The following is a 144,179-nucleotide window of genomic DNA, read 5'->3' as shown; positions in this document are numbered from 1 at the left end:
AAGCATCATACATAATCTCAAATGGTAATGACCAATTTAGAGGTTGGATAATGGGGGTAGATGATAGAAGAGTGCAAAGTTGATGAAAGGCATCTAGGCATGCTTGATCAAAGATAAATGGTGTCTCCTTGGTGAGAAGATTGCACAAAGGTCTAGAAATTTTGCTAAAGTCTTTGATAAAATGGCAATAGAAGCTGGCATGACTAAGGAAGGAGCGGAATTCTCTCACCGTAAAAGGTGGAGGCAATTTGGAAATGCACTTAACTTTAGCCTTATCAACTTTAATTCCCCTATGAGATATAACATGTCCTAGCACTATTCCCTCTTGAACATAAAGTGGCTTTTTTCCCAACTTAGAACAGGGTTTGTCTCATGACATCTTTTAAGCACAAGAGAGAGATTTTGGAGGCATGAATCAAAGGAGGATCCAAAGACCGAGAAATCATCCATGAAGACTTGTAAATATTTCTCCACCATGTCTTAGAATATTGACATCATACACCTTTGGAATGTGGCAGGGGCATTACACAAACCAAATGGAATTCGTCGGTCAGCAAATATGCCAAAAGAACAAGTAAAGGTGGTTTTCTCTTGGTCTAATAGATCAAGGGCCACTTGATTGTACCCCGAGTAACCATCTAGGAAATAATAGTATTTTTGCCCGGCCAATCTTTCCAAGATTTGATCGATGAAGGGTAAAGGAAAATGGTCATTCCTAGTGGCAGAATTGAGCTTGCGGTAATCAATGCATACACACCACAAAGTGGCGGTGCGTTTTGAGATTAGATCACCTTTGGCATTCTCCACAGCCGTAATTCTTAACTTTTTGGGAACTACTTGTGTTGGACTAACCAACTTGCTATCGGAGATAGGGTAGATGATCCCCGCAACTAATAGCTTTACGACCCCCTTTTTAAAACTTCTTTCATGTTGGGGTTCAATCTCCTTTGAGCATCTCTAACGGGTTTTTCATTCTCCTCCATAAGAATGTGATACATATATATGGAGGGGTCAATTCCCTTTAGGTCGACTACACTCTACCCAATGGCTTCCTTATTTTCTTTAAGAACTTCCAAAAGATCATTCTTTTGGTCTTTTTCAAGGTTTGAAGCAATTATGATCGGAAGAGTCTCTTTTGGGCCTAAGAAGGCATACTTAAGATTGGAAAGGGGAGGTTTAAGTTCAAGAATGGGTGGAAAGATGAGAGATGGAACCGATGAAGTGCTAGAAAGTGGAGGAAAAGGTTCTTTTTTATTTTTCCAAGGTGGAAAGTCTAAAGTAGCAACGGAGTCCATCAAAGCATTCATTTCGCTTATGGATCCTTTGATAAGTGCCGAATATTGCATATTCAAGCGCCCTTAATTGAATTAGTTAAGCCTATTATCCGATCTTTGTATATAGATTATCTTCACTTTTGTTTTTTTGCAGGTTTATTTACTAAAAAGAAAAAAAAAATAATGTTTTAAAGGTTTTCGAAGAACAAGTCATATCGGGCCTAAATATCAAGTGTTTTCCAAGAAGAGATGCCCAAATATCCAATAGATGTATTCATCACTGCAGAAGAAGGAAGCCAAGCCAAGCATCAGTCTCACGTTCGGACACCAGTACACACGTCCAGACGCCATCAAGCTACACCTCGCATCCAGACGCCATGCTTTGCGTCTGGGCACCAGCTTATAGACCCCTATTTTGAATTAGTCAAAGTTTGTTCCCTTTTAAATGGGAATTTGAATTTTGACAAGTTGGGTTGTTTGGAAACTCATTTTGGGATTAAGAGGGAGCAAAGGCTTGGATTTAATTAAGGAGTTTTGGATTCTAAAAAAATAGAAAGGGTGAGAGAGATTTTCCTTACGGTTTTATGCTGAGTTTTATAATAATGGGGCTGCAAGGGGAATCTTCTTCTCCTTCAATCCTTGAAGTTGCTACCATATCCATTGATAAGCGTCAAATATTGCATATTTAAGCGCCCTTAATTGCATTAGTTAAGCCCATTATTTGATCTGTGTATATAGATTTACTCCATTTTTATGTTTTTGTGTTTTTCAAGTCTAATTGTGAAAAAGGAATACAAATAAGGTTTTACAGGTTTTCGGAACATAAGCCATATCAGGCTTAAACATCAAGTGGTTTTCAAAAAGAGATGGCCCAAATATGCGATGAAAACTTTCAGCAACACATTTGGATGAAGAAGGACTCAATGGTCCAAGCTGAAGAAATGCAAAGTTGCCTTTGGGCATGCATCAGCACTTGCCGTCCCGATGCGAGTTCTAGCGTCCCAACACAAGCTCTACGCAAGCTCTTGCCTTCAGAACTGTGCATCTTTGGTAAAAAGGCCATAACTCCCTACTTCAAACTCCAAATAATGAACCATTTAATGATATGGAAAGAGGACTCAGAGCTCTATGTTTGGTATACTTTAATGGAAGTATAATTCCCATATTTCAGAGGTCAAAAATAGAGACCAAGAGGACACCAACGTGCTACCAGGTGGCAGAACCCAGCTTTGCACTCCTTTGGTATTTTGACCATAACTCTCTGGTTATAAATCCAATTGCTAAGCATTATTTTTTCTATGTTGAGAGGAAAGGCTAATTTGGAAAATTGATAGGTCAAAAATATAAAAGAATAACATGTTAATTCTGCCAACATGCTGAGTTGTCACACTTTGATTTAGTCAAAGTTTGTTTCCTTGATTTAAAGGGTGTCTCCAACTATTTTGTGATTCAAAGGCTACAAAATATGATCTCTTAGGAGGGTATTTTTATTTTATATATTAACCATCCATCATTATCTATCTCTAAGTTTTGATTGGGGAAGTTTGAATTCGAAAAGATAGAGAGGGAAATATTGAAAAAGAGAGAGGAAGAAAAAGGAGTCAAATTCTGAGCTCATGGAGATGGAGTCTTCATCATTAATGGAGGCTTACATCTTGCACATGAGAGGCTAACTCCCTTCCTAAGGATTTGATGTAACCCTTGCCAAGTAATTATGTCTTAATTGTATCTAAATTTGGGGAACTTTGCATATTTGTGATAAGTTTATAATCTAGAGATTACACTTTGATGTATTTGTGCTTCATTCTATATATAATCTTGTTGAGACTTTTATCTTGTCTTAGAAATTGTTTATTCATGATTATGTTACTTACATTCTTAGAGTGACAATAAGGATGAGATTATACAATGGTTATATTAGCATGTAATTAAGTATTTATATAGATTATACTTAAGGAAGATGGACCATGCTACACCTTTAGATTAATTTAGTTAAGTAGATGGCCTATACCAACTAAAGATAATCTATGATATTTAACTGATTTCATGTGTTACAACATACAATTGAAGGACCTTGATATGTCATGCCTAGGGAAGATGGTTCATACCACAACCTAGTTTAGGTGGATGAACCATGCCAACCAAAGATGGGCTATACTTAGTCCTAAAATGTATGATTTTCTGGAAGATATTATAGTTGTCTTGCATTTCTACATATCATGGTGACATGTATAAGTTGTTCCCTAAGTTAATTGCAATTAGGCATGTTTACAAGGCTTGTGGTGAAGTTATTTCCTTAACCCTTATCTTTATTATCTCATTTACTTATATTCAAATTCTATTTTAGTAATTTTAGTTAAATTCAGTTTATGTAAATAACAAGCAAAATAATCCAATAGCTTTCTTTCACAAATCAAAACGTAAATTAATCTTATAATCTTGATTGCCATAAGCTAGCATTCCTTGTGGTTCAACAATCCTTTATAACAGCCTTATTCTACATTGATATAAATATATGTGCTATTGTTATAAGTGATACTTTTAAAGCAGTACACATTTGTGCGCATCATCCATGAGGAACTAACTCCCTTCCTAAGGAGTTGATGTAGCCTAGACTAAGTAAATATGTTGTAATTGCTATTTTAATTTGGGGATTCATCTTGTATATATTTGATTTCATAAATTAGAAGTTGTTTACATTGAATTGATGTGTTTTTACATTGAATTAATATATGTGATTTTTATTTGAATATATAGTTATGTTGATATGTTTATCTTGTCTTAGAAATTATATTGGCACAATTATGCACTTGATTTCCTATAGTGACAATGGGAATGAATTTATGAAATGGTTTTACTGGCATGTCAATTAAGGATTTGTATAGATTATACTTAAGGAAGATGGACCATGCTACACCTTTAGATTAATTTAGTTAGGTAGATGGTCCATACCAACTGAAGATAATTTATGATAGATAATCAAATTTCATATGCTTCAACATACAATTGAAAGACCTTGATAGGCCATGCCTAGGGAAAATGGTTCATACCATAACCTAGTTTAGGTGGATGAACCATGCTAACCAAAGATGGGTTATGCTTAGTCCTGAAATTTATAATTTTTTAGAAGATGTTGTGGTTGTTTTTATATTTCTACACATCATTTTATATACATAGTTATTTATCCCTAACTTGAGTGCAGTTAGCATGTTTATGAGGTTTTGGTGAAGTCAATTCCCTAGCCTTTATCTCTATAAGTTTAATCCATTTGAATTCATTTTATTTACTGTTTTTATGCAATTCCATTCCATAGTTTTAAGTGACAAATCAATCAAACTATCATCTTTTTTATTAAACTAAAAAGCAATTTTACAATTTTGGTTGGCATAAACTATCAATCCTTGTGGTTCGACAACCCCTTACTATAGATTTATTCTACATTGATATGTGCTATTGCAAGTGGTAATTTTAAGTGGTAACAATTTATACCCATCATTCTTCATTATGAAAACCAAAATTTTCATTTATTTCAAGAAGACACACCTCAAGAGGATCCTTGGAAAGGATAGAGGAAATGTTCTCCTCAAGAAGATTCTTTGAGAGCATTAAAGGGGTAGACTCTTCTACAATTTCATCCAAAACATCTACAAGACAACACTCATCTTTATCAACATGATGTCGATTTGCATTGAAGACATTAAGCTTGACCATCATGTTGCTAAACGAGATGTCCATGATGTCAGACCTACAATTGATAATTACATTTGCGGTGGCAAAGAATGGCCTTCCTAAGATGATTGGAATGTGATTTATCATATTGGAGACCGGTTTAGTATCTAGCACAACAAAATCAACCGGGAAGTAGAACTTATCAACCTTAATGAGAATATCCACAACCATGCCCCTTGGCTTCTTGAAGGACCTAGTGGCTAATTGGAGAATTACCGAGGTCAGTTTCAAATCACTCAAACCTAATTGCATATACACGAGTAAGGAATCAAGTTAACACTCTCCCCTAAGTCACGAAGAGCCCTGTGAACCTCATGGTTACCAATTACACAAGAAATGGTTAGAGCATTGGGATCTTTGAACTTAGGGGGTGTTATGGAGAAGAATAGAGCTCATTTGCTCCATAAGAAGCACTTTCTTAGGGCTTTGTCCCTTGTTCCTCCTCTTTGACGTGCACAAGTCCTTTAAGAACTTTTCATATGGTGGAATTTTCCTAATAGCATCTAATAGAGGAAGATTGATTTTAACTTGCTTAAAGACTTCCATCATGTCATAAATTTTTCCCTTTTATCTCCCAAAAGGTGAAGTTTCCCTCAAAGTATAAGGAAATGGAGCTTTTGGCTTATAAGACTTTTCAACTTGGGGAGATGATAAAGGAGAGATCTTTTCGGAACCACTTGCATCTAAGGAAGTAGGAAAAGGATTGGAAATAGGACGCGTGTCAACACTTGGTTACACCGGTTCACTATCTTCACTTGGTCTCTCTACCTTATTATCAATTTTTCTACCACTTCTTAAGGTGGTTATAGGTTGTACTTTTTCATGTGGAGAGCATCCAGATGTAGGAGTTGCTTCCACCATATAATGTGCCTTGGGATTTCTCTCGGGTTGGCTAGGCAACCTGCCTTTCTCTCTCGCATTGATATAATTGGCTATTATCCCAATTTGGGATTAAAGCTTCGATATAGATTGAGGGTGAGAGTACAAAATTGATTGTTCGCTTCTAAGGCACCTAAAGCCTCCAAGACCTTATCCTTAAAAGTAGAATTCCTAAGAGGAGCTTCGATAAGCGCTGAAAAGTGCACATTTAAACCTCTTAAGCTTGCATGTTCTAGGACCTTATTCTATTTTATTTTTTCGTCTTAGTCTAATTTCATGTTATGTCCCTTTTTAGGCACTTATCCCCAAAATAAGTCAATTCAACTGAATTAGAGCATTTAAAGAAGCAATCTCAAGCTTAGTAGAAGAAATGAGCAGAGTAGAAGCAAAGTGGTGAAAAAGCCTTCTTTGATTGATCGAACCAAGCTCCAATCGATCACATTGTGATCATTTCAACCATACCATGATGGATTTAGCCTTTTTTCCTTATCTTCAGGAAAGTTTCCTATTTGATTGATCTAACCTTTCCTTTGATCGATCAAACCCTTTTGATCTTATCCTCACCTACCACTTTTGTCCTTTTCCCAAAAATATCTCAGCTTTGTCACTTTCCAAAAAGTGCACCGCCATGGTTCGATCGATCCAAGCAACCTTGTGATCGATCGAACAGCCTCAAATTGCATAAAAAATGGAGTTCCAGCCAAATTAAAGGTGTGCTCGTGGTGCAATCATTTAGAGGTCCTAGTGCACGAGGTTTGGCCATGGGGTGTAACATTTGAGCTACCTATATAAGAATTTTGGCTATTTTGAGTAAAGCGGTTCATTAGGTTTTTAGCAAGAGGCTAGAGATTAGAGATAGAAACACTTAATTTGGGAAAGTTCTTCCACTCATCTAGGGTTTCTACCAAGAACAAAAGAGGATGAGGATGAATTCTACCATGGAGATAGCCCTTGAGGGTTGGATGATAACATCAATGAGTGGCTTAACCATTCTCTTGGCGCTAGAGATAGCCCTAAGTATGCCTCATAGACTTTGATGTTTTATAATTAATGAGAATTTGTGTTGTAATTTTTGTCTTAACATTTTATATATATGAATCTTGTTTCTACAATGATTTGTGTAGTTTAATACTTCCAATTGATCATTTAATTCTATCCATATGTCTATGTATGCTAGAATGAATGTTCATGTGTTTATCTTTAGATTTTGTGACATTAATGCATGTCTATGTGTGTTGATATTATAAATCTAGTGATGGTCAAGGCATGGTGCTTAAATAGATTACACTTGTGGTTTATTTGATGGTTCATACTTGTTTCTTGATGGATTGTGTCACCTCCTTAGTTTAATTAGTTAATTTCCATGTCAATAGCTTAGTTGTAGTGTAATTGCCTTACTTTCTTTGTAATGACCCGGTCATTTTCCTTCTTTTCCCTTTTATGAAATTTTATAGATAAATTTTTTCCATTGAAATTTCTTTTCTGAGTTCGGTTACTCATCATATAGTGTCGTCTCGAGTGCTTGAAAATGGTTTCTGAGGCTCTTTCCTTTGGATTGACAACTTCCTTTAAGGACCGAGTCATTTTCACATTTTCATTTTTTGACACTATTCACTTTTCGTCTTTTTCCCGAGAATGATTTTCTTCGCGTAACCTCACTTTTTGTGCTTGGATTAGGTTCCGATTTTGCATGCATCCATGATATGTTATTTCCATGATATTTGTATTTTTATTTTTCTAGAAAAGTATGCTAGTTGTTAACTTTTACTTAAAAAGAGCATGGATGCATAGTTTCTTTGGAAACATTATTTGTTTTGGGGTTTTTTTGTAATTATATAAAGTAATTATTTTATTTCTTAGGGACCTTTTTACAATTTATTTTAGAAGATATTTTCAAAAAGGACCTTTTTGCAATTACCGAAAAGTGTGACAAGTGTCGCATTCTCATTGGTCCACTTGTAAGCATCTCATTGGTTCACACTTGGAAGCCTTGGATGATGACGTGTCGAGGGTGGAGATTCATCCACTTGTTGGCCTAGCATTGGTGCACTTGTTAGCTTGGATTGTTGACAAGTGTAGGCTTTAGATTAAGCCTAGAATAAACCATTGGATTAATGACAAGTGTAGGCTTCTAATTAAACTCTAGCTTTTGTGTGTGTGAGGGGATGGTGCAAGACTAGAAGTGTTTGACTTCCATTGATCAAGTGAGTGGAGGAATACACTAAAGTGTTTTAATTATTTCATTTTACACATTAAACTTCTTCTTCCTCACTTAGAACCCTAGCTGCCATTGAAGGAAACCATTAACCTAGGCTTAAAACCTTGGTTTTGATCTCCTTCCACTCACCTTAGACCTAAAAGCTTGGAACACAAAATACTTGCCTCACCTTCCTTTATATAACCCTTGAGGGAAATTATAAAATTCCTTTGTTTCCTTTGGATTCAAGATGAACAATCCTCTCGTGAGGTAAGGGGTGATTTAGGTTTTTAATCTAAGTGTTTTAATTATTTTTATAGCTTATAATAAATTGTTTACATGTCTTATACTTAATTTTTAAATTAATAGGTTGCAGTACCTTGCATGAAATTAAGCTAGGACATGATATTCTTGAAGGCCATGACTTGATCTATAACTTGTATTAGTATAAACTCATTTGGAGTTGTTTTAGAATCTAGAGATTTAATTATTTAAAATTAATTAATCTCTCCTTAATTGTTCTACTTACTTAATTAAGTTTTTGAGTTGATATATGTGATTACCATGATAGTACTATTGGCATATAATTATTTGGAGTCATTTGAAATATAGAGAAATTAATTAGTTAGTTTAATTAACTTCTATTCAAGTGTTACATTCATTTAAATTGACATTTGACTTGATATATGTAATGAGTATGGTATGTTCTTTAACATACATTAAATTGAGAATATTTGAATGAGTTTGTAAAATTTTATTTAATTATTTTCTTGTATGAAATTTAATTCACCTAGTTGTACCTAGTGTAGAATTAACTTGTAACTTGGTTTTAAACAATGTCTTGACATGTTCTTTCATATATATTAAATAGAGAATATTTGGATGAGTTTTGAGAAATTTATTTAATTATTTTCTTGGCATTGATCTTAATATATCTTGTTATAACTAAGGTAGAATTGGCTTGTAACTTGAAATTAAATTAGGCCTTGCTATGAATTATATTTAGAATTTTTTAAGTTGCTTTGAAATCTTGAGAATTTAATTATTTAATTTAATTAAGTTTAATTAATTTAATTAAGTTGCTTTCATTGAGGTAATTAATTATTGATGTTATATTCTTGCTTAATTTATAATTTGTAACTTGGTGTATGATAACAAGATGGTATTCCATGAGTAGAAGTCATGATTTAACTTGTTGTATACACATTATACTTATATGGTATTTAATATGCCATTGTAGCTTGAAGGCCTTGAGCATATCTTGTGTGTATTCCATGACTTGGTTGTGCATGGTAATTGACAATGTGCATTGTGTATATGTGATATACTTGTTGCACAACTTGGTGATTTTCAAAAAGCTTATATGGACATTGTAATATGTTAAGGCTAGAGTATGTCTCTAGTATGGGGGATGAGAGTTTCTTCTACAACGTATAGTGCGCACTAGGTAGTTCCTTGTGGGCTGGTAACCCGAGATCACTTGTTTGGTCATTGAGACCATATGTCCTTTGTCTTTCCGCCATTGGTTGATTTCGTATTCAATTCCTATTTGTAATTGTGGATTACTTTTAACTTGTGCTTGGATGCATGGTACTTCATTTCTTGCTTAGTATACTTAGATTTGTATACTTGTATGCCTTATATATAAAAAATGCTTAGTATAGTTGGATTTGTATACTTCTATGCCATGTATGTCAACATTGCTTAGTATACTTAGAAATGTATACTTAAATATATATGTTTCATTTCCATTTCAATATTGCTTAGCATACTTGGTGTGTAAACTTATATATTGATGATTTACTTTCGAGTTAACCTAGTATACTTATATCTTGTATACTTGTCTTAAATATATTTCAATAGTTAGTGTATACTTGTGTACTTATAATTGTAAATTGATTATCTTATTGTGTTGTACCGCATGCTCCTATGTTGTTTAAATTGCATGAATGATGTGATTTATGCTAGAAATGCTTTAAGGTAGCTTAGGATGCTCCCTGAGTTTCATATTTGACATAAACGCTAGATAGCATAACCATTTAAGTTAAACTATAGCAACTTAATAGGTTTGTAAAACATTAGGTCTTTGCAAGCTCATCTCCTACGAGTAGCTTTATGTTACTCACCCACGTAGTGGGGACATTTTTCAAGTCCAGGAATCAAGGTTCGAGATTCTCATATTGCTTGGATGATACAACCTTGAAGGTTTCAATTCTTGTAAAAGTTGGCTTAAAATGCCACTTGTAGTCTTATATGTCAAAATGTGTATATTTGATTCTAATCATGTAATGTGTATCTAAGTACACTCTTTACAATGTATTTGACATATATGAGATGAGGCCATAGGCCAATGACATCTAATTTCTATCCTATGTAACTTTTAACTTCATCAAACATTATGAAAATATTGAAAAATGGCAAGTCATTGCCTCACCATGTTTGCATCGGGTGTGGCAATTCCAATTTTATTCTTCCATAGGGTCTTATTAATCATGTATGAAGTGTGGCAAAGGGCCAAATGATAATTTGATACCATTTTATATTTTTAGTTTTCAAAATTTTGATTCTAAGTTCATTTTCTCATTTTTGGCCGTGGGGGGGTCAAATTTTGATTCGGGGCTTCATGGGAGCCGCGGACCATTCCCGCGCGCTTAGAATCATTTATTATACTTGCATGCACATTCATTTCAACCTAAAAATGCATTTAGGGCCAAATGTATACTTGGTGCAAAGTTGCATTTCTGAGGTTTTGACCCTTAACTGATCTAGGGGCATTTTAGGCATTTCTATAACGACCAGGTCATTTGCCTTCCTTTCCTTTTTTCCTGAAATTTTACGAATGAATTTTTTTGGTTTAATTTTCCTTTCTGAACTCTGTTTCTTGTCACTTCGTGTCGTTTCGAGTGCTTGGAAATGATTTCTGAGACTCTTTTCCGTGGATTGACAACTTCCTTTGAGGACCGAGTTATTTCTGCATTTTCACTTTTCGGACACTATGTGCTATTTCATCCTTTTCCCTATTCTGTCTTATCTTCATTTGTCACTTGTTTGGCAAAACCTCACTTTTCGTGTTCGGAGTTAGTTTTTGACTTCACGTACCTTCATCTTCAGTGGTTTCCTCGAAATACATATCTTTACTTTTGTAAGAAAGTACTCTGGTTGCTCTCGGTGTCCATAGGAGCATGGATGCATAGTTCTTTAGAATTATTTTCTTTTCTTGGGGTGTTTTTCATAAATATATTTTAAAGATATTTTATTTCAGGGGTATCTAAGAAAATATTTTTGAAAGATATTTTCATTCTGGGGCATTAGTGTAGTTAACCCTTTTTGGAGGGGCCGTTGTGCAATTAATGAAAGTTATTGCAAAAATATCTTGTTTGGAGCCTGGATCCTCGTATGGGATTCATTTTCACGTTTCGTCGAGTCGTGTACTCTTAGAATTCCGTTCCGGTCATTTTTCTCCAGTTTCAGAGTTTCTGACCCCGGTTGCTGCCGAACTTGTTCGGAGCATATCTCTCTGCTCGGTACTCAGTTTTTGATGTTGTTTCATCCGTTGTTCATGTTTTCTCATTTAGAATCTTTTTCGATCACAGAGTTTTGCCGCTTGAGCGCGTTTGCTCAAAATCCACTTTTCCAGACCCGGTGGGGCCCTTTCGGGGCACTTTTAGGGTTTTTCTATAAATAGGGGACTTAAAGAGAAAAATCAGAATTTTCCTCTTCTTCTTCCTCTCCCATGGCCGGCCAAGCTCCCTCCCATGGCTGCCACCTTCTCTCTCCTCCTTTGGACCACTTTTCCTTGGTGAAAAGTCTTCGGCCTTAACGTTTAATGCTTGTCTTGATGCCGCGCACCTTTCACCCTTATTAGAACCCATTTTCGACCAAATTTTGAGTTCGGGTTTGAAGTCAACTTGTGTTTTTCATGGGGCTTCCTTGGGGGTTATGTTCATCGTGTTGTCCCCGACAAAACCCTTCGGTATCGTCGGATTCGGAGCGGTTTTCATTTGGTGGCTTTTAAGATTTTCATCTCAAATTGAGGTAGGGGGTGTTATAGGTTATAGTCTTGCTATCTTGCATGCTATTGATGTTTATACAACTTGTATGCTTACTTTTGGTTCAAGATCTAGAAATTGATTTAAATTTGATTTAAATTCTACTTAATTGTACCATGCTTGTTTTCCATTTTTGACTTGATATATGGCATGGCCATGACTTAGTCCTTGTTATATATTAGTTTTGGATCATTTGAACAACTTTGGAATTCTAGAGATTTAATTAATTTTAAATTAATTAAATTATGCATGATGATATCTTGCTCACTTTATGAAATTGATGTGATATTTGCAATCACCATGGAATGGACATTCAGATATGTTATTTTGAAAATTTTTGGAAAATTTTGATTTCTAGAGAAATTAATTAATTAGGTTAATTAATTTCTACTTAGTGTTCTAATGATTTGGACATCTAATTCATGGGACTTTTGCCTATTTATCATGTATTATGACTTGTTGCAACTTAGCTCCATTAATGTAGTTAATGAACTTGCCGCCTTGCATTAGAATGAATTAATTGTTCAAGTGTTGTCAAACAAATGATTGAATCATTAATCTTATACTAGTTGTATACTTGCATCAATGGATTCCATGTGCTATATATATCTTGGTTGTAGTTTATATAGATGCACACTATGATTTCTTGACATTTCACAGGCCATGATAGTTGATGAACTTAGGGCATGACTTATGTGTTCCAAAATCTTGGTTGTGCATGGAACGTGGCTAAATGCATTTCTTGTATCTTGATACTATCTTGACTTGCACCACTTGTTGATTTTAGAACTTGGGATATCAATCAAGAATTGACATGGCTAGGACTTGGTTCTAGTATGGGAGATATGAGAGCTCCCTATCTTATAGTGCGCACTAAGGGAAAGGTACCTATGGGTTAGTAGCCCTAAAGTGATCTCAAGAGTACGGTTTTAATCCGGGCGATATCCGAGTTTCCTTGAAGATTTAAACTTGTCGTGTATGTGAAATGCTCCAATCTTGTTTCATTGCATAGATTTTATGATTCATTCGTTATTTTACTCCTTAAATTTCAAGTGTTGTATTCCTTGAAGATTTAAGACTTTTTCGTGTTAATTGGAATGTTCTAATCATGTTTTATTTGCATAGATATTATGTCATGCTCTTGATTCCATGTGTAAACCCTTTCATGTTAATCGGAATGTTCTCATCTTGTTCACTTGCATAGATATTGTGCCTTGTTCTTGAATTCATGTATGACTCTTATCGTGTTAATTAGAATATTCCAATCATGTTTCATTTGCATAGATATTATGCCATGTTCTTGATTCCATATGTAAACCCTTTTGTGTTAATCGGAATGTTCTCATCTTGTTTACTTGCATAGATATTGTGACTTATTCTTGAATTCATGTATGACGCTTATCGTGTTAATTGGAATGTTCCAATCATGTTAATTGCATTGATAATATGCTCCTTGTACTCAAGTATCCTTCTTGTTGTGTTGTATGGATTATTCCAAGCCTTGTTCAATTACATTGATAATGTGATTCATGTTAATCTATAACTTTTCGTGTTTCATGAAATGTTCCAACTTTGTTCCATTGCATAGATATTATGCCCTGTCCCTGATTTCAAGTATTCTTCTTGTCGTGTTGCATGAACTACTCTAAACCTTGTTAAGTTGCATTGAAAATGCAATTCATGTTGATCTATACTCGAGCATCCTTCTTGTCGTGTTGCATGGACTACTCTAAACCTTGTTAAATTGTATTAAAAATGAAATTCATGTTGATCTATACTCAAGCATCCTTCTTATCGTGTTCTGTGGATTATCCCAATCTTGATTCGTTCATATACGTATGTATATCATGATTCTTGTTGATTTATGCTCCAAGGTAGCTTAGGATGCTCCCTGAGTCTCACTTGACATAGACGTTAGGTGGCATGAACCCTTTGACATATTTCAGCTTAAGGTGATAAATTTGTAAATGCTAGGTCGATGCATGCTCATTTCCTACGAGTAGCTTTATGTTACTCACCCCGAAGTTACTGGGGGATTTGTTCAGGTATGAAGACTTTGTTCGTGATGCTTGTCGATCATTCCGTGGATGACTTGTAGCTTTTAAGTTTCCAATTCATACAAATGTTAGCATGAGATGCCTTTTGTAGCTTTATTTGACAAAATGTGTATATTTGATTCCATTTATGTAATGTATACATAAGTACACCCTTTGTATTGTATTTGAGAGGCCAATGCCATATAATTTGTATCCCATGTAATTTTCGACTTCATGAAATTTTATGAAAGTATTGAAAAATGCCAAGTTATTGTTTTGCCATAGTTGCTTTGGGTGTGGGAATTCCATTTTCATTCTTTCATAGGGTCTTATTAATCATGTATGAAGTGTGGCCAAGGGCCAAATGGTCGTTTGAAACCATTTCCAAATTTTGGTTTTCAATTTTCTCATTTCAAGTTAATTTTTGCCTTTTTGGCCGTTGGGGGGTCGGATTTTGACTTGGCCATTTTTGGGAGCCGTGGACTATTCCCGCGCACTCAAAATCATCATTTACGTTTGTGTGAATGATCGTTTCCATGAAAAACCCTTTTATTTGTGTTTTAAGCCTCCTATGGACTTATTTCACCTTTTGTTGAAAAACTCGGCCCAAGGGCATTTTGGGGATTTCCTTTGGGAAATAAATTCCATTCTCAACTTCGTCACATAGAAAATGTGATTTTAAGGGAATTTTTTTCACGACATTTTTCTGAAAAATGTCATCTTGACCTCGAAAATTGTGCTCCAAACTCATTTTTCTGCTAAAACACTGTTTCTGCTGCATTTTTAGCATTCTGTTCAAGTTGAACCGGGTCAAGACTTGAACCAGTTCAAGGTGTCATTTTGGTTCAGCTTGGACGTACTGCCAATGTTAAACCGGTTCAAGAATGCTGAACCGGTTCAAGTCTTCCAGAGTTTTTAGTTTTGGACTTCAAACTTCAAACTGATGTAACTTCTTCTTTTTAACTCCGAATTGGTCCGTTCTTAAGTCTAAACTGACCGCGTCGAAGTCAGCTTTCCAATGCTATCAATTTTAGTTTTAGAGTTCTTTTCTAGCTCAAGATATCCTCATTTTAGTGAGAGGATGTTAGTTTTAATTCGAACCGGGATAGGGTTCATCTGGGATTTCTCTTCCTTTGGCCTTGAGACTTCATGTGAAGTTACCAAAGGATGGTTTTAGATGTTTTTAATCTAATTTGACTTGTTGAAAGTTAAATTCCTTCCTCCTTGGGTAAAATTACCATTTTTACCCTTGGTCCTTCTTTCGGTAGGGTTTTGACACCCTTGTCTCTGTTTTGCTTCCATTAAGCCTCGAAACTCCTCAAAGGGCCATTCTTGTGTCTTAGGGGTGATGTATATCTCTAAGGACTTGTCTTTGTTTTGCTTCCGTGTCAGCTCTTATTGAGTTCCATGACCTCATGGAAGGTCATCTTAGGGTCTTAGAGGTGTTTTGTGCCTTGGGAGACCGTTGTCTCATTTCTTACTTCCGTATCTTGATCCGTTAACGGGTCAATCTTCGGTTCATCACTGACCTACCGGGTTGAATAAAAACCCGAGTTGTTACAATTTCATAGTGTGTTTTCTTCATTTTCTGTCGCATGGTCAGGTAGAAAAATTGATTTTGGGAGGGGTTTCTTTTTTATGTTTTTCTAGAAAAATTCATTTGATAGCCCGTTTTTGCTCTCAGTTGTGGGCAGATTCTGAAAAGAAATCTTGTACCAGCTTTTTGGACTTTCTTGATCTATGCTGATCTAGGGGGCATTTTAGGGATTTTATATAGTGTTTTTTTTTTTGTTTCCTTCCACGCAGCCGGGTAGAAAGATGATTTTAAGGGGGGTTTCTTCTTTGTGTTTTTCCAAAAAAGTTCGTTTAAGGGTCCGTTTTTAGTCTCAGTTCTGAGGAAAAAAATCAAAAGATGTTTTCTGTCAAAACACTATTCCTGCCCAGATTTTTAAGTCGGAAAATTTTGTTTTTTTTTTTTTTTTTTTTTGAAACTTTAGAGTTTAATATCGTCTTCATCCGGACTCCTAATCAAGTGATTTTTGAGTCTAAATTTATTAATTTTTACTTGTCTATCCAATGTTTTGCATGGTTGCATCCAATTCTATCCAAAAAGACCATTTTACCCCGTGCAAAGTACCCTTGCCGTACTAATTTTAAACCTAAAAGTTGGTTTTTTTGTAACTTTGACGTTTCATATCTTCTTCATCCGGACTCCGAATCAAGTGATTCTTAAGTCTAGATTCATTAATTTTTCCTTATCTATCTAATGGTATGCTAAGTTGCATCTAGTTTCCTCTAAAAAGACCATTTTAACCCTTGTAAAGTACCCTTGCTGCACTAATTTTTAACCCGGAAAGTTTGATTTTTTTGAAACTTTGGAGTTTCATATCTTTTTCATCCGGACTCCGAATCAAGTGATTCTTGGGTCTAACTTGATTAATTTTTCACTGTATTTCCAGTGGTGTGCTTGGTAGTACCCAATTTGATATTTTCAGAAATGACCATTTTGCCCTTGGGGCTAAATTTGTTTGGTTTTCTTTTAATTCACTTCTGCTACTTTCTTTGAGTCTTGTGACTTCATGAGAAGTCATGGATGTGTCTTAGGAATGATGTACATTCCCAATGACATTGCTTCCATGTGAAAAGACTATTTTGCCCTTAGGCGCCTGTTAGGTCTTTTTCTAATCATTCGTTTCCGCATTGTTCTCGTTGAGATCCGTGGCCTCATGAAAGGTCACTTTGGCTTCTTAGAAATGCATTGCATCTCCATGGTCTTGTTTTTCTGTTTCCGCTTCCGTATTTGGATCTGATATCGGGTCAATCTTTGGTTCATCACAAGACGCACTGGCTTGAAAAACCAGGGCTGTCACATTCTTGGATAGGTGAACAATCCATTTTTGTTGTTTAATGTTCCATGCTTGTGAATGCAAGTAGTACATTTCTCTAATTTAATGAATGTGCATTAATTGTGGACTTATGCAAGGATTAATGGCTTAATTTGATATGTTGTGTTATTCACTAGATTGGCTAGACAATGTATGTTTACTTGGCTATCCATACTTGATATTCAATTAATGGCACACACTTTCATTTGCAACACATAATCCCCCTTATCCATCAAATATTGAATCTCTAGGAAGAAAATGCTTAGTGGTGAACTCTTTGACCCAAGACTCCTCTCTTATATTCTCTACACCTCATATTGTTTAGTTGTTTTATATTAGTCTAATTCAACCAACAAACCATTTTTTGATCATTCGGCCTACTAATCCATCATTAATTCCAAGAATACGCTTCCTTTCCCTTGGGACGATCCCTACTTACTCTAACTACATTAATAGTTAGTAGTGGTAGTGGCATTCTATAAATTCAAACTTGGCCACATTTTATCACACCACTTTTGAGCAGCTAGTACTGCGACACACCAAGTTTTGGCGCTGTTGCCAGGGATTTGGCAACGTTGTATTTTGGGAATCAATTAGGCATTAATACTTTTTTGATCTTGTCTTTATTTTATTTCATTTAGGTTATTTATTGCGTTAGTTCTTGATTGGGTGCATTGAACCAAGGGAAGTGAAGCAAAAGGATTCTAAAGCAAAGGAGCAAGCTAAGCTAAGCTAAGCAAAAGCATAAATGCTAAAAAAATCTAAAATTTTGCAAAGCACAACAAGGCAAAGAAAAAATTGAAAAAAAATTGAAGTTGCTTAAGGATCCTTTGTGAGCTTTTCTAACTCTTTCCCTTGTTAAATCATCGGCCCGCGTGGTGGCAAGTTTTAATTTCTTAGATAAATCGTGAGCCCGCGTGCAGGCAATTTACTTTTCTTGCATATTGTTGAGAGCATAGGAGAATGGGATCAATATATGTGGAGGTTTGTTGATTGATTTGTTGCGAAGGAGAAGTGTTTGCTATTTGCTTGTTGCTGACTTGTTGTTTGTTTTGATTGTGCATATATGGTCGTAAATCATTGAATCCTATTCTTATCCCACTTAATTTGAATCTTGAATCCATTGTTCGTAATCGTAGGGGAAGGGGTAATTCTAGTAATTCCATTCCATCAATGGAGGAACACAATAAAGACCATGTGGAGGACCTTGGTCACATCGACCAACAACGCATCCTTCACCCTAATGTGCATCAACATCAGGACCATATTCAAATACCATTAGGCATGCCAAGACCCTTCATTCCACAACAAAAAGGCCACGTTCCAATGGGAATGCCTCGGCCAAATTTTGTTCCACCTTCACCTCCTGTTGTTCAAGGAAACCATAGTGCTTGTGTAGCGCCACCGGTTGTGAATCCCCCTCTTGTTTTGATAGATCATTATGTGCCAAATGAGTATAATGCACCAACTTGCATTCAATTACCTCCATTTAGAGCACACCATTATGAAATCAAACCACAAACAATTCAAATTCTTCCCAATTACCATGGGCTACCAAGTGAAGAACTTTACAAGCATTTGGATGAGTTTCTTGATGTATGTTCCACCGTGCAATACACGGACATGCCGGAAAAGGTTTTAAGGTTAAAACTCTTCCCTTTCACCCTTAAAGATAAAGAAAAATATTGGCTAAACAATTTAAGGCCTTTTTCGATAATTTCTTGGACAGAGATGCAACAAGAGTTCTTGAAAAAGTACTATCCGGTTTCAAAGACCAATGCAATGAGAACTTCAATTTGAGAATTTTCTCAAGGGGAAGGGGAAATGTTTCATGAGGCATAGGAGCACTTGAATGACTTGCTTAGGAAGTGTCCACATCACGACATTCCTAAATGGCAATTGGTTCAATTTTTCTTTAAAGATTATCGGATAATTATAAAGGAATGGTAGATGCTTCTATGGGTGGTTCTTATCTTGATACGCATAAAGATGATGTATGGCGCCTATATGAGAGCATGAGTGAGAATTCAATGCATCGATCTTTATCTTCCAAAAATGGTAGAAATCTAAGTGGATGGAAGACCGTCGGCTTGTATCAAGTTGACCATTCCAATGATATAGCCACTAAAGTGAAGTCTTTATCCCAAAGGTTTGATCAATTTTTTATCAACTAAAATTTGGCGAATCAAGTGTCTTCCTCCCCTAGTCATACTCATCATACTTCCAATGAATCATGTATGACTTGTTCTATTATTTTACATTATACTTCTAATTGTCCCCATGAACATGTGCAAAATGAAAACCATGAACAAGTGAATACCGCATTTGTCAACCAAGGAAATAATCCCTATGGCATTTATTATAATGCCGGGTGGAGGAACTATCCAAACTTCTCTTGGAAAAGCCAAGGGGAAGGCTCAAACCCTCCCCAAAGTGGTTTTCAAGGCAAGTATGTTCCACCCCCAATGCAAAGCCAAGGTTCCCAAGGCTACCGCTCATCTTACCAAGCACCACATTGAAACCAATTTTCAAACTCTCATTTTCCAAATCAATCTTCATATTCTCAAGGGAATTATAGGAGTCCCACATTTTAGGAGAAAGTCTTAACTGCTTTGGGTACTTTAGAGGCAAATACCCAATTACTTCATTCTCATTCCCAGTCAATTGCAAAGCTAGAAACCCAAGTCGGGTAAATAGCTAGTACCTTGAATGCTAGGCAAAAGGGGAAAATGCCTTTCAATCCACCTCTCAAGCAACAATTTGTTATGGAGACCAATTCCTCATCGGAAAGTCATATAATTGAACATGTGAATGCGGTGACCACTTTAAGAAGTGGAAGAGTTGTTGATAATCAAATTGGTGTTCAAAATGAAAAGAGTGAACTGGTGCAACCAAAAGTTGACACCCGTCCCGTCTCACATCCTATTCCTCCTTCACTGCATGTAAAAGAATCAATTGTAGACAATGTTTCTAAAAATGATTTTTAAAAAGTTCTTGAGCCCAAGGCTCTATTTCTGAATGCCTTAAAAGGATCCTCTTCTCTTGAAAAGCAACAAAGCAAAGCAAATGAGATAATTGATGTATTTAGGCAAGTGAAAATCAATCTTCATCTCTTGGATGCAATTAAACAAATTCTGACTTATGCCAAATTTTTGAAAGATCTTTGCACCCATAAGAGGAAGAACAAAAGCCAAGCACCAAAAATAATTGCTTTGACTGAGCAAGTAAGCTTTATTTTGCAACACAACACCCTCACAAAATTCAAAGACCCTGGTTTACCTACCACTTCTTGCATCATTGGTGATCATGTGATCAATCGGGCTCTTCTTGATTTAGGAGCTAGTGTGAATCTTCTTCCATATTTAGTCTATTTCAATTAGGCTTAGGTGATTTAAAACCAACGTCGGTAGTTTTGCAACTAGTCGACCGATCCATTAAAAAGTCTCGGGGTATCATTGATGATGTTTAATCAAAATTGATAAGTTCTTCTTTCTGATCGATTTCGTTATCATCGACACGGAACCGGTCACAAATCCTAAGAGCCAAATTCCTGTTATCCTTGGTCATTCCTTCTTGGCAACTGCTAATGCCAACATTAATTGTATAATGGGGATAATGAAAATTTCATTCGGTCATATGAAGATGAAGTTGAACATTTTCAATCCAACCCCCAATTCTATGGACAAGCATGAAGAAGTATGTGTTGTTGAACAATGTTGTGCAAATGAATTTGACAAAAATGAGTCTTTGCTTGGTATTAAACAATCAAATGTCTTGTTTTCCAAAAAGGCTTCAAAAGAAAGTGTTTTCAAGTCAAGTGTTAAAAGGGCATGGAAGCCCAAAGATTTTGGCGATTAAGGACCATCAATTCCATTTGAACCAAGTCCAACAAGTTCCTTAGGGAATAGTTTGTTTGGTGGGGTTCAAAGTTCTTTTCACCTCATTAAGGAGGGGATGCACATTAAGATTTTTGATCAGGGCTAAAAGAGCCCAACGTCTTACTAGAGACGTTAAACACTAGTGCTTCGTAGGATTTCCAACCTTATTCCTCCCTCATTTCTATTTTCTTTTATTTTATATTCTTGCGTCGACTAGATACAATCTGGGATTATATATGTTGTTTGAGACTTTGATAGGGAATGCATGCTCTTTCATCTCTAAATTAGGCATTTAGTGTATGTTCGATCGATCGCAAGAGATATTCGATCGATTGAACATCATCTCTGCATATCCTAATCTCCCTATACCATCGTTCAAAGATTCTCTGCATATTTCAGGTCTTTGTCTATCGTTCGAACTCATTCTTCAATCGTTACAAGTTCTTTCGATCGATCGAGTTATCCCTTCGATCGATCTCAGTTCTATACTTAGAAAATTTTTGAATCTTTGAAAAAAATCATCTCTCTGTCTATCGTTCGAATGTGTCTGCAGGTTTTCACGTCTTGGATTGATTAAGTTTCGATTGATCACTCTCCGATTGATCAGAGTTCCTTGTTTTTCCCTCCATTGACTTTGACTTTTTAAAATTCTAATTTCAAAATTCAAATTCAAAAAAAAAAAAAATAATAATAATAAAAATAATCCAAAAAGATTTTCAATTTTCTAAATTCAAAAATTTTTCAAAAATATTTTGTCATTTTATAGGTTCGATCGATCTGAGCACCTTCATAATCGATCTTAGTTCGATCGATCTGATGAACCATGTGATCGATCACACATGTCGGGAATAGTTTTTTTTTAAAATGACCCAAGGGTCATTTGGATCATTCATTGCATCAATCTAAAGCCCTTCTCTCTCTCCCAAGGCTATCCTTCATCTTCCTCATCTCCGGCAAGTCTTCGGCGAGTTCCAAGCTTCATTTCCTCCATCTTTGATCGCGATCTCCTCTTCTCTCTCTCTCATTCATCTTTGGTATGTTTTTAAAAAAATTTCTTTTTCATTTTTGTTTTGTTTTCATGTTGAACTTACTTGCCATGTTTAGATTCAAGCTTCCAATGTTGAATTTCTTTCCATTTGGGGTTTGCAAGCATGTATCTATATATGTATATATGTGTATATATCATTTTTATTTCTGAATTTGGTTTGGGGGTCCTGTGCAGTTTTAAGTGACCATTTGTGCATTGTTGAGGTGAATAGGGGGTTACGAGCCTTGAAATGACCATTAGGATGCGCCCCGTGTCTTCCACATCACGAGCGGGTGACTTTTCAGTTCTCAGTAGGTTCGATCAATCACATCAGTGCCCTAATCGATCAGGGCACGATCGATCCAATGTATGTCATGATCGATCCAACATGGATCGATCATGACATACATTGGATCGATCAGGGCACGATCGGTCCAATGTATGACATGATCGATCCAACATGGATTGATCACATTTTTCTATGATCGTTCGAACTTCACTGTTTTGCATATTAATGCTCCTATACCCTCTCTTGTGTCCATGCTATTATATCTATACCCAATGCCTATGTTTTCCACATTGGTTGCATTCTTTACCCGTAATGTCTAACATGCTTCACACTTTTTGATCATTCATTGTCTATACTTGGCTACATTACCACTTGTGTTCATGTGTTCTATTCTGAGTTATCTATCTTAATCTGACAAACATGTTTCGATCTATTGTGCTTTCATTTCTGTATCTCGTATACTATTTAATGTTACTGACTACAATTGCAAGTGTTCTTTCTTTTTACAGGTTATGACTAGGTTCAAGACCACGGCTAACTGGATTTATGACTGCCGAGTGTGGCAGCGGATAGAAGAGACTAAGGACCTAGCTCCTGCACAGTACGAGCATTCCTCCTCTTCTCCTTCTTATTCATCTCAGGAGTGTGAGCCTATACCATCTCCTTCACCTGCTCCAATGCCACCACCGGCACAGCCAGGCATTAACCGAGATAGGATTACTCGGAGGTTTGTGCACCTTTTAGTGGCGCATGAGTCTATTTTTGATGAGGACTTCTTTGCATAGTCTATCACGACCAAGTGGTCGTATGACGAGATCTACCGCCGCCAACTTTCTCCCATCTTGGCCCCAGTAGCCAATTCAGTTTACTCGAGGCTTGTTTAGCTATTCTACCGGAACTTCTGGCCAGCTCTGAGTAACTTGGCCAAGCTACAAACTACCACTGATGTGCATCTCATCCAGATTACTGTCGAGACATTAGCAACAGCTTCTCAATGCCCACATGTCTACCCTCCAAGCATTGATTATCCGATGTTGCAGCGACCATTATTTGCAGATATGGCCAAAAGCTCTTCATGGCACCATTACTGCCGCCTGATGTGTGTTTTTATTTGTCAATAATAAAATACCACTCGCACTAGAACGAATCTTTGTAGGATAGGGCTATGTTGAGGGTATCAAACCTCAAGGACTGCGGTGGTTTATCAAGTCTTCAATTAATGCAATTTTAATTTTAAAAGAGGATTTGATTTGTTGTGTGGTGATGTAATTCAATATCATAAAAGAAAATAAACAGAATAAAAGGATTGAGATCAAGAGAAAAAATACTTAGGGATTGACTTCACCACTAACCTCATACTATGGTCAACTATTTAACCTTGGGATTTCAATAATTATGTATCAAATAGAATTAAACTCAATAACATTCATTTAATTAATATTTAAATAAAGATGTTTCATGAATTTCAATTAATAATAACTTATTTTCGGTTGGCACGAATTATCTACCTACCTACTTCTAACTAATTTTGTATTATAACTCGTCTTCCCTAGGCATAGACTATGAAAATATTCATTCATTAAAAACATTTGAACATCATTACATGATCTCCATTCTTATATCCGATAGGCCTCCACCAAATACCGTTAATAAGAATGGGTTGATTATAATTTAAGAATAATTTAATCTAAGACAAGGTATAAATCACTGAAAAACTATGTAATCATTAAAACCAATTGAATTAAGTCAATTGCCCATAATCATGCAATCAAAATACATAATATATTCAATTCTCAAAGTATAGAATAATCAAACCGTAATATTCAGTTTCGGGCTACATCAATGCCCTAAGAGAGGAATTAGCTACGCATGACGACGCAAGATATCATCTGTGTTGTTGTGGTCTTCATCGCCATGGACCGCCAAAACTCCTTTTGGATCTTCTTCTTTAAAACCCTAAAAGCCGTCGTGAGAGAGATATAAGAGAGAGATTTTTTAAGGCCTTCTCCTCTTCTTTTATAGTGGAGAACAAGTCCCAATCCCCTTTGGATTGGTTTTCTAGCTTTTGATAACAATTGGGCCTTTAAGGAAATAAAGAGAGGTGAAAATATATAATTCCCGCATGTATTTTTAACTTTAAGGATGTCAAGGCTCGAGCTTTGGAGTCCCAGGCTCAAGCTTTCAGGTACAAAGCTCGAGCTTCAAGAACATACCTTGAGCATAAGTGATTTTGACCCATTTAGAATGCCAATTTCAAGATGGCTATTAGAGACAAAAACATCGGGTTTCAAGTTTTCTTTCCAAAACTGCTATGTTTGCTCAATTTGGAGTTCCGAGTCAAAAGTTATACCTAAAATACTGAAGGGGGTTTAGAGTATTCAGCAATGCTCAAGCTCGGAGTGGTTGTGCTTGAGCTTTGAAGCTCGGGCTCGAGCCCTGGGAGCAAAATTTTTCCGAAACATCTTTTTATTAATGGTACTCAATCATCTCTTCATGGTGCTCGATCCCAAGGTGTTGGGCTCGAGCTTTAGGGCTGTGGGCTCGAGCTGTAGGTGTTAGTGCTCAATCCCTTAGGCTTGGCACAAGGTCCTGGGAGCTTCGATCAATTTTTCACATTCTAATGCATTATGTGCTCAAGCTTTTAGGCAAAGGCTCAAGCACCCTATGGTTGGGCTCAAGCTCTAAGTGTTAGGGCTCGAGCTTTCTTGCCTTGGTGGAATTTCTTGTTTTGTGTTCGAGCCATAGAACTGAGGCTTGAGCTTCTGAACTTAAACTCTTCTAAAATTCACCATTTTAACTCTCGGCTTGCTTCGAATGACCAGCAACGACGCGGTAAACTTCATTATCAATCTTTACATCATAAAAGCTCAGTTTTAAACATTTCTTTGGGAAATCACCTAAAAACACGAAATAAACATAAATCAGTATAAAACAGGATAGATATATCACTTTAGGTCTTAACATATGCGTATTTAGGGGCTTGAATATGCAATATTTAGCACTCATCACACCCCCAAACTTACATATTGCTAGTCCCTTAGCAATACAGAACTAAAAAGCTGTTTTCATGGAATCACGGTTGCATTTAGCTTATGCAACAAGCCTTTAAACCCCTAGGTTACCCCCAGTGGATGAGTTATAGTCTCGTGAGGGTTTCCAATAACGATACCCATAAACTTCAAATTAGTGCCTTAATTACACGGTAAGCTCATTAAAACCTATTTTCATATCATAATGTCCCAGCAATGCATCAATCAGTCAACTACAACAAGTATAAAGAACTATATTAAACAGGAAAAATCTCTAACTCTCAATATCATAGCAGCAGCCATGGTCCCGATATGTCAGTTTAATCACAAGTTTAACAATCTCGATCCCCAAAATCTTTTTTAGTAGTGAATTTACAATTTTAAACATATGGCTTACTATCCATAGTTATATCTAACACATGTTATCCCTCAACTCACATGTAAACCTTTTAAATTCTGATCCCCAATGTATTTTTCCTAATTTTCTGCAGGTATGCATTTTTCAAAAAGGATACTGTGCAATGCTCAGGTCTATTAAGCTTTCTAAATCACCCTTGTAATGAACTTTCGGCCAATGACTTCCAAACCAGATGGTTTTAGGGCATTAAGTGATAAAGCATCCCTCCAAACCTAATTGTTCAAGTAATCTAGGCAACCTAAACCGCTTATGTAACAAGCTTTTAGTCAATGACTCCCAAACCAGATGGTCTTAGGGTATTAGGTGTCAGAACACACCCCTAAGGACTTAATTGCTCAAGCAATCTAGGTATAGACCTGAACTTGACCATTTTCTACCTTTTTTCTTCACTTTTTTTTTTTTTCATTTTTCTTTTCCTTCACATTGGTGAAGAATTTTTTTCTTTTTTCATTACATACATACCATATTATTTCTTTCATCATTTTTTTTTTATATATATACCTTGGTTCTCAAAATCATCAAATTCACCTACTCATTTCAGTTTAACACAAATCAGAATAAGATTTCAAGTTTATACCCCACAAAATGCACGTAAGTGTGAACATGTGCAAAGTAAAGTATTCTAGGAATCAAAATCATCAAATTGTAACTATCTTGACAAAGTGGACCACAGGCCACCAACTAATATAAAAAAATTTCAAAAATCCCTATTTAGTATGAATTCGACATACAAGCCATCTTAAACCAATATGACACTGCATATGGACATCATAATAATCAACAGACTGAAAATCATGCTTAAATAATTGAATCGCATCCTCTTGTGCACAATATATTATCAACAAAATTTTAAAAGGCACTGCCTTACCCCCAAACTTAAGATGCACATTGTCCTCAATGTGTGAAAACAGATGTAGAGTTAGAAAGATATTGCCAAATACGCAGAACCAGTAAGGATCAAGAATTGATAGCTTAGAGGAATAAAATCGTCACCTCACCCTCGTACTTAGTCCTTTGTACTTGACAAAATAATCACATTCCATAGCACACATCAGAGTATCAAATATATGGAGTAAAACAGATATATATCATTATGCACAAGTCAATCAATTTTTATTTTCTTATTTTTTTTTATGAAAACAAACCTAAACAAACCTAATCTAAAAATAAAAGAAAAGAAAAATACAAAAATAAACTAAAAACCTAGAAAAACTAAAAAGAAAAATAAAAATAAACTGATCTAAAAAAATAATAATAATAACTAAAAAAAATAAAAACAAGAATAAAATTAAAATTAAAAACAAAAATAAACTAATCTACAAGTGCTAAGTTTAACATCTTTAGTAGACGTGGGGGTGACTCGCTAGTCAAAACTATCAAAAACGGGATACAGAACATCCACGTTTAATCTCTTATCAATTTTCCCCATTACCTCCTCACTCACAACAGTGAATTTATCCTTTAAAGGAATAACAGGAAAATAAATGGAAGATTTAATATCATTCCCTTCATCCACGGTCTCGAAAACAAAATCAACAGTGGTCTGCCTTGCTTCATTGTTGTGCTCTGGAAGTATATCCAAAGAATTACTTCCTTTGTAATTTAGCAAAGCAGTATCTTTCAAAGACTCAATTGGATATTTAGGAAACTCACTCTCTTCATCCTTTTTCTCTTCCTCTAAATGAATCACTTTCTCCTCACTCTCTAAGGTGACCTCAATGACTTCATGATCCAAATTACAAGGAATATCCTCATAAATAACGTTGTGCTCTATTGGATTGGCCATTGGCAGATTAGGCACTTCCTCCTTCTCTTGACGAGATAGAGTACTCAATATTTGCCGAACGTGAACTAGCATGAACTTTTACTTTCTCAACATGATCTTCTAGCTAGGCTATAGATGGAGAATGAGAATGAAGAAGTTGGGTACTTGCTTTGAGCTTATCCAACAGAGCTAAAACTTTATCTTTAAATCCAGGCGAGTACCTAGAAGGTGATGGAGTTGGTTCTATATAGAATTGTTGGGGAGTGTAGTAGTTATAAAGAGGATAAAAAGAGTAATCAAGTCCATAGTAAGATGGTGATGCTTCTAGTGAATTGGACTCAATTTCATAAGGAAAAAAACATAATGGAGGGTTATAAGTAGAAAGGATGTAATGGTCCCTATAACCTGGATCTAAAAATTCCTCCATTCACGCTCAATCCTCTTTAAAATAAAATAATAATAATAATAATAATAATAATAATAATAATATACAATAAAAATAAGTGCAAGGATAAGAGTAAGAAAAACTCACAAAAGGTTCAGAAAATTCTATTCCTTTTGCTTTGTTGCTCCCACGACTAAAATCTTGCACCTGAAAACAAAATGAAATCAAAAGAACAATATATACAAAGTCTTAAACTACAAATTAAAATAGAACTAATCTCAAACTCAATAAATCCGTGACACAGTCCCCAGCAATGACGCCAAAAATTGATGTCTGTTTTTGTTTATCAATAATAAAATATCACTCACACTAGAACGAATCCTTGTAGGATAGGGCTGTGCTGAGGGTGTCGAACCTCAAAGACTGTGGTGGTTTATCAAGTCTTTAATTAATACTATTTTAATTTTAAAAGAGGATTTGATTTATTGTGTTGTGATGTAATTCAATATCATAAAAGAAAATAAAGGAATAAAAGGATTGAGATCAAGAGAAAAAATACTTAGGCATTGACTTCACCACGAACCTCATACTATGGTCAACTGTTCAACCTTAGGATTTCAATAATTATGTATCATATAGAATTAAACTCAATGACATTCATTTATTTCATATTTAAACAAAGATGTTTCATGAATTTCAAATACTAATGAACCTATATTCGGTTGGTACGAATTATCTACCTACCTACTTCTAACTAATTTTACAGTATAACTTATCTTCCCTAGGCATAGACTATGAAAATATTCATTCATGAAAAATGTTTGAACACCATTGCATGATCTCCATTCTTATGTCTGGTAGGCCTCCACCAAAAGAATGGGTTGAATATAATTTAAGAATAATTTAATCTAAGACAAGGTATTAATCATTTAAAAACTATGTAATCATTAAAAACCAATTGAATTAAGTCAATTACCCATAATCATGTAATCAAAATACATAATATATTAAATTCCCAAAGTATAGAACAATTAAACCATAATATTCAATTTCAGGTGCCCTAAGAGAGGAATTAGCTACTCATGACGACGCAAGATATCATCTGTGTTGTTGTGGTCTTCATCGCCATGGACTCCCAAAACTCCTTTTGGATCTTCTTCTTTAAAATCCTAAAAGCCGCCATGAGAGAGATACGAGAGAGAGATTTTCTATAGCCTTCTCCTCTTCTTTTATAGTGGAGAGCAAGTCACAATCCCCTTTGGATTGGTTTTCTAGCTTTTGGTAACAATTGGGCCTTTAAGGAAATAAAGAGAGGTGAAAATATATAATTCCTGTATGTATTTTTAACTTCCAGGATGTCAAGGCTTGAGCTCTAGAGTCCCAGGCTCGAGCTTTCAGGTACAAGGGTCAAGCTTTCAAGAACATACCTCAATCTTAAGTGATTTTGACCAATTTAGAGTGCGAATTTGGAGATGGCTATTAGAGATAAAACATCGGGTTTTAGGTCTTCTTTCTAGAGCCACTGAGTTTGCTCAATTTGGAGTTCCGAGTCAAAAGTTATGCCCAAAATACTGAAATAAGTTCAGAGTTTTCAACAATGCTCGAGCCCGAAGTGGTTGTGCTCGAGCTTTCTGAGTCGGGCTCGAGCTCTGGGAGCAAAATTTATCCGAAACATCTTTTATTAATGGTGCTCAATCATCTCTTCATTGTGCTCGATCCCAAGGAGTTGGGCTCGAGATCTGTGGCTGTGGGCTTGAGCTCTAAGTGGTTAGTGCTCGATCCCTTTGGCTTGGCATGAGGTCCTAGGAGCTTGGATCAACTTTTCACATTCCGACGCATCATGCGCTTGAACTTTAAGGCAAAGGCTCGAGCACCCTATGGTTGGGCTCGAGCTTTGAGGGTCAGGGCTCGAGCTTTCTTGCCTTGGTGGAATTTCTTGTTTTGTGCTCAAGCCATAGAATTGAGGCTCGAGCTTCTAAACTTAAACTCTTCCAAAATTTACCATTTTGACTCTCAGTTTGCTTCAGATGACCGGTAACAACGCGGTAAACTTCATTATCAATCTTTTCATCATTAAAGCTCAGTTTTAACCATTTCTTTGGGAAATCACCTAAAAACATGAAATAAATATAAATCAGTATAAAACAGGATAGATATATCACTTTAGGTCTTAACATATGCGTATTTAGGGGTTTAAATATGCAATATTCAGTGTTCATCACCGCTAACACTTATGCCATTAGGACCTACTTACCTGACAGCATGTGGTTCTTTGATTCGGTTTTATACCAAAATGTTTTTATGGCTGGGCACAAGATCCAGGGGCGGGTAGATTTCCTTGCAACTTTATATGCCATCTATACAGGGCATTGGTTCTTAGTTCCTACACTCTACTTGAGTGTTATGATGAAGCTATATATCGATATTATCAACAAGAGTAACCCAAAGCGGCCCAAGTTCCTTCCTTATGCCCATTTGATTACACAGCTCTTCCTAAACTAGCACTATCAAATTGACCCGAAGGAGGACATTAAGACTGAGGCATGCCATTACAGGAAGAAGGACTGGAATAAGAGATATAACGCTCTTATTAAGAGTCTGGAGGTAGAGGCAGCCCAAGTGGCGAAGGATCTTGAGGCTAAGGAGGAGGAGGCAGCAACAGTGGGAGTAATAGTAGCAAAGGCAGTGGCGGCAAAAAGAGTTTTCATGGACATTGACTTGGAGTAGGAGCCTCCAGTGGGGTCACCACATCACTCTCAGGAGCAGAGTCATCATTCTCAAAACCGGGATGTGCATCAGTCTTCTGATGACTCCAGATTGCCCCGTCAAGATGACCTAGTCATTCCAGACACTCAGGCTTAAACACACAGCTTAGGGGAGCATATCCAGACACTAGAGGATGCAGTCATCTCCATTAGAGTAGATGTAACCATTCTCTACACGGATGTCATGACAGCACTGCAGGACATTTTCAGATATATCCAGGGTTCACGCCCAGCCAGACTGTCTTCATTTGCCTGACCTTTCTCTCTCTCTTTATTTCATATATATACCTATGTTCTGAGACTAATACTTTGATACTCTTATTCTATTTTTGCGGCCAGTTTGTTGGCCCGATTACTGTGATGTACCTTATACTATTTTTATTCACGATATTATGGATGTTTTGATCTTCTATTGATATGTCTGTTGATAATTGACTCCATTATTAGGTGCATCCCGGCGACTTCAGTGAGAGAGTGCTGCCCATATTTTTCAGGACCACCCTTATTCCTCTCTCTCTCCTTCATTTACTATCCCACTTGCACTTACATACCTAATGTGCACCATTATTATCCCATTTGTTATTTAACAAGGTTTTATTCCAGTGCCATCTTTTCAGGACCATAGTTAATCCCAAGTTTGGGGGGGTTATACCACCCACTTCGGATACTTGTGTCCCAACCATGCATTGCCATAGCTACACTAGTATACTCTTTCTTCTTTCTTTTGTTCTCATTCCACATTGAGGACATTGTGCAGTTTAAGTTTGGGAGGGGTAATGTGTGTTCGTTGCATTCAATTCAAGATTTTGAGCATGACTTGTGTACTTGAGGGATTTTCTATGATTGATCCATTCTAGCTATGATTTTGATCTTTTGAGGACTATATTACTTAGAATTTAAAATTTGCTTGACTTGAGAGTCCAATACTCCTTGTATGCCTTGTGGAAGCCATTTAAGAGTAAATTTTTTGAAATTTTGATATCATGCTTGCACTTGTGGTCCAACATCATCTTGATTTTGTGATTGTTTTGAGATTCACTCCAAGATTCTATACTAACACAGGCGCACACTAGCATTCATTTGTGGGGTATATGCTTTGTTGACTATTGATTTGATTATATCCCAATTGAGCTAGTAGTGCGTTGAAAACTTTCATTCTTGATAAAGGTGGATAACAAACCATTTTCACTAAGTAACTGGGATTCTATCCTCATCAAGCAATAAATTTCTACCCAAACTCTAGGTTAATAACTTGACCAAAAAAAAAAAAAAAAAAAAACAAAATCGAGTGAAAAGAATAAGCACACCTATATCAATAAAGCTTTAATAAAAGGTCCATTTTTTTGTCTTGATGATCGGTACTAGATTTGTGTGCTAGCTTGAGGCCGGATGTGACCATTTTTTTAGTTGGCTTAGATATCAACATATTTGATGCCTGTTCACTTAAAAAGGATTCTAGAGTTGTTTTGATTTACATGATCATTGTCTTGATGTGTGGAGGACCATACTTGCTTACTTGATGTTGAAATTTTGGGAGATTGGTTGGAAATGGTTAAAAAATTGCATACTTGAGGTAGTTTTCTCCCAATGGTTGTTTGAAATATTGGTGCCTCTTTAGTGAGAATGAGCTTAATGTTTATGGGTATCATTTCTGGAAACCCTCATGAGACTTTACTCATCCACTAGGGGTAACCTAGGGGTTTAAAAGGCTTGTTGCATATACTAAATGCAATCATGTTCCCTACGAAAGTGGCGTTATCCATTTATTGTTTTCTAGTTCATAGTTGTATAGTTGTTCATTTCTCATTTTCTTCATAGTTCATTGCTAGGGACTAGCAATATTTAAGTTTGGGGATGTGATAAGCACTGAAAAATTCGCATTTAAACTCCTTAAGCTTGAATGTTCTAGGACCTTATTCTATCTTATTTTTCCGTTTTAGTCTAATTTCATGTTATGTCTCTTTTCAGACAATTAACCCCAAAATAAGTCAATTCAGCTGAATTAAAGCATTTAAAGAAGCAATCTCAAGCTTAGTGGAAGAAAGGAGTAAAGTGGAAGCAAAGTGGTGAAGAAGCCTTCTTCGATCGATCGATTGAACCAAGCTCTAATCAATCACACTGTGTTCATTCCACCCATGCCATGATGGATCGAGCCTTTTGTCCTTATCTTCAAAAAAATTTCCTATTCGATCGATCCAACCTTTCCTTCGATCAATCGAACCCTTTTGATCTTATCCTCACCTACCACTTTTGTCCTTTTCCCAAAAATATCTTAACCTTGTCATTATCCAAAAAGTGTGCCGCCATGTATCGATCGATCTGAGCAACCTTGTGATCGATCAAACTGCCTTAAGTTGTGTGAAAAATAAAGTTCTAGCCAAATTAAAGGTGTGCTCGTGGTGCAATCATTTGGAGGTCCTAGTGCACGAGGTCTGACCATAGGGTGTGACATTTGAGCTACCTATATAAGGATTTTGGCTATTTTGAGTAAAAAGGTTGATTAGGTTTTTGGCAAGAGGCTAGAGATTAGAGAGAGAAATACACAATTTGGGAAAGTTTTCCACTCATCTAGGATTTCTACCAAGAACACAAGAGGAGGAGGATGAATTCTACCATAGAGATAGCCCTTGAGGGTTGGATGACAACATCAATGAGTGGCTAAACCATTCTCTTGGGGTTAAAGATAGCCCTAAGCATGCCTCCAAGACTTTGATGTTTTATATTTAATGGGGATTAGTATTGTAATTCTTGTCTTCACATCTTATGTATATGATCTTGTTTCTACAATGATTTGTGTAGTTTAATACTTCAAATTGATCATTTAATTCTATCCATATGTCTATGTATGCAAGAATGAATGTTCATGTGTTTATCTCTACATTTTGTAACAGTGATGCATGTCTATATGTGTTGATATTATGAATCTGGTGATGGTCAAGGCATGGTGCTGAAATAAATTACTCTTGTGGTTTGTTTGATGGTTCATACTTGTTTCTTAATGGATTGTGCCACCTCCTTAGTTTAATTTTCAGGTCAATAGCTTAGTTGTAGTGTAATTGCCTTACTTTCTTAAACAAGTGAACAATCCATTCTTATTATTTGATGTTCCATGCTTATGAATGCAAGTAGTATATTTCTCTAGTTTAATGAATGTGCATTAATTATGGACTTATGGAAGGATTAATGGCTTAATTTGATATGTTGTGTTATTCACTAGATTAGCTAGACAATGTATGTTTACTTAGCCATCCATGCTTGATATTCAATTAATGGCACACACTTTCATTTACAACACATAATCCCTCTAATCCATCAAATATTGAATGTCTAGGAAGGTAATGCTTAGTGGTGAACTCTATGACCCAAGACTCCTCTCTTATATTTTCTACACCTTATATTATTTAGTTGCTTTACATTGCATTTATTTAGTTTAAATTGTAGTCTAAGTCAACCAACAAACCATCTTTTGATCATTAGACCTACTAATCCATTCGGACAATCCCTACTTACTTTAGCTACATTAATAGTTAGTAATGGTAATGACATTCTATAAATTCAAACTTGGCCACATTTTATCACACCACTTTTCTACAACTGGTATTGACCATACCAAGCTTGAGATTGATGAGAGTACACTTGATAATTATAAGCTTGGGGGTGAGAGAATTGATTCATATTTTGATAATGATGGGAGGATGGATGAAAATTTTGAGAATTTTCATTTCTTATATGAGGAGGCACATTCCTTCCTTGGAAAATTTGATTTTGTGAAGGGTTTGCACCGGCTTCTTGGTTTTTCCAAGGAAAATGTGAAGTGTCACTCCATCCCGAAACATAAGCATTAGTGTAAGGATGGGCGAATGTGGCATTAACTTGTTCATGTTGCTTTCTTGAAAGGCTTGTCCGTGAGGACAATTGGAAGCATTATGGTTGTAATTAAAACAAGTCATGCACACTTCATTTTGGGGATGAGAAGAGTAGAAAGATTGGATTACCGATTTTTTACTTAACAAAAATTGGTCAAGTTTTTGGGTAAGAGTTTTAACTTCGGCAACAATCTCCATTGGACTCTTTACTTGACACAATTTTGAGTTTTACCCACCCACATTGGAATTATGACTTACTTGAGAGGATTGAGATTTATCCATTGAATTTTTGCTCATATTTTCAAAGAGGCATCGAATGTCGTCCTCATGTTTTCCAAAATATGAACCTCCACATGAAGCTTCCACTATACCCTTATGGGCATCGGATAAGCTCTCGTAAAAGTATTGAACTAATTGTCTTTTTGGAATGTCATGATGTAGACACTTCCTTATCAACTCGTTCAATCTCTCCCACACTTCATGTAAAAGTTCCCTATCCCCATGAGAAAATTGTCTTATTACGGTTCTCATTGCATTAGTTCTAGAGGTGGGGTACTACTTCTTTAGAAATTCATTTTGCAATTAAGCCCATGATGTAATAGCATTAACCCCTAAATTGTTGAACCAATATTTAGCTTTTCTTTAAGAGGGAAAGAGAAAAGTTTCAACCTTAACACTTTTTTGAGCATATTCGTGTATTTTATGGTGGAGCACACCTCAAGAAACTCAACCAAAGACTCAATTGGCAATCGAGCCGACTCGGTTGGGCTGCGACTTGGGTTTTTGGGTTTTAATGGCCAAAATCATTTTAAACTGGATTTAATCCTCACAGATGGGTTTAAGAGACTTGGGAAGATCCCAGAATGCATAATAAACCTAGATATGATAAGGAGGTGGATAGATTGGAAGTTCAATAACCTTTATGTTGTTTAAATTGGATGAAACAATTAATTTAATTGCTTTAACAATTGAAATTAATGTTTAAATGGTTTTAAACAATATCTAAGAAACTTTATATTGTTTATCTGAGATGTAGGTTAATTACTTGGAAGGTAAGTTAACTACATGCTATTTTAGACTATTGTATTATCTAAATAAATGCAATACTTATCTGTATGATGTGTATCATATTATCTCTGAATTAATTGATGTATTATTATTCTGTTGCATGATTTATTGGACTGGATGGTTTAATACACTGGTATGGAACGGTGGCATTATAGGGATGGATTAACCAAAGAAGTTAAGTTCTACCTATTTATTTATAAGGGAATGGATTAACTAAAGAAGTTAAGTCCTTCTTATTCATGTTAGGCCACTGTATCAGATGGATGACATTTGTTTTATGCTTACAGATTATATATATATGATTATGGTACCATGATATAAGCTTGAGTCTTAGGATCATGGTTAGGATGCGCATATCGCCAGGGATGTGTAGCTAGATATAGGTGTAGTTATGTACCCTGATAGGTCTAGGTATTCATGCCCATTATATGTGCATTTTGTATGTTGACTACTATTCAGGTTGAGACAACCCTATAGTCTAGTGAGGTTCCTATAGTGTGTATTTATATTTATATGGACTATTAAATATTGTTGGATTGATTAGGATGTAGATATGTATCGGGTCTCTGTTTGGATTGTACTAGAGTAAAACTTGTTCGTGGGCCTGACCCACTATTATTTTTCAAGTGTTCAATAGTTCCAGTCTTAGAGCTTATTTATGCTGAGCAGAGACAGTCATCATCACTCTACCTACTTGATGTAGGGTTCTATCTATGTTATCTTCTTTTCAGTTTTATTTCCAGTTGGGATATTATTAGGGGTCACTAGATGGATTCCCGAGTTGTAATGATATTAGAGGTTTCGGATATTATTCATTTAGAGGATTATTTATTATTTAACTTAAGGATTTATTATTTAGTTTCTCTTTCCGCTCTTTTATTTATTTTTAGTTATTTATCTTTTGTATTCAATGCTTGTTTATTACTTAATTATTTAATATCCCTCAGGTTTGGGCTTAGCCTGATCAACCCATGTCTCAGAGTCGAGGGGTATCACAAAAGACCTAAAAAATTCACCATGCCGGCCTTCACTCAATTTAATGGTACGAGAGATCCATCACGTCACCTCGACCACTACTCCCAGAAGATGGCTCTAGATAATCACAACGATGCATTCATGTACAAAGTTTTACCAACTAGTTTGACAGGAGCCGCATTGGAATGGTTCAAGAACAGGCCAAACAAGTCAATCCCGAATTAAGAAACTTTATACGCTATGTTCCTAGCATTGTACTGCAGTAATAAGAAGCAAAAAAAGACTATTGCTAGTCCCTTCACTATAAGGCAGAGGAGAGGGAAAATGCTACATGATTTCCTGTCCAGGTATAACATGGAAGCTTCGGAGATAACGGACTATCACTCTGAAACAACTGTTGAAGCATTCAAGATCGGTATGATCCAATGGACTAAGTTTCATACCTCAATAGTCAAATACTCCCCTCTGGACATGTAGACTCTCAACGCTAAGGCGCAAGTTTACATCTGACTTAAGGAGAATGTAGCCAATCAATCACAACATGCCACCCTTGCTATAGTAGAAAATAAGCCTCGGGAAAGAGCCTCAAGTTCAAAAAATTTAAAAACGCCAGTATGCCTCGATACCAATCATCTAACTACCTGAGAAAAAGCAAAGGACTGAAGAAAAGCTAACCCCTCTTTGTACCACGTTGGCCCGATTATTCCAGGAGAACAAAGTAAGATTGACAGCCCCTCAACTGATGCGACAACCTTTGGAACAAAGGGACAAAAACAAACACTGTGCCTACCATAGGGATTATGGACATACTACTAATGATTGTAGGTCCCTTCGGAGACAGGTGGAAAACATGATAGCTAGAGGAGATCTAGCAGACTATCTCAAACCGAGGGAGTAGACAAGGCCGAAGGAAGTTAATCCTCGGAAAGTGGAAGGTAATCAGGTGAAGTTCATTCATGCAATACATAGGAAGTCAGAGGAAGACCAAAAGTTAGAAGAGGTGTACCGCTCCAGATTAAGGGTTGTTCATAAGTTAAGGAAGTTATCCTCAGAAAATACAATCACTTCGGGCAATATCAGCATCAGGTTTGGAGATGAAGATCTATCTAGAGTACAGCATCCCTATGAAAATCTACTCATCATTATTTTTTTAGTAGTAAACTGCATGATTAAAAGAGTCCTGGTAGACCCTGGCAGCAATGCTAATATTATAACTAAAGTAGTCTTTGAGCAATTGGAGATCCTGTCATCATCAATTAGATCCACTTTTAGCCTATTGATGGGATTCGATGGAACAAAGGTATATCCCATTGGGATAATAGATTTATCATTCACTGCTGCAAAAAGAACACTGAAAGAGAACTTCGTTCTAACATAATTTCACCCTTCCTACAATCTCATCATGGGGAGAGGGTGGATTCACCGAATGAATGGAGTACCATCCACTCTACACCAGGTGATGCGATGCTTGTCTCCAGATGGGAAAGAAGTCATCAATCTTTGGGGAGATTAAGTTGTTGGGAAGGAATGCTATATGTTGACATTGAAAGGAGTAAAGAAAGGAACTACAGTACCTGGATCGGATGCACCTTCTGACAAAATTGCTAAATAGCAATTACAGAGCCTTCTGCTTAAGTATTTGGAAGTAGAGGTAGAAGCAGCAAAAACTACTAAAGAATTTTTCATCAACATTTCACAGAAGTCAATGATCTATTAAACAATAATGGTTTACATACTGCTGAGTCTAATCGGCAAGAAAGCATCGGCAAAATAAGGGGGAGCTAAGATATGAATTCAAGCGCCTTGTAAGCCGAAAGCTGAATATGATATAAATGCAAGGGATCGCATCTATGTTCAATCAACAATCATCAAAGGGGAAGAAAGGCATGAACTTTAAAATCCTCAAAACCAGACGCAAAAGTTGTCAAGCTATCGAACTTATCCTCGGCAATCCCCAGAAAGTCACTTATATGGGTTCCTCCCACTCAACAGAAAAGAGGGAGGTGTTAGTTGATGTCATCCGAAGAAATGCAGATACGTTCATCTGGATCCATTCGAACATGCCAAGAATCAACCCTTCGGTCTTATGCCATAACCTAAGAGTGGATCCTTTATTCAGACCAGTCAAACAAAAACATAGGAGGTTCACTCCTAAAAGAAATCGAATCATTGCTGAAGAAGTAGACAAGTTGCTTCAAGTGGGCTTCATCAGGGAGGTACATTACCCTCAGTGGCTCTCGAACGTAGTGGTGGTCCAAGAATGCAAAGTAGAGAGTTTGCATAGATTTCACCAACCTCAATAAGCTTATCCCAGAGATAGTTTTCCACTACTAAAGATACATCAGATTGTGGACGCTACCATGGGCAATGAGAGACTCACGTTCCTTGATGCATACTCTGGATACAACCAGATTCCCATGAATCCAAAGGGTGAAGAAAAAACATCCTTCATCATAGAGAAGGGAACTTATTGTTACAAAGTTATGCCCTTCGAACTTAAAAATGTTGGGGCTACTTACTAGCGTCTCGTTAAAAAGATCTTCAATAAGATACCGGGGAAGACAGTTGAAGCTTATATAGACGACATGGTTGTCAAAAGTGAGAAGAAGGAAGATCACCCCAGGCACCTCCAGGAAGTCTTCAACACTCTGAGAAAGTATAATATGAGGTTGAATCCCTCCAAATGTTCCTTTGCAGTCTCTTCAAGACAATTCCTCGGCCATATTGTCAACAAGAAAGGAATAGAAGTAAGCCCAACTTATGCCCACGCCCTCATATAGAATTAGGAGCCAAAAACTCACAGGGAAGTACAGATTCTAACCGATAGAATAGTAGCTCTCAACCACTTTATATCCCAATTGTCCGATAAGTGCAAACCTTTTTTTGATGCTATAAGGTCAAAGAACAAGGATATATGGGGACCTCAGTAGCAAGAAGCTCTTGCTAGACTGAAGTATTACATGACTAAACCCCCAATATTTTCTGCCCCTAAGCTTGAAGAAACCCTTACCATGTATTTAGCAATCTCCAACATAGACACAAGTGCAGTTTTGATCCGAGAAGAAGGGGGGAATTAGCATCCGGTCTTTTACACAAGTAAGACAATGACAGATGCTGAAATAAGATATAGCAAAGCAAAGAAGATCATACTAGCCTTAGTATATGCAAAGAGAAAGCTTCGGCATACTTCGAGTCTCACAAATTACCCTATACGACCCATCTATTCCAAGCTAGATCTATCAAGGAGAATTACCAAATAGGCAATCGAACTCAGTTCTTTCGATATAGCCTATGAGCTGAAGGTGTCATACAAAGGTAAAGCTATGGCCGACTTCCTCTTGGAATATAAAGACAAGCCCAAAGAGCTAAAACTTCCAGAACCTCAATGGGAACTTCATGTAGATGGTTCCTCGAACCTGACTAGCGCAGGGGCAGGGATCATCATCACAACTCTAAAAGGAACAAAGTTACAACAATCAATCCGTTTAAATTTTCCAGCTACCAACAACGAGGCCGAATATGAAGCTTTGTTAGCTAGACTTCGATTGGGAAGCCAACTCTAGGTAAAATGTCTAAAAATTTTTAGTGACTCGCAATTCATTGTGAATCAAGTGAGAAGTGATGTGTGTTTTTATTTATCAATAATAAAATACCACTCGCAATAGAACGAATCCTTATAGGATATGGCTATGTTAAGGGTGTCGAACCTCAAGGATTGTGGTGGTTTATCAAGTCTTCAATTAATACTATTTTAATTTAGAAAGAGGATTTATTTGTTGTGTTGTGATGCAATTCAATAACATAAAAGAAATAAACGGAATAAAAGGATTGAGATGAAGAGAAGAAATACTTAAGGATAGACTTCACCATGAACCTCATACTATGGTCAACTGTTCTACCTTGGAATTTCAATAATTTATATACCATATAAATTAAACTCAATAATATTCAATTAATTTGATTTTAAAGAAAGATGTTTCATTGAACTTAGCTAACTATACCCTATCAAAAGTTGGCACGAATCATCCGCCTACCTACTTCTAACTAATGTTGTAGTCTAACTCGTCTTCCCTAAGCATAGATTATGAAAAAGTTCATTCAAGAAAAACGTTTGAACACCATTATATGATCTCTATTCTTATGTCTGACAGGGCTCTACCAGATATCGTCCAATAAGAATGGGTTGAGAATAATTTATGAGCAGTTATCTAAGATAAGGTAATAACTATTCAAAAACTATTAATTCATTAAAACACCAATTGAGTTGGCTCAATTACTCAAAATCATGTAATCAAAGTATATAATTTATTAAATTCCCAAAGTATTGAATAATCAAACCATAATATTCGGATTCGGGCTACATCAATGCCCTAAGGGAGGAATTAGATACTCATGACGATGTAAGATATCATCTTTGTTGTTGTGGTCTTTACCGCCATGGATCGCCAAAACTCCTTTTGGATCATCTTCTTCAAAACCCTAAAAGCCGCCGTGAGAGAGATTAATAAGATATCCTGGATTGATGGATGGATCCCTTCTGTTATAGTGGAAAACAAGTCCGAATCCCCTTTAGATTTGTTTTCTAGCTTTTGGTAACAATTGGGCCCGTAAAGAAACAAAGAGGAGTCAAGATATATGATTCCCACATGTATTTTTAACCTCCAGGATGTCAGAGCTCGAGTTCTGGAGTTAAGGCTCGAGCTTAACCTGTTAGCAACTTGTACTGACGTTGTAACGCGATTTTTAAACATTTAGAATGCGAATCTCGAGATAGCTATTAGAGACAAAAACATCGGCTTCAAGTTTTGTTTCCAGAGCCACTGATTTGCTCAATTTAGAGTTTCGAGTCAAAAGTTATGCCCAAAATACTGAAGCAGGTCCAGAGTTTTCATCAATGCTTGAGCCCTGAGTGGTTGTGCTCGAGCTTTTTGAGTTGGGCTCGAGCTTTGAAGCTTGGGCTCAAGTTCTAGGAGCAAAATTTATCTGAAACATGTTTTTATTGATGGTGCTCGATCCCTCCTTCATGGTGCTCGATCCCAAGGTGTTGGGCTCGAGCTCTAGGTTGTGTGTTCGAGCTCTAGGTGTTAGTGCTCCATCCCTGAGACTTGGCATGAGGTCCCAGGATTTGAATCAACTTTTCATATTCTGAAGCATCATATGCTCGAGCTCTTAAGTAAAGGCTCGAGCATCCTGTGGTTGGGCTCAAGCTCTGGAGTTCAAAGCTCGAGCTTTCTTGCCTTTGGAATTTCTTATCTTTTTCTGCTGAACTCGAGCCATAGAACTGAGGCTTGAGCTTCTAAACTTGAAACTCCCCAAAATTCATCATTTTGACTCTCAGCTTGCTTTGGATGACCGGTAACGACGCGGTAAACTTCATTATCATTCTTTTCATCATAAAAACCCAGTTTTAACTGCTTCTTTTGGAAAACACCTAAAAATATGAAATAAACATAAATCAATCTGAAACAAGATAGATGTATCACTTTAGGTCTTAACATACGTATATTAAGGGGCTCAACTTTGCAATATTCAACGCTCATCACACCTATGATGAACCTGGATTTTTCAACCCAGCGTGTCCTGTGATGACCCGGAACGAATCCAGATGGGGAAGCAAGAAACAACACAATGGTCTCCCAAGGCACAACACACGTCTAAGACACTTCAATGACCTTCTATGAGGTCGTAGAACTCAATAAGAACTGACGCGGAAGCAAAAGATCAGAAAAATAACAATTAAGCCCCCAAAGGCAAAATAATCATTTCTAAAAATAAGGATTCAGGTGCCACTAAGCACACCACTGGAAATAAAAAAAAAAAATCAATCAAGAAGGACTCAAGAATCTCATGATTCGGAGTCCGAACGAAGGAGAAATAGCAAGATAAAGAAAAACGAGCACTTAAGGCTAAAAGGGTAAAATGGTAATTCCAAACTAAAATGGGTTCCCAATGTACACCATTGGATAGACAATGAAAAATTAACAAAGATGGACTCAAAAATCACTTGATTCGGAGTCCGGATGGCAAAGATATCAAGTTCTGAAGTCGAAGGAAGGGAAACCCCATCCCGGTTCGAACCAAAAACTGACACTATTTTACTAAAACTTGAATATCTCAAGCTACAAGTGGAATCTGAAGTTAAAATTAGCACCATTTGAAAGATTAATTTGATGCAGTCAATTTAGACTCAAGAACGGACCAATTCAAAGTTAAAACGAATGAGATATGATGATTTAAAGTCGGAGGTACAGTGCTGAACAAAGATACAAACACACACACATGAACAGTACTATGAGCGCTCGTGCAGCGTACGCCCTAGGGCAAAAACCCACTACCTCACTTACAAGAGCTCGTGCCCCATGTACGAGTACTCGTTCTGTAACAAGCTTAGTAGATATCTGAGTTTGAAATGTAATTCTGAGGACTTTCTGGGCATTTTTGAAAAAAACACAAAGAAGAACCCCCCCCCCCCCCCCCCCAAAAAAAAATCATGTTTTCTACCCGACTACATGGACAAAAAAAAAAAAAAAAAAAAAAAAAAAAAAAAGACTCGCTTTGAAATGTCTACAATACCCTTAGATCAGATTAGGCTCAAAATGGTGAAAATGCAACTTTGCACCAAGTATGCATTTGACCCCAAATACATTTCTAAGCTGAAACAAATGTGCACGCAAACGTAATAAGTGATTTTGAGCATGCGGGAATGGTTCGCGGCTCCCAGAAATGGCTGAGTAAAAATCCAACCCCCCGACGGCTAAAAAAGCGAAAATGAACTTGGAATGGAAATTTTGAAAACCAAATTTAACAAATGATTGGAAATTACCATTTGGCCCTTGGCACACTTCACACATGATTGAAAAGACCCTATGAAAAAATAAAAATGGAATTCCCAAGCCCGATGCAACCATGATGAGACAATAACTTGTCATTTTTCAATATTTTCATAATATTTCATAAAGTCAAAAGTTACATAAAATACAAGATACATGTCATTGGCATCCGGCCTCATCTCATACATGTCAAATACAATACAAAAGGTGTACTTATGTACACATTACATGGAATCAAATATACAAGTTTGACATAAAAAGCTACAAAAAGGCATTTCATGCTAACATTTGCATGAAATGGAAACTTAAAAGCTACAAGTCATCCACGGAATGGTGAGCATCACGAACAAAGTCTTCGTACCTGAACAAAACCCCTAGTAACTTCGGGATGAGTAAACAAGTTTACTCGTAAAGAATGAGCATGCATAGACTCGATTTCTTTAGAGATTTTTATATTGACTTGAAACAATTCAAAAGGGTCATGCCACCTAACATCTATGTCAAGGTGAGACTCAGGGATCATCCGAAGCTACTCATGTAATTGAAATGAAATACATGACATACATGCATACCGGTTACAAGTGTACTAAATGAAGATGAAAACATGCAAAGTGAGCATACAAAACACAGGTATACTAAACGAGATCGGAAACACACAAAGCAAGTATACGGCACACGAGTTTACTAAAGGGAATCTAGATACAAGAAACGAGTGCACAGTTTCAAGTATGTTGAATGAAGTTTAAATACACGAAGTGAGCATAATGTCTATGCATTTAAACAAGGTAAGAAATACTCCTTAGAACACGATAAAGTTCTTAGATCTTCAAGAGGTAACACTTAAAATCTAAGGGTTTAAAGATTTTGCATGTTGATATAAATCATTACATGTGGTCCAAGCCACCTAGAATCTATGTCAAGTTACATGTATAGGATCATTCCTAAGTCACGATAGCATAAAGTTACATGAAACGAGGTAACTAAGAAAATTAACTAGATTGAAGCAATTCAATTAACACGACAAGGACAAGGCGTGAAATTAAGGATAATGCATAATATCTATGTGGTTAAACAAGGTTGGAACATTTCACAAAACAAGAAAAGTTTCTTAAATCTTCAAGGAATGCAACACTTGAAATTTAAGGAGTGAAATCAAAGATGAAGCATAAAATCTATGCAATGAAGCAAGATTGGAATAATCCAAAGAATGCGACAAGTTTATGACTTGACAGGAATCACATTATCAATGTAATTGAACAAGGTTTGGAATAATCCATATAACACGACAAGAAGAATGCTTGAATACATGAAATCAAGGACAAGGCATAATATCTATGCAAGCAAACAAGATTGGAACATTCCAATTAACACGAAATGGTTACACACGAAATCAAGAACAAGGCATAATATCTATACAAGTAAATAAGATTGGAGCATTTCATGTACACGACAAGTTTTAAATCTTCAAGCAATAGCAACCTGAAATTTAAAGAGTGAAATCAACCAATATGGAAACTCGGATATCACCCGGATTAAAATCATACACTTGGGATCACTTTAGGGCTACTAACCCATAAGTACCTTCCCCTAATGCGCACTATAGTGTACGGAGCTCTCTATTTCCCGTACTCGAACCAAGTACTAGCCTTGTCAATTCTTGATTGATATCCCAAGTTCTAAAATCAACAAGTTGTGCAAGTCAAGATAGTATCAAGATACAAGAAATGCATTAACCACGCTTCATGCACAACCAAGACATTGGAACACATAAGTCATGCCCTAAGTTTCAACTATAATGGCATGTGAAATGTCAAGAAATCGTAGTATGCATCCACATAGACTACGAACTAGTACTTATAGCACAAGGAATCCATTGATGTAAATATACCACTAGTATAAGATTAATGATTTAACTATTTGTTTAACAACACTTGAACAATTAAACCATTCTAAGGTAAGGGTGCAAGTTCATTAACTACATTAATGAAGCTAAGTTGCAATAAGTCACGATACTTGGTAAAAAGGTAAAAGCCTGATGAAAGAGATGTCTAATTCATTAGAATACTAAGTATAAATTAATTAACCTAATTAGTTAATTTCTCTAGAAATCAAAGTTGTCCAAAATTCTCAAAATAACATATGTGAATGTCCATTCCATGGTGATTGCAAATATCACATCAATTTCACAAAGTGAGCAAGATATAACCATGTGGAATTTAATTAATATAAATTAATTAAATCTATAAATTTCAAAAGTTATTCAAATGATCTCAAATAAATATATAACAAGGATTAAGTCATAGTCATGCCATATATGAAGTCAAAAATGAAATACAAGAAAAACACAATTAACTAGAATTTAAATCAAATTAAATTTATTAAATCTCTAGATTTGAAAACTCATTCAAATGGTTCCAAATAAATATATAACAAAGATCAAGTCAAGGCCATGCCATATATCAAGTCTAAAATGAGTTATATGCAAGTTACAATTGATCATTAATTTCTCAAATTAATATAAAACATACATATAACTTGTATTTTACTACAAAATAATTAAAAATAATAATAATTATTATAGCACCCCCTACCTCACAAGAGGATTGTTCCTCTTGAATCCAAGGCTAGCAAGCACAAAATTGTAAACCCTTCAAGGGTTATGTAGAGGAGGATGGGGGGAACAAAAAGTTTTCCCAAGGTTAAGCTTGGAAATCAATGAAAGGCTCTCAAAAATTAAGGTTAAAGCATAAGGCTTTAAGCTTCTTCCATGGAGGCTAGGGTTCTAATGAGGAAGAAAATGACATAATATGAAAATGTGTGAGTGGAGGAAATAAAAATCCTCCACTCACTATGTGATCCTACGCCATGGCCAACACACACATCTACAGTCAATTGCACAAAAACCCTTCTTTAAAACCATAATCCCAAAGTGGCCCAATAATAATTGCAAGACTTAATTTGGAGCATACACGTGTCACTCATCTAAGCATCCATTGTAGGCTTAATCCTAAGCCTACACTTGTCAACCATCCAAGCCAACAAGTGCACCTATACTAGGTCAACAAGTGGTTGAATCTCCACCCTCCACATGTCATCATCCAAGGTATCAAAGTGTCTCCACACAAATGTCAACAAGTGGACCAATGGGAGTGTGACACTTGTCATACTTTCCAGAAACTGCAAAAAGGTTCATTTTGAAAATATCTTCTAAATTAAATTGCAAAATGGTCCCTAAGATGAAAAATAATTACTTTAAGTAATTACACAAGTAACCCTAAAAACAAGGAAGTTTCCAAAGAAAGTTTGCATCCTCACCCCTAAAGAAGAAAGTGAACAAATGACATGCATTTCAAGGAAAATCAAAATACATGTTTCTAAGAATCATAAATCATGAGTGCTTACAAAACTAGAAAAAAAAAATCGAACACGAAAAATGAGGTTGTGCCAACAAAGTGACAAACGGGCGAAAGACAAAAAGTGAATAGTGTCGAAAAAATGAAAATGTGGAAATGACTTAATTCTTAAAGGAAGTTGTCAATCCAAATGAAAGAGTCTTGGAAACCATTTACAAGCACTTGAGATGGCACCTAGCGATGAGAAACAGAACTCGGAAAAGAAAATTAAACGGAAAAAATTTATCCGTAAAATTTTAAGAGAAGGAAAGGAAGGTAAATGATCGGGTCATTACAACCTAGGAAGGTAAATGACCGGGTCATTACAACCTAACCTCCTTAAAGAAATTTCATCCCCGAAATTAGGAACATACCGGAACAAATAGAATAAGAACCGAACACAAGGTCAAACCAAAGAACAGCTCATGAAGCACTGAAGTATAACTCCAGAAGTCTCAAGATCAACTAAAGGAACGCGAAATCATGAACCGAGATAACACCTCATACGAATCGGCATGTCAACGTAACGTCGACTATTGAGAGAATCCCAAGACAACGAAACATTGAAACACGATACAAGAATAGAGTGACAAGGCAGTATAAACAATGACCAGAACCCACCTACACTTACTCGTCAGTAAGGTAGCATGACGGTATTTAGGCACTAGTTCATAACATGCCCCAACTAGATCAACTCTAAAAAAACCTATCGATATGGATGACATCAATATCGGAAACGATCATTACCAAAAGCACTACGGGAACCAGGCATCTGCGACAGTTGGGTTAGCTAATCCCAAAACTCTAACAACAATGTGATATGCACCATTACGCTTAAGGCCTTAGATCTATAAGCCACAAAGAAAAAGGAAATGAAACGATGCCTCCCTAGCCCGCATCTCACTCCACCAGATAAGGACATGAGCCTTACTCGCATCAACCGTCAGACTAAGGTCTCGAAACATCCAATCAACAAAGTAGACAAGCAAGTTGCCGACATGGGTCCTTACAGAATGAATTTCTCCTATCCAAGGAAGAAAATCATAAAACAAGAATGCATCCAAAGGATATGACAGATCCAGAGAGACAACGTCAAAACCAGACATGGAAGTAAATAACTAGCATGTAACATAGCAACGGACTATTTAGTTACACAAGTAGCAAAATCACATAAAGCATATTAGTGTATACAGGAGAAGAATGTAAGGCATTATGATATGCTGTATATAATCATGTCAAGATGAACAAGCATATACAATGAACTCAAACAGGCGAGCATATGTTATATGCTAAAATAACAAGTATACACCATGTGCTAAGGCAAACGAGCATATATCATATGCTAAAACAGTCAAGATAAGCTTCTAAACAAGTTGCCACATAAGCAAGCAGACATGTTATTAAGTAAAAACATGTTATCAAGAAGCACGTAAGTACATGGTACGACAATACACGTGAATGAAAAATGTAAGGTATGCCGGCATACGTCGCATACGGTCATGCTAACATAAGCACGCAGACATGATATCACACCAGGACATGAAAGCAACACAGACATGGTCTAGGTCCCATGTTATCAGGAAATATATATACACATTAAGCATTCTTAACAAATAATAGATGTCTCAAAACACCTGAGCATGCAAACATGTTATCATACAAGGCGCGCTATCAAACAAGACATGTTATCAAAATAAAATGACATATCAAAGCAAAACAACGTGAGCATGATATGCACCCAAACCTGTCGTCCAAGGTATTCGAACCCGGACGCTCTGATACTACCTATGACGACCCTAGATTTTTCAACCTAGCGTGTCCTGTGATGACCCGGAACGGATCTAGATGCAGAAACAAGAAACAAGACAACGGTCTCCCAAGGCACAACACATCTCTAAGACACTTTGATGACCTTCCATGAGGTCGTGGAACTCAATGAGAACTGACGCGGAAGCAAAAGATCAGAAAATAACAATTAAGCCCCTAGAGGCAAAATAGTCATTTCTTAAAATATGGATTCAGGTGCCACTAAGCACACCACTGGAAAGACAACAAAAAACCAATCAAGAAGGACTCAATAATCTCATGATTAGAAGTCCGAACGAAGGAGAAACGGCAAGACGAAAAAAAACAAGCACTTAAGGCTAAAAGGGTAAAATTGTAATTCCAAACTGAAAAGGGTATCCCCATGCACACCATTAGATAGAAAATGAAAAATTAACAAAGATGGACTCAAGAATCACTTGATTCGGAGTTCGGATGGCAAATATATCAAGTTCTGAAGTCGAAGGAAAGGAAACAACATCCCGGTTCAAACCAAAAACTGACACTACTTTACTAAAACTTAAATATCTCAAGATACAAGTGAAATTTGAAGGTGCAATTAGTACCATTGGAAAGCTTATTTCAATGCGGTTAATTTAGACTCAAGAATGGACCAATTCGAAGTTAAAACAAAGAAGATAAGATGATTTGAAGTCGGAGGTGCAGTGCTGAACAAAGACACAAACACACACACATGAATAGTACTATGAGCACTCATGCAGCGCATGCCCCAGGGCAAAAAAACCCACTGCCCCACTTACGAGCGCTCGTGCCCCATGTACGAGCGCTCATTCTGCAACAAGCTTAGCAGATTTCTGAGCTTAAAATTTGATTTTGAGGACTTTCTAAGCCTTTTGAAAAAAACACAAAGAATAAACTCCCTCCCCCCCCCCCCCCCCCAAAAAAAATCATGTTTTCTACCCGACTACATGGATAAGCAAAAAAAAAAAAAAAAAAAAAAAAAGAAAAAAAAAAACTCATTTTGAAATTTCTAGAATACCCCTAGATCAGATTAGGCTCAAAACGGCGAAAATGCAACTTTGCACCAAGTATGCATTTGACCCCAAATGCATTTCTAAGCTGAAATGAATGTGCATGCAAATGTAATAAGTGATTTTGAAAACGCAGGAATGGTCCGCGGCTCCCGAAAATGGCCGAGTCAAAATCCGACCCCCTGACGGGCAAAAAGGCAAAAATGAACTTGGAATGGAAATTTTGAAAACCAAAACTAACATATGATTGAAAAATTACCTTTTGGACCCTTGGCCACACTTCACACACAATTAATAAGACCCTATGACAAAATAAAAATGGAATTCCCACACCCGATGCAACCATGGTGAGATAATAACTTGTCATTTTTCAATATTTGCATAATATTTCATGAAGTCAAAAGTTACATAAAATACAAGATACATATCATTGGCCTCCGACCTCATCTCATACATGTCAAATACAATATAAAAGGTGTACTTATGTACACATTACATACATGGAATCAAATATACAAGTTTAACATAAAAAGCTACAAAAAGGCATTTCATGCTAACATTTGCATGAAATGGAAACTTAAAAGCTACAAGTTGTCCACGGAATGGTGAGCATCACGAACCAAGTCTTCATACCTGAATAAAATCCCTAGTAACTTCGAGGTGAGTAAACAAGTTTACTCGTAGAGAATGAGTATGCATAGACTCGATTTCTTTAGAGATTTTTATATTGACTTGAAACAATTCAAAAGGGTCATGCCACCTAACGTGTATGTCAAGGTGAGACTCAAGGATCATCCTTAGCTACTCATGCAATTGAAATGAAATACATGATATACATTCATACCAGTTACAAGTGTACTAAACGAAGATGAAAACATGCGAAGTGAGTATACAAGACACAGGTATACTAAACGAGATCGGAAACACACAAAGCAAGTATACGAGACACGAGTATACTTGTAATGACCCGGTCATTTTCTTCTTTTTCCCTTTTTCCTCAAATTTTGCAGATATTGTCTTTTCTTTTCTGTGGATGGTTTTTCGACGCTAAGACTCTTTCATGTGAATTGACAACTTCCTTTGAAGACCGAGTCATTTTCGCATTTTTTATTTTTGGACACTATGTGCTATTTCGTCTTTTCCCTATTATGTCATTTTCCCTATTTCGTCTTATCTTCATTTGTCAGTTTTTGGCACAACCTCACTTTTTGTGCTCGGAGTTAGTTTTTGACTTCATGTATCCTTATCGTGAGTGGTTTCCACAAAATATGTATCTTTACTTTTGTAAGAAAGTACTCTAGTTGCTCCCGATGCCCATAGGGGCATGGATGCATAAATTTTTGAAATTAATTTCATTTCTTGGGGTGTTTTTATAAATATCTTTTGAAGATATTTTATTTCAGGGGCATCTAAGAAAATATTTTTTGGAAGATATTTTCATTCTGGGGAAGTTTCGCAATTAACCATTTTTGTAAGGGACATTGTGTAATTAACGAAAGTTATTGCAAAATGTCTCGTCTGGAGCCTGGATCCTCGTATGGGATTCATTTTCACTTTTTGTTGACTTGTAAATTCATAGAATTCCATTCTAGTCATTTTTCTCCAGTTTTAGAGTTTCTGGACCTAGTTACCGCCGAACTTGTTCGGGGTATAACTTTCTGATCGGGACTCGGTTTTCGATGCCATTTCTTCCATTGTTCATATTTTCTCATTTTAAATCTTTTTTGTTCACGGAGTTTTTCCGTTTGAGCGCGTTTGCTCAAAATCCACTTTTCCGGACCCGGCGGGGCCCTTTCGGGGCACTTTTTGTGATTTACTATAAATAGGTGCCTTAAAGAAGAAAAATCATATTTTCTTCTTCTTCCTCCTCTCCTTGCATGACCAAAGGCAACCATGGATGCCCATGGAGCTGCCATCTTCTCTCTCCTCCTTTAACCTACTTTTCCTAAGTGAAAATCCTTCGGCCTTTGCATTTGTTGCTCGCCTCATCATGCTCTACGATTACCACTTATTAGAAACCATTTTTGACCAAATTTTGAGTTTGGGATTTAGGCTAAGTTTGGATTTTCATCGGGCTTCTTGGAGATTCATATAGATCGTGTTGTCCCCGACAAAACCTAGGAGTTTCGTCGAATTCGGAGCCGTTTCATTTTGATGGCTTTTGAGATTTTCATCTCAAATTGAGGTAGGGGGTGTCTTAGGATTATATTTGTGTTGTATTGATGATTATATATGCTTATACAACTTGTATGGATGTTTTGTATAAATCTTGGAATTTAATTTTAATTAATTTCTTTGTAAAGGATTTAATGCTCAAGGATATGCATGACTTGGAATTGAATTGTAACATGCTAGGAAATTATGCTTGGATATGTTGGTTAACATATATTAAATTTGGCTCATTTGATTAAGAATTACAACTTTTATTTAATATTTATCTTTAGTGAAAGTTTAATTCACATGGTTGTATCAAGCATGAAATCAAGTTGTAATGTGGTATTTAAATAGGCCTTGACATGTTCTCTAACATAGATTAAATTGAGTGCATTTGGAATTGTTTAAAAATCTAGTGGAAATTAATTCATTAGCTTGATTAATTTTGTTTTAAGTGCTTTAATCACTTAAATTGTCATTTGATGTTATATATGTGATGACCATGACATGTCCTTCAATATATATTAAATTAAGGTTATTTGGGATTAACTTGGAATTTAGAGAATTTTAGTATTTATATCTAATTAAATTCTATTTTATTACTCCATGGATTTAATTGCATTTTGGAAGTTGTTTTTATATTTAAATCATGGATTTGGATTTGGTGTATGTTCACTTGATTACTTTTGAGTATTGGATAACATAGTTGTTACTTTTATATTCATGAGAATATGTTTTTCCTTATTAAATATATTGTTGCTATATGTAAGGAATTGCACATTTTGTATTTGACATCTTTCATGCCATAGTAGTTGTAGACTTTGAGTATGTATTGTATATGTTTCCAAAATTTGGGTTGTGCTTAGTAAATGGTTGATATCTTGTATATACATGTTGATATATATACGTTGTTGCACAATTTGTTGATTTTGGAAACTTGGGGATGTCGTTGTTGGCTACGGCTAGGACTTGGTTCTAGTACGGGGAATTGTCCCTCTATATAGTTTAGTGCGCACATAGGGAGGTTACCCATGGGCTAGTAACCCTAAAGTAAATATGTTGTCGGTCTGATCCGGCTTGACGTCCGAGTATCCACTTTGTTTGATTTCATATTTCATTTTAAGTTGATAACTAGATGATATCATAACTTGTGGTTCCTTATTTGATTTCCTATTTTGAGCTTAAGATGTAACTTTGTGAAAGCATGCTTTGTGCGTTGTATTGGAAGTTCCATTGTCGGTTAAATTATATTGATATCATAAATTGTATTTTGATGTTCAAATGTAGTTTAGGAATGATCCTATAGATTCATTTTGAACATAGACGTTAGGTGGCATGACCCACTCTTGTTGTTTTCGTATTTTGGATTTCAAGTTGAAGACTTTGAGAATCTATATCTAGTTGCTTTGTATAACATGTTTCCATGTTGTTTGAATTGCATGAACAATGTGACTATGGTAGAAATGATCTAGGTAGCTTAGGATGATCCCTGAGTGTCATTTGACATAGACGTTAGGTGGCATGAGCCCCTTTAACATGTTTCACCCTAAGGTGATAAAACTATAAAATGCTAGGTCGATACATGCTCATGTCCTACGAGTAGCTTTATGTTACTCACCCCTACGTTACAGGGGTATATTTCAAGTACAAGACTCAAGACTTGAAGATTTCATTACCTTGGATCATTTGGTAGCTTTATGTATCAAACTTGTATTCTTTGATTCTATGTATGTAAAGTGTACATAAGTACACTCCTTTTAATGCATTTGACATGTAGGACATGAGGCCAAAGGCCAAGCAAGTTTATAATTGCACTTGTATTCAATTGGTGCCATATTTTACTTGAAAATGTATTTTTATCAACTATGGAAGCTTTGTATGCTAAAACTTGTTAATGGAATGTAAAAAGGCTTTAGGCCATGTTGGTACATCTATTTTATCATATTGCATGCACTTGCATACTCAGTTTGGCAAACAACACCATCCTTGATGAAACAAAAACTCTAAGTAGCCTTTTTAGGGAGTTTTACCCTATTCTATTCCAAGGGCATTTCCAGTATTTTACAATGCATTTTTTTAATTTTTCCTTGCGAATCATTAGAAAACTTAATTTTGAGGGGGGTTTCTTCTTTGTGTTTTTCCAGAAAATGCCATCTTGGCCCTCAAAAATCCATATTTGTCCGAAAAATCCTTACTGCCAGGTTTTGTAAATTTTTAGTGCAAATGTACTTGGTACTATTCATCGACTTTTTTTTGAAAAGTGTGACTACCAATCCGAAACTTCCGGGGGTCTTGTGGGTGTATTTTAAGATTGTATTTTCAATTTAGGTAATTTAAAAACCTCCCGAAGCCCTATTTCCTTTCTTTGGGCAGCAGCTTGGAGAAATTTTTACCCCCTTGACCAAATTTTCTTGGGGGCATTCTAGGCATTTTACAATGCATTTTTTTTTGTTTCCGTCTGACATTGGGGTAGGAAACTTGATTTTAGGGGGGGTTTCTTCTTTGAGTTTTTCCAGAAAAGTCCGTTTAGATGCCCATTTTTACTCTCAGTTGCAGCAGTAGTGGGTTGACAACACTGTAGCTGTCACAGCCTTCGTCGGGCCGCCGCGACGTCGATTTTGTTTTTGACCTTTCTCCCTCATCCGGACTCCAAATCAAGTGATTTATTCTTTGAAATTGATTAATTTTTCATTGTCTATCCAAAGGTGTGCTTGGTTGCACCCAGATATTTCTAGATAATTACCAGTTTACCCCTTTTAGCTTTATTGCTCGTTTTTCTTTGTTTTGTCGTTTCTCCTTCGTCTGGAATCCGAATAATGAAATTCTTGAGTCCATCATGATTAGTTTTTCATTGTCTTCCTAGTGGTGTGCTCGATAGCACTTGAATCCACTTTTATAAAATGACCATTTTGCCCCTAGGTTCCTTTTTGTCCGTTTTGAAACGACATTTCTGCATTTGATTTCCTTTGGGTTCCATGACCTCATTGAGGGTCACATTGGTGTCTTAGAGACGCGTTGTATCTCTAGAGACCGTTGTTTCATCTTTCGCTTCTGCATTTCGGATCCATTATTGGGTCATCTTTTGGTCATCACTGACGCACCGGGTTTACAAAACTTGGGCCGTCACAATACTAAAGGGAATCTAAATACAAGAAGCGAGTGCATAGTTTCAATTATGTTGAATGAAGTTTAAACAAGGTAGGAAATACTCCTTAGAACATAATAAAGTTCTTAGATCTTCAAGAGATAACACTTGAAATCTAAGGGTTTAAAGATTTTGCATGTTGATATAAATCATTACATGTGGTCTAAGCCACCTAGAATCTATGTTAAGTTATATGTATAGGATCATTCCTAAGTCATGATAGCATAAAGTAACATGAAACGAGGTAACTAAGAAAATTAACAAGATTAAAGCAATTCAATTAACACGACAAAGACAAGGCATGAAATTAAGAATAATGTATAATATCTATGTGGTTAAACAAGGTTGGAACATTTCACAAAACACGAAAAGTTTCTTAAATCTTTAAGGAATGAAACACTTGAAATTTGAGGAGTGAAATCAAAGATGAAGCATAAAATCTATGCAATGAAACAAGATTGGGACAATCCAAAGAATGCGACAAGTTTATGAATTGACATGAATCACATTATCAATGTAATTGAACAAGGTTTGGAATAATCCATATAGCATGACAAGAAGAATGCTTGAATACATGAAATCAAGGACAAGGCATAATATCTATGTAAGTAAACAAGATTGGAACATTCCAATTAATACAAAAAAGGTTACACATGAAATCAAGAACAAGGCATAATATCTACGTAAGTAAACAAGATTGAAGCATTTCATCTACACGATAAGTTTTAAATCTTCAAGGAATAGCAACTTGAAATTTAAAGAGTGAAATCAACCAATGTGGAAACTCGGATATCGCTGGGATTAAAACCGTACTCTTAAGATCACTTTTGGGCTACTAACCCATGGGTACCTTCCCCTAATGCGCACTATAGTGTAGGGAGCTCTCTACCTCCCGTACTAGAACCAAGTCCTAGCCATGTCAATTCTTGATTGATATCCCAAGTTCCAAAATCAACAAGTTGTGCAAGTTAAGATAATACCATGTGACGACCCTGGATTTTTTAACCTAGTGTGTCCTGTGATGACCCAAAACGGATCCAAAATGCGGAAGCAAAAGATAGAACAATGGTCTCTAGAGATACAACACTCATCTAAGACACCAATATGACCCTCAACGAGGTCACGAAACCCAAAGGAAGAAAATACGGAAGCAACATTTCAAAAATGGATAAGAATGAACCTAAGGGAAAAATAGTCATTCCACACTAAAATGGGTGCCACCGTGCACACCATTGGAAACACAACGAAAAATTAATTAGGATAGACTCAAGAATCACTTGATTCGGAGTCCGGATGGCAAAGATATCAAGTTCTGAAGTCGAAGGAAGGGAAACCCTATCCCGGTTCGAACCAAAAACAGATACTACCTTACTAAAACTTGAATAACTTGAGCCACAAGAAAAATATGAAGCTCTAATTCATACCATTGGAAAGCTTATTTCGACGCGATCAATTTAGACTCAAGAACAGACCAATTCGAAGTTAAAACGAAGAAGTTATGATGATTTGAAGTCGGAGGTGCAGTGCTGAACCAAGACACACACACCTGTGAACAGTACTCTAAGCATTCGAACAAGGACTTCGAGCGCTCAAAAATTGCCCTAAGAAATCTGCCCAAAGTTCGAGCGCTCGAACTCCCCATTTAAAGCGCTCAAACTCCTGCAGGCTACTCCTAAAATGCTGACTTGAAATGCAATTTTGAGGACTTTTTGAGAAAAATACAAAGAAGAAACTACCCTTAAAATCATGTTTTCTAGCCAACCATACCAAAAGAAAACTTTTTTTTTCAAGTGAAAACCCCAAAATGCCCTTATGCTCAGTTTAGGCTCAAAACGGCAAAAAATGTAAGTTTGCACCAAGAATACTTTTGACCCCAAATGCACTTCTAGGCTGAAACAAATATGCACACAAACGTAATAATTGATTTTGAGCGCACGGATATGGTCTGCGGCTCCCGAAAACGACCGATGCAAAATTCGACCCCCTGACGGCCAAAAAGGCGAAAATGAATTTGAAATGGAAATTTTGAAAACCAAAATTAGCAAATGGTTGGAAATTACCGTTTGGCCCTTGGCCGCACTTCATGCATGATTAATGAGATCCTACGGAAGAATTAAAATGGAACTCCCACACCCGATGCAAACATAGTGAGACAAAACTTAACATTTTTTCAATATTCTCATGATATTTCATGAAGTCAAAACTACATAGAATACAAATACATGTCATTGGCCTCCGGCCTCATCTTATGCATGTCAAATACATTGTAAGGAGTGCACTCATGTACACATTACATGTTTAAATTCAAATATACATTTTTTGACATATAAGGCTACAAATGGCTTTTCAAGCCAACCTTTACAAGAAATGAAAATCTTCAAGTCCACCAATCAACCAAGCATGACGAGAATCGCAACCTTGATTCTTGTACTTGAAATATGCCCCAGTATCGTAGGGGTGAGTAACATAAAGCTACTCATAGGAAATGAGCATGCATTGACCTACGTTTTACAAGTTTGCATGATTTAATTATTGTGGTTCACTCCACCTAACGTCTATGTCAAAGGTGAGACTCAAGGAGCATCCTAGCTACCTAGGATCATTTCTAGCATCAACCACCTCATTCATGCAATTTTAGCAACATAGGGTCATGCTTACACAAAGCAACAACATAGGAGCATGCTTACACAAAGCAACAACATATAGATTCTCAAGGTAATCAACTTGAAGTCTAAAATGCAACATCAACTAAATATAACAATTTAGCATAATTAGAATATCTAATACCACACATCAAGACATAGGTTCTCTAGGTTATCAACTAGAAATCTAAAAGTGTGAAATCAACTAAATATATCAATTTAGTATGGATGTACTTAACAACATCAAAATTGCCAATAACTAAAACCACAAGTTACAATATAAACATGGTTGTTAACTTGGAATTGAATGCGAAAACAAATAATGGAAGACTTGGACATCTAAGCTCAGAATTCTGCCGAGACCTCAATGGTTATTCCGGGCACTAACCCGTAGGGAAGACCACTCTAAGTGCGCACTATCTCAATGACTTAGAGGACTCACGTCCCCGTACTATAGCCAAACCCTAGCCATCTCAACTCAACAATGTTCCAAGATTCCAAAATTAAACCAAATAAGTTCACAACTTATACATAACTTATATAATGCATGAAAACACCTTCCATGCACAAGTAGGTTGAAACCACACAATCCATGCCTTAGAGTTTCAATTCTAAAATGACATACATAATGTCAATTACAAAGTGTGCAATTCACTACACATGGCATCAATATATTCTATAAAGAAAACATGTTCTCATGAATATGAATATAACAACAGAGTTGTCCAATGCTCAAAACACAACCAAGTGAAAACCAAATTAAATCCATTTAATCTCTAGATTTGAAAACTCATCTAAATCAACCCAAATTAATATATATCAAAGATCAACTCATGGCCATGCTAATTACCAAGTCTAAAATGAGTTATAAGCAAACTACCATTAATCATAATTTCTCAAATTAATACACTACATGCATACAAGTTGTATAAGCATCAAAAACATGCAAGTCAACAAACATATAACCCTATAACATTCCCTACCTCACTAGAGAAGTGTCTCTCTAGAATCCAAGGCAAAATCAACACAAAATGGCAAACCCTTCTAGGGTTATGAAGAGGAAGATGAGGGGAACAAAATGTATCCCCAAGTTCAAGCTTGGAAATCAATGGAAGGCTCTCAAAAATCAAGGTCAAAGCTTAAGGATTTAGGCTCCATCCATGGAGGCTAGGGTTTTCTTTACAAGAGAGGAAGGAAATGAAAAATGATGAAGATGACATATGAGTAGAGGGGATAGAGATCCTCCACTCACTATGTGCTCTTACACTACCTCTCTCACACACACTAATGCAAGATCAAATTGTGAGTCTACACTTGTCACAAATCCAAGGCTCCATCCTAGGCTAAATCTCAAGCCTACACTTGTCAATCATCCAATCCAACAAGTGCACCAATCCTAGGCCAACAAGTGGTTAAATCTCCACCATCCATATATCCTCATCCAAGGCCTCAAAGTGTTTCCACACACATGTTAACAAGTGGACCAATGAGAGTGTGACACTTGTCACACTTTTCGGAAATTGCAAAAAAAGTCCTTTTTGAAAATATCTTCCAAATTAAATAGCAAAATGGTCCCTAAGACGAAAAATAATTACTTTACAATAATTACACAAAAACCCCTAAAGTTTAGAAAATTACAAAAAAGTCATGCATCTATACCCTTTACAAGAAAAGTAAGCACTTAGCATGCTTTTCTACAAAAGTGAAAATACACATAGTATGGAATTTAAATATCGTGGATGCATGCAAAACCGGAATCAAATCCGAACACAAAAAGTGAGGTTATGCTAACAAAGTGACAACCGAGAAAAAGACGAAATTGAATAGTGTCACAAAAGTAAAAATGTGAAAATGACTCGATCCTCAAAGGAAGTCATCAATCCACCAAAAAGAGTCTCAGAAACCATTCCTGAGTACTTAAGATGACACTAAGTGATGAGAAACCAAACTCAGAAAGGAAAAGATCAGCGGAAAAAAATATCCGTGAAAATTCGAGAAAAGGAAAGGAATGAAAATGACTGGGTCATTACATACCAAGATACAATAAATGCATTAACCACGTTTCATGCACAACCAAGATTTTAGAACACACAAGTCATGCCCTAAGTTTCAACTATAATGGCATGTGAAATGTTAAGAAATCATAGTATGCATCCACATAGACTACGAACTAGTACTGATAGCACAAGGAATCTATTGATGTAAATATATCACTAGTATAAGATTAGTGATTTAATTATTTGTTTAACAACACTTAAACAATTAAACCATTCTAAGGTAAGGGTGCAAGTTCATTAACTACATTAATAAAGCTAAGTTGCAACAAGTCATGATACATGGTAAAAAGGTAAAAGCCCCATGAAAGAGATGTCTAATTCATTAGAACAATAAGTAGAAATTAATTAACCTAATTAGTTAATTTCTCTATAAATCAAAGTTGTCCAAAAATTCTCAAAATAACATATGTGAATGTCCATTCCATGGTGATTGCAAATATCACATCAATTTCACAAAGTGAGCAAGATATAACCATGTGGAATTTATTTAATATAAATTAATTAAATCTCTATATTTCAAAAGATATTCAAATGATCTCAAATAAATATATAACAAGGATTAAGTCATGGTCATGACATATATGAAGTCAAAAATGAAATACAAGTAAAACATAATTAACTAGAATTTAAATCAAATTAAATTCATTAAATCCCTAGATTTGAAAACTCATTCAAATGGTTCCAAATAAATATATAACAAAGATCAAGTCAAGGCCATGCCATATATCAAGTCTAAAATGAGTTATATGCAAGTTACAATTGATCATTAATTTCTCAAATTAATATAAAATATGTATACAACTTGTATTTTACTACAAAAGTAATTAAAACACTTGGAAAATAAATTATAACACCCCCTTACTTCACAAGAGAATTGTTCCTCTTGAATCCAAGGCTAACAAGCACAAAATTGTAAACCCTTCAAGGGTTATGTAGAGGAGGATGAGGGGAGCAAAAAGTATTCCCAAGGTTAAGCTTGGAAATCAATGGAAGACTCTCAAAAAATCAAGGCCAAAGTTTAAGGCTTTAAGCTTCTTCTATAGAGGCTAGGGTTCTAATGAGGAAGAAAATGACATAATGTGAAAATATGTGTGTGGAGTAAATAGAAATCCTCCACTCACTATGTAATCTACACCATGGTCAACACACACATCTATGGTTAATTGCACAAAAACCCTTCTTTAAAACCATAATCCTAAAGTGGCCCAATAATAATTGCAAGACTTAATTTGGAGCATACACTTGTCACTCATCCAAGCTTCCATTGTAGGCTTAATCCTAAGCCTACACTTGTCAACCATCCAAGCCAACAAGTGCACCTATCTTAGGTCAACAAGTGGTTGAATCTCCACCCTCCACATGTAATCATCCAAGGTATCAAAGTGTCTCCACACAAATGTCAACAAGTGCACCGATGGGAGTGTGACACTTGTCACACTTTTCAAAAATTACAAAAAGGTCCTTTTTGAAAATATCTTCCAAATTAAATTGTAAAATGGTCCCCAAGATGAAAAATAATTACTTTAAGTAATTACACAAGTAACCCCAAAAACAAGGAAGTTTCTAATGAAAGTGTGCATCCACACCCCTAGGGAAGAAAGTGAACAAATGGCATGCATTTCAAGGAAAGTAAAAATACACGTTTCTAAGAAATCAAAAATCATGAGTGCATGCAAAAGTAGAAGCAAAACCGAACACGAAAAATGAGGTTGTGCCAACAAAGTGACAAACGGGAGAAAGACGAAAAGTGAATAGTATCGAAAAAAAGGGAAATGTGGAAATGACTCTATCCTTGAAGGAAGTTGTTAATCAAACGAAAGAGTCTTAGAAACCATTTCCAAGCACTAGAGATGACACCTAGCGACGAGAAATAGAACTCGGAAAAGAAAATTAAAAGGAAAAAATTTATCCGTAAAATTTCAAGAGAAGGAAAGGAAGGTAAATGACCGAGTCATTATAACACTCCCAAACTTACATATTGCTAGTCCCTTAGCAATACAGAACTAAAACACCACTTTTTTGGGATTCACAGTTGCATTTAGCTTATGCAACAAGCCTTTAAACCCTTAGGTTACCCCTAATGGACGAGTTGTAGTCTCGTGACGGTTTCAGTGATGATACTCATAAACATCTCAAATCAGTGCCTTAATTGAACGATAAGCTCATTCAAACCTATTTTCATATCATAATGTCACAGCAATGCATTAGTCAATCAATTAAAACAAGTATAACAAGTTATATTAATCACGGAAAATTTCAAACCTTCAATCTCAATTTAGTAACCATGGTCCCCAAACGTCAATTTAATCATTTATTCAATAATCTCAATCTCCAAAACCTTTTAGAAGTGAACTCACAATTTCAAACATATGGCTTACTATCCATACTTGTATTCATTCCATGCTATCCCTCAATTTACAAGCAAACTTTTGAAATTCCAATTCCCAAGGTATTTTTTTAATTTTCTATAAGTATACATTTTTCAAAAAGGATACTATGCAATGATCAGGTCTATTAAGTTTTCTAAATCACCTATGTAACAAACTTTTGGCCAATGACTCTGAAACCAGAAGATTTTAGGGCATTAAGTGATAAAGCACCCCTCCGGACCAAATTACTCAAGTAAAATAGGCTACCTAAACCACTTATGTAACAAACTTTCAACCAATGACTCCAAAACCAGATGGTCTTGGGGCATTAGGTGTCAGAACACACCCTTAAGGACTTAATTACTCAAGCAATCTAGGTACAAACCTGAACTTGACCGTTTTCTACTTCTTTTCTTCACTTTTTTTTTTTCATTTTTTTTTCACATTGGTAAAGAATATTTTTTTTCATTTATTGCATACGTACCAATTCTTTCTTTATTTTCTATAATTTTTTTATACTTTGGTTATCAAAATCATCAAATTCACCTGCTTATCTCAGTCTATCACAAAACAAAATAAGACTTCAAGTTTATACCCCACATAATACATGTAAGTGTGAACCTGTGCAAAGTGAAGTATTTCAGAGATCTCAATCATCAAACAATAATCATCTTGACAAAGTGGACCATAGGCCATCAACTGATTTGAAAAAATTTCAAAAATTCCCTTTTAACTTGAATTTGGCATACAAGCCATCTTTAACCAATATCAGACTACAGGTGGACATCACAACAATCAACAAACTCAAAATTATGCTTAAACAGTTAAATTGGATCCTCTTGTTCACAATATATCATTAATAAAATTTTAAAGACACTACCTTACCCCCAAACATAAGATGCACATTGTCCTCAATGTGTGAAAACAGATGTAGAGTTAGAAAGATATTACCAACTATGCAGAACCAGCAAAGGTTATGAATTATAGCACAGAAGGGCAAAAATTGGTTTCTCACCCCCAAACTTGGTCCTTAGTACCTGACAAAACAATCACACTCTAACACACATCAGAGTACCAAGTATATAGAGTAAAATAGATATATATCATTATGCACATGTCAAAAAAAAAAATTTATTTTTTATTTTTATTTTTTTAACTAAAACAAACCTAAACTAACCAAATCTAAAAATAAAAGAAAAATACAAAAATAAACTAAAAACTTAGAAAACACAATAAACTAAAGAAAAAGAAAAAGAAAATAAATCAAATCAAACTAAAGTACAAACCTACAAGTGCTAAGTTTAACATCGATAACTTGACAGCATGCTAAGTTTAACATCGATAGCTCAATGTTAGGCCACTCCCTAGCCTGTATCCAACAACTCAACTACCTCCCTTATCCCAAAACCAGTCCTATGGGTGATTATGAAATTTGAAACAGGAGGAACCAATGTGGTTCCATCAAGACCAAAGAAAGAATACTCAAGCTTATCCGACGGTGGCTTAGGCTCAAGTTTGTGAGAAGACTCACAAAAAGGACAAAAAGATTCAAAATCAAAGGAGGAGGATCTTTAGTTAGAAAGATGGTGACTGAATCCTCATCAATGACATAAAAAAAGAAGCACTCATCTTTCTCTGAGGAATATAGAGTGGCATTAAAGATGTTTAATTTGATCTTCATGTTCCCAAAAGAAATATCCATAGCCCCAGTCCTACAGTTAATGTTAGAATTTATTGTAGCTAAAAATGAACGACTAAGGATCACAGGAATATATCCATTGGGATCATAGACAAGTTATGCATCCAGGACAAGAAAGTCAATCGGAAAATAAAACTTGTCCACTTTAATGAGAACATCTTCAATGATCCCACGTGGTTGATTCATAGATCGATCAGCAAGTTACAACACCATTGACGTGGGTTTAAGCTCTCCCAAACCTAATTGCTCATACACCAAGTAAGGAAGAAGATTAACACTTGCTCCAAGATCAAGAAGTGCCCGGTCTATCACATTGTTTCCAATGATGCAAGATATGTAGGAACACTAGGATCTTTGAAATTAGGAGGAGTGCTATGCTAAATGATTGCACTAACTTACTCAGTAAGATAGATTTTCTTAGAGACTTAACTTTTTGTTTTCTCTTTTGAGTACACAAGTCTTTCAGAAATTTGGCATAAATAGGGATTTAATTGATAGCATCTAGGAGAGGAATATTGACTATTACCAGTTTGAAGACATCCATCATGTCTTAGATTTTCTCTCCTTACTTACCAAAGTAAGAAGGTCCCTTGAGACGTTCAGCAAAAGGCGTCCTTAACTCATAAGCTATCTCAAGATTGGGAGTAGATGAAGAAGTGACTTCACCTTTAACTCCTTTAGAACTCGATGGAGTAGGATATGAGGGAACATCTGTGGATGTGAAGTTGGAAGAATGGGATTGATAGGAATCCTACACCTTTCTTTTTCTACCTTTTTTTTCTCAACTTGATTATCAATGATCTTTCCACTCCTCAAAGTAGTGATGGCATTAACTTGCTCATGACGAGTACTTGAAGAATTAGTCTCATCAATCATGTAAGTTTGCCTGATTGGATTTGCCATTGGCTGACTAAGCAGCTTTCCTTCCTCTCTTTGAGTCAACACTTTAACTATTTGCCCAACTTAAATCTCTATCTTGGCTATAGATTGGGAATAGGAATGTATCAATTAAGTGGTGGAATTAAAGTCATTAATTGCAGCCAAAACCTTCTCTTCAAATCCAGATGAGTACCAAGGACGAGGAGGATCAGGATTAGCTTGGTTCCTAAGTTGAGGAGAATAGTAAATGGAAGCTTGATTGAAAGAATTATTTTGTAGAGGATTGGATGAATTATGGTACTATCCCTGAGATTGAGGAACAGTAATGCCTTGGCTTTGATTCTACCATGATATATTGGAATGATCTCTCCAGCCAGGGTTATAAGTATTGGAATTTGGATTGTAACCCGAATTGGAGAATGTAGCATTGCTTTGCACTTATGGATTTTCAAAACAATAACCCAAGAAAGGACAACTGGCAGCAAAATGAGATGGACTAGCACAGACTAAACACACCTCCTTTGGTAAAGAGGAGTGCTAAGAAAAACTAAGAGCACTGACAGCTGACAAAACTTGGTTAAACTTTCAGTTCAAAACTTCTATTTGAGTGGCTATCTCTATAGTTTTCTCGCCCTCATACCAACTTTCAACGTGATGAATGCCAGGAGTGGACTTAGACCTAGAGGAAGAAGTATGTTTACCAGAATTTTCACTTAGGGCCTCAAACAGTTCCCAAGCATCGTATGGACTCTTATGCAGGAAACCACCACTACTAGAAGCATCTACCATGTTCCTATGCGGATCATGTAATGTGACAGCCTAAGTTTTTCAACCCAGTGCGTCAGTGATGAATCGAAAGTTAATCTGACAACGGATCCGAAATGCAGAAGCAAATGATAAACCAAGGTCTTAAGAGATAGGAATCACTCCTAAGACACAAATGTGACCTTTCATGAGATCATAGGACTTAAAGAAAGCAAAAGCGGAAACAAAGATCAAAACGGGCAAAATCTATTAACCAAGGAGCAAAATGGTCGATTCATAAATAAAAAGAGAGAATTGACTCTAAACAAGTCAAACACGGTGAATACAACCTAATCAAGTCATTTCAAGAAGTTTCAAGAACATTGGCCAAGAATTTCACAAAATGCCCTTTTCCGGTTTAAGCAAAAACTGACACCCTCTCACTAAAACATGAATAACTCCCACTGTGATTTGAATCTGAAAATGACAATGGTACCATTGGAAATTTGACTCAAAATCCATGAATTTAGGTTCAAGAATCACCACATTTGGATTAGAAACGAAGGAGATATGGCCGTTTGAAGTTGGAACTTCAGTGTTGAAGCAAAACTGAAAAGCTGTGCAAATGTGGGCTATTTCGGTCGACCGAAATAGAGGTAGGGTGAGTTTCGGTTGACCGAAACTCACAGAAACATTTCTAAAGGCAGGTTTTTGAGGGGAGGATGGTTCGATAGGCCGAAATAGGCCATCGGTCGACCGAATTGGAGTTTCGGTCTACTGACTCCTTAAAAAGCTGCTGAATGGCCTGCTATGAACAAAATTTGTTGAAGCTTCACCCAAGCCTCAAACCCCAACATGAATGTGGACCAAAAACATGATTTTAAGCTAAACAAGCATGCCCACAAGTGTACTTTATATATTGAAACATGTTACAATGGCCCATGGCCTCATTACATGACATTTACTCTAATTCACATGCCAAACCTCAAAGGTTGATGAAAGTACATTTCAAATGTAAAACTTGAAATTTAAATACATACTCTTGAACTTTAAAGTTGGTGGCCCTTGGCCTCATATCATATATATCAATTAGGTTCCAAATAGTGTATCCAAGTACACTTTACATGTTATAAGACAAAAATGACATAATTGCATGTAACTAAGTATTACAACGTTAAAAGTGAAACATAAACATGCTAACACTTGCATGTGAACAAGAATACTTTAAAAGAAGTTTCAAATCTATGAATCACCCAAGGCAAGTGCAAATCTCTAATCTTGAATCCTGTACCTGAACAAATTCCCCAGTAACTTTGGGGTGAGTAAACAAGTTTACTCGTAGAGAATGAGCATGCATCGACTCGATTTCTTTATATATTTTTATAACAACATGAAACACTTCAAAAGGGTCATGCCACCTAGCGTATATGTCAAAGGTGAGACTCAAGGAGCATCCTAAGCTACCTTAAATGATTTCTAGCATAAAACACATCCTTTATGCAATTTCAACAACATAGGTGCATGCTATACAAAACATCAATACATCTTGTTACCATCTTGAAATCTAAAATGCAATAACAACTAAATATAACAATTTAAAACAATTAGAATTTCTAAAACCACACATCAATACATAGATTCTCTAAGTTATCAACTTGAAATCTAAAAGTGTGAAAACAACTAAATATAACAATTTAGTATGGATGTACTTAACAACATCAAATCGCCAATAGCCAAAACCAAAAGTCACAATTAAACATGATCATCAACTTGGAATTGAATGCGAAATCAAATAGTGAAGACTTGGACATCACGTCTCGAACTAAACCAAGAACAAAATGGTTATTCCGGGCATTAACCCGTTGGGAAGATCACCCTAGTGCGCACTATCTCAATTGGGGAGAGCTCATACCTCCCGCACTAGAGCCAAACTCTAGCCATGTCACTTGTAACAACAATGTCCTAAGACTCCAGAATAAACCGAATAAGTTCACAACTTATACATAATTTATATAATGTATGAAAACACCCTCCATGCACAAGTAGGTTGAAACCACACAATTCATGCCTTAGAGTTTCAATTATAAAATGACATACATAATGTCAATTACAAAGTGTGCAAATCATTACACAAGGCAATAATATATTCCATAACGAAAACATGTTCTCATGAATATAAATTTAACAACAATGTACTCAATGCTTAAAACATAACCTAGTGACTACATAACAAGTCCATATCCATGATTTAAATATAGAAATAACTTCTACAACATAATTAAAATCCATGGAACAATGACATAGAATTTAATTAAATCATGATAATTAAATCTCTAATTTCCAAATCAACTCTAAATGGTCCCAAATTAATAAATGCTAGTGCATATGTCCTAGTCATCATAATTATCAAGTTAAAACACAAGTAAGCCAATGGAACCTTTGAAACATATTTTAATTAATGCTTTTAATCAAAATCTCTAGATTTTAATACTCATCCAAATGCTCTCAAATTAAAGTATGTTGAAGAACATGCCAAGAATTAATTTAAAAGCATATCACAACTTAATTTCATGCAAGGTACGACCATGATAATTAATCTTTTACAAAAGAAAAATATTAAATAAAAGGTGCAATCCTTATTCAAATAATCTGAATTTAATATATATTAACCAACATATCTAAGTATAATTTTCTAGCATGCCACAATTTAATTCTAAGTTAGACATCATCATGAGAATTAAACCTTAACCATAGAAAATAATTAAATTAAATTCTAGATTATGAACAAAAGCATGCATACAAGTTGCATAAGCATCAAAAACATGCAAGACAACAGAAATATGAAATTATAACACCCCCTACCTCCATTTGAGATGAAATCTCAAACCCCCACCAAAATGAAACTGCTCCGAATCCGACGAAACTTCTAGGTTTTGTCGAGGACAACATGATAAACATAACCCCCAAGGAAGCCCCATCAAAATCATAACTTGACCTCAAACCCGAACTCAAGAAATAGCCAAAAATGAACTCTAATAAGGGGGAAAGGTAGAGTACGGCAAGGCGAACATAAAACGCTGAGGCACTACACCTTTTTATCAAAGGGAAGTGGCCAAAAAATGAAGAAGGAAGGTGGCTGCCCCTTAGCTTCCATGGCTGCCAGCCAAGAGAGAGGAGAGAGAGAGAAAAATCTGATTTTTCCTCTTAAGACCTCTTATTTATAGAAAAAAAAACCTAAAAGTGCCCCGAAAGGGCCCCGTTGGGTCTGGAAAAGTGGAATTTGAGCAGACGCACTCAAACGGCAAAGCTATGTGACTAAAAAAAGAACCAAAATGAGAAAATATGAACAACGGAAGAAACGGCATCAAAAATCGAGTCCCGAGCAAAAAGTTATGCCCCAAACAAGTTCAGCGGTAACCGGTGCCAGAAACCCTGAAACTAGAGAAAAACAACTAGAAGGAAATTCTATGAATACGTTACTCGACGGAAAGTGAAAATAAATCCCGTACAAGGATCCAGGTTCAAAACGATATATTTTGCAATAACTTTCGTTAATTGCACAATGGCCCCTCCAAAAAGTGAAAACTGCATTAATGGCCCAGAATGAAAATATCTTAAAAAAATATTTTCTAAAAAACCCCTGAAATAAAATATCTTCAAAAGATATTTATGAAAAACACCTCAAGAAAAGAAAAAGATTCTGAAAAACTAGGCATCCATGCCCCTATGGACATCGGGGGTAACTAGAGTACTTCTTACAAAAGTAAAGATAAGTATTTCGTGGAAACCATTTAGAATGAAGATACGTGAAGTCAAAAACCAACTCCGAACACAAGAAGTGTGGTTATGCCAACAATGTGACAAATGGGGAAAAGACAAAATAGGGAAAATGACGAATAGGAAAAAGGACGAAAAATGAATAGTGTCCAAAAAGTGAAAATATGGAAATGATTCGGTCCTCAAAGGAAATTGTCAATCCAAAGAAAAGAGTCTCAGAAACCATTTTCGAGCACTCGAGATGACACTAAGCGATGAGGAACTGAACTCAGAAAGGAAAAGATCAACGGAAAAAAAAATATCCGTGAAAATCTGAGAAAAAAGAAAGGAAGGAAAAAGACCAGGTTATTACAACCTTCCCACCTTAAAGGGATTTCGTCCTTGAAATCCTGCCCCAACAAAACAAAAGGCGAAACCAGGATAACTACGAAGTACATCTCCGAGTATCCCACACAACACGCTACACGAGCGACCTCAAAACTGAAAGGAAATCCACAAACCAGTGTCATTTGCACCCATGTGCTCATGACAAGACAACCTCTCAGAGGAAAAATGACCATATGGCCTCACGACAAGTCAGAACTCACACACAAAACCCAAGGTCAGATAAAAGAACAGAAAACAAGAACCGTAAGCATCCCTCCAGATGAACTATCATACCGATCCAAAAACAATCACCAAAAGAACTCCAAGATAACCACGTATCAAATCAAGGTACTGGACAAAGATGACATGGCAGTACGAATAGCGACTAGAACTCGCCCACGACGTACTCAAATGTGTGGTAGCAATGACAATGCCTAGTGCCCGCCCACACTTGCTTGTCAGTAAGGTAGCATTGACGGTAGCTAGCACTCGCCCACATCACACAACTTGTACGGTAGCATGACAGTATAAGGCACTAGTTCATAACCTGCCCCCACTAGGTCTACCCATGAAACTCTTGACAAAAATGACATTAACCTCAAAAATGATCATTACTAAAAGTACTACAGAGACCAACATTTTGTGAGAGTTGGGATATGGTCCAAAGATATCCGGCCGGACCATCCCGGTCAATCCCGAACTCTGACAACAATGTTATAGGTACTGCTATGCTTAGGGCCTCAAATTCTCAATACAACAGAACCAACAACTCCAACGTGTCAAAGCACTACTATCCACAACATCAATCAGGAATCTAAAGCCTGACAAGCAAATCAAAACCTCCAGGAAGCAAGATGAACCTCATTATAAGATATTTCATTGAAAGTCCTACATATCTCCCTGAAACAGATCAACTACAAGACCAATCACCTTAATTCAAGGATCGGATCCTCATTCCTATCATGGATAACTAAATCCTCAAAATACAAGTCCACTACGTGGCTCACATATCATAAGCTTGACGAATGAGGTCACAAAACGAGTCTCTCAAAATCGTGCTTGGCCACACTAAGCTAAATCAAAATTCCTCAATTTCAATCCACAACCAATCATCGAAACTACAATTCCTCAAAACTACGCCTAGTCATAACTAGGATGAGAAAACTGCACAAACAAGCCATATCCAACAGCGATCCTCCAAAACTTCTCCTAAGATTCAACCACCTCAAGGTCTCCCAAACCAAAGCAAGTCTCCAAAAGACATTCTCAAAAGATCATCGACCTCACCTCACGAATCAAACAAATCCTCAATGATATGGACACAAGTCCCCGTAAAATGATCTCACACCAATCAACTCACTTTGAGCACCACAACTCCGTCAACCACCACGGCAAAAAATCCCCAAGGGAAGACATAAAAGAAGGGGAACCATCAGTTTTAAGAAGGATAACACCACAACTCCATCTCTGAAACGAAAGACAACAAGGTCAAAGACCTCACCCCTATACGGAAGTAAGTGGACCAAAAACAATCAAATCCACACCAAGGACTCAAGATAACAATGGTGATCCTCACGGACCAGCCAACCCCAAAGTTGTGCACAACGCAACGAAGAGAAGAGGCTCACTCCTTGTAAAGTCCCTAACACGAATCAAGGAAAGAGGAGAAACCCTTTTCCCCCACAAGTGTCAACACGACAAACAAGAAAATGGAGCATTCTTCCCACCTTAACGAAGTGGATAGCTCAAGATAAAACAAATGTGACAACTCCTCTACAAGGAATTTCACAACGAAACCATCATGGAAACCCGCATGTACACCACGTGTGACCAAAGGAAATAAAAGGGAAAACTGAACATGGAAGTCATGCATATGACGAGGAATGAAACTACCAAGAAGGTAAATCTACTCACATAGACAAAATCAAGGGTACATGCAGCACGTCTCCACGTAAGCACAAAATTATATCACTAAAGTACAGTAACAACATGGCATCTCTAAGCATATAAGGAAGGCATGCTAATGCCACATAACAGGAAAACAAATGTGGACACACTTCCACCTACTCATGCATTACAATATCACAAATAATACTACTAACATGGTGCTAAACGAAACTGCAGAAAATAAAAATGATGCAACAATGAACCCTATGGACATCGTGTCCTAGTGTGTCTAGGTAAAAGGAAAGACCAGTCCTAGCCATAAACTGACTCCAAAAACCAACGCGACAACAACTTGTCTCAAAAAAAATGTAAGCCCCTATCACAATGGTAAGACTCTAACAATCCATCTCCAAATCGAGAGGTGACACTACAAGTGACACTAACAGTGCAATGCTCTCTCTACCCGAACATCAATCAATCGACTCAATCCCAAAAACATCATCAAGCAAGGAGAACTCAAGAAAATGGCAACTATAGCTATACCAACAACAACCCCCAAAACAACCATCATCATCATCGATCAAAAGGATAACACCTATCAAAACAAAACCAACATTGATTCCAACCGAACTGCACTTGTAGCTCGCCAGTACGGTAGCATGACAGTGCCATGCACCCACCCACAAAAATTACAATCCCAAAGGAATCATGCCGACCAACCAAGGATCCTAAGAGGTCCATAACCTCATCATGGCTCAAAATCAACAGATCCAGCACTACGGTAACACCAAATGACTCACCCCACGAGAGCCTAAACAAAAGGTGTCTCACCACCTACCTCAACCAATGCTAGGTCGACAACAACTTACACTATCATGAAACTATGACTACAATTACCATTAACCTCAAGGAAGAGTGCCTAAACAAAACCAAACACACCAACCATTACACTAAGTGTAAACTCACCAAACAGCTCAACCTCAACTCAAACATCCTATGACTAATCCCAAGTCCTGCCAAATGTGCAAAACGATTATGCATATAAAAATCAAATCTAGTATACATCATATGTCATGTTCTTTACATATAATTTAAATCATGCTAAACAAATGGCATACCACATATAGCACACAAGCACATACACATGTTATCAAACCAAAATATGTTATCATGAAGCATATAAATACAAAGAGCATGGCAACACAAGCATGATATGCACCCAAAACTAGTTGACCTAAGGCTTTCGAACCTAGGAGCTCTGATACCACTTGTGACGGCCTAAGTTTTCTACCCCTGGTGCGTCAGTGAGGAACCGAAAGTTAATTCGACAATAGATCCGAAATGCGGAAGCAAATGATAAACCAAGGTCTTAAGAGATAGGAATCACTCCTAAGACACAAATGTGACCTTTGATGAGATCATGGGACTTAAAGAAAGCAAAAGCAGAAACAAAGATCAAAACGGGTAAATCTATTAACCAAGGGGCAAAATGGTCAAATCACAAATAAAATGAGAGAACTGACTCTAAACAAGTCAAACATGGTGAATAAAACCTAATCTAGTCATTTCACAACATTCCAAGAAGTTCCAAGAACATTGGCCAAGAATTCCACAAAATGCCCTTTTCCCGATTTAAGCAAAAACTGACACCCTCTCACTAAAACATGAATAACTCCCACTGTGATTTTAATCTGAAAATATCATTGGTACCATTAGAAATATGACTCAAAATCCATGAATTTAGGCTCAAGAATCACCCATTTGGATTAGAAACGAAGGAGATATGGCCGTTTGAAGTTGGAACTTCAGTGCTGAAGCAAAACGGAAGAGCTATGAAAATGTGGGCTATTTCGGTCGACCGAAATAGAGGTAGGGTGAGTTTTGGTCGACCAAAACTCACAAAAACATTTCTAAAGGCAGGTTTTTGAGGGGAGGATGGTTCAGTAGGCCAAAATAGGCCATCGGTCGACCGAACTGGAGTTTCGGTCGACCGAAACTCCTTGAAAGGCTGCTGAATGGCCTGCTATGAACAAAATTTGTTGAAGCTTCACCCAAGCCTCAAACCCCAACATGAATGTGGACCAAAAACATGATTTTAAGCAAAACAAGCATGCTCGCAAGTGTACTTTATATATTGAAATATGTTACAATGACCCATGGCCTCATTACATGACATTTACTCCAATTTACATGCCAAACCTTAAAGGTTGATGAAAGTACATTTCAAATGCAAAACCTGAAATTTAAATACATACGCTTGAACTTTAAAGTTGGTGGCCCTTGGCCTCATATCATACATATCAATTAGGTTCCAAATAGTGTATCCAAGTACACTTTACATGTTATAAGACAAAAATGACATAACTGCAGCTAACTAAGTATTACAACGTTAAAAGTGAAACATAAACATGCTAACACTTGCATGTGAACAAGAATACTTTAAAAGAAGCTTCACATCTATGAATCACCCAAGGCAAGTGCAAATCTCCAATCTTGAATCCTGTACTTGAACAAATCCCCCAGCAACTTCGGGGTGAGTAAACAAGTTTACTCGTAGAGAATGAGCATGCATCGACTCAATTTCTTTATAGATTTTTATAATAACATAAAACACTTCAAAAGGGTCATGCCACCTAGTGTCTATGTCAAAGGTGAGACTCAGGGAGCATCCTAAGCTACCTTAAATCATTTCGAGCATAAAACACATCCTTTATGCAATTTCAACAACATAGGTGCATGCTATACAAAACATCAAGACATGGATTCTCAAAGTTACCATCTTGAAATCTAAAATGCAATAACAACTAAATATAACAATTTAGTACAATTAGAATTCTAAAACCACACATAAAATCATAGATTCTCTAAGTTATCAACTTAAAATCTAAAAGTGTGAAAATAACTAAATATAATAATTTAGTATGGATATACTTAACAACATCAAATCGCCAATAGCCAAAACCACAAGTCACAATTAAACATGATTGTTAACTTGGAATTGAATGCGAAATCAAATAGTGGAAGACTTGGACATCACGTCTTGGACTAAACCAAGAACAAAATGGTTATTCCATGCATTAACCCGCTGGGAAGACCACCCTAGTGCGCACTATCTCAATTAGGGAGAACTTATAGCTCCCGCACTAGAGCCAAACTCTAGCCATGTCACTTATAAAAACAATGTCCCAAGACTCCAAAATAAACCAAATAAGTTCACAACTTATACATAATTTATATAATGTATGAAAACACCCTCCATGCGCAAGTAGGTTGAAACCACACAATTCATGCCTAAGAGTTTCAATTCTAAAATGACATACATAATGTTAATTACAAAGTGTGCAAATCATTACACAAGGCAATAATATATTCCACAAAAAAAACATGTTCTCATGAATATAAATTTAACAACAATGTACTCAATGCTTAAAACATGACCAAGTGACTATACAACAAGTCCAAATCCATGATTTAAATATAGAAACAACTTCTACAACATAATTAAAATCCATGGAACAATGACATAGAATTTAATTAAATCATGATAATTAAATCTCTAATTTCCAAATCAACTCTAAATGGTCCCAAATTAATATATGCTAGTGCACATGTCCTAGTCATCATAATTATCAAGTTAAAACAACAAGTAAGCCAATGGAACCTTTGAAACATATTTTAATTAATGCTTTTAATCAAAATCTCTAGATTTTCATACTCATCCAAATGCTCTCAAATTAAAGTATGTTGAAGAACATGCTAAGACTTAATTTAAAAGCATATCACAACTTAATTTCATGCGAGGTACGATCATGACAATTAATCTTTCACAAAAGAAAATTATTAAATAGAAGGTGCAATCCTTACTCAAATAATCTAAATTTAATATATATTAAACAACATATCAAAGTATAATTTTCTAGCATGCCACAATTTAATTCTAAGTTATACATCATCATGAGAATTAAACCTCAACCATAGAAAATAATTAAATAAAATTCTAGATTATGAACAAAAGCATGCATACAAGTTGTATAAGCATCAAAAACATGCAAGACAACAAAAATATGAAATTATAACACCCCCTACCTCCATTTGAGATGAAATCTCAAATCCCCACCAAAATGAAATCGCTCCGAACCGACGAAACTTCTAGGTTTTGTCGGGGACAACACGATGAACATAACCCCCAAGGAAGCCCCATTAAAATCACAACTTGAACTCAAACCCGAACTCAAGAAATGACCAAAAATGAAGTCTAATAAGGGGGAAAGGTAGAGTACGGCAAGGCGAACATAAAACGCTAAGGCACTACACCTTTTTATCAAAGGGAAATGGTCAGAAAATGAAGAAGAAAGGCGGAAGCCCCTTGGCTACCATGGCTGCCGGCCAAGAGGGAGGTGAGAAAGAGAAAAATCTGATTTTTCCTCTTAAGATCTCCTATTTATAGAAAAAACCTAAAAGTGCCCCGAAAGGGCCCCGCCGGGTCCGGAAAAGTGGAATTTGAGCAGACGGTCTCAAATGGCAAAACTCCGTGAACGAAAAAGAACCAAAATGAGAAAATATGAACAAGAGAAGAATTGGAGTCAAAAACTGAGTCCCGAACAGAAAGTTTTATCTTAAACAAGTTCGGCGGCAACCGGTGACAGAAACCCTGAAACTGGATAAAAACAACCAGAAGGAAATTCTTTGAGTACTTGAATCGACGAAAAGTGAAAATGAATCCCGTATGAGGATGTAGGCTCAAAAGATACATTTTGCAATAACTTTCGTTAATTGCACAATGGCCCCTCCAAAAAGTGAAACTGCACTAATGGCCCAGAATGAAAATATTTTCAAAAAATATTTTCTTAAAAACCCCTGAAATAAAATATCTTCAAAAGATATTTACGAAAAATACCCCAAGAAAAGAAAAAGATTCTGAAATTATATGCATCCATGCCCCTATGGACACTGGGGGCAACCAAAGTACTTTCTTACAAAAGTAAAGATACGTATTTCGTGGAAACCACTTAGGATGAAGATACGTGAAGTCAAAAACCAACTCCGAACACAAGAAGTGTGGTTATGCCAACAATGTGACAAATGGGGAAAAGATAAAATAAGGAAAATGACGAAATAGGAAAAAGGACGAAAAGTGAATAGTGTCCAAAAATTGAAAATATGAAAATAACTCGGTCCTCAAGGAAGTTGTTAATCCAAAGAAAAGAGTCTCAGAAACCATTTCTGAGCACTCGAGATGACACTAAGCGACGAGGAACTGAACTCAGAAAGGAAGAGATCAATAGAAAAAAAAAAAAAAAAAAATATCCGTGAAAATCTGAGCAAAAAAAAAAAAAAAAAAAAAGGAAGGAAAAAGACAAGGTCATTACATGTAATCCATCATATAAGATTTGCACCAAATGTTATTTAGCAATATCATGGTGTGGACACTTTCTCAGAAGATCATTGTATCTCTCCTAAGTAGCATAAAGTTGTTCACTCGGGATTTGGGAGAACGCCATAATCTCTCTTCACATTTGTGTGGTTTTACCCACAGTGTAGTATTTTTTTAAGAACTCTTATTACAACTTATCCCATGTGCTTGGAATTATAAGGTATGGAGTGCAACCAAGTTCTAGCTTTGTCCTTGAGAGAAAATTAGAAGAGTCTCATCCTAAAAGCATTATCAGAGAGAGTTATTTGGCTGAGTTAGCTTATTTTTGGGATAAGTGCCTGAAAATGGAAATAATACGAAATCAATCTAAAACGGTAAAGTAAGATAGATAAAGGTGCTAGAATGCCTAAGCTTAAGGGGTTTAAATACGCATTTTTCAGCGCTCATCATTATCTAGGTGAATTAATTGCTTTGTAGTGATGTATAAGTTGTATGCATGACTTTTACTAATTTGAGAAATTAATGATTAATAGTAGCTTACATATAACTCACTTTAGACTTGGTATATGGCATGGCCATGACTTAATCTTTATTGTATATTAAGTCGGCATGATTTAAATGAGCTTTTAAATCTAGAGATTTAATTAATTTAAATTGATTTAAATTCTACTTGATTGTACCATGCTTGTATTCCATTTTAGACTTGATACATGGCATGGCCATGACTTACTCCTTGTTATATATTAATTTGGGATCATTTGAATAACCCTTGAAATCTAGAGAAATTAATTAATTAGCTTAATTAATTTCTATTTTATTGTTCTAATGATTTAGTCATGTATTTCAATGAACTTTTGTGTTTTTATCATATATCATGACTTGTTGCTCAACTTGTTGATTTTGGAAACTTGGGATATCATCAAGAACTTGACTTGGCTAGGACTTGGTTCTAGTACGGGAGATAGAGAGCTCCCTACACCATAGTGCGCACTAGGGGAAGGTACCCATGTGTTAGTAGCCCTAAAGTGATCCTAAGAGTACGATTTTAATCCGGGCGATATCCAAGTATCCACTTTGGTTTGATTTCGCACTTTAAATTCCAAGTTGATAACCATGTGAGTTTGCATTGTATTGTGCTGTGTTGGAAGTTCCAATGTCGATTTAACATTATGAATTGATTTACATCAAATTGTAAAGTTATATAAAGTAACGTTTATGCATGCTCATTTCCTACGAGTAAACTTGTTTACTCACCCCAAAGTTACCGGGTTGTTTTTCAAGTAAAGAAGCATTATTGTGGGATGCACAACACTCTTGGGCTTGTTTGACTACTTGGAGCATTTTTGCCATATTAGAATATGCACTTGTTAGCATATCATGCTCCATTTTGGTTCATTTTGTCAAAACATGTATTTATTGTTCAAACTATCTAATATACACTTAACTGCACCTTTTGATACTCTTTGGAGGTGTATATGATGAGTGCTGAAAAGTGCGCATTTAAACCCCTTAAGCTTGAGTGTTCTAGGACCTTTATCTATCTTAGTTTCCTATTTTAGACTAATTTCGTGTCATTTCCCTTTTCTGCTCAATAAAGTTAAAACAGGCTAAAAATGGTTTCTTAAGGCCTTTTTGGAGTTAAACTAAGTCTTGGTGAGAATCTAGAGCAAAAGGAGGCTGATCTGAGCAAAAAGGAGGCTGATGCTGAAAACTTCCAAGTCTGATCGATCACACCAGATTGATCGAATTCCTGATTGATCACTTTAGATCAATCGAAGAGTAGTCTGATCGATCAAACTGTTCGCAAAAGTTATTAAAAAGTAGATCTAAAGCTCATTTCAAACCAACTCGGGATATGCTTTAAAGGGGAGATCCTAGGGCCGAGTTCTCACATTTTTGGGCTCTCAAAGCCATGTATATATGAGGGATTGAACCATTTTTGTAGGGAGATTCATATATTTCATTGTAATTTCTATATTTTCATTAGTTTCTCTCTCCAGAAAGTTAGAGATTAGGGTTAGAAGAAAAGAGGGAAGTGGAAGCACATCTCAAGAACACATCTCTAAATCCACATACTCGCTCTCTCTAGAGCTTCAAAGAAGAAGAAGAAAAAGAGTAAGAAGAAGATGGAGCCATGTTTGGAGCTTGCCCTTGAGGGTTTCATGACCACATCCACCTCCTCCATGATTGGTTAGATCTACACTTAAGGCTTGGATGAGTCCTAAGTCTTGTGTAATCTAAACCCTTGTATTTTTATTTTTGGGGATTTATATATATATATATATATATATATATATATTGTTGTGATTAGTGCTTAACCTTGTGATTGTTAATTTAATTCTTCCTCATGATTCTCTATTTTAATTACATGTTGTCTTAGGTGTGATTATTTGGGAATTGATCTCTACACTAGATTCTCTATGTTGGTTGCATGCCTATGCGTGATTAATTAAGGATTTAGTGATGGCTAAGCATGGGTTTTCATTGAATGGGTTTGTCAACTAATTTGATGGATTATACTTACACTTGATGGGTTGTTCTACAATTTAATTCATTTTTGTAGGTAGGTAGACAATCTATGCTTGATTTGATACTCCACACTTATTATTGTAAATTCCATGATTCTCTAAATTGATGTTTGCTCTCATTAGACCCATTTGTTAACTAATTGATGGATTATGCCTTTTGTCTTAGCGGGTTATTCTACACTTAGTTTACTTGTTGGTTAGGTAGACAATCCACTTTTGCATTAGATGGTTCACACTTTTATATGCAAATTGTTTTTTTTTGTTTGTGGCCATATCTTAATTGTTACAATGTATTCCTTATTAATGGAAAGCAAGTGGTTAATTACATGATCTTAGTGGTGATTCCAACACCCTAAGACCTCTTTTCATACCTCTTAAATCCCTATCTCTCACTAGTTTACTTTACTTGCATTTTAATTTCATTACATCTTAGTTTAATCAACCAATCTCTCTCTTTGCAATCAATTGGTACATTAGAGTCGAAATTAAATTCCAACACGTATAATCTCTGTGGACGATCCCTACTCGCTATACTTCATTAGTTATTGTAGTGGTTTTATAAATGTAAATTTGACTAGAAAGTCTTCTTAAACCATAATCATATTTTGACCTTGTGAAGCGACCTCTCGCATTAAAAAGTTCACTTTCTAAACACATAGGAAGGGGCTCGTCAAATTTTGGTGCCGTTACCGGGGATTGATTTGGCAACGCCGTATTTTGGAAACAATTAGGAATTAGTACTCTTTTGATCATGTTTTTACTTTATTTTCTTTTTAGTTACTTATTGTGTTTGTCCTTGATTGGCTAGGTGAATTGAGCAAAGGAAGTCAAGCAAGGGAGAATTGAAAAGCAAAGAGCTAAGCTAAGCATAAAAAGGGCTAAAATCTAAAAATTGCAAGCTAAGCAAAAATTGAAAAATGAATTGAAGTTGCTTAAGGACCCTTTGTGAGATCTTTCTAACTCAATCTCTAGTTAAATCGCCGGCCCGTGTGGTGGCAAGTTCTTAAATTCTTGATAGATCGTGAGCCCGCGTGGAGGCAATTTACTTTCTTTGCATATTGTTCAAGCATGGGAGCATGGGATCAATGTATGTGGAGGATGTTCGTTAATTGATTTGTTCTGGGGGCAAAGTGATTGCCATTTGATTGATTACTTGTTATTTATTTTGTTAGTGCATGCATGGTCGTAGGTCATTAAATCCTACTCTTGTCCCTCCTAATTTGAATCTTGAATCCATTGTTCGTAATCCTAGGGGAAGAGGTAATTCTCATCACTCCATTTCATCAATGGACGAGCAATATGACGACCATGTGGAGGACCTTGGTCACATAGACCAACAAGGCATCCTCCACCCTAATGTGCATCATGACAACAATCAAGTACCATTAGACATGCCTAGACCATTCATCCCACCACAACAACAAGGTCAAATTCCATTGGCAATGCCTCGGCCAATTTTTTCTCCACAAACGCCCATAGTTCAAGCTAATCACGGTGTTCGTTTAGCACCACCGGTTGGGAATCCTCTTATTACTTTGCGTGATTATTATGTCCCAAATGAATACAATTCACCGACATGCATTCAATTGCCCCCATTTAGAAAACATCACTATGAGATTAAACCGCAAACCATTTAAATGTTTCCTAACTATCATGGACTTCTAAGTGAAATACATACAAGCATTTGGATGAGTTTCTTGAAGTGTGTTCCACCGTGAAATACATGGACATGCCAGAAGAACTGTTAAAACTCAAACTTTTTCCGTTTACCCTTAAAGATAAGGCAAAATATTGGTTCAACAATCTTAAGCCTTTTTCGATAACTTCTTGGGCAGAAATGCAACAAAAGTTCTTGAAGAAATACTACCCGGTATCAAAGACCAATGCTATGAGAACTTCCATTCGTGAATTTTCTCAATGGGAAGAGGAATTATTTCATGAGGCATGGGAAAGATTTAATGACTTGCTTAGGAAGTATCCACATCATGACATTCCTAAGTGACAATTAGTCCAGTGCTTCTTCGAAAGTTTGCCGAATAATCAAAAAGGAATGGTAGAGGCATCTATGGGTGGTTCTTACCTTGATATACATAAGAATGATGTTTGGCAATTGTATGAAAGTATGAGAGGAAACTCCTTGCATAGATCTTTGTCCTCTAAAAATGGTAGAATTCTAGGTGGAAGGAAGAATGTCGGCCTATATCAAGTTGATAATTCAAATGACATAGCTGCCGAGGAGAAATCCTTAACTCAAAGGTTTGATTAATTTTTGGTCAACCATAATTCGGTAAATCAAATGTCTTCCTCCCCTAATCATGTTCATTATGCATCTAATGAATCTTGTATGACTTGTTCTCGTGTCTTACATACTACTTCCAATTATTGTGATACCCTTAATTTTTAAAGGATACTCCTAGTATTAATTAATTATTGTATTTGCATTTTTGATTTGATTATTTACTTATTTATTTATTTGCCTGTTTATTTCATTTAATTGGTTAATTGGGTATTTAATTGTATTTAATTAATTACTTTATTTGCATTTTTGATTTGATTATTTGCTTATTTATTTATTTGCCTATTTATTTATTTAATTGGTTAATTGTGTATTTAATTGCATTATTTGTTTAATTGTTTATTTAATTGAGCATTTGTTTTAATTATTTTCTTTTATTAATATATGCTTATGTGGAAGATTAATTATTTATTTGCAGTAATTGTTTAATTAGGGTTTATTTTCTTTTAGGATCACGTTTTTGGTTTAGCCGACATAGAACATTATACATCTGTATAGGGTTACAAACAAACCTTATTCACGTATTGAGAGGCAGAGAGAAACAGAAAGAGAAACTTGAGAGAATAACAAAGAGGTTCAAGGAGGAAGGAATGGATTGCTTCTAGGCCAAACCAAGAGCAACGGAGGTGTAAAACAGCAGTCTAGGAAGTTCTCAAAAAACTCAGAGACGATGGTTTAAGGTTTCAGAGCTAACACTGAAGGCAAGTCTCTATTCTAACTCATTCCCTTAAACCTATGTTCTGTGCATGCCTAGGTAGACTTCAAGGTTTAAATTAATATTAAAACATATTTTTTTTATGCATGTTTGAACTGTATTTAAATGCTTTAAATTAAACTTGGTTGGCGTTAATTGAAGTTTCTAATGGAATCTTGCTGCCGTTGGTTTAAAGCTTTTTTTAACTTATGTCGTTAATGCATAACAATGTCTTTTAATTAATTTGGGACATTGATTGAACCCTAGAACAAGTAATAAAAACATTATAGAGGCTTTGAACATCACCGGAGGCAAAGAAGACGAAGGAAAATCGAACGATTGCTCTTAAAGGTGAGAGAGCAGGCTCCCAAAAGCAGGGAACCAACTCCCTCAAGGCAAAAGCCAGCTCCCACATGGAGGGAGCCGGCTCCCAGCTCCTTAAAGCCGGCTCCCAAGGGTGGGGAGCCGGCTCCCATGTGTTGGGAGCAAGCTCTCAACTTGTGAGAGCCTGCTCTCGCCCTAAAACGCCTAGAAGTTGATTTTAAGGCTCTGTTTGGGCTGTACGGGGTTTTCTAAAGCTGTTTAAATTGCACTGAATGATGTAACTAACTGCTATGGACTTATAAAAATATTGGGAAGCATTATTACATTATTGGATTAGGGAATGGAGCAACATGAAGTTAAGAAAAAGCCTACATGTTGAATACTATTTTGTTAATTAATTTGCTTACTGGAACTTAGCAAATCTTTTGCATATGATTTAAAAATATTTAATCATATTTCAACCATGTTATAAGTGTAGTGGATTATCTATAATTAACTATGCTTGGATTAGATTAAATTGATATTTAATTTGTTATAAACTGCATCAATTTATAGACTGTTTGGAGGATTTAAATGCTTAGCTTTATTTTAGCAATTTAAAGGATTAGAACAAGATTTTTAGGTGTTATAATGAATGCCTAATATGGTCATATATGTATTAAAATTTATTTATGCATATCTTGGAGAATGGTTGATGAATACTTATTACTGTTTTATCAATTATGTTATTTGGAGAATTATATGCACCAGTATGTTGGAGGATTGTATGCACCGGTACGGGACGGTGGCATACTAGGAATGGATTAATTCAAACACTATGTCCTACCTATTCTGGGTTGAGGTATGGATTAACCATGAAGGTTAAGTCCTACTCATATTGGTGTCAGGTCAATGGTGTCTTCCCGAGCGTGTGCACAAAATAATGCACAACACTTTGAGTTTGGAAATTAGTGTGAAGTAGGCATCATACTTTAAATTTATAAACCGCTTAACACCTATACTATGTAGTATGAGTGAAAAGGAATCATCCCAAGGGATTGAGGGTCATACTAAGTTGAGGAATCAAGATTAGGGTTAGTAGGTCGAATGATCAAAATAGTGGTTGGTTGGTTGAATTAAACTAGATGCGAATTGAACTAAAGTAAACAATAATGCAATTAAGAGAATGAAAGAGAGAAAGAGATCTTGGGGTTTAGAGATCACCACTAAGCATAGCTTTTCTATACCTTTAATGAATGATTAATGAGGGGAAAAACATGTATTGCAATAAAGTGTGTGTGTGTGGTTGTTCCAACAAGCATGGATGACAAATTAAGCATATATTGTCTAAACAACATGGTGGATAGCACAACATATCAAATTAAGCCATTAATCCCATCTTTAAGCTCACAATCCAACACATCACAAGGTTAGAGAAATATGTTACTTGCTTTCATAAGTATGGAACATCAACAACAAGCATGGATTGTCCTCCCATTTAAAACCTACACTACAACTAAGCTAATGATATGAAATTAAACTAATTAAACTGAAGGAGAGGTACAATCCATCAAGAAATGAGTATGAACCATCAAATAAACCACAAGAACATTCCATTAAGTAATATGTCTTGACAATCTCTAGATCTATCGCATTAATACACATAGACATACATCAATAACACAAGAAATAGAAACAAACACATGAACATCTATTCTAGCATACGTAGACATATGGATAGAATGAAATGATTAATTGGAAGCATTAAACAACATAAATCATTGAATAAACAAGATCTATATATATAAAAGTGTTAAGACAAGTATCACAATACAAATCCCCTCAAAAATACATAAATCAAGATATAGAAAGCATGCTTAGGGCTAACTCTAGCCCCAAGAGGATGTCTAGCCACTCATGGATGATGTCCTCCAACCCTCAAGGGCAAGCTCCATGGAAGAAATCTGCTCCTTGGTTAATCAAGAGTCTCCAATGGTGTCTCTAGTCTAGCCTCATCTCCTTTGCTTCCTCACTAAGTATTATCTTCTCTAAGTATGTGTATATGTGTAAAAGTGGCTCATATTCCTTATATAGGTAAGTCAAAAATCACCCCAAATGAGCTGGGCTTGCATACTAATAATCCTCTAATGATTGGATATAAAACAACTTTTAATGAGCTAGAATTTGGATTTTTCTCGGGATTTGGGAAGTTTGATCGATCGAACTTGTGGTGAGATCGATCAAACATGGCTGAGATCTATCGAACTGAAGCTAGATCGATCTTTAATGGTGGCACCTTTTTGGATAAAAACAAATCTGAGATATTTTGAAGATATTTTTAGGAAAAGGACAAAAGTGGTTGGTAGGGTGGTACAGCTGGATAAGATCTGTCATGTGGATAAGGACAAGAAAGTTCGATCGATCAGAGAATGATGTTGGACCGATCAAACTTTTGGGATCTCTGAAAATGACATCATGGCCTGGATCTATCTCAAAGTTCTGAGATCGATGGAAGTTGGATCGATCAAACTTTTCTTGAGATTAATCAAAGTTGCTGAAATTCCACCCTTTGCTTCCTTTTGCTCTACTTTGCTCATTTCTTTGATTCATCCCAAAATTCCTTCATTTCTGCTGTTATTTGGCTGAGTTAGCTTATTTTAGGGATAAATACCTGAAAATGGAAATAACAGGAAATCAATCTAAAGCGGGAAAATAAGATAGATAAAGGTTCCAGAATACCTAAGCTTAAGGGGTTTAAATACGCATTTTTCAGCGCTCATCAGTCAATAAACAATTGAATGACATACTCTGGTTTCTGGATGGATTGTTATACATATGTCAGGCCACTATATTAGATAGATGATATTTTGTATTAGGCTTATACGGACTTTATATATTTATGATTATGGTACCGTGATATGAGCTTGAGTCTCAGGATCATGGTTAGGTTGCGTATAGCGCTCAGGATGGATAACTGGACATAATTGTTGTTCCTTGGTAGGTCTAGGTACATATGACCACATTATGTGTGATTTGCATGGTTTCTCTACTCAGGCTGAGATAGACCTATTGGGTTAGTGAGCATCCTATAGTGTGTAATTATACATATATGGACTACTTTAGTTAATGTGACCACATGACCACATTATGTGCGATTTCCAGGGTTAGAGCATGATCGTGCAGAGCAGATATAGTCACTCATTCCTCCGACTATGTAGGACTATTTTCCATGTTTAGCTTTGGATTTTGTTTTAATTGTTTCATTTTCAGTTTAAGATTTTAATAGGGGTCCACTAAATGGATTCTCGAGTTGTTTCATTAATGGAGGTTTTGAATTTATTGGATTTTAGTTATATAATTTTGGTTTTTTTTTTATTTAGAATTCTTTCAACTTTATTATTTTATTCTTATTTCACTTTTGTATTCTGTGCTTATTTACATATTAATTATTTGGTATCCCTCAAATCTTTGCTCGAACTTGATCACCTGTGGCTCTAGAATCGAGGGGTATCACAATTGGTATCAGAGCACTCTAGGTTCAGTGTCTCTAGGATTCTATCATATAAGACTTCCACGTAGCGTATTCACTTGTTCAGAGCTTAAGTTTAGGATTCGTTGTATTCCTTTACAGTTCGTTTAGAAAGCACTGATGTCAAGTTTATTCTACAATTTCAGAATTTTTGGCACTAGGAAAAGGATGTGGTCCACGATGAAAGCAAAGAAGAACCCAAGGAAGAAATAGACTACTCCGACGATTCCCCTGCGAAGGCCGACCAAGAAGACAGCATTGGAGACCAAGGAATTATTTCCAATAGACGTTGTTTCGGAGTATAATTCAAGGAAGGTTTCTGGTGTGCGAGATTGGCCACCATACTGTAGACCTAACACAACTTCGATGATGCCCGAAGCAGAGCCAAGTGGAGAGGAGGACCCCAAAGAAGATCAAAATGGAGGAGATGTTGACACATCTAAGAGGGAGGGTACCGGAGTCCAAGGATGCATGCTCTTTTAAGAGTAATTTTAATTACTAGTAGTAGTGGAGATATTAGTAAAAGTGTAGTACGGATTTAATCATGTACACTAGTAGTATGTTAAAGAATATTTAACAATTATTCTTTTAGAGGTTTATGATTTAAGAAGTTCTTAATAAAGTGAACTGGTGGTTTTGGCACCTCAATGGTGTTTCATATGGATTTTTGAGTTTTCTTCCATAAGTGGTTGCATTAAACTATATTTGAATGTGTTTGTCATGATAATAAATGATTATCACAGTGGAGTGATTGGTTTTTGGACAGGCAAACAAATATTTGCTTGTCAGTACATTGTGTTGAGATGGGATGATTACCAAGAAGTTTATAAAAGAACTTGTGTAAATCAATATGGTAGGTTTGATTTCAAAGGAGGAATTCTCAAGATAGAGCGATAATCTAAAAGTGAGTAGATTACGGAGTATTTTGTTTACCTTACGTGTTTTACTCTATGGAGTATTCTGAACATTTGGGATATAGTTTAGTGGTGATACAAGTATGCGATAGACCTCAGGGTATATCTACACCTTTGGGTGATACTGCCATTTTACATAAGAGTGATGGGCCTGTAACACTAGATATTGGTAGACTCAGATTTCTAGCCAATCTATTGGTCCTAGACATACGCATTTATGCTGTGTTACTTGGGATGGATTGGTTATTTCACTGTCATGCCAAGTAAATTGTTTTGATAGGTCTAATGTGTTCATTATACCTGGTCAGGATATGTACATTGTCACTATGCCACGTTCTAACGGGGTTACTAACACTTATTAGTTCTATGTGGAGGAGGAAACGAAAGAAGAGATTACTGTGGCATTAGATACCATACCAATTGTACAGGACTTTTCGGATATTTTTCAAGGATTCCAGGGTTGCCACCTAGTCGAGAGATAGACTTTGTGATTGACTTAGCTCCAGGCACTACGCCTATTGCTAGGGCACCATACAGGATGGCACCAGTGAAAATGCGAGAGCTAAGGGATCAGGTTCATCAATTACACAGCCAGGGTTTTATTCGCAGGAGTACTTCACCCTGGGGAGCACCAGTTTTGTTTGGGAAGAAAAATGATGGTTCACTTTGCCTGTGTATAGATTACAGGGAGTTGAATAAGGTTATTATTCGCAATAAATACCCTTTTCCAGGATTGATGATCTTTTTGATCAGTTAAAGGGAGCTACATACTTCTCTAAGATTGATCTGTGTTCTGGATATCATCAACTTCGGGTTAGGGAGCAAGATGTTCCAAGGACAGCGTTTCTCACTAGATATGGTTCTTTTGATTTTTGTGTCATACCTTTCGGACTGACTAACGCACTAGCAGTTTTTATGGACTTAATGAACAGAGTCTTCAGGGCTTACTTAGATCAATTTGTCATTATCATTTTGATTTATTTAAAGTTAGAGGATGATCATGCTAGACATCTTCGCATAGTCTTGCAGACACTTCGTGAGCACCAGTTATATACTAAGTTCGAGAAATGTGAATTTTGGCAGCGGGAAGTAAAGTTTTTGGGTCACATAGTGTCAGAAAGGGGAATAGCAGTAGATCCAGCCAAGGTTTCAGCAGTGGCTGAGTAGGGACAGCCTACTTCACCTACCGAGATTCGAAGTTTTCTCAGATTGGTAGGATATTATCGTAGGTTCATCCAGGGGTTCTCAAAGATAGCGAAACCACTCACTCACCTAACTAAAAAGGGTGTAAGGTTTGTGTGGGATGAACACAGTCATCAAGCTTTTGATGAGCTAAAGTGTAAGTTGACTTCTGCACTGGTTTTGTCTACTCCATAGAACGAGATTAAGTATCTTGTCTACATAGATTCTTCTTTGCAAGGTCTTGGATGTGTTTTGATGCAGGAGGAGCGACCGATTTCATATAGATCTCGAAAGCTTAAGCCTCATGAGCTTAATTATCCAACACATGATTTGGAGTTGGCAGCTGTGGTCTTTGCCTTACACATTTGGAGGCATTATCTGTTGGGAAAATCCTTCAGCTTATTTAGTGATCACAAAAGTCTACAGTATTTGTTCACTCAGCGGGAGCTGAATATGAGACAGCGTCGATAGTTAGAGTTTGTGATAGACTATCATTTCTCCATACAGTACCATCAAGGGAAAGCGAATGTGGTGGCAGATACACTCAGTTGCCGACCCGCTGCTAGTCTTTCTGCTCTATTCACTACTAAGTGGAATACTTTAAAGACGGTGGATGAGTTGTCGGATGCTTTTATAGCTTGCATGGTAGTTACACCTTCTATCATTCATAAAGTTTTAAGGGCGAAACTCACGGATCAGCAGTTCATTGACTAAATTACAAAGATAACGTCTAGGGAGGTCCCATTTTACTATGTTGGGACTGATGGAAGTTTGAGGCACAAGGGACATTTAGTGGTACCTTCTGGTGATGATTTGAGGAAGGACATGATGACTGAGACTCATCATTCTGAGATTTCATCCAGGAGGAGACAAGATGTATCAGGATATGAAGCGGTAATTCTGGTGGGCAGGTGTGAAAAAGGACATTGTTATTTTTGTCTCTCGATGTAGTACTTATTAGATGGTCAAGATTGATCATCAGCGGCTGCCAGGAGCTCTACAGCCACTACCTATACTGGAGTCAAAATGGGAGAGCATTTCTATGGATTTCATGGAGGGATTGCCTAATTCTTTTAAGGATCACAATTCCATTTGGTCATCATTGATAAATTGACTAAATCAGCTCATTTCTTTCCTATTCGCACTGATTTCACTTCGGAGCAGTCGGTGAGACTTTACATTTTGGAGATTGTGAAGCTGCATGGCATTTCGATATCTATTATATTGGACAAGGATTCGAGCTTTGTATCAGGGTTTTGGAAGAATTTTTAGCAGATTTTGGGTACAGAGTTGCATCTTAGCACTGCTTATCATCCTCAGACTGATGGATAGACTGGGAAGGTTAATCAGATTATGGAGGATATGCTTCGTTCGTGTGTTCTTGATTTCAAGGGCCACTGGGAGAATTATTTGCCACTTATGGAGTTTGTATATAACAATAGTTTCCCGAAGACTATTGGTATGGCACCATTTAAGGCATTGTACGGCCGACCGTGTCGATCTCCTGTTTGTTAGATGGAGGTTAGCGAGAGTAATTTTTGGGTTTGAGTTCATTAAGGATACCTCTAAAAAGATTGCACTTATTAGGGATCGCATACGCACTGCCCAGAGTCGGCAGAAGAGTTATGCTGATCATCGCACTCGTGCGTTGGAGTTTCAGATTGGGGATCAGGTTCAACTCAAAGTATCTCCTATGAAAGGAGTAATGCGCTTTGGTAAGAAAGGGAAGTTATCCCCACAGTTTGTCGGTCTATTCATGATTACGGATCGCGTTAGAGTTGTCGCTTATCGGTTGGCACTTCTAGATAATTTGGATTGCGTCCACAATGTGTTTCATATTTCCACGTTGAGGAAATTTCTGCGCGATGAAGATCGGTATTAGCATATCGATGTTGGGGAGATTGAGTTGCAGCCGGATGCAACATATTTGGAGCCACCGTGTCGTATTATCGACCGTCGAGATCAAATCATTCGTAATAAGGTTATCCCTTTAGCACGTGTTCAGTGGAGTCATCACAATGAGGCTGAGTCTACTTGGGAACGGGAGGATGTCATTCACTCGTAGTTTCCTGAAATATTGGAAGAAGGTAAGAGCGAATTCTAAGGACGGAATTCCTTTAGTTAGAGGGGAAGAATGTAATACCCCTAATTTTTAAAGGATAGTCCTGGTATTTAATTAATTATTTTATTTGCATTTTTTATTTGATTATTTGCTTATTTATTTATTTGCCTATTTATTTCATTTAATTGGTTAATTGGGTATTTAATTGTATTTAATTAATTATTTTATTTGCATTTTTGATTTGATTATTTACTTATTTATTTACTTGCATGTTTATTTTATTTAATTGGTTAATTGTGTATTTAATTGCATTATTTATTTAATTGAGCATTTGTTTTAATTATTTTCTTTTATTAATATATGTTTATGTGGAAGATTAATTATTTATTTGTAGTAATTGTTTAATTAGGGTTTATTTTCTTTTAGGATCACATTTTTGGTTTAGCCGACTTAGTTCTATAGGCGTTATATATTTTTCGTTTCATACTCTTAATATAATTAGGATTAGGGTTTATGTTTTAAAAGTCTATATATAGAATATTATACGTCTGTATAGGGTTACAAACAAACCCTATTCACGTATTGAGAGGCAGAGAGAAACAAAGAGAGAAACTTGAGAGAATAACAAAGAGGTTCAAGGAGGAAGGAACGGATTGCTTCTGGGTTGAACCAAGAGCAATGGAGGTGTAGAATGGCAGTCTAGGAAGTTGTCAGAAAACTTAGAGACGGTGGTTTAAGGTTTCAGAGCTAAAACTGAGGGCAAGTCTTTATTCTAACTCCTTCCCTTAAACCTGTGTTCTGTGCATGCCTAGGTAGACTCCAGGGTTTAAATTAATGTTAAAACATATTTTTTTTTATGCATGTTTGAACTGTATTTAAATGCTTTGAATTAAACTGGGTTGGGGTTGATTGAAGTTTCTAATGGAATCTTGCTGCCGTTGGTTTAAAGCTTTGTTTAACTTATGTCGTTGATGCATAACAATGTCTTATAATTAATTTGGGACATTAATTGAACCCTAGAACAAGTAATAAAAACATTACAGAGGCTTTGAATATCCCTAGAGACGAAGGATAATCGGACGATGGCTTTTACGGGAGAGAGAGCAGGCTCCCAAAAGGAGGGAGCCAGCTCCCTCAAGGCAAGAGCTGGCTCCCACATCGAGGGAGCCAGCTCCCAAGGGTGGCGAGCTGGCTTCCTTGTGTTGGGAGCAGGCTCTCAACTTGTGAGAGCCTGCTTTCGCCTTGACACGCCCAGAAGTTGATTTTAGGGCTCATTTTGGGTTGTACGGCTGTTTCAATTGCACTAAATGATGTAAATAACTGCCATAGACTTATAAAAATATTGGGAAGCATTATTACATTATTGGATTAGGGAATGTAGCAACATGAAGTTAAGGAAAGGCCTACATGTTGAATACTATTTTGTTAATTAATTTGCTTACTGGAACTTGGCAAATCTTTTGCATATGATTTAATAATATTTAATCATATTTCAACCATGTTATAAGTGTAGTTGGATTGTTGTAACCTATGTCAAATTATGGACTGTTTACAGGATTTAAATGCTTAGCTTTATTTCAGCAATTTAAAGGATTGGAACATGATTTTTAAGTTTTATAATGAATGCCTAATATGGTCATATATGTATTAAACTTTATTTATGCATATTTTGGAGAATGGTTGTTGAATACTTATTACTGTTTTATCAATTATGTTGTTTGGAGGATTGTATGCACCGGTATGGGATGGTGGCATACTAGGGATGGATTAGTTCAAACACTATGTCCTACCTATTCTGGGTTGAGGTATGGATTAACCACGAAGGTTAAGTCCTATTCATATTGGTGTCAGGTCAATAAACAATTGAATGACATACTCTGGTTTCTGAATGGATTGTTATACATATGTCAGGCCACTATATCAGATGGATGATATTTTGTATTAGGCTTATACAGACTTTATATATTTATGATTATGGCTCCGTGATATAAGCTTGAGTCTGAGGATCATGGTTAGGGTGCATATATCGCCTAGGATGGATAACTGGACATAGTTGTTGTTCCCTGGTAGGTCTAGGTACACATAACCATATTATGTGTGATTTACATGGTATCTTTACTCAAGCTGAGACAAACCTATTGGGCTAGTGAGCGTCCTATAGTGTGTAATTATACATATATGGACTACTTTAGTTATTATTGAGCTATCTAGGATGTATCTGCGTATCGGGTTTCTATATAAATTGTAGTAGGATAGAACTTGCACGTGGGTCTGACCCACTCTTATTTTTCAGGCGTTCGTCAGTTCCAGGGTTAAAGCTTTATCGTGCAGAGTAGATACAGTCACTCATTCCTCTGACTACGTAGGATTACTTTCCATGTTTAAGTTTGGATTTTGTTTCAATTGTTTCCTTTTCAGTTTCGGATTTTAATAGGGGTCCACTAGATGGATTCCCGAGTTGTTTCATTAATAGAGGTTTTGGATTTATTGGATTTCAGTTATATAATTTTGGTTTTTTTATTTTATTTAGAATTCTTTCAGTTTTATTATTTTATTCTTATTTCACTTTTGTATTCTGTGCTTATTTACATGTTAATTATTTGGTATCCCTCGGATCTGTGCTCGGACTTGATCACCCGTGGCTCTAGAATCGAGGGGTTTCATAATTGTCCCCATGAACATGCGCAAAATGAGCATCATGAACAAGTTAATGTTACATTTGTCAACCAAGGGAATAATCCCTATGGCTCACATTACAATCCCAAATGGAGGAACCATCCAAACTTCTCTTGGAAAAGCCAAAGGGAAGGCTCAAACCCTCCCCAAGGTGGTTTTCAAGGCAAGTACGTTCCGCCTCCAATGTAAAATCAAGGTTCCCAAGGTTATAGATCTTCGTTTCAATCATCACATGGAAACCAATTTTCTAATTCTCATTTTTCCAATCAATCATCTTACTCCCAAGGAAATTCTAGGAGTCCCGCTTTTGAGGAGAAAGTGTTGACTGCTTTGGGTACTCTAGAGGCAAACACTCAATTGCTTCATTCCCATTCTCAATCCATTGCTAAGCTAGAAACCCAAGTCGGGCAATTAGCTAGTACCTTAAATGTTAGAGAGAAAGAGAAGATGCCTCTAAATGCCCCACCAAAGCAACAATTTGTTGTAGAAACCAATGAAGGTCACACAATTGAACATGTCAATGCGGTGATGACCTTGAGAAGTGGGAAAATTGTGAACAATCGAATTGGTGTTTCTAATGAAGAGAGTGAACCGGTGCAACCAAAAGTTGACACCCGTCCCGTTTCATATTTTATTCCTCCTTCATTGAATATGCACGATCATCTTTGTGAGAAAGTGTTGAAAAATGATTTGACAAGTGATTTGAATAATTCTTGTGTTGAAGATGTTTTGAAGAAAAATCTTGAAAAAGACTTTAAGCCAAGAGCTCCATTTCCGGACGCCTTAAAAGAGTCCATTTCTCTTGAAAAGCAAAAGACCAAAGTAAATGAAATCATCGAAGTGTTTAGGCAAGTAAAGATCAATCTTCCACTTTTGGATTCAATTAAGCAAATTCTGGCTTATGCCAAGGTCTTAAAAGATCTTTGCACCCAAAAGAGGATGAACAAAAGCAAAGCACCAAAGAAAGTGGTCTTGACCAAGCAAGTAAGCTCCATCTTACAACACAACACTCTCCCAAAGTTTAAGGACCCCGGTTCACTTACTACTTCTTGCATCATTGGTGACCATGTCATTAATCGGGTTCTTTTAGATTTAAGAGCAAGTGTTAACCTTCTTCCAAATTCGGTATATGTTAAATTGGGCTTAGGAGACATGAAACCGACGTCGGTGGTTTTGCAACTTACTAACCGATCCATCAAAAAACCCGAGGGTATCATTGAGGATGTTTTGACTAAGATTGATAAGTTCTTCTTCCCCGTTGATTTCGTTGTCATTAATACAGAACCAGTCCCAAATCCCAAGAATTAAATTCCAGTTATCCTTGGCCATCCTTTCTTAGCAACCGCAAATGCCAACATCAATTGTAGGATGGGGATAATGAAAATATCATTTGGGCATATGAAAGTGAAGTTGAACATCTTTAATCCAACCTCGAGTTCAATAGACAAGCATGAAGAAGTGTGTGTTATGGAAAAATGTATTGACCATGATGTGACAAAGTTGAATCATTGCTTGAAGATCAAGTTTCCAAAAGTTCATCTTCCAATTTGATTTCTAAAAAAGTTGTTTCAAAAACAAAGTTTGAAAGGGCATGGAAGCCTAAGAATTGCATAGACCAAGGACCGTCAATCTCCTTTGATTCAAATCCTATAAGTTCCTTAGGGAACAATTTGTTGGGTGGGATTCAAAGTGCTTTTCACCCCGTCAAGGAGGGGATGCACAACAAGATTTTCGATCTGGGCTAAAAAAGCCCAACGTCTTGCTAGAGACGTTAAACACTAGTGCTTCGTAGGGTTTACAACCCTATTCCTCCCTCATTTCTATTTTACTTTTCATTTCTTACGTCATCTAGATATGTTCTGGGTTCATACACATTGTTAGGGACTTTGGTTGAGAATGCATGCACTGTCATTTTCAAATCAAACATTTTGTGCCTGTTCGATCGATCTCGAAAGAGGTTCGATCGATCAAACTGCCATCCTTGCATCCAATCAACTCTCTGTCCCATCGTGTGAGCATAGAGATCGATCATGGTCTGATCGATCCAAGTCAGGATCGATCACAGCTTTGCCCCTTTGACTTTTTGATTTTTTCTTTTTTCTATTTTATTTTATTTTATTTTTCATTTTCTTTTACTTTTGTCATTTTCTTTTATTTTATTTAGTTACTTTTCTTTCTAAAAAAAAAAAAAAAATTATTTCTTTGCATTCTTTATTTTCTTGCATCTTTACTTCTTGCATTTTTATTTACTTGCCTTTTTATTTTTGTTTATATACATATTTGTTTTGTCTAAAAATAAAAATAAAAAATTATGAAAAAAAAAAAAACTTCCAAAATAGCATTCCGTCTTGCTAGAGACATTAAACTTAGCACCCATTTTGTATATTACTTGCATTTTTTGTTTTTCTTCGCGTGTTTCAAAAAAAAAAAAAAATCCCATAGTTTTTTTTTTCATTATTTTGTTATTGTATCATTTCTTATTTTTTGTTTTTCATTTATTGCATTATACATATTCTTTCATTGCATTTTACCTTCTTTATTTTTCTTTTTGTATTCTATTCATGCATCATATTCTTTATTTTTAGTGCATTTTGTTTATACATGCTTTTATAAAATGAAAAATACAAAAAATTATTTGACCATAGTGCCCTTATGTGTAGTCATGCTACTTTCATGCTTTAGCTAGTGCTTGATCTCATATCTCTCTTTCATCTTGTGTTATATTGCCTTAGAATGCATGATTTGATTATTCTTATCCCATTTGATATTTGATGTGAGTTTGCTAGTGTGGTTATTCAAATAGATTATTGTTTCCAAGTTTGGGGGAGACCCTTTTCCCAATGGATCACTACCGCGCTTCATGTCTTTTTCACCACGGTATATTCTTTCCATCTTTTCCATTGTTCTCATTGCACATTAAGGGCAATGTGTGGTTTAAGTTTGGGGGTAAGGTTACTTTGTTGCATTCTATTTGAGTTGAGCTTTAATTGTATGATTGAGATTTGAGATTGATGTTAGCTATGCTTTTGATCTTTTGAGGACTATATTGCTTAGAATTTAAAAATTGTTTGACTTGAGAGTCCAATACTCCTCTATGCCTTATGGATGTCATTTAAGAGTAAATTTTTCAAAAGATTGATATCTTGCTTGCACTTGCGGTCCACATTATCTTGATTTTGTGATTGTTTTGAGATTTACTCTAGGATTCTACACTAGCACAGGCGAACACTAGCATTCATTTGTGGGGTATATGCTTTGTTGATTATTGAATTGGTTATATCCCAATTGGGCTAGTAGTGCATTGAAAGCTTTCATTCTTGATAAAGGTGGATAACACCATTTTCATTGAGTAGCCAGGATTTTAGCCTCATCAAGCATTGAATTTCTTGCGCCGAAAGGTGGAGGGCCCAAACTCTAGGTTAATAATTGAACTTTCTATCCAAAAAAAAAAAAAGTTGCAAAAACAATAAAAAAGTGAGAATTTCTCCCAAAAGGTAAGAAATAGGAAATGATTAGATGGAGGTTGTTTTGATTTGTAGCCTAGTTGATTTGATCTTGTAAGTCCTTAGGGGTGTTTTAACACCTAATGCCCTAAAGCCGTCCAGTTTAGGAGTCATTGACCTAACGCTCGACCTCATGGATCGCTAGAAAGCTTAATAGATCAACACATTGCACCATGCTTCCATATTTGATCCTTAGGATAGTAAAAAAAAATATATATATTCAGTGAAAAGAATAAGTGCACCTAGTCAAATAATGCTTTAATAAAAGGTCCACTCTTTGTCTTGATGATAGGTACTAGATTTGTGTGCTAGTTTGAGGGTAAGGATGTGATCATTTCTTTAGTTGGCTTAGATAGTAACATATTTGATGCCGATCCACTCAAAAAGGATTCTAGAGTTGTTTTGATTTGCATGATCATTTTCTTGATGTGTGAAGGACTATATTTGCTTGCTTGATGTTGACATTTTGGGAGATTACTTGGAAAGGGTTGAAAATTTGCATACTTGAGGTATTTTTCTCCCAATGCTTATTTGCAATATTGGTGCCACTTTTGTGAGAATGAGCTTAATGTTTGTGGGTATCATTTCTGAAAACCCTCAAGAGACTTCACTCGTCCACTAAGGGTAACTTAGGAATTTAAAAGGCTTGTTGCATACGCTAAATGCAATCGTGTTCCCTACATAAATGGCATTACCTATTTATTATTTTCTAGTTCATAGTTCTATAGTTGTTCATTTCATTCCTTTACTTTATAGTTCATTACTAGGGACTAGCACTATCTAAGTTTTGGGGTGTAATGAGCGCTGAAAAGTGCGCATTTAAACCCTTTAAGCTTGAGTGTTCTAGGACCTTTATCTATCTTATTTTCCCATTTTAGACTAATTTCGTGTTATTTCCCTTTTCAAGTCAATAAAGTTAAAACGGGATAAAAATGGTTTCTTAAGGCCTTTTTGGAGTTAAACTAAGTCTTGGTGAGAATCTGAAGCAAAAGGAGGCTGATCTGGAGCAAAAAGGAGGCTGATGCTGAAAACTGCGAAGTCTGATCGATCACACCAGATCGATCGAACCCTGATCGATCGAAGAAAAGTCTGATCGATCGAATTGTTCGCGAAAGTTATTAAAAAGCATATCTAAAGCTCATTTCAAACCAACTCGGGCTGTGCTTCAAAGGGGAGATCCTAGAGCTGAGTTCTCACATTTTTGGGCTCTCAAAGCCTTGTATATATGAGGGATTGAACTATTTTTGTAGAGAGATTCATATATTTCATTGTAATTTCTATATTTTCATTAGTTTCTCTCTCTAGAAACTTAGAGATTAGGGTTAGAAGAAAAGAGGGAAGTGGAGGCACATCTCAAGAACACATCTCTAGATCCACATACTATCTCTCTCTAGAGCTTCAAAGAAGAAGAGGAAAAAGAAAATGGAGCCATGTTTGGAGCTTGCCTTTAAGGGTTTCATGAACACATCCACTTCGTCCATGATTGGCTAGATCTACACTTAGGGCTTGGATGAGTCCTAAGTCTTGTATAATCTAAACCCTTGTATTTCTATTTTTGGAGATTTGTATATATATTGTTGTGATTAGTACTTAACCTTGTGATTGTTAATTTAATTCTTCCATATGATTCTCTATTTTAATTATAAGTTGTCTTATTTGTGATTATTTAGGAATTGATCTCTACACTAGATTCTCTATGTTGGTTGCATGTCTATGTGTGATTAATTAAGGATTTAGTGATGGCTAAGCATGTGTTTTCATTGAATAGGTTTGTTAACTAATTTGATGGATTATACTTACACTTGATTGGTTGTTCTACAATTTAATTCATGTTTTTAGGTAGGTAAACAATCTATACTTGATTTAATACTCCACACTTATTATTACAAATTCCATGATTCTCTAGATTGATGTGTGCTCTCATTAGACCCATTTGTTAACTAATTGACGGATTATGCCTTTTGTCTTGGTGGGTTGTTCTACACTTAGTTTACTTGTTGCTTAGGTAGACAATTCACTCTTGCATTAGATAGTTCACACTTTTATATGCAAATTGTGTTTTATGTTTATGGTCATATCTTGATTGCAACAATGTATTCCCCATTAATGGAAAGCAAGTGGTTAATTACATGAGCTTAGTGGTGATTCCAACATCCTAAGACCTCTCTTCATACCTCTTAAATTCCTATCTCTCACTAGTTTACTTTACTTGCATTATAATTTCATTACATCTTAGTTTAATCAACCAATCTCTCTCTTTGCAATCAATTGGTACATTAGAGTCGAAATTAAATTCCAACACGTATAATCTCTGTTGATGATCCCTACTCACTATACTTCATTAGTTGTAGTAATGGTTTTATAAATGTAAATTTAACTAGAAAGCTTTCTTAAACCACAATCATATTTTGACCTTGCGAAGCGACCTCTCGCATTAAAAAGTTCACTTTCTAAACACATAGGAAGGGGCTCGTCAGTATGTTGTAAAGACCCGGTCATTTTCCTTCCTTTCTTTTTTCTCAAATTTTACGGATATTTTTTTTCCATTGATCTTTTCTTTTCTGAGTTCAGTTTCTCATCACTTAGTGTCATCTCGAGTGCTTGAGAATGGTTTTCGAGACTCTTTCCTTTGGATTGACAACTTCCTTAGAGGACCGTGTCATTTCCACATTTTCATTTTTTTAGACATTATTCACTTTTCGTCTTTTTCCCCGTTGGTCACTTTTTGGCACAACCTCACTTTTTGTGTTCGGAGTTGGTTTTTAACTTCACGTACCTTCATTCTAAGTGGTTTCCATGAAATAGGTATCTTCGATTTTGTAGAAAATCTATCTGGTTGCTCCCGGTGTCTATTGGGGCATGGATGCATACTTCTTCAGAAACATTCTTGTTTCTTAGGGTATTTTTCATAAATATCTTTTGAAGATATTTTATTTCAGGGGTTTTTAAGAAAATATTTTTGAAAGATATTTTCATTATAGGTCTATTTTCATTATGGGTCATTAATGCAATTAACCCTTTTTATAGTGGCCATTGTGCAATTAATGAAAGTTATTACAAAAATGCCTTGTTTTGAGGCTGGATCCTCGTACAGGATTCATTTTTACTTTTCATCGAATCAAGTACTCTTAGAATTTCCTTCTGATCATTTTTCTCCAGTTTTAAGGTTTCTTATCCCGGTTGCTACTGAACTTGTTCGGGGTATATCTTCGTGCTCGGGACTCAGTTTTCTACGTCGTTTCTTCCGTTGTTCATTTTGTCTCATTTTGGATCTTTTTTGTTCACAGTGTTTTACCGTTTGAGCGCCTCTGTGCGAATTTCACTTTTTCGGACCCGGCGGGACCCGTTCGGGACACTTTTAGGGTTTTTCTATAAATAGGAGGTGAAATAAGAAAAAGTAGACTTTTCTTATTCTTCCTCCCTCTCTTGGCCAGTCATCCATGGTAGCCTTGGGCTGCCAACCTTCTCCCTTATTTTTCGGCCTCTTCCCTCGAGGTAAACGCCATAATGCTTTAGTGTTTAATGTTTGCCTTGACGAGACCTTTGATTCCAACCTATTGGAATCCCATTTTAGCCATTTTTCGAGTTCGGGTTTTAAACCAAGTTAGGATTTTGTTATGACTTCCTTGGGGTTTAATGATCACCATGTTGTAACCCCGATAAATCCCCGAAGTATCGTCGGATTCGAAGCGGTTTCATTTTGGTGGCATTTGAGATTTTCATCTCAAATTGGGGTAGGGGATGTCTTAGGTTTATATTAATGTTGTATTGATTGTTTTAATAGCTTATACAACTTATATGCATGCCTTTTGATGCGACCAGAGCGTGTGCGCAAAATAATGCACAACACTTTAGGTTTAGAATTAATGTCAAGTGGGCATCATATTTTATAATTTATAAACCGCTAGACACTTATACTATGTAGTATGAAGCGAGAAGGGATCGAACCCAAGAGATTGAACACGTGTTAGGATTAAACTTGATTTTAGTGCTAATGAGATTGCACAAGAGAGAAAGAGAGAGAGAGATAGAGAGAGAAAAAGATTTTTGGTGAAGTGATTAAACTAGAGTTAAATCTAAAGCATGGAAGTAAAAATGACAATGCAAGTAAATTAAATTAAATTAAACTAAGAATTAAAGAGATATGAAGAGAGTCTTAGGGTTAGGATTCACCACTAAGCCCATGCAATTAACCATATGCTTTCAATTAATGGGGAATTCATTAGTGTAATTATAGATGTGGTCATATTATCATCACAAATCACAATTGTAAGCATAGATTATCAACATCAAGAATGAATTGTCTACCTAATGACAATTAAACTAAAGTGTAGAACCCATTCAAGACTATGTCATAACCCACCATACACATTTACAAATGTATCCAATAAGAGCACACATCAATCAAAAGGATAATACTAATTGTAATTAAAAGTATGGATTAACATAATCAAGCACAAATTGCCTACTTTACTACAATTACCTAATGACAATAAACTAATTTGTAGAACAACCCATCAAGATTAAGCCTTTATCCATCAAATTAATTGACAATTGTATCAACCAAGTCTCATGCTTTGGCCATCACTAAACACAACTAAAAGAAGTATCTAGTGTAGAGTATAATTCTAAATCAATCACACATAGACATGCAATTTTCTTATAGAATCAATGGAAGAATTAATTTTCAATCATCTAATGAAGAATAAAATCCCTAATTAATCATATATAGACATACAATCAACTTGGAGATTTCAATGGTAGAATTAATCAATACAAGCCCTAATTTGTCAAATCAAGCATGTATATATAAATAAATCACAAGGCCATATATTTAATTACGACATAATAATTCCCCAAGAAAAGAAAAACAAAGGTTTTGGTTACATGAACTTAGGGCTCATCCAAGCCCTAAGTGAAGAACTAGCTCATGGAGAAGATGATCATGGTGTCAACAAGCTCCATCTCCATCTTTTGGCTCCTTCTTCTTCTTCCTTCAATTGTAGACAAAGCCTCTGTAAAATGTTCTTCCAACCCTAGCTTTCTCCTTTTTCCAGAGAGAACGTAATATCACGGTACAGAAAATAAAACTTAATAATTAAAATAATAATCTCCACCTCAATAAAATAAAAACTAACCCTAAACTAATGGCTCACTGGGCCATAAGTAATAACCCTATTAAAGCCCAATAGTTCACAAAATAAGCCCAAACAATAAGAAAATCCTATAATGTTGCCAAGTCCTGGAGGATCGATCCCCCACCCTTGGGGATCGATCCCCCAAGAGTTGGAAATTTCCTTTAAGCCCTATTTAGCTCCATTTTGGTCCCGAGCTCATTGGTTTGCTTCTTCATCTTTGGAAACATCATCAAAGGCCTGAGATTGACCGCTTTTGAAGAATAAATACACTATACAAGCAATGGGCTGCGACCTCTTTTTTGCCATTTTCTGAGCTTTTTCTGAATATATTTGCTTGACTCCAAAAAGGCTTTAGTGAACCAAAATTAGCTCATTTTAACTTTATTACCCTGAAATACGCATAAACATAAATTAGGACTAAAACATGAAATTAAGATAGATGCAAAGACTGAAATACCCTAGCTTATGTGCTGAAATGTGCAACATTTAAAACACTTATCACCTTTATCCAAGTTTTAAAAACTAATTTATTTATTTTCTATGTTTAAGATTTAATTTTCATAGTCGTATACAACTTAGAATTAAATTGTGGCATGCTAGTAAATTAGGCCTTGGTATGTTTATTACCATATATTAAATTGGAATTAATTGAATAAGAATTGTAACTTTTATTAAATATTTTTCTTTTATGAAAGTTTAATTCACATAGTTGTAACTAGCATGAAATCAGCTTGTAATGTGAGATTAAAATAGGCCTTGGTATGTTCTTTAACCTATGTTAATTTGAGAGCATTTGGATGAGTTTAAAAATCTAGAGATTTTAATTAAAAGAATTAATTAAAATCTATTTAATGGTTCCATTGGCTTAATTAAGTTTTTAACTCGATATTTGTAATGACTAGGACCTATTTACTAGCATATATTAATTTGGGACAATTTGGAGTTGCTTTAGAATCCAGAGATTTAATTATCACAATTTAATTAAATTCTACTTTATTGTTCCAATGACCTAATTAAGTTTTTGAATAGATATATGTAATGACCATGCTATGTTATTTAACATATATTAATTAGGGATTATTTGGTTGAGATTTGAAACTTAGAGAAATTAATTAGTTTATTTAATTAGTTTCCGTTTCTATTGCATTAATGATTTAATCATGTATTTGACGTGGTTGTATGTTTAAATCATGATTTTGGACTTGTATTTGATTCATGAGTTTATGTTTTCAATATTGAATGATATTGTTATAGCGTGTAATGAATTGCACTCTGAAGATTCGACATTCGTCATGCCATAGTAGTTGTAGACTTAGAGCATGTGTTGTGTGTTTCCAAAAATTGAATTGTGCATGGTAGATAGCTAATATCTTGTATATACATGTTTATATATAAGTTGTTGTACAATTTGTTGATTTTGGAAACTTGGGACGTCGTTGTTATGACCACGGCTAGGGCATGGTTCTAGTACAGGGGATTGTCCCCCTACAGTTTAGTGCGCACATAAGGAGGTTACCTGTGGGCTAGTAACCCTAAAGTAACCACGTTGTCGGTCTAATCCGGCATGACGTTCGAGTATCCACCTTGTTTGATTTCACATTTTATTTCGAGTTGATAACTAGATGATGTTGTAACTTGTTGTTTCTTACTTGATTTCCCATTTAAGTTTCAAGATGTTAACTTTGAGAAATCATGCTTTATGCGTTGTATTGGAAGTTCCAATGTTGAATAATTTGCATCGATAATGTGATTTGTGTTTCATTGATGTAGCCTATGATGATTCTTTAGATTCATTTGGAACAAAAACGTTAGGTGGCATGACACATTTTAGTTGATTCCGTATTTTAAATTTCAAGTTGATGACTTTGAGAATCTATATCTTGTTACTTTGTATAACATGCTTCTCTATTGTTTAAATTGCATGAATGATGTGAATTATGCTAGAAATGATCTAAGGTAGCTTAGGATGCTCCCTGAGTCTTACTTTTGACAAAAACGCTAGGTGGCATAGACCATATGTATTGATTTATATCAATTAAATGAACAGTAAAACGCTAGGTCTATGCATGCTCATCTCCTACGAGTAGCTTTATGTTACTCACCCACGTAGTGGGGACATTTTTCAGGTACAGGAATCAAGGTTGAGATTCTCATTATTCTTTGATGAATTGTGGACTTGAAGGTTTCCATTCTTGTAAAGGTTGGCTTGAAGTACCATTTGTAGTCTTATGTGTCAAAATGTGTATATTTGATTCTAAACATATAATGTGTATATAAGTACACTTTTTATAATGTATTTGACATGTATGAGATGAGGCCATAGGCCAACGATATCTAATTTGCATTCTATGCATTTTCATTTTCAAGGTTTACTGTAGAAATAACAAAAAATGTTATGTCATTACTTCGCCATATTTGCATCGGGTGTGGGAATTTTATTTTTATTCTTTCATAGGGTCTCATTAACCATGTATGAGGTGTGGCCAAGGGCCAAACACCATTTTGTTTTAGGTTTTGCATTTTGGTTTCATTTATTGCATTTTAAGGCAATTTTATGAAAAAATTTGGGGTTGAGAGGTCATATTTTGCATTGGGGTTATTTTGAGGCCATGGGCCATTGGGACGCATCTTAAATGTCATTTTACGTTTGCGTGCATGTCCACATCTCACAAAAACTCTTAAATTTCAGTTTTGGAACTTTCAAGGAGTGAGTCTCTTCTCTTCGTCACCTTGTGCACGGTTTTGGGTTTGGTTGGTCCGTGAGGATCACCATTGTTGTCTTAAGTCCTTGGTGAGGATTTGGTTGATTTTGGTCGACTTACTTCCATGTATGGGGTGAAGTCTTTGACCTTGTTATCTCTCATTCTGGAGATGGAGTCATGGTGTTATCCTTTTTAGGACTGGTGGTTCCCTTTCTTTCATGTCTTCCCTTGGGGAGTTTTGCCGTGGTTGTTGATAGGTTGAGGTGCTCGGTGTGAGTGGATTGGTGTGAGATCATTTTTTGGGAACTTGTATCCATTTGATTGAGGATTTCGTTGACTCGTTGTGTGAGTTTGACGCTGTTTAGGGATGTCTTTTGGAGACTTGTTTCAGTTTTGGAGACCTTGATGTGGTTGACTCTTAGGAGGAGTTTTGAAGGATCGCTGTTGGATATGGCTTATTTGTGGAGTCGTCTCATCCTCGTTGTGACTAGGTAGTTCTGAGGAATCATAGTTCCAGTGGTTGTTTATGGATCGATGGAAAATTAAGGAATTTTGATTTAGCTTGGTGTTGCCAAGCACGGTTTTGAGAGATTAATTTTGTGACCTTGGTTGTCAGGATTTTGATGTGTGTGCCACTTGGGGGACTTGTATTTTGAGGATTTAGTTATCCATGTTAGGGATTTTGATCCGATCTTTGATTACAGTGAGTAGTCTTATAGTTGATCTGTTTCAGGACGATACCTGGGATTTTGGAGACGTTGTTTTGCTTGTCAGGCTTTGGATTCGTGATTGATGTCTTTGATAGTAGTGTTTTGAGACATTGAGTTGTTAGTTTTATTGCATTGAGGATTTAAGGCCTTAAGTGTAGCGGTACCTATAGCATTGTTGTCAGAGTTTTGGGATTGGCCAGGATGGTCCGGCCGGACATCTTTGGACCATATCTCAACTCTCACAAAATGTTGGTCTCCGTAGTGCTTTTGGTAATGATCATTTTTGACATTGATGTCATTTGTATCGAAAGATTTCATGGGTAGACCTAGCGGGGGCAGGTTATGAACTAGTGCCTTATACTATCATGCTACCGTATGAATTTGTGTGTTGTGGGCCAGTGCTAGTTGCCGTCGATGCTACCTTACCGACGAGTAAGTGTGGGCGGTTACTAGGCACTGTCATTGCAACCACACATTTGAGTACATCGTGGGCGGGTTCTGGTCTCTATTCTACGGCCAGGTTGTCTTTGTTCGGTAGTTGGATTTGATACGTGGTTATTTTGGAGTTCTTTTGGTGGTTGTTTTTGGATCGGTTTGATGGTTCATCAGGAGGAATGATTACGGTTGTTGTTTTCCATTCCTTTGTCTGACCTTGGTGTGCGTGACCTTTGACTTGTCGTGTGGCCATGTAGTCACTTTTCCTTTGAGAGGTTGTCTTATCATGAGCACGTGGGTGCAAATGACACTGGGTTGTAGGGTTCCTTTTAGCTTTGAGGTCGCTTGTGTAGCGTAATGTGTGGGATACTGTGATACCCCTCGGATCCGAGACACGGGTTGATCAGGCCCAGGCCCAAACCCGAGGGAATATCAAACAATTAATATTTTATAATGAACACGGAATACAAAATAAATTAAGAAATGAAATTAAAGCTGGAAGGAACTAAAAATAGAATCCGCAAAATATTATAATTATTAAAATCCATCAAACCCAAACTCCAAAACTCCATCAGTTTACAACTTGGGAATCCATCTCTAGTGGACCCCTATTAAACATCCAAACAGAAGATAGAACAACTGTTATAAACGTCCAGAAATAAAACTATAGAGAGAGTCCTACATCGTCAGAAGAGTGAATAGAGACCTCTGCTCAGCACGAACACGTCTAAGCCTGGAACTGTCGTGTACCTGCAAAATAGAAGTGGGTAAGGCCCACGCGCAAGTTCTATACTACTACAATCCAAACAGAGACCCGATACGCATGTACATCCTAAACAATTCATCAATAGCTAATAGTCCGTAAATATTTATATATAGTCACACTAAAGGACTCTCACTGGACTACAGGCCGGTCTTAACCTGAATAGAGGTAACATGCTAAAACGCACACGAAGTGGGCATATGTACCTATACCTAAACAGGGTACACCTCCAACCATCGTAGCCAGCTACACATCCCGATGCATATACGCTCCCAAGCCATCGGTCCTGAGGCTTAAGCTCATACCGAGGCACCATAACAGTACATATATAAAATCCATCCAAAATCCCTGGTATTGCCGCTCAACAAGTAGTTGCCATGACAATACAAATCCATGGGACTTAACTTTTAGTTAATCCCATCCTTATTCCAAGTAGGTGGGTAATGGTATTGTTTTAAAAACCAAACCCATCCTTAGTATGCCACCGTCCCATACCGGTGCCTACTTTCCAATCCTCCAGTAGTCAATAATACCAATAAATCAAGTATATATCAACTAAATTCCAACATCCAACATTCAATGTTAGCAGTGATAAAATAAGCATTGATAAACAGGGTCACAACAACAACATATACATGCCCAATTTAAGTTGTTCCCTTTAGTCTGATATAAAGACAGAATTAATTAAAACTTCCATTTAACACCTTACAAATGACATACAGATATGTAGGGTGTGTATCACAAAATCCTAACCTCCACAGTTGATACTAACTATGATAATGTAAGCATCAAAACAATATTCACAGTATGTATGTAGACATGCTCAAATTATAGTGTTCCACAAAACCGATCTAGTGTTAAACTCAAATCCTCCTAGTATTTAAGTTCCAACAGTTGCTAATACAGAAGTTAAGATAGCTATCATCTAGACCCATCCTTCCAATAATTTATACTAGCAGTGGTAAGGAAAAACGTGAACCACAGAACCACAATGCATCCACAAACATGCTTAGTCTAGGTTGAACAAGCATACAATACTACTGTAACTACCAGTTTCATAGCAAAACAGATATCATTTTAGTTTGGTTTAATCTTCATTAATCCTGGAATCATTTAAGAGTGCAAAGAGTATGAAGCCTAAGGGAAAGAGTAAGGATAGAATCTTGCCTCAGAAACTTTTGTTCAAAGTTTCAATGTCGTCTTCTTAAAAAATCCCGGCGAGTTACAAAACCCAGTTACTGTTCATAGGTACGAAACACTATTCCCGAACTCAAAATCTAATCTTCACCGTTCAGATTGTGCGACACTGAGTCATGAACCCATCCTCCAAATTTTAGCTCGATCGGACCACGGACGAATCAGGATCGGATGTTTGATGAAATTTGGGCAGAATGGAAAAAAAACCTATGCGACCCAGTTACTGTTTATGAGTACGAATCACTGTTCCTGAGGTCAAACTCTGATCTCCACCGTTCAAATTGTGCATCACTGAGTCATAAACCTCTCCTCCAAATTTCAGCTTGATCGGACCATGGACGTAGCAGGATCGGATGATTGATGAAATCTGGGCAGAATGGAAAAACATGTGCGACCCGGTTACTGTTCACGAGTACGAATCACTGTTCCCGAGGTTAAACTCTGATCGTTACCGTTCAGATTGTGTATCACTAAGTCATGAACCTCTCCTCCAAATTTCAGCTCGATCGGACCACAGACAAAGCGGGATCGGATGATTGATGAAATCTGGGCAGAATGGAAAAACATGTGCGACCCGGTTACTGTTCACGAGTACGAATCACTGTTCCCAAGGTCAAACTCTGATCTCAACCGTTCATATTGTGTATCACTGAGTCGTGAATATCTCCTTTAAATTTCAGCTCAATCGGACCATGGACGAAGCCAGATCGGAGTTTTGATCAAACCTTGGCAGAATTTGAAAAACTGCGTTTTTCCTTCTCCACTTCCACAAAACGTGTGCTTTGTTTAAAAAAAACCCTACACAGACGTCTAACTTATACTTATAGAGTTTTCCTAAACCCTAGGTTCATTTAAGTTCAACTCACAATCCAAACCGGCCCATCCAATTAACGTAGAAACTTACGATGGCTATAATATAAAACCCTAATTTATACTGTAATTAAAACCCTAGTTAGATGTATTTACCTATTTACCCTATTCACCATTAAATACTTAACAAATAATCTAATTGAACAAAATAATAATTAGTAAACCCAATTAAACCAAATAAGACACACATAAAATAAGACACACATAGAATAATTAAACCAATTACACTTAAACCATTAATGCCAATTAAATAATTAAAACACTAGCAAGTAATTCCAATCAAATAACTAAACCAATTACACTTAAACCATTAATGCCAATTAAATAATTAAAACACTAACAAGTAATGCCAATCAAATAACTAAATATCATTTAAATAAATTAAATCACCACAAAAGAAAACAATTAAGCACCTAATAAAAAAAATAATGACACATAATAAAATAAAATACACTTAAATAATAAATTAAATACCATTAAATACCAGGAATATCCTTTTAAAAATTAGGGTTATTACATTCTTCCCCCCTAACAAAAGGAATTCCGTCCTCGGAATTCACTCTTACCTTCTTCCAATATTTCAGGAAACCGTGAGCGAATGACATCCTCTCGTTCCCAAGTGGACTCAGACTCATTATGATGACTCCACTGAACACGAACTAAAGGAATAACCTTTTTACGAAGAATCTGATCTCGTCGGTCGACAATACGACACGGTGGCTCTAAATAAGTTGCATCCGGCTGCAACGCAATCTCCCCAACATCGATATGCTGATACCGATCCTCATCTCGAAGAAATTTCCGCAACATGGAAACATGAAACACGTTGTGGACGCAATCCAAAGTATCCGGAAGTGCCAACCGATAACCAACAGCTCCAATGCGATCCGTAATCATGAATGGACCAACAAATCGCGGTGACAACTTCCCTTTCTTCCCAAAGCGCATAACACCCTTCATAGGAGACACTTTGAGTAGAACCTGATCCCCAACCTGAAACTCCAAAGCCCGAGTACGACGATCAGCATAGCTCTTCTGCCTACTTTGGGCAGTACGCATGCGATCTCGAATAAGAGCAATCTTTTCAGAGGTATCCTTGATGAACTCAGGACCTAAGAATCGATTCTCTCCAACCTCCATCCAACAAACAGGTGACCGACATGGTCGACCGTACAATGCCTCAAATGGTGCCATACCAATAGTCTTCTGGAAACTATTGTTATAAGCAAACTCCACAAGTGGCAAATATTCCTCCCAGTGGCCCTTGAAATCCAGAACACACGACCGAAGCATAGCTTCCATAATCTGATTCACCCTCTCAGTCTGTTCATCAGTCTGAGGATGATAAGCAGTACTGAGGTGTAACTCCGTACCTAAAGCCTGCTGAAAACTCTTCCAAAATCTAGATACAAAGCTCGAATCCCTGTCCGATATAATAAAAAATGGAATGCCATGTAGCTTCACAATCTCTGAAATGTAAAGCCTCGCCAACTGCTCCGAAGTGTAGTCAGTGCAAATAGGCAAGAAATGAGCTAACTTGGTCAACCTATCCACAATGACCCATATGGAATTATGCCCCTCGAAAGAATTTGGCAACCCTTTCACAAAATCCATAAATATGCTCTCCCATTTCCACTCCGAAATTGGTAGTGGCTGTAGAGCTCCTGGCGGCCTCTGAGGATCAATCTTAACCATCTGACAAGTACTACATTGAGAAACAAAAAGAGCAATGTCCCTCTTCATACGTGCCCACCAAAACTGCTGTTTCATATCTTGATACATCTTATCGCCTCCTGGATTAACAGAGAACTCAGAGTGATGAGCCTCAGTCATCACATCCTTCCTTAAATTATCAGCAGAAGGTACCACTAACCGTCCCTTGTACCTTAAACCTCCATCAGCCCCAACATAGTAGAATGGAACCTCTCCGGAAGCTATCTCTGCGACCTTGTCGACACACTGCTGATCGGTGAGTTGTGCTTGTAAAACCTTGCGAATGATGGAAGGTGTCACCACCATGCAAGCCATAAAAGCATCCGATAACTCATCCACACTCTTTAAAGCATTCCACTCAGTAGTGAATAGAGTAGAAAGACTACCAACAGGTCGGCGACTGAGTGCATCCGCCACTACATTCGCTTTCCCTGGATGGTACTGTATTGAAAAATGATAGTCTTTTACAAACTCCAACCACCTGAGTGAACAAGTACTGCAGACTCTTGTGATCACTGAATAATCTGAAGGACTCACCCAACAGATAATGCCTCCAAATACGCAAGGCAAAGACCACTGCTGCCAACTCCAAATCATGTGTTGGATAATTAAGCTCATGAGACTTAAGTTTCTGAGATCCATAAGAAATCGGTCGCTCCTCCTACATCAATACACATCCAAGACCCTGCAACGAAGCATCCGTGTAAATAAGATACTCTATCCCGCTCTGCGGAGTAGCCAGAACCGGTGCAGAAGTCAGCTTCCTTTTCAGCTCATCAAAAGCTCGCTGACAGTGTTCATCCCACACAAACTGTACACCCTTCTTGGTCAGATGAGTGAGTGGTCTTACTATCTTGGAGAACCCCTGGATGAATCTCCTGTAATATCCTGCCAGACCGAGAAAACTCCGAATCTCAGTAGGTGATGTAGGCTGTCCCCACTCAAACACCGTTGAAACCTTGGCCGGATCCACTGCTATCCCCTTTTCTGACACCACGTGACCCAGAAATTTCACCTCCCGCTGCCAAAATTCACACTTCTCGAACTTGGCATATAACTGGTGCTCACAAAGCGTCTGCAAGATTATACGAAGATGTCTAGCATGATCGTCCTCCGACCGAGAATAGATCAAGATGTCATCAATAAAGACAATAACAAACTGATCCAAATAAGCCCGGAAGACTCTATTCATTAAGTCCATGAATACTGCAGGTGCATTAGTCATCTCAAACGGCATAACTCGAAACTCATAAGAACCATATCGCGTGAGAAATGCTGTCTTAGGAACATCCTGCTCCCTGACCCTCAGCTGATGATACCCAGAACGCAGATCAATGTTGGAGAAATATGTGGCTCCCCTTAACTGATCAAACAAGTTATCAATCCTGGGTAAAGGATACTTGTTACGAATCGTAACCTTGTTCAACTCCCTGTAATCTATACACAGACGAAGCGAACCATCCTTCTTCTTTACAAACAGAACCGGTGCTCCCCAAGGTGATGTACTCCTACGAATAAAACCCTGGCTGAGTAACTGCTGAATCTGATCCCTCAGCTCTCTCATCTGTACCGGTGCCATCCTATAGGGTGCCCTAGCAATAGGCGCAGTGCCTGGAGCTAAGTCTATCACAAAATCGATCTCGCGACTAGGTGGCAACCCTGGAATCTCCTGAAATACATCCGGAAAATCCTGTACAATCGGTATGTTATCCAATGACACAGTAATCCCCTCCTCATTTTCCTCCTCCACATGGAACAAATAGGTGCTACCGCCCCCTTTAGAATGTGGCATAGCTACTACATACATATCCTGACCAGGTATGGTGAAAATAATAGATCTATCAAAACAAACAACTTGGGCATGGTAGTGAGACAACCAATCCATCCCAAGTATCACATCATAAATGTGCATGTCCAGGACCAATAGATTGGCTAGAAATCTGAGTTTGCCAATATCTAGTGTCACAGGCCCATCACTCTCATGTATAATAGTTGTATCACCCAATGGTGCAGAGATACCCTGAAGTCTAGTGCATACCCTCGTCCTCATCCCAGACAAAGCAACAAAAGTCCTAGCTACAAATGAGTGTGTAGCACCCGTATCAAATAAAACACGTCCATGCAAACCATGAATAAGAAACTTACCCTCAATAGTCTGAGGTGCCTGAACATCCTGTGGCATGGGGTTATACACCCTGCCATAGTGCAACTGATGTGGTGTCTGTCCCTGCATCTGTGGAACCTATGGAGCTGGTAGAGGCACTGGCGCCCTCTGTCCCTGCTGCACATACTGTCTCTGTCCCTGTCCTTGTCCTGCTTTAGGACACTGCCTGGTGGTATGACCATACTCTCCACAAGTGTAACAACTACCCTGGAAAGTACCAAATGGCCTACTCTGTCGGTTAGCCTGTGGCTGACCCTGTCCTGCCTGTGGTCCCCCATTCTGTTGCCTCTGAATAGGTGCCCCATTCCGGTGAGCATCTGAACCACCTTTGTGCTTCTTCCGAGGCTGTTGTCCTTGGAACTTGCCTTTGTCATTCTGCCGGTGACCATTGCTATTCCCCTTTTCAACAGACTGATTAGTAGAGTCTTTATCTCCCCACTTCTCACCACGAGCCTGTCTGATGTCCACAGTCAACTGATACTGTTATAGCGCGGCGTCTACCACCTGAGCATAGGTAGTATAGGCTGGACTACCTGTAATAGCTCTCTAAATAGACCACATCAGTCCCTTGACAAAACTGTTGCGCTTCTTCTCCTCTGTATCCACCTCCTCCGGTGCAAAGAGAGACAAGCGTGTGAACTGCTGCTCATACTCCGCCACTGTCATGTTTCCCTGCTGCAGACTTAGAAACTCGGTCTTCATAGCTGCCCTGACTGCATAGGGAAAATATTTCTCATCAAAGCGAGCACTGAACTCATCATAAGACAATGTCATCCTCTCCTCTGAGGTGGTAACTGACTCCCACCACTGTAGTGCATCCCCAACTAGCTTGAAAGTAGCAAGCATCTTCTTCTGAACCTCCGTGCACTGAACCAAACGAAGATGACGCTCAATGTCCTGTTTCCACTGGTGAGCTGCTCTCGCATCGGTTGAGCCTGAGAACACAGGTGGACTCCCCTTTGTGAAAGAGCTCCTAGCCTTTCCCCAAGAATTCGTCTGAACCACTGGTGCTGGTACAGGTGCCGGCTGTACCTGAGGCTGATTCCGAAGTGCAACTGTTACCCCAGCCTCTATAGCCCGAGCAACGAGGTCAATGAGGTGAAGAGGAATCTCTGGATCTCTGACCTGGTCCAGAGTCTGTTGAACATTCTCCTGTTCCTCCTGAAACTGATCCATGTCATCCTGAAACCCAAGCCTTTGCTGCTCTTCCTCTATTTGCTGACGCCGTAGGAGATATTGTCGCCTACGTGTCGTTCTCCTTTCCTTCCTAGTTCCTTGCATGTTCTGTCCATTTCTAGCGTTAACCATCTGTTAACACGAAAAGACAGACGTCAGTACCCTTTCTATACAAACCATAAGGAATACAATGAATCCTAACTTAAGCTCTATTCAAGAGAAAACGTTACGCAGAAGACTTAATACAAAACATCCTAGAGACACTTGAACCTGGAGTGCTCTGATACCAACTGTGATACCCCTCGGATCCGAGACACGAGTTGATCAGGCCCAGGCCCAAACCCGAGGGAATATCAAACAATTAATATTTTATAATGAACACGGAATACAAAATAAATTAAGAAATGAAATTAAAGCTGGAAGGAACTAAAAATAGAATCCGCAAAATATTATAATTATTAAAATCCATCAAACCCAAACTCCAAAACTCCATCAGTTTACAACTTGGGAATCCATCTCTAGTGGACCCCTATTAAACATCCAAACGGAAGATAGAACAACTGTAATAAACGTCCAGAAATAAAACTATAGAGAGAGCCCTACATCGTCGAAAGAGTGAATAGTGATCTCTGCTCAGCACGAACACTTCTAAGCCTGGAACTGTCGTGTACATGCAAAATAGAAGTGGGTCAGGCCCACGCGCAAGTTCTATACTACTACAATCCAAACAGAGACCCAATACGCATGTACATCCTAAACAATTCAACAATAGCTAATAGTCCGTAAATATATATATATAGTCACACTAAAGGACTCTCACTGGACTACAGGCCGGTCTCAACCTGAATAGAGGTAACATGCTAAAACGCACACGAAGTGGGCATATATACCTATACCTAAAAAGGGTACACCTCCAACCATCGTAGCCAGCTACACATCCCGATGTATATACGCTCCCTACCCCTCAGTCCTGAGGCTCAAGCTCATACCGAGGCACCATAATAGTACATATATAAAATCCATCCAAAATCCCTGGTATTGCCGCTCAACAAGTAGTTGCCATGACAATACAAATCCACGGGACTTAACTTTTAGTTAATCCCATCCTTATTCCAAGTAGGTGGGTAATGGTATTGTTTTAAAAACCGAACCAATCCTTAGTATGCCACCGTCCCATACCGGTGCCTACTTTCCAATCCTCCAGTAGTCAATAATACCAATAAATCAAGTATATATCAACTAAATTCCAACATCCAACATTCAATGTTAGCAGTGATAAAATAAGCATTGATAAACAGGGTCACAACAACAACATATACATGCTCAATTTAAGTTGTTCCCTTTAGTCTGATATAAAGATAGAATTAATTAAAACTTCCATTTAACACCTTACAAATGACATACAGATATGTAGGGTATGTATCACAAAATCCTAACATCCACAGTTGATACTAACTGTGATAATGTAAGCATCAAAACAATATTCATAGTATGTATGTAGACATGTTCAAATTATAGTGTTCCACAAAACCGATCTAGTGTTAAACTCAAATCCTCCTAGTATTTAAGTTCCAACAGTTGCTATTACAGAAGTTAAGATAGCTATCATCTAGAGCCATCCTTCCAATAATTTATACTAGCAGTGGTAAGGAAAAACATGAACCACAGAACCACAATGCATCCACAAACATGCTTAGTCTAGGTTAAACAAGCATACAACACTACTATAACTACCAGTTTCATAGCAAAACAGATATCATTTTAGTTTGGTTTAATCTTCATTAATCCAGGAATCATTTAAGAGTTCAAAGAGTATGAAGCCTAAGGGAAAGATTAAGGATAGAATCTTGCCTCAGAAACTTTTGTTCAAAGTTTCAATGTCGTCTTCTTAAAAAATTCCGGCGAGTTCCAAAACCCGGTTACTGTTCACGGGTACGAAATACTATTCTCGAACTCAAACTCTGATCTCCACCGTTCAGATTGTGTGACACTGAGTCATGAACCTATCCTCCAAATTTCAGCTCGATCGGACCACGGACGAATCGGGATCGGATGTTTGATGAAATCTGGGCAGAATGGAAAAAAAACCTATGCGACCCGGTTACTGTTCATGAGTACGAATCACTGTTTCTGAGGTCAAACTCTGATCTCCACCGTTCAGATTGTGTGTCACTGAGTCATAAACCTCTCCTCCAAATTTCAGCTCGATCGGACTACGGACGAAGCAAGATCGGATGATTGATGAAATCTGGGCAGAAAGGAAAAACATGTGCGACCCGATTACTATTCATGAGTACGAATCACTGTTCCCGAGGTCAAACTCTGATTGTCACCGTTCAGATTGTGCGTCACTGAGTTATTAACCTCTCCTCCAAATTTTAGCTCGATCGGACCACGGACAAAGCGGGATCGGATGATTGATGAAATCTGCGCAGAATGGAAAAACATGTGCGACCGAGTTACTGTTCACGATTACGAATCACTGTTCCCGAGGTCAAACTCTGATCTTCACCGTTCAGATTATCCGTCACTGAGTCATCAACCTCTCTTCCAAATTTCAGCTCGATCGGACCACGGACAAAGCGGGATCGGAGCTTTGATCAAACCTTGGCAAAATGTGAAAAACTGCGTTTTTCCTTCTCCACTTCCACAAAACGTGTGCTTTGTTTAAAAAAAACCCTACACAGACGTCTACCTTATACTTATAGATTTTTCCTAAACCCTAGGTTCATTTAAGTCCAACTCACAATCCTAACCGGCCCATCCAATTAACGTAGAAACTTACGACGGCTATAATATAAAACCCTAATTTATACTGTAATTAAAACCCTAGTTAGATGTATTTACCTATTTACCCTATTCACCATTAAATACTTAACAAATAATCTAATTGAACAAAATAATAATTAGTAAACCCAATTAAACCAAATAAGACACACATAAAATAAGACACACATAGAATAATTAAACCAATTACACTTAAACCATTAATGCCAATTAAATAATTAAAACACTAACAAGTAATTCCAATCAAATAACTAAACCAATTACACTTAAACCATTAATGCCAATTAAATAATTAAAACACTAACAAGTAATGCCAATCAAATAACTAAATATCATTTAAATAAATTAAATCACCATAAAAGAAAACAATTAAGCACTTAATAAAAAAAATAATGACACATAATCAAATAAAATACACTTAAATAATAAATTAAATACCATTAAATACCAGGAATATCCTTTTAAAAATTAGGGGTATTACATTCTTCCCCCTTAACAAAAGGAATTCCGTCCTCGGAATTCACTCTTACCTTCTTCCAATATTTCAGGAAATCGTGAGCGAATGACATCCTCTCGTTCCCAAGTGGACTCAGACTCATTGTGATGACTCCACTGAACACGAACTAAAGGAATAACCTTTTTACGAAGAATCTGATCTCGTCGGTCGACAATACGACACGGTGGCTCTAAATAAGTTGCATCCGGCTGCAACGCAATCTCCCCAACATCGATATGCTGATACCGATCCTCATCTCAAAGAAATTTCCGCAACATGGAAACATGAAACACGTTGTGGACGCGATCCAAAGTATCCGGAAGTGCCAACCGATAAGCAACAGCTCCAATGCGATCCGTAATCATGAATGGACCAACAAATCGCGGTGACAACTTCCCTTTCTTCCCAAAGTGCGTAACACCCTTCATAGGAGACACTTTGAGTAGAACCTGATCCCCAACCTGAAACTCCAAAGCCCGAGTACGACGATCAGCATAGCTTTTCTGCCTACTTTGGGCAGTACGCATGCGAACTCGAATAACAGCAATCTTTTCAGAGGTATCCTTGATGAACTCAGGACCTAAGAATCGATTCTTTCCAACCTCCATCCAACAAACAGGTGACCGACATGGTCGACCGTACAATGCCTCAAATGGTGCCATAACAATAGTCTTCTGGAAACTATTGCTATAAGCAAACTCCACAAGTGGCAAATATTCCTCCCAGTGGCCCTTGAAATCCAGAACACACGACCGAAGCATATCTTCCATAATCTGATTCACCCTCTCGGTCTGTCCGTCAGTCTGAGGATGATAAGCAGTACTGAGGTGTAACTCCGTACCTAAAGCCTGCTGAAAACTCTTCCAAAATCTAGATACAAAGCTCGAATCCCTGTCCGATATAATAGACAATGGAATGCCATGTAGCTTCACAATCTCTGAAATGTAAAGCCTCGCCAACTGCTCCGAAGTGTAGTCAGTGCAAATAGGCAAGAAATGAGCTGACTTGGTCAACCTATCCACAATGACCCATATGGAATTATGCCCCTTGAAAGAATTTGGCAACCCTTCCACAAAATCCATAGATATGCTCTCCCATTTCCACTCCGAAATTGGTAGTGGCTGTAGAGCTCCTGGCGGCCTCTGATGATCAATCTTAACCATCTGATAAGTACTACATTGAGAAATAAAAAGAGCAATGTCCCTCTTCATACCTGCCCATCAAAACTGCCGCTTCATATCTTGATACATCTTATCGCCTCCTGGATGAACAGAGAACTCAGAGTGATGAGTCTCAGTCATCACATCCTTCCTTAAATTATCAGCAGAAGGTACCACTAACCGTCCCTTGTACCTTAAACCTCCATCAGCCCTAACATAGTAGAATGGAACCTCTCCGGAAGCTATCTCTGCGACCTTGTCGACACACTGCTGATCGGTGAGTTGTGCTTGTAAAACCTTGCGAATGATGGAAGGTGTAACCACCATGCAAGCCATAAAAGCATCCGATAACTCATCCATACTCTTTAAAGCATTCCACTCAGTAGTGAATAGAGCAGAAAGACTACCAACAGGTCGGCGACTGAGTGCATCCGCCACTACATTCGTTTTCCCTGGATGGTACTGTATAGAAAAATGATAGTCTTTTACAAACTCCAACCACCTGCGCTGTCTCATATTTAGCTCCCGCTGAGTGAACAAGTACTGCAGACTCTTGTGATCACTGAATAATCTGAAGGACTCACCCAACAGATAATGCCTCCAAATACGCAAGGCAAAGACCACTGCTGCCAACTCCAAATCATGTGTTGGATAATTAAGCTCATGAGACTTAAGTTTCCGAGATCCATAAGAAATCGGTCGCTCCTCCTGCATTAATACACATCCAAGACCCTACAACGAAGCATCCGTGTAAACAAGATACTCTATCCCGCTCTGCGGAGTAGCCAGAACCGGTGCAGAAGTCAGCTTCCTTTTCAGCTCATCTAAAGCTCGCTGACAGTGTTCATCCCACACAAACTGTACACCCTTCTTGGTCAGATGAGTGAGTGGTCCTACTATCTTGGAGAACCCCTGGATGAATCTCCTGTAATATCCTGCCAGACCGAGAAAATTCCGAATCTCAGTAGGTGATGTAGGCTGTCCCCACTCAACCACCGTTGAAACCTTGGCCGGATCCACTGCTATCCCCTTTTCTGACACCACGTGACCCAGAAATTTCACCTTCCGTTGCAAAAATTCACACTTCTCGAACTTGGAATTTAACTGGTGCTCACGAAGCGTATGCAAGATTATGCGAAGATGTCTAGCATGATCGTCCTCCGACCGAGAAAAGATCAAGATGTCATCAATAAAGACAATAACAAACTGATCCAAATAAGCCCGGAAGACTTTATTCATTAAGTCCATGAATACTGCAGGTGCATTAGTCGTCCCAAACGGCATAACTCGAAACTCATAAGAACCATATCGCGTGAGAAATGCTGTCTTAGGAACATCCTGCTCCCTGACCCTCAGCTGATGATACCCAGAACGCAAATCAATCTTGGAGAAATATGTGGCTCCCCTTAACTGATCAAACAAGTTATCAATCCTGGGCAAAGGATACTTGTTACGAATCGTAACCTTGTTCAACTCCTTGTCCTTGGAACTTGCCTTTGTCATTCTGCCGCTGACCATTGCTATTCCCCTTTTCAGCTGACTGATTAGAAGAGTCTTTATCTCCCCACTTCTCACCACGAGCCTGTCTGATGTCCACAGTCAACTGATACTGTTGTAGCACGGCGTCTACCACATGAGCATAGGTAGTATAGGCTGGACTACCTGTAATAGCTCTCTTAATAGACCACATCAGTCCCTTGACAAAACTGTTGCGCTTCTTCTCCTCTGTATCCACCTCCTCCGGTGCAAAGAGAGACAAGCGTGTGAACTGCTGCTCATACTCCGCCACTGTCATGTTTCCCTACTGCAGACTTAGAAACTCGGTCTTCATAGCTGCCCTAACTGCATAGGGAAAATATTTCTCATCAAAGCGAGCACTGAACTCATCATAAGACAATGTCATCCTCTCCTCTGAGGTGGTAACTGACTCCCACCACTGTAGTGCATCCCCAACTAGCTTGAAAGTAGCAAGCATCTGCTTCTGAACCTCCGCGCACTGAACCAAACGAAGATGACGCTCAATGTCCTGTTTCCACTGGTGAGCTGCTCTCGCATCGGTTGAGCCTGAGAACACAGGTGGACTCCCCTTTGTGAAAGAGCTCCTAGCCTTTCCCCAAGAATCCGTCTGAACCACTGATGCTGGTACAGGTGCCGGCTGTACCTGAGGCTGATTCCGAAGTGCAACTGTTACCCCAGCCTCTATAGCCCGAGCAACGAGGTCATTGAGGTGAAGAGGAATCTCTGGATCTCTGACCTGGTACAGAGTCTGTTGAACATTCTCCTGTTCCTCTTAAAACTGATCCATGTCATCCTGAAACCGTAGGAGATATTGTTGCCTACATGCCGTTCTCCTTTCCTTCCTAGTTCCTTGCATGTTCTGTCCATTTCTAGCGTTAACCATCTGTTAACACGAAAAGACAGACGTCAGTACCCTTTCTATACGAACCATAAGGAATACAATGAATCCTAACTTAAGCTCTATTCAAGAGAAAACGCTACGCGGAAGACTTAATACGAAACATCCTAGAGACACTTGAACCTGGAGTGCTCTGATACCAACTGTGATACCCCTCGGATCCGAGACACGGGTTGATCAGGCCCAGGCCCAAACCCGAGGGATATCAAACAATTAATATTTTATAATGAAAACGGAATACAAAATAAATTAAGAAATGAAATTAAAGCTGGAAGGAACTAAAAATAGAATCTGCAAAATATTATAATTATTAAAATCCATCAAACCCAAACTCCAAAACTCCATCAGTTTACAACTTGGGAATCCATCTCTAGTGGACCCCTATTAAACATCCAAACGGAAGATAGAACAACTGTAATAAACGTCCAGAAATAAAACTATAGAGAGAGCCCTACATCGTCGAAGAGATCTCTGCTCAGCACGAACACGTCTAAGCCTGGAACTGTCGTATACCTGAAAAATAGAAGTGGGTCAGGCCCACGCGCAAGTTCTATACTACTACAATCCAAACAGAGACCCGATACGCATGTACATCCTAAACAATTCAACAATAGCTAATAGTCCGTAAATATATATATATATAGTCACACTAAAGGACTCTCACTGGACTACAGGCCGATCTCAACCTGAATAGAGGTAACATGCTAAAACGCACACGAAGTGGGCATATATACCTATACCTAAACAGGGTACACCTCCAACCATCGTAGCCAGCTACACATCCCGATGTATATACGCTCACTACCCCTCGGTCCTGAGGCTCAAGCTCATACCGAGGCACCATAACAGTACATATATAAAATCCATCCAAAATCCCTGGTATTGCCGCTCAACAAGTAGTTGCCATGACAATACAAATCCACGGGACTTAACTTTTAGTTAATCCCATCCTTATTCCAAGTAGGTGGGTAATGGTATTATTTTAAAAACCAAACCCATCCTTAGTATGCCACCGTCCTATACCGGTGCCTACTTTCCAATCCTCCAGTAGTCAATAATACCAATAAATCAAGTATATATCAACTAAATTCCAACATCCAACATTCAATGTTAGCAGTGATAAAATAAGCATTGATAAACAGGGTCACAACAACAACATATACATGCCCAATTTAAGTTGTTCCCTTTAGTCTGATATAAAGACAGAATTAATTAAAACTTCCATTTAACACCTTACAAATGACATACAGATATGTAGGGTATGTATCACAAAATCCTAACCTCCACAGTTGATACTAACTGTGATAATGTAAGCATCAAAACAATATTCACAGTATGTATGTAGACATGCTCAAATTATAGTGTTCCACAAAACCGATCTAGTGTTAAACTCAAATCCTCCTAGTATTTAAGTTCCAACAGTTGCTATTACAGAAGTTAAGATAGCTATCATCTAGACCCATCCTTCCAATAATTTATACTAGCAGTGGTAAGGAAAAACATGAACCACAGAACCACAATGCATCCACAAACATGCTTAGTCTAGGTTGAACAAGCATACAACACTACTGTAACTACCAGTTTCAAAGCAAAACAGATATCATTTTAGTTTGGTTTAATCTTCATTCATCCTGGAATCATTTAAGAGTGCAAAGAGCATGAAGCCTAAGGGAAAGAGTAAGGATAGAATCTTGCCTCAGAAACTTTTGTTCAAAGTTTCAATGTCGTCTTCTTAAAAAATCCCGGCGAGTTCCAAAACCCGGTTACTGTTCACGGGTACGAAACACTATTCCCGAACTCAAAATCTGATCTTCACCGTTCAGATTCTGTGACACTGAGTCATGAACCTATCCTCCAAATTTCAGCTCGATCAGACCACGGACGAATCAGGATCGGATGTTTGATGAAATCTGGGCAGAATAGAAAAAAAACCTGTGCGACCCAGTTACTGTTCACGAGTACAAATCACTGTTCCCTAGGTCAAACTCTAATCTCCATCGTTCAGATTGTGCGTCACTGAGTCGTGAACCTCTCCTCCAAATTTTAGCTCGATCGGACCACGGACAAAGTGGGATCAGATGATTGATGAAATCTGGGCAGAATGGAAAAACATGTGCGACCCGGTTACTATTTACGAGTACGAATCACTGTTCTTGAGGTCAAACTCTGATCTCCACCATTCAGATTGTGCGTCACTGAGTCATGAACCTCTCCTCCAAATTTCAGCTCAATCAGACCACGGACAAAGTGGGATCGGAGCTTTGATCAAACCTTGGCAGAATGTGAAAAACTACGTTTTTCCTTCTCCGCTTCCACAAAACGTGTGCTTTGTTTAAAAAAAACCCTACACAGACGTCTACCTTATATTTATAGAGTTTTCCTAAACCCTAGGTTCATTTAAGTGCAACTCACAATCCTAACCGGCCCATCCAATTAACGTAGAAACCTACGACGGCTATAATATAAAACCCTAGTTAGATGTATTTACCTATTTACCCTATTCACCATTAAATACTTAACAAATAATCTAATTGAACAAAATAATAATTAGTAAACCCAATTAAACCAAATAAGACACACATAAAATAAGACACATAGAATAATTAAACCAATTACACTTAAACCATTAATGCCAATTAAATATTTAAAACACTAACAAGTAATTCCAATCAAATAACTAAATCAATTACACTTAAACCATTAATGCCAATTAAATAATTAAAATACTAACAAGTAATGCCAATCAAATAACTAAATATCATTTAAATAAATTAAATCACCACAAAAGAAAACAATTAAGCACCTAATAAAAAAAATAATGACACATAATCAAATAAAATGCACTTAAATAATAAATTAAATACCATTAAATACCAGGAATATCCTTTTAAAAATTAGGGGTATTACAGATACTCGGAGATGTACTCTATAGTTTTCCTCGTTTTGCCTTTTGTTGGTTGGGGCTGGATTTCGGGGACGAAATCCCTTTAAGGTGGGAAGGTTGTAATGACCTGGTCATTTTCCTTCCTTTCCTTTTCTCAGATTTTCATGGATTTTTTTCTTTTTTCCGTTGAGTTTTTCCTTTCTGAGTTCGGTTTCTCACCACTTAATGTCATCTTTAGTGCTCGGGGATGGTTTTCGAGACTCTTTTCCTTGGATTGACGACTTCCTTTGAGGATCGAGTCATTTTCACATTTTCACTTTGTGACTCTATTCACTTTTTGTCTTTTTCTCGGTTGTCACTTTGTTAGCATAACCTCACTTTTCTTGTTCAGAATTTATTCCGGTTTTGCATGCATCCACAATATTTAAATTCCATGCTATGTGTATTTTCACTTTTGTAGAAAAGCCTGCTAAGTGTTTACTTTTTCTGTAAAGGGTATAGACGCATAACCTTTTTGTAATTTTCCTAACTTTTGGGGTTTTTGTGTAATTAATGTAAAGTAATTATTTTTTGTCTTGGGGACCATTTTGCAATTTAATTTGGAAGATATTTTCAAAAAGGACCTTTTTGCAATTTCCGGAAAGTGTGACAAGTGTCACACTCTCATTGGTCCACTTGTTGACATTTGTGTGGAAACACTTTGATGCCTTGGATGATGACATGTGGAGGGTGGAGATTCACCCACTTGTTGGCCTAGGATTGGTGCACTTGTTGGCTTGGATGGTTGACAAGTATAGGCTTGAGATTAAGCTTAGGATAGAGCCTTGGATTTGTGACAAGTGTATGCTCCAAATTAAGTCTTGCAATTGTTTTTGGGCCGCTTTGGGATTATGGTTTTAAAGAAGGGTTTTTGTGCAATTGACCATAGATGTATGTGTTGACCATGGTGTAAGAGCACATAGTGAGTGGAGGATTTCTATTTCCTCCACTCACACATTTTCACATTATTTCATTCTTTCCTCACCAAAAACCCTAGCTTCCATGGATGGAGCTTGAAGCCTTAGGTCTTGACCTTGATTTTTGAGAGCCTTCCATTGATTTCCAAGCTTGAACTTGGGAATACTTTTTGTTCCCCTCATCCTCCTCTTCATAACGCTTCAAGGGTTTACCATTTTGTGTTGATTTGCCTTGGATTCTAGAGAGATACTTCTCTAGTGAGGTAGGGAATGTTATAGGGTTATATTTTTGTTTCTTGCATGCTATTGATGCTTTTATAAGTTATATGCATGTCTTTTGTTAATTTGAGAAATTAGTGATTTATCATATCTTACATATAACTCATTTTAGACTTGGTAAATGGTATTGCCATGAGTTGATCTTTGATATATATTAATTTGGGATGATTTAGATAAGTTTTCAAATCTAGAGATTAAATGGATTTAATTTGATTTAAATTCTAGTAAATTGTATTTTACTTGTATTCCATTTTAGACTTGAGATATGGTATGACCATGATTTGGTGCTTGATATATATTAATTTGGGATCATTTGAATAACTTTTGAAATTTAGAGATTTGATTAATTTAAATTAATTAAATTCTATACGATGCTATCTTGCTCATTTGACACTTTGCATTTGATATATGTAATGAGCATGCTATATTGTTTAACATATATTAATTTGAGGTTATTAGAATTTGATTTGAAATCTAGAGAATTTGATTATCTTGTTTAATTAAATTCTATCTAATGGCTCCATGGATCTATTGGTATTTTAGAAGTTGTTTCTATATTCAAATCATGGACTTGAACTTGTTATGTATTCACTTGGTTTTGTGTTGAGCATTTGATAACATTGTTGTTATAATTATATTTATGAGAACATGTTTTCTTTATGGAATATATTGTTGCCTTGTATAATGAATTGTATACTTTGTAATTGACATTATGTATGCCATTTTAGAATTGAAACTCTAAGGCATTTATTGTATGGTTTCAACCTACTTGTGCATGGAATGTGTTTTCATGCATTATATAAATTATGTATAAGTTGAGAACTTATTTGGTTTATTTTGGAGTCTTGGGACATTGTTGTTATAAGTGACATGGCTAGAGTTTGGCTCTAGTGCGGTAGGTATGAGTTCTCCCCAATTGAGATTGTGCGCACTTAGGGTGGTCTTCCCTGCGGGTTAGTGCCCGGAATAACCATTGAGGTCTCGGCATAATTCCGAGCTTAGATGTCCAAGTCTTCCACTATTTGGTTTCGCATTCAATTCCAAGTTGACAATCATGTTTAATTGTGACTTGTGGTTTTGGTAATTGGCGATTTTGATGTTAAGTACATCCGAATTTTTATGATTTCAATGAATCATGGTAAATTTTGATGTTGTTAAGTACATCCATACTAAATTGTTATATTTAGTTGCTTTCACACTTTTAGATTTCAAGTTAATAACTTAGAGAATCTATGTCTTGATGTGTGGTATTAGAAATTCTAATTTTACTAAATTGTTATATTTAGTTGTTATTGCATTTTAGATTTCAAGATGCTAACTTTGAGAATCTATATCTTGATACTTGTGTAGTATGTTTCTATATTGGTTAATTGCGTAGATATTGTGATTATGCTTTGTTGTTCAAATGTGACTTTGGAATGATCCTATAGATTGATTTGAAACATAGACTTTACGTGGCATGATTCACTATAGTTGTTTTAGCATTTTAGATTTCAAGTCAGTGACCTTGAGAATGTACATCTTGTTACTTTGTTTAGCATGCTCCCATGTTACTTGAATTGCACGAATGATGTGATTTGTGCTAGCAATTATCTTAGGCAGCTTAGGATGCTCCTTGGGTCACACTTGACATAGACGTTAGGTGGCATGAGCCACTTTAACATGTTTCACCTTAAGGTGATAAAATTGTAAAAAGTTAGGTCAATGCATGCTCATCTCCTACGAGTAGCTTTATGTTACTCACCCACGTTGTGGGGACATTTTTCAGGTACAGGAATTAAAGTTGAGACTCTCATTATGCTTGGATGGTTTATGGACTTGGAGGTTTCCATCTTTGTGAAGGTTGGCTTGGAATGCCATTTGTAACCTTTTTTTTATCAAATGTGTATATTTGATTCTAAACTTTTAGTGTGTGCCTAAGCACACTTTTTTATTCTCATATTATGTATATGATATGAGGCCAAGGGCCAAACTTCTTTTGAAATCACATATATGTCATGGATGTTAAATTTTCCCTTTTAATGAGAATATATGAAAATTTTGCATTTTAGTATGTTATTTTGCACCGGGGTGTGCATTGTGTATGAGATTCATCCATTAGCATTCATTAATCATGTATGAAGTATGGCCAAGGGCCAAATGATAATTTCCAATCATTTGTTAATTTTGCTTTTCAAAATTTCCATTTCAAATTCATTTTCGCCTTTTTGGCCGTCGGGGGGTCGAATTTTGCATCGGCCGTTTCTGGGAGCCGCGGCCCATTCCCGCTCACTCAAAATCACTTATTACATTTGCGTGCATATTCATTTCAGTCTAGAAGGGCATTTGGGGTCAAATGTATGTTTGGTGCAAATTCAGATTTTTGCCGTTTTGAGCATAAACTGAGCATAAGGGCATTTTGGGGTTTTTACATGAAAAAAAATTGATTTTTTGGCATGGTTGGCTAGAAATCATGATTTTGAGGGGGGTTTCTTCTTTGTGTTTTTTTCAAAAAGGCCCAGAAAGTCCTCAAAATTGCATTTCAAGTTGGCATTTTAGGTGCAGCCTACAGCAGAACGAGTGCTCCAAGGGGGGTTCGAGCGCTCCAATTTTGGAAAGAACTCTCAGGGCTATTTATGAGTGCTCGAAGCCCTAGCACGAGCACTCGAGGTACTGCTCATGTGTGCGTGTGTTTGTGTCTTGGTTCAGCACTGCACCTCCGACTTCAAACTATCATATCTTCTTCGTCTTAACTCCGAATTGTTCCATTATTGAGTCTAAATTGACCGCGTCAAAATAAGATTTCAAATGGTACCAATTAGAGCTTTAGATTCTTCTTGTAACTCAAGATATTAAAGTTTTAATAAGGTAGTGTCTGTTTTTGATTCGAACCGGGATAGGGTTTCCCTTCCTTTGACTTCAGAACTTGATATTTTTGTCGTCCGGACTCCGAATCATGCGATTCTTGAGTCTATTCTCGTTGATTTTTTGTTGTCTTTCCAATGGTGTGCACGGTGGCACCCATTTTGGTGTGAAATGACCATTTTACCCCTTGGTTCATTTCTCTTCGGATTTGGCATTCTTGCTTCATTGCTTGGCTCATTTGAGTTCCATAGCTTTATGTGGAGTTATTTAGGTGCCTTAGGGATAACGTACATCTCTAAAGGCCACCTTCCTTCTTTTTGCTTCCGCATTTTGGATCTATTTTGGGTCATCACAGGACACACTAGGTTGGAAAATCCAGGGTCGTCGCAGGTGGTATCAGAGCTCCTAAGTTTAAATACCTTGGACGACGGGTTTTGGGTGCATATCATGCTTATGTTGCCATGCTTTATGTGCTTATATGCTTCATGTTTTGGTTTGATAACATGTTTATGTGCTTATGTGCTATATGTGGTATGCTAACTTTACAGCTTGCTCAGATTCCATTGTAAAGAGCATGACATATGATGTATGCTAGATTTGATTTCTGGATGCATAATTGTTTTGCATATTTGATAGGACTTGGGATTAGTCATAGATGTTTGACTCGAGCTCGGGTTGTTTGGTGAGTTAGCATTTAGTGCAATGGTTGGTGTGTTTTGGTTTTGTTTAGGTGCTCTTCTTAGATGTTGTTAGCATTTGTCATTTTGGTTTTGTTTAGGTGCTCTTCTTAGATGTTGTTAGCATTTGTCATTTTGGTTTCATAGTAGCATAGGTTGTGTCGACCTAGCATTGGTTTTGAGGTAGGTGGTGAGACACCTTTTGTTTAGGCTCTCGTGAAGTGAGTCATTTGGTGTTGCCGTAGCGCCTGGATTTATCGGTTTTGGGCCATTATGAGGTTATGGACCTCTTACGATCCTTGGTTGTTCGGGATAATTCCTCTTGGATTGCAATTTTTGTGGGCGGGTACGTTTGTGGGTGGGTGCATGGCACTATCATGCTACCTTACTGGCTAGCTACAAGTGCAGTTCAGATGGAATCAATGTTGGTTTTGTTATGATAGGCGTTATCCTTTTGAATGATGATGATGATGTTTATTTTGAGGATCAGTCGTAGTGGTTGATTTGGTTGTTGTTGGTATGACTATAGTTGCCCTTTTCTTTGAGGAGTCCTTGCGTGATGACGCTTTTGGGATCAAGTCGACTGATTGATGTTTCGGGTGGTGAAAGCATTGCATTGTTAGTATCACTCATAGTGTCACCTTTAGATTTAGAGATGGATTGTTAGAGTCTTACCATTGTGGTGAGGGTTCACGTTTGTTTTGAGACAGGTTGTTATCATATTTGGTGTTGGAGTCATTTTGTGGATAAGACTGGTCTTTCCTTTTATCTAGACACTCTAGGACACGATGTCCGTAGGGTTCATTGTTGCATTTTTTTATCTTCTGCAGTTTTGTTTACTACCATGTTAGTAGTATGATTAATGATATTGTAATGCCTTCTTTATATGCCTAGATATGCCATGTTGTTACTGTGCTTCAGTGACATGATTTTGTGCTTATGTGGAGACGTGCTGCATGTACCCTTGATTTAATCTATGTGAGTAGATTTACCTTCTTGGTAGTTGCATTTTCTTGTTATTTGCATAACTTTCATCTTTAGTTCTCCCTTTTTGGTCCCTTTTCGTGTTTGTCCTGTTGACATTTATGGGAGAATAGGGTTTCTTTGCTTTCTTGGTTCAAGTAAGGGACTTTACAAGGAGTGAGTCTCTTCTCTTCGTCGCCTTGTGCACGGTTTTGGGTTTGGTTGGTCCGTGAGGATCACCATTGTTGTCTTGAGTCCTTGGTTTTGGTTGAATTTGGCTGACTTACTTCCATGTAGGGGGTGAAGTCTTTGACCTTGTTGTCTCTCATTTTGGAGATGGAGTCATGGTGTTGTCCTTCTTAGGACTGGTGGTTCCCTTTCTTTCGTGTCTTCCCTTGGGGAGTTTTGCCGTGGTTGTTGACGGGTTGTGGTGCTTGGTGTGAGTGGATTGGTGTGAGATCATTTTTTTGGGACTTGTGTCCATTTGATTGAGGATTTGGTTGACTCGTTGTGTGAGTTTGACGCTATTTAGGGATGCCTTTTGCAGACTTGTTTCAGTTTTGGAGACCTTGATGTGGTTGACTCTTAGGAGGAGTTTTAAAGGATCGCTGTTGGATATGGCTTGTTTGTGGAGTCGTCTCATCCTAGTTGTGACTAGGTATAGTTTTGAGGAATCATAGTTCCAGTGGTTGTTTATAGATCGATGGAAAATTAAGGAATTTTGATTTAGCTTGGTGTTGCCAAGCACAGTTTTGAGAGATTCATTTTGTGACCTTAGTTTTCAGGATTTTGATGTGTGTGCCACTTGGGGGACTTGTATTTCGAGGATTTAGTTATCCACGTTAGGGATTTTGATCCGATGTTTGATTACAGTGGGTAGTCTTATAGTTGATCTATTTCAGGATGATACCTGGGATTTTGGAGACACTGTTTTGCTTGTCAGGCTTTGGATTCATGATTCATGTTATTAATAGTATTGTTTTGGGACATTGAGTTGTTGGTTTTGTTGCATTGAGGATTTAAGATCTTAAGTGTAGCGGTACCTATGGCATTGTTGTCAAAGTTTTGGGATTGGCCAGGATGGTCCGGTCGGACATCTTTGGACCATATCTCAACTCTCACAAAATGTTGGTCTCCGTAGTTCTTTTGGTAATGATAATTTTTGACATTGATGTCATTTGTATCGAGAGGTTTCATGGGTAGACCTAGTGGGGGCAGGTTATGAACTGGTGCCTTATACTGTCATGCTATCGTATGAATTTATGTGTTGTGGGCGAGTGCTAATTGTCGTCGATGCTACCTTACTGATGAGTAAGTGTGGGCGGGTACTAGGCCCTGTCATTGGTACCACACATTTGAGTACGTCGTGGGCGGGTTCTGGTCGCTATTCGTACTGCCAGGTTGTCTTTGTTCGGTAGCCGGATTTGATACGTGGTTATTTTGGAGTTCTTTTGGCGGTTGTTTTTGGATCGGTATAATGGTTCATCAGGAGGAATGATTACGGTTATTGTTTTCCATTCCTTTGTCTGACCTTGGTGTGTGTGACCTTTGACTTGTCGTGTGGCCATGTAGTCACTTTTCCTTTGAGAGGTTGTCTTGTCATGAGCACGTGGGTGCAAATGACACTGGGTTGTGGGTTCCTTTCAGCTTTGAGGTCGCTGGTGTAGCGTGATGTGTGGGATACTCGAAGATGTACTCTGTAGTTTTCCTGGTTTCGCCTTTTGTTGGTTGGGGCTGGATTTCAGGGACAAAATCCTTTTAAGGTGGGAAGGTTGTAATGACCTGGTCATTTTCCTTCATTTCATTTTCTTAGATTTTCAAGGATTTTTTTTTTTTTCCGTTGATCTTTTCCTTTCTGAGTTCGGTTTCTCACCACTTAATGTCATCTTGAGTGCTCGGGAATGGTTTCTGAGACTCTTTTCCTTGGATTGACGACTTCCTTTGAGGACCGAGTCATTTTCACATTTTCACTTTATGACACTATTCATTTTTCGTCTTTTTCTCGGTTGTCACTTTGTTAGCATAATCTCACTTTTCGTGTTCGGAATTGATTCCGGTTTTACATGTATCCACGATATTTAAATTCCATGCTATGCGTATTTTCACTTTTGTAGAAAAGCATGCTAAGTATTTACCTTTCTAGTAAAGGGTATAGACGCATAACCTTTTTGTAATTTTCCTAACTTTTGGGGTTTTTGTGTAATTACTTTAAAGTAATTATTTTTCGTCTTGGGGACCATTTTGCAATTTAATTTGGAAGATATTTTCAAAAAGGACCTTTTTGTAATTTTCGAAAAGTGTGACAAGTGTCACACTCTCATTGGTCCACTTGTTGACATTTGTGTGAAAACACTTTGATGCCTTGGATGATGACATGTGGAGGGTGGAGATTCACCCACTTGTTGGCCTAGGATTGGTGCACTTGTTGGCTTAGATGGTTGACAAGTGTAGGCTTAAGATTAAGCTTAGGATGGAGCCTTGGATTTGTGATAAGTGTATGCTCCAAATTAAGTCTTACAATTGTTTTTGGGCCACTTTGGGATTATGGTTTTAAAGAAGGGTTTTTGTGCAATTGACCATAGATGTATGTGTTGACCATGGTGTAAGAGCACATAGTGAGTGGAGGATTTCTATTTCCTCCACTCACACATTTTCACATTATTTCACTCCTTCCTCACCAAAAACCCTAGCCTCCATGGATGGAGCTTGAACCCTTAGGTCTTGACCTTGATTTTTGAGAGCCTTCGATTGATTTCCAAGCTTGAACTTGGGAATACTTTTTGTTCCCCTCATCTTCCTCTTCATAACCCTTCAAGGGTTTACCATTTTGTGTTGATTTGCCTTGGATTCTAGAGAGATACTTCTCTAGTGAGGTAGGGAATGTTATAGGGTTATATTTTTGTTTCTTACCTGCTATTGATGCTTTTATAAGTTGTATGCATGTCTTTTGTTAATTTGAGATATTAGTGATTTATCATATCTTACATATAACTCATTTTAGACTTGGTAAATGGCATTACCATGAATTGATCGTTGATATATATTAATTTGGGATGATTTAGATGAGTTTTCAAATCTAGAGATTAAATGGATTTAATTTGATTTAAATTCTAGTAAATTGCATTTTACTTGTACTCCATTTTAGACTTGAGATATGGTATGACCATGATTTGGTGCTTGATATATATTAATTTGGGATCATTTGAATAACTTTTGAAATCTAGAGATTTGATTAATTTAAATTAATTAAATTCTATACGATGCTATCTTGCTCATTTGACACTTTTGATTTGATATCTGTATTGAGCATGCTATATTGTTTAACATATATTAATTTGAGGTTATTCGAATTTGATTTGAAATGTAGGGAATTTGATTATCTTGTTTAATTAAATTCTATCTAATAGCTCCATAAATCTCTTGGTATTTTAGAAGTTGTTTCTATATTCAAATCATGGACTTGAACTTGTGATGTATTCACTTGGTTTTGTGTTGAGCATTTGGCAACATTGTTGTTATAATTATATTCACGAGAACATGTTTTCTTTATAGAATATATTGTTGCCTTGTGTAATGAATTGTACACTTTGTAATTGACATTATGTATGCCATTTTAGAATTGAAACTCTAAGGCATGGATTGTATGGTTTCAACCTACTTGTGCATGGAAGGTGTTTTCATGCATTATATAAATTATGTATAAGTTGTGAACTTATTTGGTTTATTTTGGAGTCTTGGGACATTATTGTTACAAATGACATGGCTAGAGCTTGGCTCTAGTGCGGGAGGTATAAGTTCTCCCCAATTGAGATAATGTGCACTTTGGGTGGTCTTCCCTGCGGATTAGTGGCCGGAATAACCATTGAGGTCTCGGCATAATTCTGAGCTTAGATGTCCAAGTCTTCCACTATTTGGTTTCACATTCAATTCCAAGTTGACAATCATGTTTAATTGGGACTTGTGGTTTTGGTAATTGGCGATTTTGATGTTAAGTACATCCGAATTTTTATGATTTCAATGAATCATGGTAAATTTTGATGTTGTTAAGTACATCCATACTAAATTGTTATATTTAGTTGCTTTCGCACTTTTAGATTTCAAGTTAATAACTTAGAGAATCTATGTCTTGATGTGCGGTATTAGAAATTCTAATTGTACTAAATTGTTATATTTAGTTGTTATTACATTTTAGATTTCAAGATGCTAACTTTGAGAATCTATATCTTGATACTTGTGTAGCTTGTTTCTTTGTTGGTTAATTGAGTAGATATTGTGATTGTGCTTTGTTGTTCAAATGTGACTTTGGAATGATCCTATAGATTGATTTGGAACATAGACTTTAGGTGGCATGATTCACTATAGTTGTTTTAGCATTTTAGATTTCAAGTTAGTGACCTTGAGAATATACATCTTGTTGCTTTGTTTAGTATGCTCCCATGTTACTTGAATTGCACAAATGATGTGATTTGTGCTAGCAATTATCTTAGGCAGCTTAGGATGCTCCTTGGGTCACACTTGATATAGACGTTAGGTGGCATGAGCCACTTTAACATGTTTCACCTTAAGGTGATAAAATTGTAAAAAGTTAGGTCAATGCATGCTCATCTCCTACGAGTAGCTTTATGTTACTCACCCACGTTGTGGGGACATTTTTCAGGTACAGGAATTAAAGTTGAGACTCTCATTATGCTTGGATGGTTTGTGGACTTGGAGGTTTCCATCTTTGTGAAGGTTGGCTTGGAATGCCATTTGTAACCTTTTTTGTCAAGTGTGTATATTTGATTCTAAACTTTTAGTGTGTGCCTAAGCACACTTTTTTATTCTCATTTTATTTATATGACATGAGGCCAAGGGCCAAACTTCTTTTGAAATAACATATATGTCATGGATGTTAAATTTTCCCTTTCAATGAGAATATATGAAAATTTTGCATTTTAGTATGTTATTTTGCACCGGGGTGTGCATTGTGTATGATATTCATCCATTAGCATTCATTAATCTTGTATGAAGTATGGCTAAGGGCCAAACAGTAATTTCCAATCATTTGTTAATTTTGGTTTTCAAAATTTTTATTTTAAATTCATTTTCGCCTTTTTACCCGTCGGGGGGTCGAATTTTGCATCGGTCGTTTCTGGGAGCCGCAAACCATAGTAGCATAGGTTGTGTCGACCTAGCATTAGTTTTGAGTTAGTTGGTGAGACATATTTTGTTTAGGCTCTCGTGAGGTGAGTCATTTGGCGTTGCCGTAGCGCTGGATTTGTTGGTTTTGGGCCATGATGAGGTTTTGGACCTTTTACGATCCTTGGTTGTTCGGGATAATTCCTCTTGGATTGCAATTTTCGTGGGCGCGTACGTTTGTGGGTGGGTGCATGGCACTATCATGCTACCGTACTGGCTAGCTACAAGTGCAGTTCGGATGGAATCAATGTTGGTTTTGTTATGATAGGCGTTGTCCTTTTGAATGATGATGATGATGTTTATTTTGAGGATTAGTCGTAGTGGTTGATTTGGTTGTTGTTGGTATGACTATAGTTGCCCTTTTCTTTGAGGAGTCCTTGCGTGATGACGCTTTTGGGATCAAGTCGACTGATTGATGTTTCGGGTGGTGAGAGCATTGCATTGTTAGTGTCACTCATAGTGTCACCTTTAGATTTAGAGATGGATTGTTAGAGTCTTACCATTGTGGTGAGGGATCACGTTTGTTTTGAGACAGGTTGTTACCATATTTGGTTTTGGAGTCATTTTGTGGATAGGACTGGTCTTTCCTTTTGTCTAGACACTCTAGGATACGATGTCCGTAGGGTTCATTGTTGCATCTTTTTTATCTTCTGTAGTTTCGTTTACTACTATGTTAGTAGTATGATTATTGATATTGTAATGCCTTTTTTATATGCTTAGATATGCCATGTTGTTACTGTGTTTCAGTGACATGATTTTGTGCTTATGTGGAGACGTGCTGCATGTACCCTTGATTTAATCTATGTGAGTAGATTTACCTTCTTGGTAGTTGCATTTCCTTGTTATTTGGATAACTTTCGTCTTTAGTTCTCCCTTTTTATTCCCTTTTCGTGTTGACATTTATGGGAGAATAGGGTTTTTTCTCTTTCTTGGTTCAAGTAAGGGACTTCACAAGGAATGAGTCTCTTCTCTTCGTCCCTTTGTGCATGGTTTTGGATTTGGTTTGTCCGTAAGGATCACCACTGTTGTCTTGAGTCCTTGGTAAGGATTTGGTTAAATTTGGTCGACTTACTTCCATATAGGGGGTGAAGTCTTTGACCTTGTTATCTCTCTTTTTGGAGATGGAGTCATGGTGTTGTCCTTCTTAGGACTGGTGGTTCCCTTTCTTTCGTGTCTTCCCTTGGGGAGTTTTGCCGTGGTTGTTGACGGGTTGTGGTGCTCGGTGTGAGTGGATTGGTGTGAGATCATTTTTTGGGGACTTATGTCCATTTGATTGAAGATTTGGTTGACTCGTTGTGTGAGTTTGACGCTGTTTAGGGATATCTTTTGGAGACTTGTTTCAATTTTGGAGACCTTGATGTGGTTGACTCTTAGGAGGAGTTTTGAAGGATCACTGTTGGATATGGCTTGTTTATGGAGTCGTCTCATCCTAGTTGTGACTAGGTATAGTTTTGAGGAATCATAGTTCCAGTGGTTGTTTATGGATCGATGGAAAATTAAGGAATTTTGATTTAGCTTGGTGTTGCCAAGCACAGTTTTGAGAGATTCATTTTGTGACCTTGGTTGTCAGGATTTTGATGTGTGTGCCACTTGGGGGACTTGTATTTCAAGGATTTAGTTATCCATGTTAGGGATTTTGATTCGATGTGTGATGATAGTGAGTAGTCTTATAGTTGATCTGTTTCAAGATGATACCTAGGATTTTGGAGACGCTGTTTTGCTTGTCAGGCTTTGGATTCGTGATTGATGTTATTGATAGTATTGTTTTGAGACATTGAGTTGTTGGTTTTATTGCATTGAGGATTTAAGGCCTTAAGTGTAGCGGTACCAATGGCATTGTTGTCAGAGTTTTGGGATTGGCCAGGATGGTCCGGCCAGACATCTTTGGACCATATCTCAACTCTTACAAAATGTTGGTCTCCGTAGTACTTTTGGTAATGATCATTTTTGACATTGATGTCATTTGTATCGAGAGGTTTCATGGGTAGACCTAGTGGGGGCAGGTTATGAACTAGTGCCTTATACTGTCATGCTACCGTATGAATTTATGTGTTGTGGGCGAGTGCTAGTTGCCGTCGATGCTACCTTATTGATGAGTAAGTGTGGGCAGCTACTAGGCACTGTCATTGCTACCACACATTTAAGTACGTGGTGGGCGGGTTCTGGTCGCTATTCGTACTGCCAGGTTGTCTTTGTTCGGTAGCCGGATTTGATACGTGGTTATTTTGGAGTTTTTTTGGTAGTTATTTTTGGATCGGTATAATGGTTCATCAGGAGGAATGATAATGGTTGTTGTTTTCCATTCCTTTGTCTGACCTTGGTGTGTGTGACCTTTGACTTGTCGTGTGGCCATGTAGTTACTTTTCCTTTGAGAGGTTGTCTTGTCATGAGCACGTGGGTGCAAATGACACTGGGTTGTGGGGTTCCTTTCAGCTTTGAGGTCACTGGTGTAGCGTGATGTGTGGGATACTCGGAGATGTACTCTGTAGTTTTCTTGGTTTCGCCTTTTGTTGGTTGGGACTGGATTTCGGGGACGAAATCCCTTTAAGGTAGGAAGGTTGTAATGACCCGGTCATTTTCTTTCCTTTCCTTTTCTCAGATTTTCACGGATTTCTTTTTTTCCGTTGATCTTTTCCTTTCTGAGTTCAGTTTCTCGCCACTTAATGTCATCTTGAGTGCTCGGGGATGGTTTCCTAGACTCTTTTCCTTGGATTGATGACTTCCTTTGAGGACCGAGTCATTTTCACATTTTCACTTTATGACACTATTCACTTTTCGTCTTTTTCTCAGTTGCACTTTGTTAGCATAACCTCACTTTTCGTATTCGGAATTGATTTCGGTTTTACATACATCCACGATATTTAAATTCCATGCTATGTGTATTTCCACTTTTGTAGAAAAACATGCTAAGTGTTTACTTTTCTAATAAAGGGTATAGACGCATAACCTTTTTGTAATTTTTCTAACTTTTGGGGTTTTGTGTAATTACTGTAAAGTAATTATTTTTCATCTTGGGGACCATTTTGTAATTTAATTTGGAAGATATTTTCAAAAAGGACCTTTTTGCAATTTCTGGAAAGTGTGACAAGTGTCACACTCTCATTGGTCCACTTGTTGACATTTGTGTGGAAACACTTTGATGCCTTGGATGATGACATGTGGAGGGTGGAGATTCACCCACTTGTTGGCCTAGGATTGGTGCACTTGTTGGCTTGGATGATTGACAAATGTAGGCTTGAGATTAAGCTTAGGATGGAACCTTGGATTTGTGACAAGTGTATGCTCCAAATTAAGTCTTGCAATTGTTTTTGGGCCACTTTGGGATTATGGTTTTAAAGAAGGGTTTTTGTGCAAATGACCATAGATGTATATGTTGACCATGGTGTAAGAGCACATAATGAGTGGAGGATTTCTATTTCCTCCACTCACACATTTTCACATTATTTCATTCCTTCCACACCAAAAACCCTAACCTCCATGGATGGTGCTTGAAGCCTTAGGTCTTGACCTTGATTTTTGAGAGCCTTCCATTGATTTCCAAGCTTGAACTTGGGAATACTTTTTTGTTCCCCTCATCCTCCTCTTCATAACCCTTGAAGAGTTTACCATTTTGTGTTGATTTGCCTTGGATTCTAGAGAGACACTTCTCTAGTGAGGTAGGGGATGTTATAGGGTTATATTTTTGTTTCTTGCATGCTATTGATTCTTTTATAAGATGTATGCATGTCTTTTGTTAATTTAAGAAATTAGTGATTTATCATATCTTACATATAGCACATTTTAGACTTGGTAAATGGCATTGCCATGAGTTGATCTTTGAAATATATTAATTTGGGATGATTTAGATGAGTTTTCAAATCTAAAGATTAAATGGATTTAATTTGATTTAAATTCTATTAAATTGTATTTTACTTGTATTCCATTTTAGACTTGAGATATGGTACGACCATGATTTGGTGCTTGATATATATTAATTTGGGATCATTTGAATAACTTTTGAAATCTAGAGATTTGATTAATTTAAATTAATTAAATTCTATATGATGTTATCTTGCTCATTTGACACTTTTGATTTAATATATGTAATGAGTATGCTATATTTTTTAACATATATTAATTTCAGGTTATTCGAATTTGATTTGAAATCTAGAGAATTTGATTATCTTGTTTAATTAAATTCTATCTAATGGCTCCATGGATAAATTGGTAATTTAGAAGTTGTTTCTATATTCAAATCATGGACTTGAACTTGTTATGTATTCAATTGGTTTTGTGTTGAGCATTTGATAACATTGTTGTTATAATTATATTCATGAGAACATGTTTTCTTTATGGAATATATTGTTGCTTTGTGTAATGAATTGTACACTTTGTAATTGACATTATGTACGCCATTTTAGAATTGAAACTCTAAGGCATGGATTGTATGGTTTCAACCTACTTGTGCATGGAAGGTGTTTTCATGCATTATATAAATTATGCATAAGTTGTGAACTTATTTCATTTATTTTGGAGTCTTGGGACATTGTTGTTACAAATGACATAGCTAGAGTTTGGCTCTAGTGCGGGAGGTATGAGTTCTCCCCAACTGAGATAGTGCGCACTTAGGGTGGTCTTCCCTGCGGGTTAGTGCCCGGAATAACCATTAAGGTCTCGGCAGAATTCCGAGCTTAGATGTCCAAGTCTTCCACTATTTGGTTTCCCATTCAATTCCGAATTGACAATCATGTTTAATTGTGACTTGTGATTTTGGTAATTGGCGTATTTTGATGTTGTTAAGTACATCTGAGCTTTATGATTTCAATGAATCATGGTAAATTTTGATGTTGTTAAGTACATCTATACTAAATTGTTATATTTAGTTGTTATGGCATTTTAGATTTCAAGATGGTAACTTTGAGAATCTATATCTTGATACTTGTGTAGCATGTTTCTATGTTGGTTAATTGCGTAGATATTGTGATTGTGCTTTGTTGTACAAATGTGACTTTGGAATGATCCTACAGATTGATTTGGAACATAGACTTTAGGTGGCATGATTCACTATAGTTGTTTTAGTATTTTAGATTTCAAGTTAGTGACCTTGAAAATATACATCTTGTTGCTTTGTTTAGCATGCTCCCATGTTACTTGAATTGCACGAATGATGTGATTTGTGCTAGAAATTATCTTAGGTAGCTTAGGATGCTCCCTGGGTCACACTTGACATAGACGTTAGGTGGCATGAGCCCCTTTAACATGTTTCACCTTAAGGTGATAAAATTGTAAAAAGTTAGGTCGATGCATGCTCATCTCCTACGAGTAGCTTTATGTTACTCACCCACGTTGTGGGGACATTTTTCGGGTACAGGAATTGAAGTTGAGACTCTCATTATGCTTGGATGGTTTGTGGACTTGGAGGTTTCCATCTTTGTGAAGGTTGGCTTGGAATGCCATTTGTAACCTTTTTTTGTCAAATGTGTATATTTGATTCTAAACTTTTAGTGTGTGCCTAAGCACACTTTTTTATTCTCATTTTATGTATATGACATGAGGCCAAGGGCCAAACTTCTTTTGAAATCACATATATGTCATGGATGTTAAATTTTCCCTTTTAATGAGAATATATGAAAATTTTGCATTTTAGTATGTTATTTTGCACCGGGGTGTGCATTGTGTATGAGATTCATCCATTAGCATTCATTAATCATGTATAAACTATGGCCAAGGGCCAAACGGTAATTTCCAATCGTTTGTTAATTTTGGTTTTCAAAATTTCCATTTCAAATTCATTTTCGCCTTTTTGGCCGTCGGGGGGTTGGATTTTGCATCGGTCGTTTCTGGGAGCCGCGGACCATTCCCCCACTCTCAAAATCACTTATTACATTTGCGTGCATATTCATTTCAGCCTAGAAGGGCATTTGGGGTCAAATGTATGTTTGGTGCAAATTCACATTTTTGTCGTTTTGAGCCTAAACTGAGCATAAGGGCATTTTGGGGTCTTAACATGAAAAATAAAATTTTATTTTGGCATGGTTGGCTAGAAATCATGATTTTGAGGGGGATTTATTCTTTGTGTTTTTTTCAAAAGGCCCAGAATGTCCTCAAAATTGCATTTCAAGTTGGCATTTTAGGTGCAGCCTACAGCAGAACGAGCGCTCAAGGGGGGTTCGAGTGCTCCAATTTTGGACAGAACTCTCAGGGCTATTTATGAGTGCTCGAAGCCCTTACACAATCGCTTCAGGTACTGTTCATGTGTGTGTGTGTTTGTGTCTTGGTTCAGCACTGCACCTCCGACTTCAAACTATCATATCTTCTTCGTCTTAACTCCGAATTGGTCCATTCTTGAGTCTAAATTGACCGAGTCAAAATAAGCTTTCCAATGGTACCAATTAGAGCTTCATATTTTTCTTGTAACTCAGGATATTAAAGTTTTAGTAAGGTAGTGTCTGTTTTTTGTTCGAACCGGGATAGGGTTTCCCTTCATTCGACTTCAGAATTTGATATTTTTGTTGTCCAGACTCCGAATCATGTGATTCTTGAGTCTATTCTTGTTGATTTTTTGTGACCATTTTACCCCTTGGTTCATTTCTCTTCGGATTTGGCATTCTTACTTCATTGCTTGGCTCATTTGAGTTCTATAGCTTCATGTGGAGTTATTTTGGTGCCTTAGGGATGACGTACATCACTAGAGGCCACCTTCCTTCTTTTTGCTTCCGCATTTTAGATCTGTTTCGGGTCATCACAGGACACACTGGGTTGAAAAATCCAGGGTCGTCACAGATGATGTACATCTCTAGAGGCCATTTTACTTCTTTCGCTTCCGTATTTTGAATCAGTTATCGAGTCAACTTTCGAGTCATCACTGACACACCTGGTTGCAAAACTTGGGCCATCACATATGTAATGAGGCCAAGGGCCAAAGACGTTTATGACATGTATGTCACTTTATTTTCATAGTTTGTTTATGAGGATTCTAGGGTTGGAGTGTCATAATTTGCATATGGCATACCATGAGGCCGTAGGCCATTATAGCGGATACTTTACCATTTCACGTATGCGTGAATGTTCACATCTCACAAAACTCATAGATCTCAACTTTAGAACTATTTTTGGATGATTTATGGATTTTCTGTGAAAAGTTCATGCATTGGGGTATCATTTAAAGTCTCCTTTGGATTTTGCATGCTATAGATGATTGCATGAGGCTATGAAATGTTTTCAAACATGTTTGGATCATATGGAATGCATGTAGAACCTTAAAACTAGGCCATACACCTCTCCCCCACCTTGTAGCAGCAGCAGCAATAGTTTTCTGCTGCAATCAGGTGCATTGGTCGGCTAATAACAGACATCAGCCGGCTGACACATATTCGAGACCAATTCTAGTAAGGCTTCTAATGAAAAATGGCGTTTCAACCGGCTGATCCTTGCCATTAGCTGGCTGATGATTGGGTTTTGGCCGGCTAATCCTTACCATCAGTCAACTGATCCTCCCTGGAGTATGAATCCTTCCCAGTTTCTTGGACAGCTTTCTTAAGTCAACTTCAGAGGACCATAACACCTTCATTTCTAATCCAAATCAAGTCGTTCTTAAGTCTAAACTCAAGAGCTTGAAGTTAGATTTCTAATGGTACCAACCCCACACCAAAAATCCAAATGTAGTTAGAGTTATTATAGTTTTAATGAGATAAGGTCGTGGTATCTCTTAAATGGAGATTGCCACTTTGTTCTATTTTCACATCTTTTTCGTTCGGACTCTGAATTAGATAATCTTGAGTCTAAATTCATTATTTTTTTGTTATCTTTCCCATGGTATGCTTGGTGGCATCCATTCTTCTATAAAATGACCATTTTACCCTTAGCTCAATTCTTGACAGGTTTTGAAACTCTAGCTTAAGTCTTTCTTCCGCTGAGTCACGGGACTTCTCGGTAGATCATTCTCGTGTCTTAGGGATAACATACATCTTAAAGGACTTGTTTATCTTTTGCTTCCGTATTTGAATCCGGTAACGGGTCAGTATAAGATACACTAGCCTAAAAACCAAGGCCGTCACACCCATTAAATCAATCACAAGCATAACCATTCAGCACTATGCATGACCATTACTAGATTCACAATTCCAATACACACAGACATGCATCAAATTTGTAGAATCTAATTTTGAGACTTAACCATCCATTTCATCACACATAGACATGTAAATAAAATTGGAAGATTAATTGAAAGAATTAAATCATAAAAATCACAAGATTTATTTAATCACAAGGTCAATACATTATTTAAAACTAAAATTCCCAAATAGGTCAAAGAACTAGAGTTTAGAGTGCAAGCCTAGGGATTCTCCTAGCCCCAAGAAGATGATCTAGCCACTCATGGATGTGGTCTTGCAACCCTCAAGGGCTATCTTCATGGTTGAATTCATCTCCTTCTTCTTAGTCTTCTTGGTAGAAACCCTAGAGAGAGAGAGAGAGTCTTTCCCAAAGTGTATAATCTTCTTTTAATCGCTTGCCAAGAATGTCCAATTAACCAACCTCCTTTCTAAAAATAATTAATTCCCTTACATAGGTAGCTCAAATGATACCCCAAATGGTCAGACCTTATGCACTAGGGACCTCCAAATGATTGCACCACGAGTACACCTTCAATTGGGCTTGAATTGCACGATTTTTGAGGCAATTCGATCGATCACATTATTGCTTCGATCGATCGAAGTATGGTGGCACATTTATTTGGATAAGGACAAAGGCTGAGATATTTATGAGGAAAAGGACAAAAGTGGTTATGAGGATAAGATCAAAAGGTTCGATTGATCGAAGAAAGGTTGGATCAATCAAAGAGGAAATTTTCCTGAGGATAAGGACAAAGGCTCGATCCATCATGGTAGGTTTGGAACGATCATAGTGTGATCGATCACAGCAAGGTTCGATCGATCAAATAGAGACGATTTCTATCTTTTTGCTTCCACTTTGCTCCATCTTTCCACTAGACTTTAGATTGCCTTCTCCAAAGCTCTAATTCAGCTGATTTAGCTCATTTTGGGATTAAGAACCTGAAAAAAGGAAAAATGTAAAATAAGACTAAAGCAGGAAAATAAGATAGAATGGGGTACTAATATACAAGTGCTTATCAGTGTATATAAAAGGTAATCATGAAATAAACAAGTGATATAATTGTTGCTCCCACACTATTGTTTGCTAACCTTTTAATAAGGTGAAAAATAAAGCGACTTAACGTTCCTTAAGTTTTACAGGCAAACTAAGAAACAGGGGGCATCTGATACGGGATATTTAATCGATTAAGAAGTACACAGTGGTAGAATTAAGACGATTACCTTTCCCAGTTGACTCTCCTACATCATGGTGGAAAAGTGTGATACCCCCCGATTTCCAAATGCGGGTTAGCCAGGCCCACGCCTGAATACCCGGGGATATCGAAAACAAATCGGTAATAATCGAACACAGAGTACAAGAGGATAAATAAGAATAAATAAAAATGCTGAAATTAACACTAAAATGATAATCCAATAAATCCTTAGAATGAATTTTCATTGAATAATAAAATATTCTAATACAATAAATCTTCCAATACAACTCGGGAATCCATACTGTGTGGACCCTTACAAAATCCACAATTGAATAAGTAACAGTAATTATAGGCTACATCTAATAGATGTAACATAAATGAATCTCCTAAGAAGACTCGGAAGAGTGAAGTAGACTGGTCCCTGCTCAGCACGAACAATTCTCTACACCTAAAGAACACCTGAAAAATAATGGTGGGTCAGGCTTACAAACAATTTTTACTCTACTATAATTCAAGTAGAGATCCGATACACGTATGCATCCTATTCAACTCACAATAACTAGTACTCTATATATATATATATATATATATATATATATATATATATATATACACACACACACACTAAAGGAACCTCACTAGACAATAGGGCTGCCTCAACCTAAATAGTAGGCAACATGCAAAACGCACATATAGTGGGCACGAGTACCTAGACCTACCAAGGCACACAACTACACTATATATAGCTACACATCCCTGGCAATATACGCACCCTAACCATAGATCCTGAGACTCAAGCTCATATCATGGCATATAACTATATATATATAATCCGTCCTATCCAAAGCATAAAATAAAATAGATAGCACTTAACTTATTAGTTAATCTGTTCCTAATAAACACAAGTAGGTAGGACTTAACTTCTTTAGTTAATCCGTCCCTAAAATAATAGAAATAAGTAGGACTTAACTTTCTAGTTAATCCGTCCCTAAAATGTCACCATCCCATACTGGTGCATTACATCCACATAATCCAATAATTGATGCAATAGAC

The sequence above is a fragment of the Cornus florida genome, unplaced genomic scaffold (genome assembly GCF_030987335.1).
Source record: "Cornus florida cultivar Cherokee Brave unplaced genomic scaffold, ASM3098733v1 CherokeeBrave_3.0.0_Hap2_Chr07, whole genome shotgun sequence".
Taxonomy (NCBI): domain Eukaryota; kingdom Viridiplantae; phylum Streptophyta; class Magnoliopsida; order Cornales; family Cornaceae; genus Cornus; species Cornus florida.
Note: the sequence above shows the minus strand (reverse complement) of the source record.